General features: G+C 49.0%; 3 protein-coding genes, 1 long non-coding RNA gene and 2 other non-coding genes across 10 annotated transcripts; 4 read left to right on the top strand and 2 right to left on the bottom strand.

The window, feature by feature from the left end:
• Positions 1-6,151: 6,151 nt before the first annotated feature.
• LOC128772585 (U6 spliceosomal RNA) lies at positions 6,152-6,261 on the top strand. Its single transcript, XR_008416762.1, has one exon. It is a non-coding gene; the product is annotated as a U6 spliceosomal RNA (small nuclear RNA).
• Positions 6,262-41,149: 34,888 nt separating this feature from the next.
• On the top strand, positions 41,150-70,381 carry TMEM72 (transmembrane protein 72). 4 transcript variants are annotated; one of them, XM_019444996.2, is made up of 5 exons: positions 41,150-41,852; positions 59,760-59,826; positions 63,760-63,831; positions 65,391-65,530; positions 66,908-70,381. In XM_019444996.2, the coding sequence occupies exons 1-5, from the start codon at positions 41,783-41,785 to the stop codon at positions 67,384-67,386; spliced, it is 828 nt and encodes a 275-aa protein (XP_019300541.1). In that variant the 5' UTR covers positions 41,150-41,782; the 3' UTR covers positions 67,387-70,381. The 4 variants fall into 4 exon arrangements, with proteins under 4 accessions (XP_019300541.1, XP_019300544.1, XP_019300542.1 ...); XM_019444997.2 differs by lacking the exon at positions 59,760-59,826 and having other exon boundaries at positions 41,152-41,852; XM_019444999.2 differs by lacking the exons at positions 59,760-59,826; positions 65,391-65,530.
• A 16,726-nt stretch (positions 70,382-87,107) lies between these two features.
• On the top strand, positions 87,108-120,217 carry RASSF4 (Ras association domain family member 4). Of its 2 annotated transcripts, XM_019444986.2 has the most exons (11): positions 87,108-87,231; positions 97,623-97,718; positions 100,146-100,221; positions 109,497-109,639; positions 110,938-111,029; positions 111,716-111,873; positions 115,408-115,509; positions 115,795-115,846; positions 116,362-116,483; positions 117,332-117,429; positions 118,702-120,217. In XM_019444986.2, exons 2-11 carry the CDS (start codon positions 97,657-97,659, stop codon positions 118,760-118,762), a joined length of 966 nt encoding a protein of 321 aa, XP_019300531.1. In that variant the 5' UTR covers positions 87,108-87,231; positions 97,623-97,656; the 3' UTR covers positions 118,763-120,217. The 2 variants fall into 2 exon arrangements, with proteins under 2 accessions (XP_019300531.1, XP_019300533.1); XM_019444988.2 differs by lacking the exon at positions 117,332-117,429.
• On the bottom strand, positions 98,309-102,732 carry LOC128779018 (uncharacterized). Its single transcript, XR_008424865.1, has 2 exons — positions 100,506-102,732; positions 98,309-100,425 (listed from the first exon to the last, which is right to left on the bottom strand). It is a non-coding gene; the product is annotated as an uncharacterized LOC128779018 (long non-coding RNA).
• DEPP1 (DEPP autophagy regulator 1) lies at positions 105,611-107,094 on the bottom strand. Its single transcript, XM_019445004.2, has 2 exons — positions 106,864-107,094; positions 105,611-106,291 (listed from the first exon to the last, which is right to left on the bottom strand). Exon 2 carries the CDS (start codon positions 106,263-106,265, stop codon positions 105,639-105,641), a length of 627 nt encoding a protein of 208 aa, XP_019300549.2. The 5' UTR covers positions 106,266-106,291; positions 106,864-107,094; the 3' UTR covers positions 105,611-105,638.
• Positions 120,218-123,906: 3,689 nt separating the features above from the next.
• LOC109264595 (uncharacterized) lies at positions 123,907-128,482 on the top strand. The gene is made up of 2 exons (XR_008424864.1): positions 123,907-124,020; positions 126,498-128,482. It is a non-coding gene; the product is annotated as an uncharacterized LOC109264595 (transcript).
• Positions 128,483-141,561: the final 13,079 nt, after the last annotated feature.

Below are 141,561 nucleotides of genomic sequence, written 5' to 3'. Positions count from 1 at the left end.
TGATGTCCGAAGTGCTGTGGAAGTTGGATTAGATCCCTCCCAGGTGTCTTTTAATTCTGCAGAGGGGCACAGTTTGCTCTCTTCAGACAGAACCGTTGGACTAGAGCTATGTCCGGGCCCTTTTATTCTGCTGCTTTATGTGTCTGTGAGAAAGACCCTGGGTCGGGCCAGGACCACGTGTGAAGAGGGAGCCTGACTCTGGGCCACATGGGCACAGAAGAGCCTTTATTCTGGCGGACTCTTGATCCCTCACTCTGACTAAGCCCATTGGTGCACTGCGGGGGGAGGGGGATAAAAAGAAAAGTCTTGAGGAATGCCGGGGAAGGAAGAGAAGCCGAGTGTCTGGATGGTATGACCCCAGGCTACAACGCTACAGTGACTCTCAAAACATTCTCCCGTATCAGGAAGATACGCGCGCTCCCCCAGCGGGAGTGGGACTACAAATTGTTCAACTAATTGGGCTGCATTCTGAACTCAGCCTTAGTCCAGAGCAGGCCTCCTGCACAGGGATCCCCCAGGACAGACTTGTGGGGACTCTTGCCCCCTGTGGTCAGGAGAGTGAGCTGCTGGGCTGGGGCAGGTGCCAAGGTGAGGAAGGGGAGCTCCCAGTCACCAGCGGGGGGCTAGGAGATGATGAATAAAAGGACAACTGGTCCGGCATTGCTCAGTTCACAAAGAATTTACCATCTACAATGGTTAGATCCTTAAGCAAGATTGCCTTCTCATTGCTTTGCATGTAAAGACAATTAAGCTGAAACAGTGCCTGCGATGTTCATGGTTGCAGAGTATGGGGCGAAGGGGGAGAGCGGAGTCAGACGGGCAGCGTCCCAGGGGGGTGATGTGATATCCCGCTACATGACACTGCTCTCTGGGGACTTATGAACTCCGCAGTAGAGGTTATGGGTAGATTGTGGGAATTCTTCATGAGGCTCTTAAAAAGCTATCATTGGTGTAAGTTGCTTTTACAGACATCCCTGGAAACCATGGGGAGAGTTGGCTAAGTCGTGGGGTAGTGGTAATTGCACTGAGTTCACACCAAAAGCCAAAGAGGAGCCAGAGAGATTGAGAGACAGAAGACAGGATCCTCAGACCTCTGAACCTACGGCCTGGGCCTCTGTGGGTTGCTGGGCAGCGACTATAAACCCACGTCCCTCAAGGCATTGGCCAGCCCAGCTAACAAACACGGACATCTTTGGTCTAAAAGGAAAAATAAGGTGACAGATAGAAATGCTATTTTTGTTGGGGCGCCTGGGTGGCTCAGTCGGTTAAGCAGCCGCCTCGGGCTCGGGTCATGATCTCGCAGTCCGTGAGTTCGAGCCCCGCGTCGGGCTCTGTGCTGACAGCTCAGATCCTGGATCCTGCTTCAGATTCTGTGTCTCCCTCTGTCTGCCCCTGCCCCGCTCACGCTCTGTCCCTCTCTGTCTCTCAAAAGTGAATAAACATTAAAACGTCTTTTAAAAACAACAAGAGCCCTGCTGATATGAGATAGGGGAAGGTGTGAACCAGTCTTAACTAGTGGAAAAACATCAAGGTGCCTGTACATACACTGGACTGGGTTATCCATGGGGAAGGACACCTGGAAAGAAGTACTGGAATCTGGGAGTCCAGGGCAAGAGATGCTGAGGGAGGAAAGGGATAGCGAGCCCTGCCTGCCACACCTTGGCAGCCTCTGAATAGACACTCATCACCCCAATCTGTTCTTCCCTTCCCATCGGTGGAACCCTGGCCATGTCAGGATGGGAGACCAGGCTGGAGTCTGGGATAGAAGGGAAAGAAGGAAAAGAACCAATAATTGTCCTGATGACTGGGCATCCACCATAGCCTCTTCTGAGCAGATAAGGCCAGCGCAGAGATGGCGAGGGGACCGGGGAAAGGATGTTGAAAGGAAGAGCCTGGTGGTCACACTGGGTCTCTCTCCTAAAGCCTCGGGGCACCTGTCACCTCTGTAAGAAGAGTAACACCCTGTGTTTGTCAGGCTTCTTGTAGGGTCCTGAAGAGTAACAGGCACACCGTCTGGAGCTGGGATGCGGAGCCGAGGACGGTGAAGTGAGCTGACATCTGCGGCCTGCCAAGGACACGCACCCCTGACTGATGCTCTCCACGTATGCTCCTTCGCTAAACCCTCAGATGCCCTCAGAAGGACTAGGTTTCCACATGAGGAAAGAAAGCCGTGGAGTCAGGAGCCAGGAGGGCAATTCAGGAAGGCACATCCGAGCTCCTTAAGATGCAAGGTCATCCGGGTCCTTTACAAGTTTGAGATTCCTTGATTCTATTGGTCTGTTGTTGTGAGTCCAAGAGCGAGGTGTGCCTGCCTGGGGACGTAGATGCGAACAGTAGTTTCCTTCAGGCTAGTAAAATCACAAAACACAGAGGCTTAATTTCTAAAAGTTCCCTCAGAGGTAGCATTGCCTTTATGAAAATGGTAAAGGATACGTGAATAGACAGAAAGAACTAGTTTTGTCAGAAGGGATTCCGTAGTTTGTTTGCACGTCTAGCCTCTAGGGTTTGACATAATTAAGGAGCTTGCCTTTTCCTTGAGTGTGCACACAATGCGCACACGCGCAACATACATGTGTACACACACAACACTCTGGGTACTGTGCTAAGCTACCTCTGGCCCCGCATTAGTCACATTCTTTCCTACAGCACAATGCCCTCCTCTCTCTGGGCTGATTGTCTTTTATGATTAATGAACATTTTAAATACCCACAAATTCTGCCGACCAGCTTTGAAAAGCACTAAACAATCTCCCAGCTGTCGTCAGGACAGGCTTTGGAGTCCGCGATGAGAAAGTACCCAGGGGCATCTGTGGAGGAGGGGCCGGGTGCTGGACACAGGCTACTGAGGTCCAAGCCGTCCAACTTGCTAGCTGTGGGACCCGAAGCAGGTGCCTTATCCTCTCTGAACCGCAGTTTCTCCATTTGTAGCCGGAAATACGATAGCATCTGCTTCTGAGAGTTGGTGTGGGGATTAAATAGTTAGCCCAGAACACTGTTTAGAATAGCACCTTTGGTGTCATAAGGCAGGAACTCCAGATCCTCCTTCTGTAGGCTCAGACACCCAGGATCTGCAAACTGTCAGGAGGTTTGGAGCTTCGTGCCCACAGCAGCCACACACCAGATTGAGTCTGGGGATTCTAGTGGTCTGAGCCTTTAGTTTCTGGGCCCCTGGGTGCTGGTTCCTTTTTCAATTTCTCCAGTGAAATTAACCTGTTGGGCCTGTGAACCTTGCTCTTGGACTCTGGCTTGTCTGGCTCAGCATTGACTCCATATCTGCCCAGTTCAGGTGTCTGTCTCATTCCCACCCTTGTTCGGGAGCTGTTTCCACAATACAGATCCTTCCAGAATTGCATTGCTACCATCTCCCAGACTAAGAGCGCCAACCCTGTTCAGAAGCTCCTGCGGCCCCAAGATGAGAAGCAGGAAGTCAGAGGAATGGTTCAAAGACTAAGCAAAGTACACCATTTGAACTCCACTGGACAGAGTTTCAGAAACAGTGGCCCCTGGAGAATGGCAAATTCTCACTGGGCCGAACGCAGGGAAATGATCCCGCCCGCCCCACAGGCATCCTGCATGTGGCCCATTTGAATGTGTTGAGATGCACAGTAACCTTGACAAAGATGCGGGAGCGTAATGGCCCAGGGGGATGTGCTCTGACTAGCGTTGCCACCCACGGTCACTGGTGATGACTGCCCTTTGATTGCTGCCCTGGAAGTCCTGAGGGAATCTTCCTGACCTCCACTCCCCAGGCTCTCCCATGGTGGAAAAAGCCCCCAGATCCCCTATATTAAATCTCTCTGCTTCCCTACATAACCCTGAGCAAAGCCCCTCAGTGACAGCTCTCAGGGTCCAAGGCACCGCCAGCTGGAAAGACCATCCACACTCCTTCCCACACACCCTCTGCAGGAGAATTCTTGCTCACACCAGGTCTCTCCCTGATGCCAAGCTCAGGGAGGGAGCAGGCTGGGAGTTCATTTCTCCAGGAAGTCTTTCTTGACCCAAGGACCCAGTTAGGTCTCCTTTCTTCATGCTTGCTACACCGTATGCATCGAACATCCTGCTCGATGTCAAGATCCGTGAACAAGCAATTATGTCTGTTTTGCACCCCATTGTACCAGCACAGGGCCTATATACATTGACTTTGTATTCATGGATAAAATAGATGAAAAATGTCGAAAGCCTTTGAGATCATGATGCCTGGGATAGGGAAAGAGAATATATGCAGCTCAAATCCCCGAAGTCTGATAAGGAATGCATATTGGCACAGACTCTGAGCTGGGTGGGCTCCACGAGGTACAAAGGTGAGCCCACTAGGAGACCACATCCAGGAGGTGTGAACATGTATAAGCGTCTGGTGGTCTCTGTGCAGCTGCATTCTGTTAAGGTTTCTGGTGACTTCTGCCTCCCTTTGTCCCTCTAGGAGCCATATTTGTGCCTGGAGGAAAAGCAGTGCCAGGAAGGAGACCATTCCCAGATGTCAGGAAAGCCACCTCTGCACTCCGTGGATGGCTTATTTTAGTTCCTGAACTTTCTTTTTCTTTTTCTTTTTTTTATTTTTTTTAATGTTTATTTATTTCTGAAACAGAGAGAGACAGAGCATGAGTGGGGGAGGGGCAGAGAAAGAGGGAGGCACAGAATCCGAAGCAGGCTCCAGGCTCTGAGCTGTCAGCACAGAGCCTGATGCAGGGCTTGAACTCATGAACCGCGAGATTGTGACCTGAGCAGAAGTCGGACACTTAACCGACTGAGCCACCCAGGCGCCCCAATGTTTATTTATTTTTGAGAGAGATAGAGACAGACTGAGTGCAAGCAAGGGAGGGGCAGAGAGAGAGGGAGACACAGAATCTGAAGCAGGCTCCAGGCTCCGAGCTGTCAGCACAGAGCCCGACAAGGGGCTCGAACTCACAGACTGTGAGATCATGACCTGAGCCGAAGTCAGTCGTTCAACCGACTGAGCCATCCAGGCGCCCCTAGTTCCAGAACTTTCAACAAGAGGAACCAGTTGGTATCAGTTCCTTGAACAGCGTACTTAAAGGATGAGTTTACCTCATTTAACCATTTTTATATATTTCATTAAGGTCTAGGAAAGAAATTTTTTTTTTTTTTTTTTTTTTTTTTTTTACTAAACAGAGTAACAGTCCTACCTGTTGTCACCATGAGTGGGGAGAGGGGGAGCTGGAACACCACTGGACAGCCAAGCCCTGTTGAAGCTGTGACCAGGTTTTAGCCTGTGAAAGTTCTGCAAACGTGCTTTTAAAACCCTACACAATTTTGTATAGACTGCACTGGAGAGCAGCAGAGTCCAGCTTTTCCACACCATGTGTCATCTGCATCTGGCTTACTACCGCTGCCCCTCGGCCCCCCTGGCCCAGGGCTCCTCACCCTCTGCCCCCAGGGTACGTCTGGGGCTACATCTCACCCACCTTCCGAGAAGCAGAGCTGTGGGCAACAAAGCTTAAAGCGGAGACATCACCAGGAGTATACACACAAAAGCAGGAGACAGGAGAGGAGCCAAGAACAAGGATCAAGTGGAAGAAGCCACAGGGAGGAAAAAAAAAAAAAAAAAAAAAGCCACCAGGTCTATCAGAACAATACTGGACCTCTGCCGCCCTCTAGCAGACGCTGGCCGCACCACCTCCTCTGCCGTGGGAGCCCAGGAACAGACAGCAGGCTCAGAAGCTGGGTTCCACCTCAGACACCGCCACTTTCTAGCAGGTGACGTGGGGAAGTATTGAAAACAGCTGGGCAGTTATCTCATTTGTAAGGAGGGGGTAATACTAGTCTTCACCTCCTGTAAGACTGTTAGGAGGTTTAAATGGCCAAGATGGGGAAACAGGGACCAGATTTAACCTCCCCCAGCAAGAACCCCTGGGAGGTGGGGGGCAGGTCTGACCAAATAGCTGAAATAACAGCTTTCAACACACAGCAGATCAGACACGAAGTACGGGGAGCCCTGAGAGAGAGGAAACAAACGATCTCTCTCATTGCCCATCTCACTGACCAGTTTCCACGGCCCAGGGAGGGGGCCCGGGCATGGCTTGCCGACTCCATGAGTTGAGGAGACAAAGCTGAGAGTCTGAAGAAACCAAGGCAGATACTGAGGAACTGGAACAAGAGAAAGCTGCAAAGAGACACAACCCTAGAGCACTCCAGTGCTCGCTCGGGCAGCACAGATACTCACACTGGAACGACACAGAGAAGTAACATTAGCATGGCCCCTGCACAAGGAGACGCGCAAATTCGTGAAACTCCGGAGAACTCCAGAGAAAGGGTCCCCTTTAAGTATGTAGCAGAGTACCGATCGGCACACGCGTGTGCAGAAACTACCCGAGCCCAGGAGAGGACCACCTGACTCACCGCAGGGCAGGGTACCCAGCACTCACACAGGACCGGAATAACGTCTCTTCCCTCAAGGCAGACCGAAAACTTCACAAACCACGAGGCATTTACCTGGAGTCTTGCTTGAGGACTAGGGAATGATTACCCCCAGAGTAAACACAGTTTCAGCCCCCCTAAGAAACTTAAAGGCATGACCCGAAAGGGTCAAACTCTTTCTAAGTAACTTAACGGTACCCCAGGACTGAGCTCCAAAAAACATGCAGTAAAACAAAAATATCCAGCACACAACATAAAAAGTAACAATGTTCAGCATTCCATAAAAAAATAAAATAAAATGGCCACACATGCAAAGGGGCAGGGAACATAACCCATAATGAGAAGAAAACTCCATCAATGGACTGAGTGCCAAAACAGGGCACCTCAAAACTGGTGGGAGAGGGATCAAGCAACACGTTGAGGGGAATTCACAGCACCAAACCAGGTTTGGAAGCAAGAAAACTTTCAAATCCCTGTTTATCAGCTTCCATCTTTAAAAAAAAAAAATAGAAAAGAAGAGCAAGTAATACTGAATGTAAGCGGGAGAAAGGAAATAATAAAGCTCAGGGCATACATAATGGAACAGAAAATAGAAGAACAGCAGAGAAAAATCAGTGACATTAAAAGCTAGAAGGTTTGTTTTTTTTTAAGAAGACCAATAAAATTGATAAACCCCTGGTCAGATTGATCACAAAATAAGAGAAAAGATTCAAACTACTAATGTCAGGAATGGTAGTTGTGATATAATTATAGGTTCTACAGCTGTTATAAATAAATAAAGGAGAATATTGTGAAAAACTTGAGGCCAACATATTCAAGAAATAAAATGAAACAGACAAATTCCCAGAGAGCCGTTATCAATGCTCGCTAAACAGTAACAGATAACCAGACAGTGCCCTGTATCTATTTTTAAAAGTCAATGTAGGGGCGCCTGGGTGGCGCAGTCGGTTAAGCGTCCGACTTCAGCCAGGTCACGATCTCGCGGTCCGTGAGTTCGAGCCCCGCGTCGGGCTCTGGGCTGATGGCTCGGAGCCTGGAGCCTGTTTCCGATTCTGTGTCTCCCTCTCTCTCTGACCCTCCCCCGTTCATGCTCTGTCTCTCTCTGTCCCAAAAAATAAATTAAAAACGTTGAAAAAAAAAATTTAAAAAAAAAAATAAATAAATAAAAAAAATAAAAGTCAATGTATACCTTAAAAATCTTCTCACAAAGAAAAATTCCAGGTTTCATTACCTAACATTAAGGAAGAACTAATACCAATTCTACATAACTCTTCCAGAAAATTGTATAGGAGGAAGTATTTCTCAAGCCATTCTAGGAGGCAAGTATTGCCCTGATACCAAAACCAGACAGACTTTATAAGAAAACTACCGACCAATATCCTTAAGAAAATGAATACCAAAACAAAAACAAAAAAAAAGCTAAATTTTAGCAAATTAAATCCAATGATATAAAAAGATAATACATCATGACCAAGTGAGATATATTCCCGGAATGCAAGGTCAATTTATGATTTGAAAATCAATCAGTGTAATTCACCGTATTTATCAATTAAAAAAGAAAAACCATATAGGCATCTCAACACAGTAAAAACATTTTCAAAAACTCCAACCTTCAGGGCACCTGCGTGACTCAGTCTTTAAGTGTCTGACTTCAGCTCAGGTCATGATCTTATGGTTCGTGGGTTTGAGCCCCATGTCAGGCCCTGTGCTGACAGCTCAGAGCCTGGAGCCTGCTTCGGATTCTGTGTCACTCTGTCTCTGCCCCTCCTCTGCTCATGCTCTCTCTGGAATCCAACCCCTTCTCACGATACTGCTGCTAGCCTGGCCCCAACATCTGATCTCCTAGCTTCCACCCTACCCTTCAATGAACTGTCCCCAGAGCAACCAGAATATCCATTCCATGTCAAATCTCACATCTCTCTTTTCTTTCCTCGCAGCATTGGCCAGAACCCCAAACACCACATCAAACAAACAGTGATAGCAGGCATCCTGATCTGGTTCCTTAAATTGGAAGAATAGGAGTCTAATGTTTCTCCATTAAATATTAGGTTTCTGGGGGATTTTTTAATATAACTTTGGCCAAGTTAAGAAAAATTTCTCCCATTCCTAGTTTGATATTTTTTAATCATAAAAGTTGAACTTTGTAAAATACTTTCCTACGTTAATTTAAATTGTTCTGTGATTTTTTTTCTCTAGAATGTTAATACAGTTAACATTTTTTTACCAAAAGTTTTAAGATAACTTCAGATGATGAGCTACCTTTGTAGGTTACACCCTATGTGAGCATGATATATTTTTTAACATGTTATTTCATTCACTTAGCTAAGATTTGAGATTTTCCTTCTACCGTAATAAGTGAAATTGGAGTACTATTTTCTTTACCTTTATTGTTCTTATCTGAATTTTGAATTAAACATTACATTAGACTCACAAAACAAGCCAGAAAGCTTTCTCTTTTTCTATTGATGGAATCACTTATAAAAATTAGGGATTAATGATTCCTTGAACGTATTCTAAAACTCGCTTAAAACTCATCTGGACCTGGGGCTTTGAAGATAGGAAATCTTTAAATACCACTTTAATTTCCTTAATAACTATTGGTTTAGGTAACTTATAATTTCTTCATGAACTAATTTTGGCCCTTATTCTTCTTAAACTTCATTCTTTGCATTTGTTTTTTTTTTTTTTAAGTTATTAGCACAATTACGCATAATTTAATGTTCAGGCTATGCTGAGTTCACTTACCAACCTGTAATTATATGTACAGGCCAGTCTTCTTCCCAGTTGGAAAGAGAGAATTGGGGCCCCTGGGTAGCTCAGTCGGTTAAGCATCTGACTTCTGCTCAGGTCATAATGTCGTGGTTAATGGTTTCGAGCCCCGCGTCAGGCTCTGTGCTGACAGCTCAGATCCTGGAGCCTGCTTTCGATTCTGTGTCTCCCTCTCTCTCTCTGCCCCTCGTCTGCTGACGCGCTCTCTCTCTCTCTCTCTCTCTCTCTCTCTCTCAAAAATAAATAAACATTTTAAAAATTAAGTATAAAAAAAACAGAGATCATTTTCTTTGATAATGTTCATACGTATCTCTAGAACTGTGCACAACTGATAATGTCTCCAGGAGATTGTGCGCCCCATGTCCTCCTCAGAGAGTCTGTGCTGTTTTAATAGCCATTTCAAGAAGCTCTGTCCTGCCTGGGTTCTTTCTACAATAAAATATAGATGGATCCTTCACACTCTTCTTCCTTGCCTTGCAGTTTCATGCCACCAGGGATTGCTACTGTGTCTTCCACATTCTTAAGATTTATCTCTTCCCATTCAGTGCCCAGTGCATTGCCCAAACAACCATGTCGATGGACTGATTACAACTGGAAGTGTTCTCTCTGCTGCATTACAATAAATCCAGGATTAACCAGAGAATCGTTACCTAGAACTTCCAGTTGTTGGAAATATCTCTCTAGTATACCTTTACTTTTAGAAGTAACCAGCTAAGGAGTGCCTGGGTAGCTCAGCCAGCTAAGCCCCTCACTTTGGCTCAGGTCATGCGTTCATGAGTTCGAGCTCCGCATCATTGGGCTCTGTGCTGAGAGCTCAGAGCCTAGAGCCTTCTTTGGATTCTGTGTCTCCTTCTTTCTCTGCCCCTCCCCTGCACGCTCGCTCTCTCTCTCAAAAACTGAATAAATATTTTTTAAAAACTTTGTAAGTAACCAGCTAAAATAATAACTACCATTCATTCAATGCCTACTATAAACCTGACATAAATCAGCACTTTGGGTATGCTAGAAGCTTTATTAAAGCCACAGAAGGAAAAAAATCTTAGTAACTTTCTTCCACTGATTGGGAAAACATGCCTTACTTGTGTTAAGTGACTTGCCTGAAGTCATTTAGTGAGTAAATAACAATGGGGACTCAAATTGAGATCCATCTGGTTTTAAACTGCTAACTGAAAGCTGGAATTTTTCTCAATAAAGAAGCTTCCAAGGAATGACCCAAATCAAATAGTTTCTGCCAAATCAGGTATACCTACAAAATTTTAAGCTCCTGGCTAATATTTTAATTCTTGGATAGCTATTAAGTTTCATGCTTGTACTAACTCCTGCCTACTGGAAGTTAACTGTCTGCAGTCTTATACTGAGGAAGACTGTGCAACTGAGTTTGCGCTAAGAGACGAAGATTGCAAAGAGTGAATCTAATGTTTGTATTAGTCAAGACTGTCCAGAGAAATAGAGCCAGTGGGATGGATAGATTAAGAGAGAAGAGGAGAAAGAAAGAGAGAGAGAGAGGCAGGCTGGGGGTGGCTGGCTGGCAGACAGGAAATTCTAGCAGGAGTTGATGTTGGGGTCTTGAGTGCAAGGCAATTTAAAGGCAGAATTTCTTCCTCCCCATTGGACCTCAGTCTTTTCTCTTAAGCCCTTCAACTGATTGGATGAGGACCACCCATATTATGAAGGGTACTCTCTTTACCCAAAGTCTACTGATTTAAATCTAAAAACTACCTTCACAACAACATCTAAACATGTGTTTGGCCAATCAACTCAGTACCATGGCCTAGGATAGTTGACACATAAAATTAACCATCACACAGTCACAGACCAGGAAGAGCATATTCTGGACAATAATGGATCTCAAATTTTAGCATGTATGGGAATCCCCTGGAAGGCTTACGAAAACACAGGTGTGGAGCCCCAGCCTCTGACTTTCCGATTCAGTCGAGGGGGGCTGTCTTATAACAAGTGCCTTGATGCTGATGATGCTGGCCCAGGGACCACACTGCAAACCCCTGCTACATAGTTGCTACTTTGCTCTAAGTGATGACATTGAACCATCATGAGCCATCATCACAGAAATGTATGCTTCTGATCTGTATTGTATAACAACAATTTTGAGTTTTTCCAACACTTAAAGTTCTCAACAAGAAGGACTTCCTTAACCCCCAGAAAAATGTCCATCCAGCCCTGAGCCCCCCTCATACGATTATATAAAGAAAGTTATGTGACTACTCACGTACCAGTAATCAGTTAATTCATAATTTAATTAACTTAAATTTAATTTATTGCGAAGCTATAGAGACACGACCCTGCGGGTCAGCCTGGACGTGGCTGAAGTGCGATGGAAGGGTACCACGAGTCAGGACACCTGGGTTGGGCGAGATCACGAGGCTCACAGTTCGTACCACTGCTCAAAGCCAGAACTCCCAGTTCCTAGTGCTTCCCTCCCTCAGGCCTCGGTTTTCACATCCATGAAATGAGTGGGTTGGCTCAGGTCTCTCCAGACCTAATTAGTCTTCCACCCAGGTCTTAACACATCTTGATTCAGTTCAATACAGACACTCAGAGAGTTCGTGCTGGCCAAGGGGGATGGGCTGCTCTGTAAGGTAGGAGGTTCCTGTCAGTGGAGGAATCCAAGAGGGAGGACACTTGGTGGGAACTTCATAGAGAGAATTCAGAGGGCAGACTGGACACGTCTGTCTCCTCTCACACTGTAAAGTTCTCCGAATCCCTGAATTCCAGCCCAAATTCCTGGGATGGAGCTTAAAAGGAAGAAACAAACCTTAAAGCAATACAGGAAGGTGCCATTGTTGCTAGAATCATGACGGATGCCCATTATAAAAATATTCACGGTACTCATGCATCTTATGTGCAGAAATCCAAAATCATGTTGTTAAAGCAGGTTCGGGGTTTCAGAAAATAAATAAGTAAATAAATAAGTGTCGGGTCTCTACACCTCCGGGAAAACTGTTCCCACTTGGATTAATCTGGAACTGAATGTCACATTTAATCCTTCCAAGGCTTGGCAGGGCCTCAGGCAGGGAATGGTTTGCATTCCATCCGGAAAAGCGGCTTGGGTGCTGAGGAACCGGTAGTCTGAGCAGGGCCCCATCAGGGTGGCCAGACCACAGTGTTCCTCTGGGCGGACTCATGCAGCACAAGTAAACTGAGGGTCACCCAGCCTGAATCCCGAAGGCAGTTCCCCACCCCCACTCTCAACCTGGCCCCGCTCATCCCTCTGCCAGTGTTACTGCTGGAAACACCACCGTGCGGTAAAAAAGCTACATTTATTCACAGCTGTGAATTCCCACCGAACCACACACAATGCTAAGACTCAGCGCCTGCGTTCTAAGACTCAATGGACACAGCCTCAAACTCGGAGCCCGAAGACCTCCAGAACACCAGGCTCCACCCTTCAAGGACCATGTGATTTAGGCAAGTCAAATCACCCCTCTGAACTTTGGTTTCCTCGTCGGTAACCAGGGGTTATTAAGACGTTTGACCAGGGGCACCTAGGTGGCTCAGTTGGTTAAGCATGTGACTTCGGCTCATAATCTCATGGTTCGAGGTTTCGAACCCCACGACAGGCTCTGTGCTGAGCTCAGAGCCTGGAGCCTGCTTCAGATTCTGTGTCTCCCTCTCTGTCTGCCCCTCCCCCACTTGCGCTTTCTCTCTCTCTTTCTCTCTCTCTCTCAAAAATAAATAAACATTAAAAAAATGAAAAATAAAATTAAAAAAGGTGTCTGACCAATAAACTCAATACCATGGCTTAAAGTTGACACATAATGCTGGATCTTCCCACCTACATGAGAAAAAGATAAAGTCTGACATCAGAGCCTGTGCTGTGGTCATGCCTGCATGGCGACATGGTCCCATATGGACATCAATGTACGTTTATCTTTGCACATAGGTATACACACGCACACATTTCAATTAAGTAGATACAGCCCCATCTTGCTAGAGAGAGTGATTTTTGTCTCTTATAAGCTCCACTCTCCCAGTATGCAAGAACGATCAATAAATGTCAATCAATGCATAGAATGGCACCGAGAAGAATGGTGGGCTTCTCCTGTGTTCCTAGAGTGTGAGATGAGGGGCTCCTGGATGGCTCAGTCGGTGAAACGGCTGACTTCGGCTCAGGTCATGATCTCACGCTTTGTGAGTTCCAACCCCGCTTCGGGCTCTGTGCTGACAGCTCAGAGCCTGGAGCCTGCTTCAGATTCTGCATCTCCCTCTCTCTCTGTCCCTTCCCTGCTCTCACTCTGTCTCTCTCTCTCTCTCTCTCTCTCTCTCTCTCTCTCTCAAAAGTAAATAAAGATTAAAGAAAAAAAATTTAGACTGTGAGATGAAACCAAAAGCCAGCATCAGATTAGCTGTTATCTTCACAATGAGGTGGATGAGTTGGGGGAGGGACAGGGACCAGTGTTGCAGGAAACCAGACCTTTTATCCAGCTTTGCAGACAACACCTGATCCTACCCCGGTCCTCCGGGTCTGGGCCTCGATGACTGGACTCTGGCCACACCTGCCTCCCCACTCCCCAGGGAATGAAGGTCCTCTCATTACTTGAAGGCCCTATTTTCCATCCCCCAACACACGTACTGATGATGTTCCCACATTCCAGCCCCACGCCAACCCAATTTGTCTAGAAATTGCCCTTTGGTTTCTTCATGTGACTTGAGGAAGCACAACAGCAGGAACCAGTGTTCACAAAGACAGTATATCATTATAGTATGGGGAGAGAGGGAAAGATTTAGGGTGTGAGGGGTTGGAATCCAGCAACACAACTACGGGATGTGAGCACTTAGAATGCAGAGGAACTCACGGTCCTGAGGACGGGCCAGGTAGGGGAAGACAGAAGCAGTGGCTGACCCACCAGGGCCCTGGTCTGGAAATGGAACCTAAAACTGCACCTGTGGGAAAGGTGGCCCAGCCTTCCCTCCAGGATGGTGCCTGAAAAACATCCATTGTTTGTGGCCAGTCCTTGTCACTCCCTTAAAGTACGGGGATTGTGAAACCAAAGCAGCAGAATCAATTGGGCAGATCTTCGTGCACACATTGGGTTGAACCGTGTACAAAATGTGGGTGAGTATAAAATACAAACAACCCCCGCTGTGTCTAGGGAGATGCTGCCCCACCGTGGGCCGCGGGAACAAGCAATACTGCGAGGTCATGGCAACCCCCAGCTCCCCACGGGGGCAGAGTGCTGTTTCCTGCTGCTCCCCTCCGTGTCCTGTAACTACCCCCCACGTTGGGGCACAGTGTCCAAGGGCCCAGTCCCAGCTCTTTGCACTGCAGCTCACAGCCATCTGTCAAGTGCAAAGTCTTCCACTCCAAACTGCCACCCCCAGGGACCCTATGACTATGAGGACCACTGCTCCTCACTCTCGTCCCCGGAGCTGCAGTACTCCTGCATGGCCGAGGGGCCCACAGGACAAGGGTCTCTGGCCAGCAGTGGGAGTGACAGTGCGGTGTGTCACAGGCACTTCCCAGGATCCCCCCAAAAGGAAGGAAAAGCTAGCAACCATCTCATTAACCATGGCAAGAGGCAAATCAGAGGAATTGGCCAAAACGGCCTATGAAACAAAGTATCATTTGTGAGAGACCGGTGTTCTATCTGACTAGAGCAAAGTAACTGCATCATTTTCAATTGTTTATGCGCAGGGCTGAGCCAAGATCTAGAAAATATCTAAATGAAAACAAACCCGTGAACTTGGCAGTTTCCGTTGATCCGATGGCTCATTTGCCTTTGATCCACTGACTCCTATTCAGGGAGATGAACAGAGAATTCCAAGTAACAAGGTCTCTTGTCCTTCAGGGTGGTTATAGGATTTCCAGATGGCATATTGGAAGGTATGACAAATGGAAGCAGGCCTGGAAATGAGATAAAACAAGGGGGCTTGAAGGCCAAAATTAGACGCCGCACAGCACGGTCTGACTTAATAGCAGTGGCGAAAACAAAACAACCCCTTGTGACCGAGCTGGGTTGAGAAAACAGCCAGGTCACAGGACCCATTCCTGCAGGCCCTGGAGCAATGCACAGCTGGGAATGTACTAGAAACCTGGGAGGGAGCAGCCCGGTGACATTGAAAGGCCAGCTCGGAGGAGGCGGGGAGGCCCCCCCTCCCCATACCCCAGTCCCCTCGGTGCCCCGTGCTGCCCAGCCAGCTGCAGGGATGGGACGTCCGAAGCGGAGCACCCCCGGGCCTGGCGGAAAGGTCGCCTGGACGCAGCAGCACCACTGTCCGCTGCAAATGTCCCCTTGCCCCAGAAACCCAAGCCCTCAGCCTTTCCCAGAGGCTCCCTGAGCCTAAGGTCCTGGATCCGTAAGCAGAGAGGCCACAGGCAGTGTGGAGGAGGGCACATGTGCCTTTCAAGCAGAGAGCTCTGTGCTCAGATCCAAGGGCCCCACTTTCCAGCTGTGACATCGATGAAGGCTCCCAATTCCTCTGAGTCTGACGTCCTCATCTGTGGGGGGAGACGATGACATCCGCCTTACAGAGGACCCAGAACAACCTAGCGCTCAATAGGCTTGCCTACTTTGTCTCCTCTCCTGTCTGGTTGCCTTCAAATCTCCTCTCCTGTCTCAGGGCCCCTGCTCCCCCAGGGACACTGAGGACAGGTCTGGGGCTCATTCCCTCTGGCTTCCCTTGTGCCCAGCATGGCTGAGATGAGTGTCCTGAGAGAATTTCTTCCTGCCCACACCGAGGCCTCAAATCCCCCACACAAAGCTCCAGAGGCCATTCCCTGCAGCTCAAGAATGTTCCTCCGGAGCCACCTCCTACTCTCTGTTTCAAACCCCTGACGTCAGTCTGGGTTTCCTACATCCTAGACCCATGTCAAATCTCATGTGGCCTCCTTCCTCCCCCCGACCCATCTTTCTTTCTTTATTTCTTTTTTAAATATAATTTATTGTCAAATTGGCTAATACGCTGTGTGTAAAGTGTGCTCTTGGTTTGCGGAGTAGATTCCCGTGGTTCGTCGCTTACATACGACACCCAGCGTTCATCCCAACAAGTGCCCTCCTCAATGCCCATCACCCATTTTCCTCTCTCCCCCATCCCCCTACCCACCCTCAGTTTGTTTATTGAAGAGTCTCTTATGGTTTGTCTCCCTCCCTCTCTGTAACTATTTTTTCCCCTTCCCTTCCCCCATGGTCTTCTGGGATATGTGGATCCTTCTTTCCTCCTTGTGCATTTATCTTCTTTCCTTCCTTCTTTTCTCCTTTCCCAGTCTCCACCCCCTTCTCTTTCTCCCTCTTCCTTCCTGCTTCCCTATCTCCCCTTGCCTTGCTTCTCCATTGATGACTGCCTTCCTGGCCTTCCAAGCTTTGATTTCATTTTACTCCCAAAGACACTGCCTCTTGTCTCACTCCGTTTCTCCCAAATCCTTCACTCAGGGCCCTGGGAAGTCATGCCCTCAGCTAGGCTCTGCTCCCTTACCTCCCAAACACTATCACACAGTTGACAACTGTAGTGAGCATTCAATTTACAAAAGTAAAGTGTGGGGAGGTGGGTTTATTCTCTCCAATGAGACTCTCAACACCTGTCTGTTCCAGGCCTAGCTTGCCAGCCCTCTCCTCAATCCTGTGGGCAAACTCGCATCCCTCCAACATATTTTCTTCTAAGTTACTAGCACAGGTCCCTGTTGCTTCCAACCAAAGAACTCTCACTGTGTGAGCGAGAGAGGACGAGGTGCTCAGGACACCAGCTGCAGGGGAACCTTGTCTGAGTCTATTCCAATTGTAGCAGTGAGAATGATTAGCGCCCAAGCTGATCCAGGAGCAGTGTGTGTGCAGAGAAGGGGGCGGATTAAAGAGCTATTAAGAAGACGAAGACACTGGAATCTGATGTGGAGGATAAGCCCACCTCCAGGCTCCTGGTCAGGGTTTTGGATAGAAGGTAGTGCCCTTGCAAAGGGAGAAGGTAAGGGGTGGGGCGGGGGGTGACATGACCTGCTTCAGACACAGAAGGACTGATCTATCTATAGAGAACCCAAGCGGCAATGGATTGTATGGTTCTGAAAATCATCCCAAGAACAGATTATTTGCCAAGGATGTTGAGGAGATGTTCCTGCCTGGGGTCCCAGTGCCAAGCAGGTACCCAGTGGGGAACTTTGGTGCTAAGGTTGGACAAGGAGCCAGAGTGAGATGGCAGAAATCCTGGAGGAGAAGGGTGAGGGCCCAGCCCCAAGTCAGGCTCTCCACCACTCTGTGGCCTCAAAGGCAAGCCACTTACTGCTTCTGAGCATCAGTCTGCCCATCTGTAGAGTGGGGAGAAAACAGCCCCCTTGCCCTCCCAGCAAGGGGAATGATGAGTGTGGGAGGGCCTCTGGGCTACAGGAATAGAAATGGTCCTGTAGGCAAGTCGGGTCATGGACAAGGACCAACCACTTTAGATCAGGGCTGGGGCTGCAGGGAGGAAGAGGAAGAAGCTGAGGGCCCTTAAACACAGAGTGCCATCACACCAATTTATTGAGTGTGGCCTACCTTGAGCAACCCAGCACAGACCACTTCTTCCTCGTCTCAACCAAATGTGAAAGCTCATCAAATTCTTGCCCTGGCCTCCAAGTCCTGGTGGATACACTGTTTTTCTCTCTAGATTTTTAGACTTGAATCCAAGCTGAGGAAAGTCTGGTTAAAGACAGGTTTTCTCTGATTCCTGAGACTGGGGACCAGAAGGGCTCCAGACAGTAGCAAAGTTTCACTGACAGCCGGGGATGTTCCCTTCTGAGACTGGCTGCCTGGGGCTGAAAGACTTCTCTGTGCTGGGGGACCGTGCAGTCCCCGGGCCCACGTGTGGCACGAGACACTCTGTGAAAGACACGGAACAACACCCGTTCTTCAGCCACTGGAAAACAGAGCCACTGAGCAGACCAAGGGGAAGCTGTGGACGCTGCAGGTGAATGAAAGGCATGACTGAATGCTGTCACCTAGAACAGTAGTGTTCCACGTATGGCCTCTGCTTTTCAGAGCTACAGTAAAGACCGAAGGAAATGGAGGCACATAATTGAGGACCAGCCTGAGTATCCCCCACAGGGACGAGGGGGAGCATTCCTTGGGTGATTGGGGACCAGCCTTAGAAAGAGCAGCTGATGTGTTCTAGAATACTGAGTCTGGAAAGGCCCCAAATCGTGTCATCGCTTGGACAATGATTAGTGAGAGAGCCCTAACCAGGGGGAGGGCAGCATTTACTACACTGGGCTCCTGCATACTTGGAGCCTGTTCACATGGCAGAGGCCCACTCACTTGACCATTGACCTTAGAGAACTCACTTCAACTTTCCCAGGCTCAGTGTCCTCTCCTTAAGCCTTGGTATCCATAAAGCATTAACAGAGCGCTGACACATGATAAGTGCTCAAAAGACTGTAGCTTTCATTTTCTTTGTTTTCTAATGTTTATTTATTTTTGAGAGAGAGAGAGACAGACAGAGCACCAGTGGGGGAGGAGCAGAGAGAGAGGGAGACACCGAATCTGAACCAGGCTCCAGGCACTGAGTTGTCAGCACAGAGCCTGACACGGGGCTCGAACCCACGTACCATGAGATCATGACCCGAGGTCAAGTCAGACGCCCAACTGACTGAGCCACCCAGGTGCCCCAATAGCTTTCATTTCCTTAAGACATTACTCTTCTCTCCTTTGTCTTTCTCTCTAGCAGCCAAAGCCCAGGGAGAGCGGGCTCTTCCCCCACCAGTGACAAGCTAGACGTTTGTTAGTACTTTACCTCTCTAGGTCTAGCTTCTTGTCTGCCAATGAGTGGTGAAAACAGATGATGGATAGGGCCACTTGCTGCAAAAAAATGTACAGAACTGTGAGTCCAACATTGTGTGGTTCTCTGGACTACATGCTTATGTACCTGGGGAGTCTCCACCTACTAGGAGTTCCCCTCGTACTTCCGTGGGCAGGGAACAGGAAGGGTTGCATTAGCAGCTCGGGCTCATTACCTACATATCCTGGTGATAAAGTCGGCTTCGGAGTCTAAACTGCAACAGACTCCAGGCTCCACAACTCAGTCTGAGAGACAAAGTTCTAGACACTCTGGGAAAACATCATTTGTGAAAAAAAAAAAAACAAACAAACAAACAAAAAAAAAACTAGCAAATAGTCCAAATAACATTAATGGATATTTTTAATGAGACAAAAGTTATGAACGTCTCTCCTTTCCTGTTATTAGTACTTTAAAATATGCAAAATATAAAAAAAAAAGCTTGCAAAAACATCCCTAAGTACCACCCCATTGCTACTTAGTCTCGCTCATTGATGACATTTCCATTTCCATTAGAATATTCTTACAAGACTTCTGGACATCATCTTCCTCAACTCCTGCTGCCTGCTTCTCCTCCTTGGCTCTGTGACACATTCTGGAATTCGGCCCTTCTAAGAATCAGCCCTGAGAAGCCTGATAAATAGTATCTGGCAAATCCATGGAGATGTCCGCTTTCATCGCGAGAATGGTTTTAACACAAGCATGAGTGCCTTTCACACGGCTCAAGGAAGGCTCTCTCATCACTCTTCAGTCCTAACATTGGCGGGCCCCACCCTTTAAAGGGCATCTTAGCATTACGTGCCCACAGAAAACAGAGGAACAGTCAGAGGAGTAGCTAAGGGTCAGCCTGTGGGGTCCTTACTCACGTAACGTACGTTTCAACACCACGTCTCAGACCCTCCACCCTTAGCTGGGGATCCAACAATTCAGTTCAGTTCTGACACGAACTACCCAGAGCTAGTGCAGACCCCGCAAGTTAAGAGATCGGTCCCACAACATTATCCTTGCCTCAGATGCCAGTGGCAAACGGAGTCCCCAGGCCACCTGCACTTCTGTCCTGCCATCTATAAATTCAGGGTTTCCACAACGCCTCTTCAGCCTTGGTAATTCGCTAGAATGATTCACAAAACTCAGGAAGACTCTACTTAGAGTTACGGTTTTATTATAAAGGATACAAAGCAACAGCAAAGGAAAGAGACGCACAGGGCAAGATATGTAGATGAGGTGCACGGAGCTCACCTGCCTTCTTCAGATGTACCACCTTCCCTGCACTTGATGCGTTCACAGACACAGAAGCTCTGTTGGCCTCATTGTTCCAGAGTTTTTAATCCAAGTTGTTTTTTTTTTTAATGTAGGCATGATTTGATTACATCGTGGCCATTGATGATTAAAATCAGTCTGCAGCTCCTCTCTTCTCTCTGGAGGTCAGCGTGGTGGGGCTGAAAATTCTAATCCTCCTGAAAATTCGCCTGGTTGGTTCGTCTGGCAAACAGCCCCCATCCTGAGGCTTTCTAGAGAACTGCCAAGAGTCACCTCATTTAGCTAAACTCAGGTAAGCTCAAAAGCAGGGACTCATTATGAATAATAAAAGACACTCCTACCACTCAGGAAACTCCAAGGATTTTAGGAGTTCCTTGCCAGGAACCAGGGACAAAGATCAAGAATCTAGTTTTTATTGTACCACACAGCTGTGGCTGGGCTGGAATGTCACCTGGCTGACTGGGCAAAGCATCAGGTTCCTGAGTGGTAAATATCCCAAGACATCCTCAAACCTTTCTAACAAGTAGGCCATGTGCATCCAGAAGGACTGTGTGAAAGGGGCCGAACCAGTGCAACAAACAAGTTGAAACTCTCCACAATGAGTTGCTACCTCACCACGACTAGTGTTGCTAGAATCAGAACCATCCGGAGCTTGCCTTCACATGGATTGGCACACCCACTAAAGAGACGCGTTTGTTAGTTTCTATAAAGTTAACACACATCTATGCTATGATTCAGCAATTCCACTCATTGGCATTTACCACAAGGAATAAAAACCTATGTCTACAAAGAGAACTGAACTTGAATGGTCATTATAGCTTTTTTCATAATAGTTGAGAAAACCTAGAAACAGCAGGTGAATGGATAAATGAAAAGTGGTATAACAGAAAGGAATGAACTACTGATAGAAAAGCCCAAATGGATGAATCTTAAAATGTTAAGAAGCTAAGGGTGTCTGGGGGGCTCAGTCGGTTAAGCATCCAACTCTTGATTTCAGTTCAGGTCATGATCTCACATTTGTGAGATCAAGCCCTGCGTGAGGCTCTGCGCTGACAGCATGGAGCCTGCTTGGAATTCTCGCTCTCTCCTCTCCCCCTTCCCCACTCATTCTCTCTCTCTCTCTCTCTCTCTCAAAGTAAACATTTTTTTAAAAATTAAGAATCTAGACATAAAAGGGTACGTACTTCATGATCTGATTTATATTAAATCTAGAATACTGAAAACTAATCTAGAGAAACCAAGGTAAGCACATAGCCATTGGCAGTTGATTGGAAAGGGGTATGAGCTCTCCCTCAATGGAGATTGAAAGCGTTCTATACTTTGTTTTGAGTGGTAGTTACACAGGTATACATGATTATCAAAATTCTCCATACTGAAAGCTTAAATTCTTCCATTTTACTGTTAGTTTGTACCTCAGTTAAAAAAATAAAAAAGTATAAAGCCCTCTCAGTGAAGATCATGGTCCGAAGAACTGTATGGAGGTCTGTCTCTACATGGGAAGAAAGGACCCCGGGCTATACAGGAAAACTCCTGTCTAACCCTACAATCCCAACCCTGAATTCCAGAATTGCATTAGTTGCTGGAGACTTGCTAAGGAAAAGTTCCAGTGTCTACGTGGACCTTGCCTTTCCCTGAATCCTCCAGAGGCACTGTTTATGAAATGTGTTCTCCGAGTCATAATCCTTGCCTGCTTCCCCCAGCCTGAGCCCCCAAACCAGAAACTCCTGGAACACAATGGGGTGTGTCACCCACCTCTGTGTCCCTCATGCCTGGTGGCGGATAGCAGACCATAGGTGCTCTATAAATATTGAATTGCACTAAGTCGCTAAATATCACGGTTGGCTATGGACGACTCTGAAAACTCAATCTTAGATGCCAATATACCTAGTTTGTCAACATGCATTGAATAAAGTAACCATGTAAGTATACAAGTTCTTGGTGGGAGCCAGATAGCTTTCTCCTCATGCCACACACCAAAGAGACAGCAAATACAAACCACTCACTCAGAAATTATGTTCTAAGGGAAGCAGACAAATGGGGAAGTGTCTCTCTCTCTCTCTCTCTCTCTCTGCCAGAAATTCCGTAATGTTGCCATGCTGATGAGAACAAGTACATGTGTATTTCATGAAATGATTTATTAAGGCAAAAACGAGGTCCTTCTCTTTCATCCATCTCACTTTCTTTTGCACTGAAGTGCAAGGAGGAGACAGAAGGGGGATTTATAACTCCTCTTTAAACCCCTTCACCCCAAGATAGACCCCCTCCAGATAAGTCCCTTAGGTGGGTCAGTTTGAAGTTACCAGCATCACCGTGGAAACGTCTCCACTGCTGGTAAATAACGATAATTGCCAGTATAGAGTGAACGGGATTTGAAAAACAAGGCAGAATTACATAGAGCCCTAAGAGGAGGGATAAAGAGATGATTTGGGTTAAAAAGTGGTCATACATGCACTTGGGTTATGGGGATGTACAGAAGCAACCACTTGCAAATCTAATATTGAAGTTTGACCTCAGCAGTTGGGATTACCTAGTAATGACACTCACATGACATCTTTCTACAGGGTATACATACACCGTATTTGGATTATCCAAGTTTAATCCCTCAGCTACATAAGAGAGACCCTAAGAGGGACACAGGAACAGCCAATGATGAGGCATGTTTCACAGCAGTGGGAACAAGATCAGTGTGACTGCAGGTCATCTGCAAGAAATAGCTTCTGATCCTAGCAAAGGACTCCTCCAATCTCCCCCCCAGAGGGAAGGAAGGAGAAGTGGGGCTGAGCTTGTGGACCTGAGGAAGTATCCTGTGGATGTATTACATTTATTACAAGAGAACAGACCTCGAGAGAAAGACCTTCTTGCAAAAGACAAATGACTAAAGCCATTTTATTAGCATATTAAATAGAAATGAGGTTGATTTTGTAAAGGCCAAGGCTACAAATCAATTCATGTAAGGTCCTTTAACAAATGTTCATAGAGTACCTACTATAAATCCAGCATTGTGTTAGCCACCGGACCAAGGGGACTAAGGTGTATTCAACACGATTCCTGCCTCCCAGGAGCTCAGAGAACAAGCAGTTGGGGGACACAGACACAGAAACAACTCAGCCTGCCCAGCCCTGTGCTTGGTGCCTTGCAAGTACTCACAACTCCTAGTGGCCATGGTGATGATGACGACAATGACATGACAGTGTGATGAAGGCAGCCATTGAGGTACAGATGAGGTTTTCTGGCCACACAGAAAAGGAATGGCCAAGTCTGCCAGGATGGTCAGGGAATGGGTGCTCAAGCTGGTGAGCACAGGAAGAGACTAGATGCAGGGGACCAGAAGAATGTCTGAACCAATTGCAAAGGGCCTATGACGACTCCTGGGAGCCCAGAGTCCCTTATAGAGAACTGAAGGGATGACCCAAGAACCCAGAATCCTGGCCCAAGAATCAAGCCAGTTCACATTAGAGCTTTGCACTAACACCATTGCTACGAGCAGGCTTCAGGGAAAACTACATTAGGGTTTTTTTGCCCTTCCTTGAAAGGGGCTCCTTCCCATTTCAAATCCACATCTTTGAGATGAATATCAGAGACGAAGACTGGCCGACAATGAGGAAAAATTCTTCTACAGCGATCTGTGCAATGCCAATCATAAATCTCACCAATGTTTGGGACTTCACATAGTGAAAAGCCACAGAAGAATTTCAAATGGCATTTGATCAGATTCCAGGGGCTTTCCAACACCATCTGCCCTTTGTTTTCCATAAATGAAAAGGATGCATGGATTACAGACTGAATATTGAGTATGTGATGCTTTGTATCTCAATTCCACAGATAGCTTTCTCCATCCTGACATTTCAGGATGATCTGTCCTTCAGGGTTTCAGACTCTGAAGTATGCCTCTAGCACTTACTTCTGTCTGGATCCAAGTTATAGTACAGCTTTCCCAACTGTGCACAAGCCCAGAGGAGGACAAGACCAACCAGGGAGAACTCACTCAGCAGAAACCAGGAAAAATCCAAGTGCCAGCTGATGAGGTTCAACCCCCAAGCCAATGGCCCTTGGTACAGCCCCAGTCAAGACAGACCGGCTGGGTCACAGGCAGGTGTGTGCTAACGTTGACTCGTGTTGTCTAGTGAGAGCTAATGGTTAAATCTCCAGGTATTTAAAGGGTTAGCTGTTAAAGCCACCATTTAAAATAAGATTATATTCAAGTAAATATATAATGAAATGCAACAAATATTCAAAACTGAGTATTAGCACCCCCTGGAGCTGCACAGACAAAATACTGTATAACAGTGTCCTACGGTGCCCCTTCCCAGCTCTAGCATCATGTTGGCAGCTTGAAACCACCATGGTGGGAGTATTTGCACCACAGAAATGGGCAACTGCTACAAATAAGGGTCCTCCCCCCCCCCCCAGATGACTGTTGTTGAGCATTTACTAGCCAGCACATTATTGCCCCCCAGCCTGGTGAAGGACCACATACTTGCCCTGCGGAAACTGTTGAGATTTTACACTGGGGACTGACACGGTTCCTTCTGTGTCTCCGAACGACCGCCCCTGGCTGTGGGGTGGCATCTGGAATGGCAAGAGGAGGTGTCAGAGGGGCCAGATCAGCTAGCAGCTGATGGCCCGCAGCAGAGGATAAACAGGCAGGCCCCCGGGCTGGCACAGCCCCAGCGAGATAAGAAGGAGGCACGTGAAAGCGATCCCTGGGAAATGGGAACCACAGGGCTGAAGGAGGGCTAAAAGCAAAACTTGGCTCTGGGGTGTTAAGCCTGAGTGCTCGATAGGTGCTGATATCCTCAGCCAAGTTAGAAGTCTCAGAATGAGGTTTCGACTGAGGACCAGAATTGAGAAAAAAATGAGTCCCTTTGAGCCGTTTGAAAGCAGAAGTAATGGGTGTCGCCCTATGACCCTGAGCTCAGGTGTTGCCTAAGCAGAGATTGGAGGAAAGATGTCCGTGTCCTTGGCTAAAGATTATCCCCACCCTGCTCAGCAAGTTTTCACCTCGTTTTACAATCTCGGGGTGTCAGAGCTGGAAGGATATTTGTGACCCTCAGACCCTGTCACCTCATCATACGGATGAGATCATCACAGCCAGGGGCTTAGGGGAGGTACACGGGCCCCAAGCCCATCACCCTCAGGTTTCCCCAGAACCGTGACACGCCCCCCCACCAGGGGTGGGACCAGGGTCTGTGAGGGGCTCACCTGCCATTCAGCGGGGGGAGGGGGGTACCTGATTTGCAATCAACCTTGACGGTACAGGCATGCTGTGCTCAAGACGGGGTGGGAAGCCAAGTCTCTCTGGATGGCCGCCCCAGAGCTCCCTGGGGAGGGAAGAAGCCTGCTGCAGGGGGGCTGAGGGCACCCCACAGAGGGAGGTGAAGGCCGCCCCAGCTGTGAGTGTTCCCCGGGGTGGATAAGGTAGGGCAGGCCAGGAGACTAGCAAGAATTCCAGCCAAGAAAATGACTCCAAGGGGGGAAGCCCCGCAGCCATCAAGAGAGTGCTGGTGTTCAGAGTACAGCTCTGCGGAGGCCATTTACTCAGGAGAGGCTTCATGTTTATGGGGTCCCCACTCGCCCATCCAGGCGGGCTGAGATGACGCGAAGAACAGGGAGCCAGAGTGAGAGGGTGAGGCGCATGCTCCCTGCCAGCCCGGGAACCAGCCTCAGGCAACTAGTATCATTTGCTTCTCCATTCACTATCAATGTCTGTCGTGTGCCAAGCACTGCCCCATACTGGGGTGAGCGGCCCCACGTAGTCCCCGCCCTGAGAAATGCATATCCCCGTGGAGGGGAGACAGACGGTAAGCGGGCACGCCAATGAGAACACGTGTGCACATGTCACGTAGAAACGAAAGGAGAATAAGAGACCCTGAGCAAATTCCCTGTGCCCTGTGCCTCTGTTTACCCATCTACAAAATGGGACTGATGTGGCCACTGACCGCCCCCATCAGGTGAAGTGCAAATGGGACCTGCCAACGTCCCCCAGGGGGCCGGGCGAATGAGCCGAATGCAACCACAGGGGGCTTTCGCCCTCTTTTTTGAGTTTTTATTTATTTATTTTAAGAGAGAGAGAACACATGCGGGCATGAATGGGGAAAGGGCAGAGAGAGAGGGAGAGAGAGAGAATCCCAAGCAGGCTCTAAGCTCTCAGCGCAGAGCCTGGCACGGGGCTCGGTCCCTGGGGCTCGATCCCATGAACCCTGAGATCATGAGCTAAGCCAAAATCAAGTCAGACACTTAACTGACTAAGCCACCCAGGCACCCTTAGCCTTTTTTTTTTTTTTTTACTCTGGGAAATTATGCATGAATTCACCATTTTAGCCATTTTTAAGGGGCTAAATGTTATGCAACCCTAACCACCATCCACCTCCAGGACTTTTTCATCATCCCAAACAGAAACCCTGCACGCATTAAACCTCAGCTCCCTATTCTCCCGCCCCCAGATTCTGCTAACCCCTGTTTTAACTTTCTGTCTATGAATTTGCCTCTTCTAGGTACCTCACATAAATGGAATCACACACTGTTTGTCTTGTGTCACACTTATTTCACTTAGCTTCACCCAGAGGTGGAATTGCCAAATCATCACACGATAATTCGATGGTTAGCTTTTTGAGGGGCTGCCAGACTGTTCTCCAAAGTGCACCATTACCATTCCTACCGGCAGTGCGCAAGGGTTCTCATTTCTGCACATCCTCACCGACACCCATTATTTGCCACTTTTCGAGTAATAGACAGCCTAACAGATGTGATCTTTGGCTCTCTTTTATGTACTAACAGATAGTGTTAGATTGCATCCTGCCTGTATGCCCATTACACGCCTACATCGCTATCTACGCTATTTATTTACAGTACATGTTTTTATATAGGGTTGGATATACCAGCCTATGTCTTCTGTGCCCTATGGACAATTTGAGGCATTGTCAAAGGTAATCTCAACAAATTTATAAGTGTCTCTGTTTCTTTCCATAGCACGAGTGGTTACGGGGACTGGCACCCTGTCTAGAAAGCTTGGTGATGTGTCCCTGTCAGACCTAGGGAGTCTAAAAGTCAGTTCCAGTACTGTCCTCTCCCCTTCCACTCCGCCACCGTTGTGCACGCCACAGACTCGTGCCAGGGAGGATGGCAAGTCCAAGGGCAACTCATGCAGGCTTCACATTCATGTTTATGGGCCACTGCTCAGTTTCAAAATGACCGGAACCAATGTGAATGAGTAAACAGGGGTAAATAATACAAGGTCTATAAACTGCCCCTAGCCAGACTGACCTTGCTGCCCACATCTGATCTGCCACATACCTTAACCTCCAACAATAAATAACACGTGCCTGGAGCAGAAGATACAGCAGTAGTTTAAGGTTTTGTGGGTTTTTATTTTATTTTATTTTGTTTTATTTTATTATTTATGAGAGAGAGAGAGAGAGAGAATAAGCAGGGGAAGGGCAGAGATAGAGGCGGGACAGAGGATCCAAAGCGGGCTCTGTGCTGACAGCAGAGAGCCCGATGCGGGGCTTGAACCCACAAACTATGAGATCCTGGCCTGAGCAGAAGTCCATCCAGGCGCCCCAGTAGTTCGTATCTCAAAATCCAAACAAGCGCCAAACTGCAGCCAGTTCTATGAATATAAATCCCACCTCGTTCATATGCTGACTCTCCGTGGTCTGAAAAAGAACAACGAGCAAGAAGATGCCTTCCTGACTAAGAGTTCCACACGGTCAGGTCCTGAACTTGAGCACTTTTAGGGACTTCAGCAAGGGCTAGGCAGAGATTGGAGGAAAGAGGTCTGTGTCCTTGGCTGGAGATCATCCCTCCCTGCTCAGCAAGTTTTCACCTTGTTTTACAATCTCAGGGTGTCAGAGCTGGGAGGATGTTTGTGACCCTCAGACCTCGTCACGTTATCATACAGATGAGATCATCACGGCCAGGATTTATGCGAGATAAGCAGGCCCCAAGCCTGTCCTCCCAGCCAGTTCTTGGGCCTGACTTGCCCTCCAAGGTCTATTAAGAACATTACTGCCATTCTGGCCTAGGCTGAGAAGGAATTGGGGACCCTGTGGAGAGAGTATAGGGAGGGACATAGAAAATATCTCCTGAGTCTGAGCATGAGTTGGACTTTTCATCAAATAACAGCAGCTATGTCTTGCTCTGTGCAGTCCCCGAGTGGGGCAGGCCACTCCGCCAGGTCTGGCTAATAAACACCCTGCAACTAAGTCACTTAAAACACAACCACTTATTATCTTACAATTCTGCGTGTTGGTGGTTGAGCTGGGCTCAGCTACATGGTTTTCTCTTCTGTTGCTGGGTCAGCTCGGGGGCTGGCTGGTCTGGGATGGCCTCGGCTGGGACAGCTCACCTCAGCTCCGCCCAGAGAGACTAAGCAACTTGCTTAAGGTCACACAGCTAGTAAGTAGCTGAACGCTGAACAGCCCCCTAGCCCTGCTTTAATCAACCATACCACATGATACCCTGGGTGCCCGTGGCTGGAGGAAAATGGTCCACCGATTGGGGAAGTCATAGAATGAACCCTGGGGACTGACAGCTCCAGAGGAAAGCTTTGGGAGACTCCCAGCTGCCCGTCAGGAAGAAAGGGGCTCTGGGAACTGGGCTTCCAGACACTGCGGCTTCCCCTCTTTCCCCAGACGGGGACCTGGAAGGTATGTGTGGCCTCTGTGTTGCCGTACCTGCAGTCCCAGAGGATTAGCCAACTTTTCTCTTCTTTTGTCTTATTGGTCTGTGCATTGTAGAGAATTGCCAGTTCTATATAATGCACAGAGCAGAAAGGCAGTGAAGGGCAAATGAGGGAAATCATTTTGCAGTCCATCAAAATGTAAGTACCGGATCTTCATTTAAGAAAAAAAAAGAGGGGCACCTGGGTGGCTCAGTCAGTTGAGCGTCCGGCTTCAGCTCAGGTCATGATCCCAGGGTCTGTGGGTTCGAGCCCCGCATCAGGCTCTGTGCTGACAGCTCAGAGCCTGGAGCCTGCTTCGGGTTCAGGGTCCCCCTCTCTCTCTCTGCCCCTCCCCTGCTTGTGCTCTGTTTCTCTCTCAAAAATAAATAAACATTAAAAAATATTTTTAAAAAAGAGCTTGGACTAAAACCAATCTCAGATTATATGGGTCACCTTGGGGTACCTCCCAGGTCTCACATGTGGGACCCAGGCCTTTCTTCCGCTATACGTTTCCTTGCTAAACACAAGAGCCAGTCTAATACGGGACAAAGAGACCTTCACTGAACACTGCCATGTGCCAAGGCTGGACCCAGTGCTTCATGCTTGAAATTAAACGGTGAGGACCCCACCCCACCCCCGCCCTGCAGATGGGGTAGGGAGCTAAGCTGGACCCCACGCGACCAGCAAGAGATAGCACTGCTCCCATTAGACCAGGGGTTTCATTCTGGCTGCACCCTCCTGGAACCACCTGGAGAGTTCTAACACAAACAATGCCCAAGCCGGCCTCCCCAGAGACTGGTTTATGGCACTGAGTCTCCTGCTTTTTGTTTGTTTGTTTCCCAGTTGATTTTAATGTGCAGTCAGGATTTAGAGCCCCTGTGTTCGACATGCTCTCAGCGTCACCTGCACATGGAAAGTCACATCTGTGAAAAAGGTATGGAGCCTGGGTCCCACCTGCAGACATTCTGATTAAATTGGTCTGAGGTGTGACCTGGGCATCAGGATTTTTTTAAACCTGATTCCTATGAGCAGTCAAGTTAAGACCCACTGTCTTAGGTGAACTTAGGGAAAGAGTGAGTCTGGATTTCTCCGAAAGGTCAAAAGACCCCATCACCTGGGTGCTTAACCCCCCAGGGAGCCATCCACCCCATTGTCTGGGGTCAGAGTCTCTGGTTTCCTTCCCCTCCCGAAATACCCCCCACACAGAGCAGCCCTGCAGCGACACCACAGGGCTCAGGCCCGCCTGTGGCCTGCACCGGAGACCAGAGCATCTCTGAGGCTCTTCCCCCGCAATCCTGACTTCCTGCTTCACTGTTGGAGCCATGAGCCCAGCTGTTTTCCCCGAAGACCCAGCCGGAGGCTTTTCAGTTCTTCCTGGTCGATTTTCTGGGTCATGTTACCTTTGCAAGGGCATTGGCAGCCTGACATCTGAAGAAATCGAGTTCCCATTTCTCCAAGGAGGCCCCTGAGTGGCTGGGGAGCCCTGGCAGCCTAAGAAGAAGCCGAGCAGAGAGGGCAGAGAGGAAGGTTCAGCCTCAGATCACCCCGGAGGACCAGCTCAGCGACCACAATGAGGGCAGGGAAAGATGACTGCTCCGGAACAGCGTTCTAAACCCCAGATTGCTGGACCACCCCGCCAAGAGTGCCTGCTTTGGTAGGACTGGGTGGGACCGCTGCATTTGCGTCTCTAACGAATTCCCAGCTGACACTAATGCTGCCCGTCCCGAGAGCATCCTTTGCAAACCACTGATCCAAAGGCTGCTGGTTTCTACCTTTCCCACGGTTGCAGCTTTTCCTCCCACAGGATTCTCTGCAAGGCTAAATCTGATACCCCAACTTCTTGTGCTTAGGCTCCCTGCCCCAATCTTCTGTAGAAAACAGGATTTGCAGAGGGAAGATGGCCAGTGCAGCAGGCAGAATAGTGGCCCCCGATAATGTCCATATCCTAATCCCTGGGACCTGTGAGTGATGAGTTACATGGAAAAGGGAAATAAGGCTGTAGGTGGAATTAGGCTGCTAAGGAGCTGACCCTAAGGTACTATCAGTTACCAGGTGGGCCCAGTGCACGGTGCACAGCGGAGCCCCTTCCCCATCTGGGAAAGAGATGAGATAAAGGAAAACATTTGAAGGTGAGACACGGGATGCAGCCACATTTGATGGCTTTGAAGGTGGAGAAAGGTGGCCACAAACTAAGGAATGTAAGTGCCCTCTCACAGCTGACAGCCAGCAAGGAGACGGGACCCTCAGTCCTACAGCCACAAGGAACTGAACTCTGCCAATAACCTGAATGAGCAAGGAAATGGGTCCTCCCACGGAGGCTCCAGAAAGAGGCAACACCTTGATTTTAGCCCAGATACCAGATTTAGCCCCATTGCAGACCAGAGCTCTGTGGTTCTACATCCCTGTATGCTATCCTATGTCTGTGCCCTGGTGTAATCCCCACCATCCCAGAGTTTCCAGAATCCCCTTCCAAGACAGTCTTTGGATCAGGTAAAACAGGTGGGAATTATACAGGCAGAAACTGTAGGTGGAAGGAACAGAGAGGTGAGGCATCACAGGAAAACAGGAAAAGTGAGACCTGTTTAATTTTTTTTAAGGTTTATTCATTTTTCAGAGACAGAGCGTGAGTGGGGGAGGGGAAGAGAGATGGGGAGACACAGAATCTGAACCAGGCTCCAGGCTCTGAGCTGTCAGCACAGAACCAGATGCGGGGCCTGAACTCACGGACAGCAAGATCATGACCTGAGCTGAAGTCGGATGCTGAACCAACTGAGCCACCCAGGCGCCCTGAGACCAGTTTAAAACCTGAGAACATACACATGAGGAGCTGACCAAGGTGGCAGTCAGAGTGGGGGACTTCGTCCCAAGCGGGAGATTCTGCAGGCGTCCCCACTGCCCTAACACAGCCTCTCTCCGGAAACGTCCCTTGATGGGACCTCACCAAGCACAGTTCAGCTCATCATTAGGCAGCTCACACAGTGGGAGAATTACTACAAGTGGTGAATATCATCGCTGAGATGGGGAAGGCCCCTGCCCCACTCACCCTCCTTCCCAGCTGGGGAGAGAGTCCCCTATAACCAAGCTGGGATCTCCATGTCCCTTGGCCTTTACGTGGGCCACAGTCATGACTGATGTGGGCCCAGGCTTCCAGCAGGTCTTAGGGATCGGCTTCGGTGCCTGTGGATGGCATGGGCTGGCATGATGGTCCTGGGACACTGTGTCTTCTCCATCACTGAGGCCTCCACATCTGTGGCTTGGAGTGTTTCTAAACCATTTCCGCTAAGAAACCCCTGTGTTGTTTCTCGCCCATGCCCCTAAATTTGTGCAGCTTTTAAGGTTTTTAACTGTATACAGCTTTGTTCTCTTCTGCAGTACCAAATAGTAGGCCTTCCTTATATAAGCATTTATAATGCAGGTGCATTATTCCAGGATACTTTTAAGTTAAAAAAATCAGTTATTTAGCAACATGCATGTTATCATGTTGTGGCAAGAAAATATGGGGTTTTTTTGGTCTACGCATAATAGTATAGCTAAAAGAACACATTCTCCTATATTAACATCCAGAGAAGGGGTACTTTCTTAATTTTTAACCCTGCTTCCTTTTTCAAAATGCATTTTATTTTTTTTCCAACTAATAAAAAAGTAGCCAAGCTTAATATTTCAAGAGATAATAAGAGGCTTAAAGCAGCAAATCAACAAAAACAACAGTTACAAAAAGTTGTCCCCTATTTCTCTAATCCCTCTCCCCAGATCCACTGTCCAAAGATAAGCATTGCCATTTCTTCTAGCAAATTCTTCTGATATTCACTGTGCTATTTTTTGGTAATACATTCGTGTTGCAATTTTTCATTGGTCAGCTGTAGGCATTAACCTTTGACCTCCCCATCACTGTCTCTCCTTTCATCTTCCTAAAATTTAATCATTCTGGAGACTTCTTTTCTTCGGTTCTCAGAAGTTTTCTTGTGTTGCATCTTCCATACTTCGTGCCCCCCACCCCCGTCAGCCTTTCTGGAAGTCCTAGAAATCAATAGACATACCCTTAGACTTTCTCCTCTATTTCCTTTTCTTTGTCTTTTTGTTGTACTGGATTTTAGCTTCTAACTGGTCTATTATTTTATTTTGTTTGGGTTTTGTTTATTTTTCATTTTGAGATTCTTTTGCTCTGGGGTTGCTATCGTGTATTCAAAATACAGTGTATTCTGTCCTTGTTTCATAGATGTGATACCTTCTCACATGTCTCTCAAGATAGTAATTATAGGGTTTATTGTTTTTAAGCTTTCTATGTGTCCTCCATTGTCTGTACCTTCTCTCTGGGTCTTTCTTTTCTGTTTGTCTGGGACTCTCTCTGTGATGTTGGACCCTTTCCTCAAATATGACCTAATACCTATGACAAGGTACTAAAAAACTGATTGGAAATGTGGAGACTGATGTGGAGACTTTGAGGACTTGGGGTTTTCACCAGAAGGCCGTGAGACTTTTTGGTCTCCTAAAGTTAATTTTCAGGTGTTCTGTGGGGCTATTCACACTTTCCAGGAAAGCTGCTCTCTAGGGTCCCAGGTCTGCCTCTGCTGTTCTAGAGTCAAGTCAGGGAAAGAGCTGGAGAGCCGACAGTTCAGCACAAGTCTGACTTTAACCCCTATCTTCTGTCCTGTGCCTCGCCTAGCCTCCCAGAGCCTGACACATTGCCATTCAGTTCATCTGGACAATAAACTTCTGGTCTCCATTGGATGGAGGAACAGGAGACGAGCAGGGCAGAGAGAAGGGATGGGGGGGGGGGGCAGATGGCATGGGGGAGGGAAAGGACCTGGGAGTCCAATTGCTCAGTTTCCAGACTTTCAACTATTCGCCCATTTTTAGCTCCAAGCCTGACCCCGGCTCCCTGGTCCGTGGTGTCCCTGAGTGCTGAGCCCCTCAGGGATTTTCAGGGCGAAAGACTCACTGCTCACAGGAAATACCCACTGCCGGCCAGTAGCTCGAACCGTCCCATGTTCTGCAAAATCAGTTGCCACTTCTCCATCCACCTCCACTTGAATTCCGCTGTTTGCTCTCATCTTGTGTCCATAGAGTAATCGTTTTTAAATTGTCACACTCCATTTGAGTGGGAAGGAGCCAAATGCTTATCATTAAAAAAAAAAAAAAAAGTCACATTCATCTGGAAGCCCCTGTGTTTTCAAAACTAAACCTTGGTGTTGTTGGTTTTTGGTTTTTGACTTTTTTTTTTTAGTTGTATCAGAAAAAAAAAAATTAGCAATTGGGTGATGTGAGTGAATGAAGAGACTCAAATGAATAAAACATGGTTTCAGCACTTAGAGAAGATACAAATGACCTTGCTTGACTTCTGAACAAAGTTCACCAACAGGACTCTCGTTTTTCCTGACAGAGCCTTAGACATCTTTTGAGAATTAATTTAAACCAAAAAATCAAAATTTTCAGAGACACTATCATGAAAAGCACGGACATGGAAGGGGAAATTGTAGCTTCCCCTCCTAACTTCACCCCTGCCCTTACATTTCATGGCGGGTGTGGTTTTTTTGGGGAGAGCAGAGCCAGGGCCTTCATGAAGGAGCCTGTGTTCTTTCTCCTGAGCTCCCCTTGGGGTTCTGATTGATGTGGAAACCCCTTCCTTCCAGCAACAACAGAGGGGAACCTTGTCTGAGGCAACTTGGCGCCTTTGACTAAAATATTATTTCCTCCACATGTTGGAGTTCACTCCTGGGAGCGTTGGGGATTTAACCTCCTAAATGCTACAAACCTGGACAGGTATTTAGTCTCACTGTGCCCCCTGGGAGGACTGATGTCAGAGACCAATTTCCCAAACTCTGTGGTCATCAAGAGGGCCAAGCCCGTGAAATGTTTAAAACCTCTTGTGGCCTCGCACTGTAAATCTGTGTCTCGACAGACAGTCCCGGGAGAGCTGGCTGCGACGGCAGGGCCGTCTGACCACGTCCGACGAAGCTTGCTCAGCAGAGCAGGTGGTCCCCGTGTGTCAGGCCCCCATCAGGCATGGCCATCCCTCACTCTGTCAGTCTACCCTTTCAGGACAGCTTAATTGAAATGGAGTCCAGAGTTATAAAGTCCACAACCTCAGTGACTTGGAAAGATCTGAAGGGACCACCTGTTTCACTGTAAGCGTGGCAAAACCAATCCCCAAGAAGCATGACCTGTCCTAGTTCACACTGACCGTTAGAGGCAAGTTGGAATTCATCCCCGGGTAACCTGGCCTGAAGACCACCGCACCATCCCCTCTCCCAGAACCAGTGTGTTAAAATGGCAGCTGCCAAGCATGGCAGACCCGTGCCGCTCAGTAGCCCCCCCGCCTCACCCCATTCCAGAGCAGGTGTCTCTTCCTGCCCTGCACAGACCAAAACATGGTGGACCCTGGGCAGCTCTGCCTCCCTGTGAACTCAGACTCACAGAGAAATTGTTAACACAACCCTGTACAGTAGCACAGGCCTCGTGCAGATCGTTGGTAGCCCCTGCACTGTGAGGAAGCATACACAGATGGCACCAAACTTAGAGAAAGAGGGAGAGGTGAAGGACAAACGTGAGTTTGCCTGAAAATGCATCCACTGCACCCTTTACACTGTCGAGTACGTGGCTTTGCCTACTTCCTGTGCTTTGGCTAAATTGATCTTAAAGAACTAAAATATAAACGAAGGGTCCCCTTGGACAAGACGTCCTCATTCATTCAAGTATCTACCATCCCCGAGTCCATAAATCTCACCAGCCAGTGGAAGAGGCCAACGTTAACTCGGCAATTGCTAATACAATGCGACCGGCTGCTGGGGTGCTGCAGGTCTGAGGATCTCTGTTGTCTTCTGCAGACACTGAGATGAGGGCCTGAAGAGGTCAAAGGTTTAGATCCGCTCCAGGGATTTGTCTCCGGGGCCAGGCACTTCCTTTGAGTTATGCCCATGAGCTTCCTACTATTTTGTGCAAGCTTCCTCATCCCCCAACAGATGAAGATTAGCACACCCCCACATTTCATCCTTTCCTGACTTCTCATGCTCCCCAGAGTCATCCTGGGCATCTAGAAGTTTCGTGCTGCTTTTAATGGCACACAATTTATGGCCATCCCATATGCCAGAGTATATCTGTAAAGCGTCCATATGTAGCAACGCACAGAAGCTCTAGACAAGGCCAGAGGCAGCTGCAACCCAGCCTCCGGGGACACTCATTCCCATGAACCATCGTGGGAAGACAGTGGAGAGCTTCAGCAAGTCCACCATCACCTCCTCCAATCTGAGAGCAGTTTCCTTTAGAAGCCCTCCTGGATGAACTGCCCCAGGGTTACTGGAATGGTCTTCTCTCACTGGGCAGCCTTATGATAAAGGCACCTGTAAAACCAGAGGGCACAGCAGAGGGAGCCAAGCAGAGACCACTGGGCTCATTGTCTCCTCGTTTCTGTTTTGTGTGATCTTGAGTAAATGCACTTAATCTAACATGACTGCTTCCTCATCTATAAAATGCGAATAAAAGAATAGAGTTGTATATACAGCACTTAGCACAGCACCTGGAATGCAGTTAATGTTGAACAAACACTAGTTATTATAATTGTCACTGACGTTATCACTAGTTTTCACAGCCCTGGAGGCAGGACATTTATTACCAAGCAGCTTGAATTATTATAAGCTGATTGAGTCTGACTGCCTTCCTATGGTTACAACACACAGGGACTCTGGTTAGTGTGCCGTAAAATGAAACAATATAGCAAACAAAGCTCTGGGTGAGCCCTGTCATCCCAAAGAACAGCTTTTCCCTCTATTTCCCTGAGGTCAGGGCCGGGCCGTGCCCCTAATTGGGAGTGTCGTTGGTTCACTGGGTGGAATCCTATTGTTACAAAACCTACAAAAGCTTGACCACAGTGCAGAAAGTTTTCTTGGTTCACTCCTAATAGTAGATCCCGTTTCCCGGCATCTGCTGTAGACAGGTACTTTTGACACAATACTTCTATCCCAGTGAGACACCTTGTAGACCCATTTGATAGATAAGAAAGTTAGGACTGAGAGAGGATAAAGAATGTCTCAAGCCACACAGCTGTTAACTGCGGAACTGAACTGGGCACCGCTCCTCTCCCTCTCTGCACTGCTTCTCTGCCCTGGCCCGGCTGTGGACAGATGCACAGAAGAGGAACCAGGCAAGGTAGGAAATTCTGGCTCTCTTCCTTTGCATTCTAGGTGCATCCCTGGCACTTCTCAGGGCAATTGTCTGGATTCCTTTAAGAATGACAGTCATCTGCTGTGTCTCCCTCTCTCTCTGCCCCTCCCCCGTTCATGCTCTGTCTCTCTCTGTCCCAAAAATAAATAAAAAACGTTAAAAAAAAAAAAAAAAAAAAAAAAAAGAATGACAGTCATCTGGAATCACAGACTCGGGGGTCCAAATCGTCTGATCAGAGCTTGAGAATTGCCCTCAGTGTCAGCAATGTAAACGTGCGCACACACACACACACACACACACATACACAGACGGTATTCTTGGGGGCTCCAGGGAGCTCATGACCTCCCACACCAGCCCATCCTATGAGTGGGGAACAACTGAGAGAACACCTTCCCCTACTGTGAACTGAAAGTTTCTCCCCATAACGCCCACCCATTAGGGCAAGTTTAAATTCTTCCCAACGCAGCCGGAGTGGAAAGTGTGCTTTCTCTGTGCCGTACCCACGCCACACTGTTGTCAGGAGCAGTGGGGCCCCTAGCTCTCTGGTCCCTATACTGCTGTAGTCTGAGGCTCCCTTCCTGCTGTGCAGGGTACTTTTCTGCACTCTTTATACAGGTCCCTCACAGCCGTGCTCAGTCTTGGGTCCTTCCCTCCACCCTTTCACAAGCCTCTTGGAAGCCCCCCGATCTCTCAGGGAAGTGCCCCCTTCTTCTTCCTCTGAGCCCATGAAGGACTACAAAGTCAGACCTGAAGGTCTGGGAGCTTCCCCCACCTTCACAGTTAGCTTCTATTTCAGGGCCTCTGGCCCTCGGTTCCTGGAAATTTTTTCTCTGAATTCTGAGATGTCTGAGGACCTTGTCTGCCAGCCAGATTTCTCCTTTCCCCACGGAGCTCCACAAATCGGCTTAGTGACAGCAAGGCCAGAAACTCTGCCAGAGTCCTCTTTGCAGTTTCCTCAAGCCAGCATACACGGGGTCTCGTCCACTGTGTGCTTTCACAACAGGCCATACTCTCCTTCCTCCACCAACCCGACCTGCACTGGGCTCTTAAGCTGACAGTGTGAAGCCTGCTTGGGATTCTCTCTTTCTCCCCGTCTCTCTGCACCCCCCAACTTGTGAGCACACACCCTCTCAAAATAAATAAGTAAACATTTTTTAAAATGTAAATAAGTAAATAAATAAATAAATAAATAAATAAATAAGGAACAGGTAAGTTTAGCAGCTCCCTAAGGACATCCAGTGCCCAGTGTTGTTGCCATAGCACTGGACAGACTCAAGTTCTTGTTTCGCCCTTTGCCTTGACCCCCCTCATCACCAAGGAGCTGCCCGTCCTGATACAGGTGCACTCACGGAGGGGGAGCCCAGCCCATCCTCAGGCCCCTTGTTAAAAGCGAGGGACACTTTCCCAGAAGTACATCAGCACATACCCCTTCCAGGCTGTTTGGCCAGAATCGGGTCACACGCTCGCTCCTAAAACAAAGGCACCAGGAAGGGAAGGCTATAATCAGGCCTGTGGAGTTCAACAGACCGTGGCAAGCAAGGCCTGGAAGGAGTCTATGTCTTCTGAGCAGGCAGATGTCAGACACCCAGCAAAACCAGCTGCTGTTAGCAAGGAGGAAGCAAAGCATGCTGCAGGGCTGGCCAGAGCTTCCCGAGGAGCTGAGGGCACAGGCCCCCACGGGGCACGGAGCCACAGGACTGCGGACCCCCCGGCCGCCCGCAACAACATCTGTGCGGTTCAATGTGTGCTACAGACACCCAGGTACCAGCATGTGGGAGAGGGGATGTGGAGCGCCAAGACCTGTGAAAAACTGGGAACTTTGTGGGGCGCCTGGGTGGCTCAGTCGGTTGAGCGTCTGACTTCGGCTCAGGTAATGATCTCACAGTTCATGGGTTCGAGCTCCTTGTCGGGCTCTGTGCTGACAGCTCAGAGCCTGGAGCCTGCTTCCGATTCTGTGTCTCCCTCTCTCTCTGCCCCTCCCCCACTCACACTCTGTCTCTCTCTCTCCTTCAAAAATAAATAAACATTAAAAAAAAATTAAAAAAAAAGAAAAACTGGGAACTTTGGAGTTGATAAACACAGCTGACCCAAGAAGTAAATATGTCAAACCATACATTTTCAATCTTTTTAAAATTGTTTTCTTTCTTTTTGAGAGAAAGAAAGAGAGCACATGTGCATGCATGAGCTGGCAGGGGGCAAGGGAGGGGAGGTGCTGGGGGGGGGGGAGAGCAGGGGAGGGGGGAGGGTACAGAGGATCTGAAGCAAGCCCTGCTTCATAGCAGACAGCAGAGAGCTCCATAGGAGCTTGAACTCACAAACCATGAGATCGTGACCTGAGCTGAAGTCCGACGCTCAGCTTACTGAGCCACCCAGGCGTCCCCAAACCATACATTTTTAAACTTGATCTTAAAGGTCACATGAACAACAGCGATTCTTAAACTGATTCAAATGGGGGAGATTAAAAAAAACTTGGTAATCTTTATGGAATGTTATGAAATCTTGACCAAATTAATCAATCATATTAGAATAACTTTGTTATTTTTATTTTTTTCATCATAATAAGTCTTTAATCCTCATCCCCTATATCCCCCATGCCCCCACCCACCTCCGCTCTGGTAACCATCAATTTGTTCTCTATGGTTAAGAGTCTGTTTTTTGGTTTGTGTCTCTCTCTTTTTTCTTTGCATGTTTGTTTTGTTTTTTAAATTCCACGTTTGAGGGAGATCATATGGTACTTGTCTTTCTCTGACTATTTCACTTAACATATTACTCTCTGGCTTCGACCAAGTCACTGCAAATGGCAAGATTTCATTCTTTTTATGGCTGAATAATGTTCCAATGTGTACATACACCACATCTTATTATCCGCTCATCAATTGATGGACACTTGGGCTGCTTCAGCAATTTGGCTATTGTAAGTAATGCTGCAATAAACATAGGGATGCATGTACCCCTCTGATTTTGTGTTTTTGTATTTTGGAGTAAAATAACCAGTAGTGTGACTCTTGAATGATAGGGTAATTCTACTTTTACTTTTTTTTGAGCAACCTTCATTCTGTTTTCCAGAGTGGCTGCCCCAGTTTGCTTTCCCACCAGCAGTGCAAGAGAGTTCCTTTTTCTCCACACCCTCATGGACACTTGTTTCTTGCGGTTTTTATTTTAACCATTCTGACAGGTGTGATGTGATATCTCCTTGTAGCTTTGATTTTAATTTCCCTGATGGTAAGCGATGATGACGAACATCTTTTCAGGTGTCTTCTGCCCATTTTTTAAATGGATTATTTGTTTTGGGGTGTTGAGTTGTATCAGTTCTTTGCGTATTTTGGATACTAACCCTGTATCAGACATATCATTTGCAAATGTCTTCTCCTATCCTGTAGGTTGCCTTTTAGTTCTGTTGATTGTTTTCTTCACTGGAAACTTACAATAAATTTACTAGAGGGACGCCTGGGTGGCTCAGTCGGTTAGGCCTCTGACTTTGGCTCAGGTCTGATCTCACCATTCATGAGTTCGAGCCCCGCATTAGGCCCTGTGCTGATAGCTCGGAGCCTGGAGCCTGCTTTGGATTCTGTGCCTCCCTCTCTCTCCGACCCTCTCCCTCTCACACTCCTTCTCTCTCTCTCTCTCAAAAATAAACAAACATTAAAAAATTTAAAAAAAAATTTACTAGAGAAAAATATGTATTCGTTATATGAAGGCGTATGATCCTCACCAAAGCAATAAGCAAAACAGACTATGCCTGAGCTTTTCGTTATTATTAGAATTTAGTTTGGGGATTGTTTTTTTCCTAATTTGGTTGTTCGGCTGTTTATTCCACTTGAGCAAAGGGAGAAAAGATTTCAGAAAAATGCCTGGGAGGAATGCTAAAAGTTTTCATCAATGAGTAAATTGTGAATTAGTAAAAGCCCACGATTGTCAGCTTTTAGAGGCTGGGCTTCCTGGAGCAGCTCTCAGAACATACCCTGAGAATCACCGATCCAGCCAAACCCTCTCATTTATCGTCTGCAAAAGTCACTAAGGCTAACAAACATCTTTGGGTTTCCCCAAGGTCATCCAGTTAATTATTGACACAGAAAGTCCCCTCCCAAAGAATCACAGTGTTTCCCACATCACACGTCAGGGATGCCTGTCAGGGATAAAGGAGGGTCCATGTGTGCTATGGGCCTGAGCTAAGTATAACTGGTCGGAGTCCAAATCTAGCATGGCTGCAAAGCTTTCTAATCCACCTATATGCAGAAGAATAGAAGCTTGGAGCTCATTTCATGAGTTGTTTCTGCTAGTGATTTAAAGACACAGCTTTCTCTTCCACACGAAACGGTCACCTCTAGACAATGACTTCCCCGGACCCTGTGGGCCTGAGGTCCAGGTGTGACTTTCTCAGAGCTGACCAGTAAGGAAGGGCCTGGGCTGGCTCCTCGGCTCTCCCCTCCCACCCAGAAATGGTTAATTGCCAGCTCCAGGCTGCCTCCAGCCCAGCCCTAATTGGCCCGATCTCAAGCGGCCGTGCTGGAGCCGCAGCAACTCTGGGCCAGGCCGGAGCTGCGCGGAGCGAAAGGGGCACTCTTCCAAGGTAATGATTAAGCTGAGCGTCTGGCAAGGGCACAGGCAGCAGAGCTGGGAAGGTGAGCCCTGTTCACACCTCGGCCAGGCTGTGGTGGCCAGGACTGGTTTGGAAGGCAGGGCCCCGGGGCACGGGGGCCCAGAGCCGACAGCCACAGCCTCCCCCTGCACACGGGCATCCAGGAGCATCTCAGGCCGGAGCTTCTGCTGCCTGCCCTACTAGGACCCTGTCCTCGACCCTGGCACCATGAAGCTGCAGATGTTCTGGATTGGGCTGGAATACACCTGCCGGCTCCTGGGCATCACCACTGCTGCAGGTAAGACCCCACCTCCCCGCTACAGTCCCCTGAGCCCTGGACACAGCAGACATGGCTGCTCAAGGGGTGGGGGCCAGCAGGCTGGGGACAGATGGACACATCGGGCCACATCTGCTCTCACTTTTCTTCCCAATGCCTCCAGAAACACTGTTTCTCAGGGCAGCGGCAGGTGCAGTGGGGTGAGCCTGAGTGAGGGAGCCTGATGCCAAATCTCCACTTGGTAACCCACCACCCATGTGACCCTGGGAGCCCTCAGTGTCCTCATCTGGGAACTGAGTAGAGAGGGTCTGCTCTACCTCCTGGAGGGCTATTGTGTGGTGGAGGTGGGGTCTGAAGGTGAAGGTATAAAAAACCAGGCTAATGTGAGAATCAGATGCCTCCCCGTATAGTTATAAAGATGATCAACAGAGCTCAAACCACAGCCCTATTTCATAAAAAGAGAATTCCCAGCACTTGGGGCAGGCTGAACTCTAGGACTAAACATGGAGATCCCCGGCTTCCCTTGGCCCACTCCCACCTCATTAACAGAAAGTCCTGTAGAAACCCAAGCCCCCTCCCTGTGGCCTGACTACAAGAACACAGTGTGGGTCTGGAGAAGAAATGGTTCCCTGCCCTGGGCTCCTCTCCCTTACCCGGCCTGATCACAGGCTGCTTGACTTTCTGGAAGCACAGACAGAGCAGAACCAGAGCACCCACTATCCTGAGTTCTGCCTGCTCACTTCCCCAGTGCAGACCCCAACCTTTAGTCCCATAGGCCCCACATGGCCAGAGTCTGTGTGAGGGAAGTGAGAAGGCATCGTTCTGAGCTCTTAGCTCTTGTCCCACTGACCCTTAGGAAAAAGAAGAGACACACATTGATCACCAGGTCCTTCCTTGCCACTGGACAAAATCCAGGATGGGTCTTGGCAAATAGGAAATGTCCCCCAGCTCAGACTCCAACAGTGCTGGTTCCAGCCCCCCACCTTGTCATCTGCTGATGTGTGACCTTGGGAGAGCCACCCAGACCCCCTCGGATGGCACTTTCTGATCTGGACCTCCTGGCCAGGTATTTTGAAGGATCAAGGATGCATAAGCTGAGCCGAGTTAAGTGGAACTGAGGGCATAAGCCTCTTGGGAGAAGCCTCTATGACATGGTTCAGAGCTTGTTGGGGAGGCTGGCCAGTGGGTTCTTCTAGCATCCAGGTCCTCAGCACAGGAAGTCAGCTGTTGGGGAAGCTCTAATGCCACCCTTCTTATTGCAAGATGGAGCACCTGAGCCCAAGTAGGGGCAGTGACCTTGCCCAAGGTCACACTGCAGATCACAGGGACAGCAAGTCTGGAGCTCAGGTGCCTCAACTTTTGTAAAGGCCAGGACTCTGGCCAAAAAAAACCCTGCTTCTCAGAGTAGGAAGCCCCGCCCAGCAGACACCAGGAAGGGTCTGGAATTGCTCTGCTGAGGGTCCTGAGTAAATGGGCTGGCAGGGTAGCCAGCTCCCACCTCCAACAGAACCGCCTTGTTACCTACATATAAGGGAATGAATGCCGACGCCCGTAACTTTACATCCTGGGGAGAGAAAGGTAAACCTATAGAGTGTTTCTGTGTCTGGGGTTCGAGTCCTGGTCTACCCCTGTTGATCTTGAGCCCACCCTGCCCTCCTCCAGGCCTTGGTTTTCAGATAACTATAATGTATCCTTTTTAGCTATCAGATATGTTGGTGATATTCTGCCCAGAGCTGCCTCCTGTCAGGAAGCTGTTTTAAGACATATCTATTTTTCTAATAGCCTAGCAAAAGACAGTTTAAAAGTCTGATTTATCTCAGTCAGTGGAAGGGTCTGCAGCCACACACACACACACACACCTCCTCTTAAGCACACTCTTATCTCTGTGCAGAGGGCTGCTGTTAATGCTGAAGATGGGTCTTCCTCTTGGTTTTGATAAGATCCAGGCTAAAAATAGGCCACAAGTTGCCTTTTAATGGTCAGGCTTTCCAATAATCTTGTTTGAGCTTTTTAGAGTGCTGGGAGCACGTGGGAAGCTAGAGAGAGGGGCTTTGGTGCTTTTGGGCAAATCTCAAGTTTCTTCCAACGTCACTAAACTCCTGGCCCGTTTCCAGTGTGTAAGATTTGCAAATTCTTTATTCCCTTAAGCCTCTTGTTGTTGAAATCTCCGTTGAGAAATCTGGGCCTCATTTACAGGGGCATTGCTACCAGAGAGGAAAAAAGACTTGAGACAGAGGCTGTCACTTTACAAAAACCCCAGGAGACCTAACGCATCCCCTGGTCCTTTTGTCAGAAGGAACGTGGCATCTCCAGAAATGAGGAGAAGCATGTGGCCCAAGGTTGCCCAGTGTCACCTGAAGGTGACACCTGCCAATCCACCTGCCAATCCCCTCTGCAGATGGGATCTGGGACTATTAGAGATTCTAAGGGTACCAGACCCCAGGAGACTCCACCATGATGGCAAAGCCCAGTGGCTAAGGCCTGGTTAGCTGAGCTCATCTCTTCTTCTCCTCCCAGGCCCTTTGGATGAAGTTTCTTCAGGATGTCCAGTAGTCCCATGGGCCATTGCTGTCCCACCCCCATGCCCAGCCCCACAACACCAGTGGGCACAGACAGAGCATTGCCACTGCTGAACAGGGGCAGACAGGCCACGAGCAGACAGCACCCAGCTGGAAGTGTTTCTAAAATTAGAAAATTCTCTCCCATGAGACTTTTTTATGACTTTGAACCAGTCATAAAGTTTCCAAGTCATCACAGAGCTGCCCCCCCCCCCCAAAACGTTTGTCTTACCCTTGGCCGGCTTCACTCATTTGCATTACCTCCTTGGCATGGAAGGAAATACGTGTGTGAGTGTGTGTGTGTGTGTGTGTGCGCGCGCGCATGCACATGTGATGTCTGGTGCCTCTGCTGCTGAGATGTGGCTCTTGGAGTCGCTCAAAGAAGCAGACACAACTGGGAAATGCACACAGACTGTGAGCTCTCCACACCTCCCCTCGCAGATGCCCACTTGTCCAACCCTCAAAGCGGGTTCTCATTGTGTCCACATAAAGGCAGGGACGTGCCATCCTGAGTTAGACACTCAGGCCCCAGGGGATGTTCAACCCTGGGCTTTATTCTCACTACAAACCCACCATCAGAAAAGGGAACCTGGGAAGTGGGTTGTAACTGAGATGGGAGGCCAGAGGTACAGGGCGCCCCTTCTCTGTCCTGCAGGACTGGTCCCCATCCCTGTTCTTGGAAAGCAGGATTGGCTTCCCTTTGAACTTCGGCAGTCCTCTTAGTCCCTGAGAGAGAATCTCCATGCACTTCCTCACCACTCCTCAGCCTCAGCCCCGAGTCTTTGGGGAAGAGAATGGAAAGAGCCCACTGTGTTGGCCCTTTGGTGACACCCCTGCAACTTTCCTCAGAGCAATGGTGGCTCGGGGTTGAGGCTTCTCACTGCCAGTGCTTGAGGGCTTTCATCGTTCTTCCAGCCCCGCTCGGGTGTGAGAGCCGATAATGAACATGATTATTTGAGTATTTACTGCGAGCCAAGCTTTGCACTGCCTGTTTCAAATGTAGTGTTGCATTTCGTCCTCATAGTGACTCTTTGAACCATCATCATACTCCTCCCCATCCCCACTGTATGTGGGGGGGGAAACTGAGGTTTGGTGGAGTGAAACACCTCATTCAGAGTCTCACAAACAGGAAGCAAAGAGGCAAGATTCTGATTGATGGTGGTCTATTCCTGAGACCCGACTCTTCCACCGAATTCCGGCTAAAGAACACATCTTTATATGTCTTGGCTACCCCAAGATGCGGGAGGTAAAACACACAGAGGGTCCCAAAGAGGCCGGACCGAAGCCACACCATACACAGGCTCAGGCATGTGGGGTCACAGCGAGTTGGGCACAGCTACACTGAAGCCTAGTAAGCATGACCAAACACTTCCTGAATCTAAAGACACTGACATTTCATCACTTCCTGTCTCTGAACATGCATACTTTGACTGGCACTACCAAATCCACTCCTGGACCTCCTCTGAGGACAGACAAATCTGCTCACCTTTCCGGAGGGAACTGTCACAGCAGGACCTCCCATTTATGGGTCCAGAGATGCACAACTGATAACAACAGCAGAGTCATGATCTTGCTAAAGCCCCACCAGTGTCTTTGAGGGCCAAGTGCTGACCTTAGTCCTAGTTTACAAATGAGAAAACCGAAGCTCAGAACGTTCGGGTAGCTTGGCAGAAGTCGCACAGCCAGTAGACAGCGGGTATGGTATTGGGGGTCCAGTCTGCCCATTCGCAGGGATGCGGTGGAACATCCAGGGACCATCAGTACACTGCTCCAAAGAGAGGGGTGCCACACAGCCAGCTGGGAAATGGGCCGGCACTGAGACAGGGCCATTTTGAATGAGCCCTGCTTGTCAGGCTAATGTGCTCTTTCTCACAAATCAACTATTTTAGATCAACCTGGAATCACTTAAGGGTCTGTTTTGTTCCAGGTTTTTGACCTATTAACCTCTTCTGTCCTCTAAAGGACAGAGCCACATTCCCCAAAGTCCCATTCCTTGCCAATATTCGGTTCAAACTGGAGATTTGGCTTATTAATATAGCCTAAGACAAAAGAAGCATTTAAACCCAGATGTTCTCATTATTTTTTAAAGAGTACAGCAAATGCATAGTTTGACCTTAGCCCTGACAAAGCCTTCAAAAAAAAAAAAAAAAAAAAAAAAAAAAAAACAACAACTAATGCTTCTGAGGCAACCATCTTGGGCCCTCCATGCTAATTTCCATCCTTCTTAAATGTGTATCCCCGTGACCATTTCCTGCCATCTAAGGAAGCTTTGTGCACTTCAACATGTCCACAAGTGAATTTATTACCCAAGCGAGACCACATTGTTTTCAGATCCTCCAAATGGGTGTTGACTGTTTTTCCTTTCTGATCTGATTGTTCCAATGAGCAAATGAGATATCCCTACTTCTGTTCCGCTCCCTTAGCACTGAAAGATCATATGACTTGGGTCAAACATTTTTTTTTTACCTCTTTGTGCCTGTGTCCTCCTTAGATTTAGAATCAAGGAATCTGTCACTCCATTTAGGATTCATTTATTCAGCAAACATGTGCTGAGTTCCCATTTTGTGTCGTGTAGACACATAGATTAGTGTGTTCTGACCCTTACCCTTGAGAAGCACATGGTCTGACCAGGGAGACAAGCCAATAAATACACATCCCAGCACCAAGTGCTGCAGTGTGGAGTTGGAGGGGTGAATTTGTGTTCTTCTCTACCACTTACTAGGTGTGTGACTTTAGGCGTGTTACCTAACCACTTTACACATCAGTTTTTTCACCTATGAAATGGGAATAATGACTGTATTTACCCTCTAGGGCTGTGAACATTCAACAAAACGATGACTGAAGCATGAAAATGCCTGGCACATATATTCTCAATCAGGGCTGGTTAATTTTTAAAGGGATGTGTTGAACACGGGGATGGTAGAGCATAAGTGATGGGCTCTTCCTGAAGGATGGAAAAAGAAGAAAGACCAGAGGAAAGGAATAAGGCAATCTATGACCCTTGAAGCTGCAAAGGGAGGAGGAAGAGTCCTTAGAATGTGAAGAGTCTTTTACTGAATAACATTTTCCTTCACAGTTCGAGGTTGGGTCATTAGGATCAGCCCACAGAAAAACCGATCATTTCTAAACCACACGTAGTGATCAAATCAGAAGAAAGGTGGTAGCCTCGTTTTGTTTTTTACCAGCTGGCAATTCTCTTAAAATTGTCCTTAGTTCTGAACAACCATCTGAAGAGGGCTATTATCAAAAGAGATTGTCGTTAGATATAAGTGGCAGATGCCGAGGAGGAAGAGCCTTCTGCGGATTTCCCCCCAAGGCTTCCTAGATCACCAGAGGCCAGGTGAAGTCAGATGAAGAAACATGGCTTGTGTGGCATGGATAGAGTATCTGGAGGGATGGCCATTGTTTTCCGGCACCAGGAAACTGCCATATGGAAGGGTGAGCAAATGTCTTCTCTTTGAACGCAAGAATAAGAAGCAAATACCTTGGGCAAATACCTTGACCTGAAATCAAGACCTAGAAGAAATTCCCCCTGTAGGTCCTTACAAGAATGCTATTCTGTGCTAGAGGTGATATCCTCAATAGTATCAGTGATCCCTGCAGAGCCATCAACAATGTCATCCCCCAAAAGTGGCGTATCAGCCTAGATGGCTTCACAAGTGAATTCTACAACATTGAAAAACTAATATCATCTATTCTACACAACCTTTCCAGAAGTCTGAAAAGGAAGGAATACTTTTCAACTCTTCTATAAACTAGCATTGCTCTAATACCAAAACCAGACAAAAACATCATGAGGAAACTACAAATAGCCCTCAAAACATAGATGTAAAAGTCCAAACAGTGATTTAGAAAATCAAAAAATATATATGTCAAGAGGATAGTATATCATACACAAGTGGAGTTTATCCCAGGAATAGTAAGATTGCTTTAACATTTGAAAATCAATTAATATAATTGACCATATTAACAAACTGAAAAAGAAAAGCTTATATTATACAAAGCATTTGACAGAATTTAACATTCTTTCATGAGGAAACCTATCATCAAACTGGGTATAGAAGAAAACTTTCTCAGCCTAAAAAGAGCATCTACCAAAAACCTTACAGCTACTTACAAGTAAAAGATCAAATGACCTTCTCCTAAGATTAGTAACAAGACAAGAATCTTGTTACAAGAATCTCTCACCACCTGAGCCAACATGGTACTAAAGATTACAACCAGTATAATAAGGCAAGAAAAAGAAATAAAGTACATACAGGTTGGCAAGGAAGAAGAAAACTTGTTATTCACAGATGACATGATCATCTATGCAAAATCTGATGGAATCTATCAGAAAAGCTACTAGAACTAATAGAAGGTGTAGTAAGGTTGCATAAGACAAAATCAATATACAGTAACCAACCATATTTCTCTATACCAGCAACAAAAAAATAGAAAATGAAAATTTTTATTTTTTTGTTGTTTTTTTTAATGAAAAATTTTAAATACAATTTACATAACGTCAAAAATATGAAGTACTTCAGGATAAATCTGACCCAAAAAGAAACTAAAAAAAAAAAAAAAAAATGCTAGAGGTAGCAAAGAAGACCTAAATAAGTAAAGAAATCTATCCTGCTCATGGGTCAGAAAACAACATTACTCAGATGTCAATTCTTCCCAAAATTGTCATACAGTTTAAAAGCAAACTCAGTCAAAATCCCAACAGTTTTTTTCCAAAACCTGAAGACTGCTTCTAAAATTCACATGCAAATACAAAGGTCCTAATATAGCCCAACAATGTTGTAATCAAAGAACAAAGTTAGAACATTAACACTCCCTGGGGTGCCTGGGTGGCTCAGTGGGTTAAGCGTCTGACTTTGGCTCAGGTCATGATCTCTTGGTCCATGGGTTCAAGCCCCGCGTCGGGCTCTGTGCTGACAGCTCAGAGCCTGGAACCTGTTTTAGATTCTGTGTCTCCCTCTCTCTGACCCTCCCCCATTCATGCTCTGTCTCTCTCTGTCTGAAAAATAAATAAATGTTGGAACATTAACACTACCTGATTTTAAGACTTATTGTAAGTCTGCAGAAGTCAAGACAATGCACTATTGACATAAAGAAAGACAAATAGGTTAATGGGACAGAATAGTGTCCAGAAATGGGCCCATACATTTATAAACAACAGAGTTTTGACAAAAGTACAGAGGCAATTTAGTGTAGAAAGTGTAACTTTTTCAGCAAATGGTACTGAACAATTGAAAATCCATTTACCAGAAAATGAACGTCTATCTATAGCTTGTACCATACACAAAAAAAGACTAAAGTGGATTATAGACTTAAATGTGAAACCTAAGACTACAAAACTTTTATTTTTTTTAATGTTTATTTATTTTTGAGAGAGTGTGTGTGTGTGTGAGTGGGGGAGAGGCAGAGAGAGGGAGAGAGAGAGAATCCCAAGCAGGCTCCGCATTGTCAGCACAGAACCAGATGCAAGGCTGGAACCCGGGAACGGCAAGACCATGACCTGAGCCAGAGTCAGAGCTTAACTGACTGAGCCACCCGGGAACGCCTAAAACTAAAAAACTTTTATACTACGGGATAAACTCTAGGTAATGAGTTAAGCCAATGTTTCTTATTTATAATATCAAAAGTTCAATCCGTAAAAGAACAAACTGATAAATTGCATGCCATCAAAATTAAAAACTTCACTTTTCAAAATAGAATGTTAAGAGACTGAAAAATCAAGTTGACAAAAATACATGATGGCCAATAAGCCCATGAAAAGAGGTTCCACATCATTAGTCATTAAGGAAATGCAAGTCAAAACTACAATGAGATACTACTACGTAGTATTAGAATGGCTTTCTACCAAGTACTGAGTGTTGGCAAGGATGTGGAACTCTAATACAGTACTTATGGGATGTAAAATGGTACACTCACTTTGGGAACGATTTGGCGATTTCTTTAAAAAGTAAACATATAACTACATATGATCCACCATTCCATTCCTAGCTATTGATACCCAAGAGAAAAAAAAAAAAGCAATGTCCACAAAAAGATTGTACATGGATGTTCATAGCATCTTTATTTGTAACAGCCAGAAGCTAGAGACAACCCAAATGCCCGTCAACAGATGAGTTATAAACCAGCCCAAGTATATCCATACTGCTTAGCAATAGAAAGGCGTAGGGGCTACCTGGGCTCAGTCAGTTAAGTGTCCGACTCTTGATTTTGTCTCAGGTCATGATCTCATGGTTTGTTGGATTGAGTCCTATATCAGGCTCTGAGCTGACAACACAGAGCCTGCTTGGGATCTTCTCTCTCCCTCTATTTCTACCCCTCCCCCCACTCACATGCACTCTCTCTCTCTCTCAAAATAAATAAACTTTAAAAAAATAAACAATAGAAAGGCATAAGTCCTGATATGTGCTACCACATGGATAAATCTCAAAGTAATTATACTGAATGAAAGTAGACAGCCAAAATAGAGTATATATTGTATGATTCCATTTTTATAAACTTCTAAAAAATGCACACTAATCTCCAATGACAGAAAGCAGGTCAGTGGTTGTCTGGGGGTGGATGGAAGGGTGGGAGTGTTGTATTACAAGGATACAAGGGCCACTCTGGTTTCTGCATGCCTCATGCTCCAGCAGGTTGGCTCAGGTAGCTGTGCATGATGATGGTAGAGGCAGGAGAGAGCAGACCAGGTTCACAAACCCATTTCACATCATTGCTTGCATGATGCCTGATAACATCCTCTTGCACGAAGCAAGTCACATTTCTGAGCTCAGATTTGATGGCTTGGGGAATCAGCCTTCGCTTTAATGCGGGGGACTGCAAAGTCACAAAACAAGGGGTGTGGACCCAGAGAGGGGCATTACTTACTGCAGTCTACCCCAGGACTTCTACAAGGCCAAATGAAGTAGACCTCCTGGATGGTCAACTTTGGTCTATAGCTCATGTTAAAAGAATCTAGTCTAGAAAATTGAACGGGTGCAAAATCTTGCCTTTGGGAAATTCTCCCCTAACGGGCTTGTGAGAGGTATTAAGGGTACTGACTGCCACACTATACTCTAAAATCTCTTCTAATTGAATATCTAGAATTTTCTACTATAAAATCTTGGCCTTTTCTCCCAGTGTCTCTGAACCGTGGCCCATATGTGTCAGCTGACCGTCTCTCAACATACAGGTAAACCTCCCTGCCAGGCTTAGACCCTGCCAAAGCTTCTCCTGGGTTAAGAAGTCTACAGCTACTACCTCATTATCTCAATGGATCCTTAGCAACTGGCTCCAACATCTTCATGTTCTTAGAAATGGTGCAAGTGGGGCGCCTGGGTGGCGCAGTCGGTTAAGCGTCCGACTTCAGCCAGGTCACGATCTCGCGGTCCGTGAGTTCGAGCCCCGCGTCAGGCTCTGGGCTGATGGCTCGGAGCCTGGAGCCTGTTTCCGATTCTGTGTCTCCCTCTCTCTCTGCCCCTCCCCCGTTCATGCTCTGTCTCTCTCTGTCCCAAAAATAAATAAAAAACGTTGAAAAAAAAAAAATTTAAAAAAAAAAAAAAAAAAAAAAAGAAATGGTGCAAGTGTAGCTTTTACCTCTACAATGAGCTGTGACCTTTTCAGAACCTAAACCATCCCCAGCCATTGTCATCAGCTGGTACATCCTTACCTGAGATGTCCTTGTGTATCTTACAACCAGTAGGAGATACACCATACTTGAGGAAGAAGAGGAGAGACAATCAGGACGTGGTGAGTTATGAGGCTGCCCTCAGCAGCAGTGAATATGACATTCTCATCTTGCTCCCCACACAGCCAGAGCCAATATCACTGCCTGGCATGAAAAGCCAGGTAATGTGACCTCTAGTGACCTCTGTTGCCATCAGGGCACCGCACTGAATGTAAGACAGATATCAAAACTCCACCCAGTGATGGAGTCGGAACAGACAACCCCCAGCCAACCATGAAGTCAGTCCTGAGACAAAAGCAGCACGAGGCCAGAGGCCCCCAGGATAGCCCCTCGGCAGTCAGCACCACGGACAGGCCACGTCCTCATGAGCACACTGGTCCTAAGCCCTTGGCATCCCTAGCAAGTCACACAGAGGACGTGACACAAGAGATGTTGAAATGGATGGGGATTTGGACTACTGATATCCCAATCAGGCCTGCAGAAGGGACCTCAGGCAGAAAAATCAATGAACAACATCAGTGTGCAGAGAAGAGCTCTTTAGCCACAATAACACCGCGTATTAATGGAAGGAAAGGATGAGAATAAACCCTCTCCTCCCCCTTGAGAGTGCTTGCCTCTCTCGGGCAGGAACAACCTGCCTCTCCTGATAATTCTATGAGCCATCGTCTACATTTGCACAGCACTCTGTAATGTACTAAGATTGAGCATTCAGAGCCATTTGTGCATGCTTTTATTACCCTCATTTTCCGGAAGAGGAAGCAGACGAGAGGGTTATGGTTTGCTTGAGAAGCCGGGGCTCCGCTTTCCTGATCAGGCCTCACGTTCTCTCTGCCACAGCCGAGTACCCGCACAGCTCCCATCCGCCCCTGCTCTGAGACCAGCACATCAAGACGCTTAGAAGGATGCCCAGAAAGCGGTGCACCACAGAGTCTCGGGCCAGAACCTCTGATCCCTGCTAACCTGAACTAGAACAAACCACTCAGGAAGGCAACTCAGAAGAAAGCCCTGGCTTCTGGGAGAAGAAAATACCGCGCCTCGGCCCAGACAGGAGGGACAGAGGCTAGAGGGCAGGGGACAAGGTGAGGAGGACAGGCCTGTCCACAAATGCTTGTGGAGGAAGAACTGGCCCTAATGGGCACCAAGTAGGATGCCTCCCCCAGGGGACGGTGCAGGAGGGGGGAGACAGAAGGGTGGGGCAGACTGTACAGGGGGTGGGGGGCTCCTAATGTGGTTCTGTGGGTCTGGGAAGAGAAGTAACAGGGCCCTGAGGGACAGATAACAGGGAGTGTTGGAAGGAGTCAATGGGTCACTTGATGGTGCTATAAAAGTAGTTACATGGCAGTTCTGCCCAGCACCACCCTCCCACCTGCAGCACAACAACAACAACGACAATGACAACAACACATCTAGGGATCAAGGCTGTTCTTAGGGACAAGTTTTTCTTACAGAGAATTTATCGTAATGAAGCCCTGATTCTGGGGACACGTATGGTGTTTGTTTCCATGGTCGAACTGTCCGCTCCTCTGTCTCCACGCCCAGCTCTGGGAAAAGGCCTCAGGGCCATTTGTCGGAGTGAATTGCTGACACAGATTGTCCATTTCACACTGAACTAGAGCCCCGTGAAGCCAGCGTTGCAGAGACACCAGCCAGGCTGCCTTGTCAGGAGGAAAGGGGACCAGGAGTACAGACCAGATTCCAGGAGTAGCTAGAGGCTCCCAAACCCTGGGCCATGTGCGTCTCTGGATGCCAGGGCCGGAGACACCCATTGCCATGGTCACAAAAGGGCCAATGCCGCCTCCGCATCACCCTGGGAGTGAGCACCTCCTTATATTTAGGTCTTAAATTTAGAGTGAGCGCCTCTTTAAATTTTGTGCTCACCTTACATCAGTCCTGGCTTTGCTGGATGCCGAAACTTCTCTGTGTCTTATAGACAGCCCTGCCTAAATTTGGAAACCTGGCAGAGTTCCTAGGTCCGATTCCACCAAGCAAGGACTATACCCATTCTCATCCACGGGGCTGACAAGAGGCCTCGGAGAGAGCAGGTGGCCCACGCGCGTGCGGTCCTGGGAAGACAACCGCACAGGAGACAAGATGGCCAAACGACTTCTCACACACCCGTCCCATTTTTCACCTAACACCCCTCCTTCCAATCGAAGGCCACACATCATGCTCATTTCTTGGCTTCTGAAATACCCCAGTTCTGGAAACTAGTCCCCTGGAAAAACATTTAGGAAGCTCCAGACCCTCAGTCAAAACGGCCTTGGAGTCCTGTATCTGCATCACATGGCACTGTGGGGCCTCCCAAAGACAGTGCGTTCCCAGCACAGTTCGGTGAGAACAGCAGGCGGGGAGCTGCCATGGCAATGGCTGATGTGGCTGTCTGGGGTGAGTGCGAGATACGAGTCACAGCGTTCTCCCGCAGTAGACGGGCCTCAGTGTTTGCTTTCCTCACTTTTTCCACTGGGAACCTTTGTAAAATGAATCTGCAGAAGGGAACTGCTTTGGATGAGGCAGAGCCCCACCGATCCTGCATGAAAGCCTAAGCTATTATACCAGCGAATAGGATCCTAGAGACCCCACCCCCACTCCTAATGAGCTGCCTCGCCCGGCCCGTGCCCAAAGTTGAGCAGGGGGAGAGTTGCTACAGGACCTGGGAGCCCACAAGTTGGCTTTCTGACAACCAAGCTGAGGACCGGTGAGAAGGGCCAGAGGCCCAAGGGGCTTTGGGCGCACGCTCAACATTGAGAGTCAGAATATAGACCAGACCAGACACAGGGACTTCTGGGCCAAAAACCTCAGGTAGTTAAGAAGATAGGATAAGCTGCTTTTCCAGTTCTGTGGCTACCTAATAAAACCACTCCAAAACTTAGTCGCTTGAGGCTACAACAATTTTATTACGCTCAAAATGTTGTGGCTCCGGAATTCAGGCAGAGACAGTGGAGACGGCTCATCTTTGCTGCATGACGATGGGGTGGCTGGAATGACTCCTCAAGGGCTGAATGTCTGGAGCTTTGGTTCTGACTATTGGGTTGGCTCGTCCATTTTTCTCCACTTGGTACCTGCTGGGGCTGGGACGTCCACGGAACTTCCTCACGGAAACTTGCCTGGTGGAGAGGGCTGAACCAGCTGGGGCTGGCTGTGTATCTGTCTGTCTCTCTCTTTCTCTGGCGTTCCCTCTACATGGCTTCCTCGCACACAATGGTCCCGGGAGCATCAGACTTCTTACGTGGTGGGTGGGTGGCCCCAGAACAGGCATTTTAAGAGGCCTGGGTGGAAGCTCTTTGTGAATTAGCAGTGTAAGTCCTTGAACTGTCTACATCATTCTACTGAACTGAGTCACTAAGGCCAGACCATATTCAAGGGGAGGGGAGTTAGACTCCACCTCTTGATGGGAGGCATTGCAAAGAATTTGTGGGCAGCTTCCATTAACACATCCTACTGTAACAAAGAAACCCCAAATCACGTTACTAAAGTTAGGGGTATCTCTCTCACCTAACTGTGTAAAGTACATGGGCGTCCACTCTCCTTTTCTGCCATAGAGCCCAGCAATTAGTTTATCAGGTGTCTGGGAGTGTGGCTGCCCCAGGGATCCATGGGAACATCTTCACAAGACCATCCCTGGCTCACTTACCTTAGTCATGGCAACTAGTGTGACCTTCAGAGGTCCGGGAGACCTTTGGGGAGATAAGTGCTAGGGAGAAGAGCAAGTTCTCGTAGAAACAAGTCCAATCCCCAGGGTACGTGTCTGCGCCCAGGCTGCAGGGACAAGGGTTTTCCCAGCACCACAAGGCACAGCTTTCTCAATGGACTTGGCTCCCTTGGAGGAACAGGAGGAAGTTGCAAAGTACAAGAGGACTTGAGGGTGTGGGCCCAGGAAGCCACACTGTCACTGCCCTAGTGTGGAACCCATGACCTTACCTGGTCCCAGGAACTGCACAGAGAAGCCCAGAGACAAGGCCCTGTCCCTTTTCAGCCACGGCGGTTCCAGGTTCTTATTCATGCTGCTCCATGCTTCTGGCATCACCTTGCCTTCCTTCCCTGCAGAACCGTCCTTGGCTTCCAGACAGAATGGAGCCAGCACTCGTCCTGTTCCAGGGGTGCCGTGGCCTCTTCCCACCCTCCCCCGCTCTTCATTTCCTGGGTCCGCGACAGTCTGCCCAAGCCCCAGGGTATATTTCCTTTGCACCGCTGTGCTTTACCCAGGCCTGGCACAGAGGATGTGCCATAAATGAGGGTGCAGGCTGACCGCTGGGGACTTTGGACCCTGGCCTATTAGGACAACTCTTGGGTCTCTGGGGGGCACTGCCCTGGGCAAGGAGATTCAGCCGCGGCTACTTCTGACATTCAGAAGATGACTCTGCTCAGACTGACGGCCCCTTTCCAGAGGCCTGGGGAGAGGGCCAGATGGGTTACTACCACACTAAGCCAGAGTTTAGACATTCAGCAGATCATCGAGGCAGTGAGGCAGGAGTTTCCTGACTCGTTCTGTGGCAGACATTAGAGAAATCCATTCACAGCTGGGTTTAGGGGACACAGTGGTCCACTGCCCATGGCAATGAGGGTGTCATCCATGTAACACCCCCATCACCCCATGTGAGGGCTCCCAGGAAATGTCCTCCCCACCAGCACCATTGTCACCAGAGTCCTTCCTCTGCTGGGGGTTCTTGGGGCCCCTGGGAATCAGTCCTGATTCTGGCTGCCCTCTGCCCTTTACAACAGCATGCCCCGGGCAAGGTGCCGCACCTCCAAGATGCTTGCTGGGATTTTTCCATAAGTTACATGAGGGACGTTGTGCAGACTAAACAAGATGCACGTAGGGGCCTACTGGAATGTGCCGGCACGTGCTGGGACCTCCCTGAGAGGCAGCTGGGTGGTCACGTCCAGGGAGGCTCCAAACCCAGACGCCTTCTGGTCCCACCCTTCCGCCTTCCACTACCCAGATGAAAACCAGGAAGAAATGGCAAGGCACGCCCTTCTCTGTGCCTGGTCTGAGCCCCCAGACAGAACCAGCCCTCCCAGCCTGGGCTCCTGTGCCTACTGGCACCCTAGTATTAAACAGGGGAGCAAGGGCACCTGGGCACGCCAGCAGGAGCCAAAACCAGAGCTCGTGGCTACAAGTGTGCTGGGAGATGGGGAGGCCAGGAGCAGCCGGACCACGGTCCTGTCTCTCGGTCACCGCCTCACGTCTGCTGCTTGATCTCGGCCAATCACCAAAGCCTCTTGCCCTGTCTGCCCGAGGTCGGGATGCTTTCTGAAATGCCAATCTGAACATGTTGCTCAACTTCTCCAAAACACTCAAGGCCCTCCCTGCCCATCCTGTGGGGGCTGATATTTAAAGACCCACCCGCCAGCCTCAGTCTACATGGACTGCCCAAGGCCCCCTCTGAGAAAAGAGAGAGCTCTCTCTTTTCTCTACTGTTCCATTGATTTGTTTTTTTAATCGCAGACCAGTGCTGCCTCTACAGCATTCCTAGAATGCCCCTCTGACTATTGACCTTCTGTTTCCATCAAAAGGCATCAAAATACCTCTCCACAGGCCTAACAAACCAGGGCAAAGGGCTCTTTCCAAGACCCTTTCCTGCCACCTGCTGGCCAGTGGCCACAAAGCATGCGAATCTACAAATGTGAACGAAGCCACCCGCCGAAAGTTAACAAGCGACTGAGCAACTGTGGTGTGCCTGGCGTCAGTTAGCTTACTGAATCCTTACAACCATTCTGTGCAAGAGGGATGACGAGGAAACGGAGGCTCAAAGAGATTGCGTGCCTCAGCTATTAACTGGCGGATGTGAGGTTGAAATGCAGGAATGACCTTGGTTGGTAGGCTGCTTTTGCTTACACTCTCTGTGCCTCAGTTTCCTTTCTGTAAAAGGACGGTAACACTAGTACCTTCACAGAGCACTGTTGTGATGACTTGGAAAGTTAATAAACACTAAGTGCTGAGGACAGGGCAAGATACATACATTGAGTGAAAACTGAATAGACAGATGGGCATTTGCCTGCAGCATATACCACATCACACACACACACACCGACAGTGGAAACCAGGAAACCGCCCATCACCCGGAGCCAGAGTCTCAAGTTTGGTCTGCAGATCGTTTACCTTCTGACATGTGTCCTTGGGAGAACTACCCAAGATGACAGACTGAGTAGGAAGTATATACCTCCCTGTGTCTCGGGCTGCTGTTGAGGAGCCAGGACGAGCTTGACCACCGTGCAGAAAGCATTAAGCTCTCTGTAGGTTACGCCGGCCTGCTGGATGTATGTGGCCGACCAGCATCCCTGGCCCCTAACGGGGTACAAGCCAGTGAACATCTAGAACCTGGAGAGGGCATGGGGCCCTCCATGGCTCCAGACCAAGCCCAGGGGAGCACCGGAGCCCTCCATCACTACGAATCCTCAGGCACCGCCCCTCCTTTCCTGGACAGAAGCACTCTGTGCCCTGCTCCCCAAAGCACTTTCACATCCAGTCCCCCCAAGGAGGAGTGAGAGGTGCCGTGGCCTCAATGAGGGGCTCTCCACTGCTCTTCAGCAGACAAAAGTCTCAGGACATGGGGATGAAAGACAAAATTTCTGCAGCAGACAAAAGTGTCAGGACATGGGGATGAAAGTTTACAATGTCTCTGCCAGGGAGGAGAGGACTCATCAAGGGAAGCAGCCTCACGACCAGCAGAGGTGAAGGGCCACACATGGACAGGCTACCAAACACGACAGCCTAGCCCTGCCATCTGTGATTTTCTGGGAGGGAGACAAGGTGAAGCCACAATTCGGCCAATAGCAGAGGGGGTCATCCGAGCCCAGAGAAGAAATAGAGGATGCAATGTAATCAATTAGGACCAGAAAGAACTCTGGTTACTGGGCCATGCGGCCCTGGAGGAAGTTTTCAGGACACCTCCGTGCTGTCTGTGGAATGTTTCCATCAGCGAGCGGATGGGGTCTGAGCCACGGCTCATTGAGTGAAGCGGTAAGAGCAAGGGAATCCCCGTGAGGAGACAGCCCGGAGCCAGCAAGTCTAGAAAGGAGAGTCCGAGAAGAAATTCACGCTGGACAAATGGAAGGTCAGGTGCTTGTGCACAAACACCAACCGCCAAGTAAGAGCAGGAGGAGGGACGAGGCTAATCAGCTTCCTGTGTCCGAGCAAACCCTCAGGGGCTTAACCAGCACTGGGGCCAAAGCAAGGAGCCAGGACTGTGTGATACAGGCATGAAACCAGCGAGTGAAAACGAGGTCACAGAAATAGCTAGAACAGTGAGCTAGGCAAGGGGACAGGGGTTGGGGAGGTCCCACGGCGAAGCATGGACCCAGACACATGGCATACACAGGTATGGCTTGCAGGACAGTGAGGGCCCTTAAGGCCATGCCACATGGAAGACAGCCATGGAGCAGAGGGGCTGGTGGCCCGTCAGTGTGAACTGTCTCTGGGGACACTAAGGGACGACCCATGTGGGCAGAGGACAGGCATCTGTGCCCCGGGGGCACGGCTGGGGTTCTGCCTGAAACCCCTCTGGCTTCCAGAGACCATTCCAGAAGGCTCCCTGCTCTCCTGCATCTTCCCAGCCACCAACCCCTGTGCCATGTGGAGAAGAGCCCACCCTGGCTCCTGTTCCCCAGGGAGAAGCCTCACTCCACAGCCAAGGAACCTTCCACAGGGCCATGCTCTGGCTGGAGCACGTGGGCCCACTCTCCCCTCTCTTCTTCCCCTCTTAGTGTTGATCGGCGTGGGCACTGAGACCTTCCTCCAGGGACGGTTCAAAAGCCTGGCTTTCTATTTGCTGTGAGTATGCGTGAATGTGCTTTCCCTGCCCACATGTTCTGCTCGGCACATCGCAAGTCTGTCTCTTCAGACTAACACAGAGCAGCCCCCACCCCTTTCCCATGCTAACTCCGTCACATCCCACAGGTAGAAGAAGTAGAGAGGGCTTTTAGGATATTCTCTGCTTTGGGCAGGGCTTTGGTCGGACTATCCCATAAATCAAACAATTCTCCTTCCATTCATCTACCTACACACCCATCCTCCCATCCATCCATCCATCCACCCATCCGTCCAACAACCCGTCCATCTATCCATCCATTCAGCCAGCGAGCCAGCCAGCCGCCCTCTACCCACCCATCTATCTTTCCAATCATTTCTTTATTCAGCAACCACTAACTGAGCTCTTGTTTTAAAGAGAGAGGAATCAACTCAAGAGACTATATATGTGAGCCCTTGTACATGCCATGCACACACACAAAAAAGGTTTTATTTACATCATGTTCTTTTACTCTGACCGCATCACGGAAGTGCACACTGTCCTAGTTTTTCAGGTTAGAAGGTTCAGAGGGAGTAAGCAGCTCAGCCACGTCACCAAACATAAGAGCAACAGGGCACAGACTCAGGCCTGGGCACATGTAGCTCCTCCCCAGCATCCTTCCCAGCCAGCTGCCTCTGCAAATGTCTCCCGGCAGAAAGGAGATCTCTGTGCAGTGGTGACCCAGGGAGCGAGGAAAGCCTTGGGTCCCTGCCGGCTCTGACCAACCAGCTTCTCGGTAGCCCCATCCTGAGGGACACAGGGAGCCTGGGCTTGGCCTGCAGGGTGGCCAGGCTGCCTCTGCAGCTCCTCCCTCTCCTCCCCATCTACATCCACCCTCATCACTGCCCAGGGCAGGTCTTCAATCTGCTAGACACCCACCATCTCCCATCTTCCACCCTTCCAGCCCACATCCACACCACCACACAATTAGCCACCTATAAACACAGGGCTCTTCCAGAACCTTCAGCAGCTGCCAGGGTCTCCCGGCCATACTCTCTGCCATTTCCTGGCTTCCATTTTAGTTCTTGTCACTCAGCTTCCACCCCCGGAGCTTCTGACTCTTTCTCAAACTCACCTGCACCACCTCACCTCCTAGCCCGTTGTTCATCCCGGTGAGCACCCAAGGTGATTTTCCACCCACCTCGACATTCCCAAAGCCTGATATTCCTTCCTGGCGTTCTGCCCTGGGAAGCTTGCCCGGAGCCTGAAGCCCCCACTGCCTGAAAGTGACTTCTCTTCGCTCTGAACACCCTCCATGTCCCACTGAGCCTGTCCCCGCTGCTCTGCGCTGTCTTTCCGGAATCCAGAAGCGGGCCCGGCCTTCCCCCTCTCCGCACGGTTGTGCAGCTCACCCACACGGTCACTTCAAGTTAGAGGTAGGGTTATCATCCTGCTGTAACAGGTCAGGTCAGTAGCCGGTTAATGCAAACTGCTTTCTGCCCAGAACCCTGCCCCTTCTTGACCGCTCTGTCCCTTTCCTGAGAGGACGCTGTGCCCATCTGGTCACTCTGCGGCCAGTCCTCGAAGACATTATTTCCAGCCTCCGGTCCCCCTGCCCCTTGCGGTGAACTGGCTTAGGTTCTGCACCCTGCACTGCTCTATAACCCCACGGGATGGGCAGCCACCACCCTCCTGAGCTCACAGCCACCCACACCTCAAGGGCCATCTAAACGCCAGCCTCCCTCTTCCTTCTTCCTCTGCCGTCCTCCTTTGCACTCACTCAGGCTCCCCTGCAGATCTCAGACTCCTGCCTCTGCATTCCCTCAGAGCGGTCCTCAGTCCTTGATGGCAGCACATTGAGGCAGTCGCAGCGCATCGATGGCAGTGGCTGTAGGACGGCCACTCCGTCCTGCATGTCCGGGACCCTCGCACTCTCCAGGAGGAACTGAGCTGTTGTTGGCTTTCGCTTGTCCTTCACTTCTCTCTGCCCTGGCTTCCTCTCCCATCTTCCTCCTCCCTGCAAGGCCCCTCACTGTCTTCCTCACATGCACCCACAAACAGCAGCCACACCTTTAGCTGAAGGGTCTGCGTGGCTTGTGTGGCACCCTGGGCAGAGGCCTTGGTTTGTAGGATGTTGCTGCCACTGCAGGGCTCTAGCCTTGGATTCATTGCCCCACTTGAGTAAGCAGACTTCCCTGGCCTCAAGAGGCACAGCCTCTATAGTAACAAACAGGACGTCTGGTGAGTCACTTTATTGCCCAAGCCTCAGTTTCCTCCTTGCCCCCCCCCCCCCATCCCAGGCAATGACGCTTGTTTTACAAAGCATGCACCTTGGTGTGCTTGTTAGGAACACAGGCTCTGGAGTCTGAGTGCTGGGTTCAAATTTTGCCCCTGCTGCTGATCTGCTGTGTGACCACAGCAAGGATCTTGACCTCTCTGTGCCTCGAGGCCCCTAGCTGTAAGCTGAGGATAATTACAGTGCCTCAACAGTAATATGGTTACAAGGACTGAATGGATTGATATTTGAAAGCCCTTAGGACATAGCTGGCGCATCGTTGTCATTATATAAATGTTAGTTACCCAATTTAAAAGCTAAGGAGTAAGAGGGAGATACTGGGAGACATAAAGAGAATAGGAGAGAATGGGGATTAATTACTAAATGGTCACTTTGAGAGAAAGAAAAAAGATAATAACTAACATGTATATAATGAGCACTATGTGCCACATTTGAAAGGCTTTGCAAATATCAATTCATTCAGTTGTTATAAGCAATGTTATTGAAGCAGTGTAATTACCCTCAGTTTACAGATGAGGATACTGACACACAGATAGGTCAAGCCGCTTGCCTATAAGCATACAGCTGGTCAGTAGCAGGGGCAACGCCCAGGAACCTGAGGAAACCACGGCCCCCAGCCACAGTGGGCCTGGGCTACATGGAAGAATTAGAGAGGGAACTGCCAAAAGGCGTTCACAGAGGCTCAGGTCACACAGGAAAACCAGGAGAAGCAAGAGGTCACCAGACAGAAAAAGGAGGAAAGGGGAGTCTTTCCATGAGGGACCAGCCTGTGCAAAGGCCCTGTGGCACTAGTAGCTTCCCGTGTAGTCAGAGGACTATAGAAGTTCATGTAAGACTTTAAAGGCATGCTAAGAAATTTCCATGTTATGGGCCAGTAGGACCCTCCAACAAAACATTCAAGTTCCATTCCCAAAGATTCTAATATATAAAGTCTGAGGCTCACCCAGGAATCTATGATTTTACATATTTCCCAGAAGATTCTGACTGGAAGGCCCCTGGACCATACTTGGAGCACAGGGAACTTTTGAAGCATTCTGGATTGGGAGGAATACCGTCACATTCAGGTGTCAGAAGGAGCCCTGGGGGCAGCCCAGTAGGGGCAGAGTGGAGAGGCAGGAAGGGGAGAGGGGAAGCAGGGAATCAGGGAGGCAGAGAAGGGGAGACTAGTGCAGGGGTTGAGAGGGCAGTGCCCAAACTCAGGTCAGACAGGTGAGGCTAGAGAGAATGGGAGTGACTCTAAACCGTGGAAGGAGTACAACCAGCCCCTCCTGGAGACGGTTTGGACAGTGGGAAAAGAGGAAGAAGGGAAGGAGTCTGGAACAGATCCAGCCTTCAGGTTTCTACAGCCAAGCAGTGAATGTCCTCCTAGTGACGGTAAGTAGAAGTATGTGCCTGCCAGTGTCCACACAGGGGCCTGGATCAAGGCGGCCTCCCCTGCTGGCCCATACTCCCTCACCCATGTCTGGGCCCTGGCCCCCACCCCTCCACTGAGGCCCAGGTCCTAGCATGAAGGCAGCTCCTGGCAGATGTTGGCTTAGTGGCAGCATCAGATCGGGAGACCCCTGGTCAGTCTGCTGGCTGTGCCTGGCCAGGAGCCCCGGATGCTGTGAGAAAAAAGGCTATGGGAGAGCGAAGCACGGACCAGATGGCACCAGACCTCCCTTACCTGTCTCCTCCACAGGTTTATAGGAGCTGTCATCTCTGTTTGTGAAGGGGCCTACTTTGTGGCTCAGCTGCTGACCATCTGCTTCCAGTAAGTACCCTCCAGAGCAGCCCCTCCACCACCTCCCAGCCCCAGATGCTCCCAGATACCCCCACCTGTGAGGCCACAGCCCAGGTGATGTTCTGCTCCTGCAGTCGCTGCGGATGGCTTCCCTCCCCACAGTGCGGCCAGCCCCCGCCTAGACATGGGATCAGGCCCGCACGGCTCAGTGGTCTCCTTTCCCCGCTCCCAACCAGGGGAGTAGAGTGAAGCATTCACTGAGGGCCTGTTCCCACCCAGAATTCCCCGCAGAGTCTGTCCCCACCACCAAGAACAGATCATACCTGCACCTGCCATCCAAGGCACCCACAGAGGGGTGAGGACCCTGCAGAAGGCCGGACAGGTTTGGAGTAAACAGAACTAGATTTGAGAACTGGTTCTTTTTCCTGCTGGGACCCAGGGACAAGTCAGGGGCTGCAAGGATCTTGGGAAGCCTCAGTTTGTAGAAGCTGTCATCAATGTGGTCAAGGGCTGTCCCTGGACCACAGCTCTCAGAACCTAAACAGTTGGGTTTCTAGGTAGTCAGGGAAAGAGCCAGGCCTCAAATCCAGCTGTCCCGGTACCTTGCAAGGCTATCAGCTGCCTCCCAAGGTCACCAGCCCTGAGGCCACAGGCTTCCTCCTTTCTGATGTATGTTACTGCCAAGGGATCTTTTGCAACTTCTCTGGAAGGAGGAGGGGCAGGGAAGAGGGGGCAGGGAAGAGCCCTGAAGCTGAAGGGGCATTTCTCCCTGCTCTGGACTCCCTTCTCCCAGCCCGGGTTTGGTCACAAAAGAACGTCCACCAGAGGGCACCAATGAGCCATGGCCATGGCCGTGGTGGAGGGCCTTGCTCTGGACCAGCACAGCATCCTCCAGGCCCCTCCACTGCCCCCAAACTTGCCTGGCCAGAATTCAGCTGTGCAGAGCCCTGCTCCAGACCAATTCAGAGGATGAAGGAGATAGACCTAAAGGCAAGCCCTTTCCTCCTTTGAAACCTGGAAGCAACACCCCTGAGGAAAACTGCTCAGCATCAGGCCTCTGCCAGACCCATGTGTGGTCCTTGTGTGACAGTTTTTAAAAAAGCCCCTCCGGGCTGATGCCATCTTATGCCTAGGTGACACTCCGTGAGCAAGGTATAACTGGATTCCAGCCTGTTCATACAGGTGGCCAGGCAGCTTGTGCAGTGCACAGTCAACACAACTGTCCCAGCAGGCTATCTCCCCTACTGTGTGCCTTCTCTACTCCACGGGGGACCTCCCAATGGGGCCCTGGTTTCCTTCCCAGTCTTGGCTGAGTCCTGATATCATTTGGCTCCTTTCCCCTTTACCTAAAGGCAGGGCTAGACAGCATTTCAGAAAAATTGTGGACCCTCTGGAGGGACTCAGACAAGACCCCTAACTGTGGAACCCCTGGTGAGAACACCAGCCCCTGGGGAGTGTTCAGCCGGAGGTCACTAAAGAGAACATGGACACAGAAAGACCCAGTCCCAGCCTCCAATAGCTTCACTTGTTGCTGGGGCTTGTCTGGGTTGTTTCCTGTCTCCTATTAATCCTGGACTCCCTCCCGCCAGGTGTCGGCCAGCGTCCCTAGCCTACAAAGCAAGGGAGAAAGCCCGCTGGTTGGGCTGCTTCCAGAAGTTCCTGGCATACATGCTGTTGTCTGTGGCCTGCTTTCTCCACCCTGTCCTGGTCTGGCACGTGACCATCCCAGGTAGGACCTCCAGGAGTTAGTGGAGGCCAGCAACCCCCACCACAGACGGGCTCTGAGCAGGGAGGGCTGAATCCCCTTCTCACAGGCCTCACGGACACTGGCTCCCGGGGCCCCCACTGACCCCATTGACTTCTCCGGCCTAGATCTTGGGGATGAGGAAGTGTCAGACATCCTTCATGCTGTCAAGGGGCAAGAATGTCCCTTCATGCAGGTATCCAGAGGCTGCACCCACAGAGACTTGTCCTCCAATGCCTCTGTGTGGTCAGAGCTTTCGGAGGGCGTGAGATGGTCATTTCTCTGTACAAACCCATCCCTGTCTCCCCAGTGCCTACCCACTCAGGGGCAAACTCCTCAGCCTGGTTTGGAAGGTATCCCATGATGGGACCCAGGGCAGACCCTCAAAGCCTCCTCATCTTCTCCCACCCCAACTTCACAGAGCCTGCCAGTAGTCTAGTGTCTGATCCTAGAAGACAGGACTCTGTGATCCTGCCCCTCAGTGTTGTCCATGACCTCTTCGGCTAATACCCTCCTCTCCCCTCCTCCCTAGCTGTGAAAACTCTGTCCCTTCTCGTGACCCACCTAAAATGCCAGGAAGCCAGCTGCCCCAGGGAAACAAAGTCGAAAGGCAGAGCTTCCTCTTCCTCCCTGTGGTTTCTTTTCATGTACCTGTCATAGCATCTCAAGGCCACTCTGCACAGCCCTCAGTGGACTCCAGAGAAGGATTCAGCATTGCCGAGGCCAGAGCGAGCCACAGCCTCCTGCTCCTCGGAGATGCCCGGAGGCTTCCTCTGGCCAGAGCAGCAATCTCTGCCTGAGACAGAGGGACCTCTGGCCTGGAAGCTGGGGGTGGGGGGCCCCCAGGAGGGGGGCCCATGCTAGGCCAGCCCCACCCCATAGGATTTGCTCTTTCCTCTGTGTTCACTGGGGAGGCTGAGGAAGGAGCATGTCCCCGCTGCTGGGAACGGAAGGAAGCCCAGATCAGCCGCTGGAGCCCAGCATTCAGAAGAGAGTGCAGACCCATTGAAGGTCCAGCCTGACACGCTGTCCTAGCAGGGAGGCCAAGCACGGTGATTAGAGGCCAGGCAGGCTGAACCAGGGTTGGCTGTCACTAGGCGGGGGACCTCAGGCATGGGGCCCCCTGGCTAACGATGAGGGTGAGGACCCCAGCATAGCTCTGGCCCTGCTGACGTCCCTCAGCCGGGCATCAGGCCTGCCCCCTGAATGTGAAGTGGGTGCGTGAGGACAAGTCACATGTGCAGGCTGGAGCACAGGAGGGCCTGAGGGTGCTGCGATGGCCTTTTGGGACAGCGGGCTTGGACGGCCTCTGGCCCTTCTCCAGCACTCACCCAGCATGCTGACCTCCCACATCCCTTCCAGGCTCCATGCTCATCATCACTGGCCTGGCCTACTTCCTGCTGAGCAAGCGGAAGAAGAGCAAGGCCAAGCCCGAGGCGCCCGCTCCCCCAGAGCAGTACACGGACCCCTCCGGCAGTGCCGTGAGCACCACTGGCTCTGGGGACACCGAGCAAACGTACACCTTCCACGGGGCCTTCAAGGAGGGGACCGGCTCCCTCTTCATCCACATGAAGAGCATCCTGAAGGGGACCAAGAAGCCCGGTGCCCTCCAGTGCCCGGACACCCTGACAGAGCTGACCCTGGAGCCAGCCGACTCGCTGGTCAAGAAGAAGCAGGTGCACTTCGAAGACAGCATGGTCAGAATCATCCCGTCTCTCACCGAAGACCTGGACGGGGGGGACAGCGAGCCAGAGGAGACCACCTCTGACACCACCCCCATCATCCCTCCCCCGCAGGCCCCTGCCTTCCTGTCCTCTCTCACAGACGCCAGCCTGTTCTGAGCTACAGGCTCCAGCTGAGGGGACACTCAGCAAGGGGTCTGCATAGATCGATGGCCCTGCCTGGAGTTTCCTGACATCTGAGGGCCCCCCTCCCAGGGAGCTTGGGGTCTTCACAGGTTAGTGCTTCAAGGGGTGACCAGACATCCCCGTGGTAGCTGGGCTTCTGGGACCATCAAGTGGCATGGCAGATCCTGGAGACGCCTCTGGCAAGGCACAGATGAAGCTGGTGCTGTCTCAAGCCAACAGAAGCTCCTCCTTCCTGGCCAGGGGGTGGGGAAGTCCCTGTGCTTTCCCCAAGAAAGACCATCAGCCCCATTTCACACAAGGCTGCTCCAGCCCCAAGAGCCAATGAGCTTCTCTTGCTCCTGACACGGGGCCCAGCAAGGCCTCGTTGTCCATCTCGCGTCAGATGCCGCAATCCAGCTCTGAAGGCCCAAGGATGCGTGGGCTACTTAAGCATCTCAAAGGCAGGTGTGAAGGCAGCCATAGACCCCAAGCCCCAGCCGAGCTGGCTCAGGATGTGCAGGGAAGGCACGGCTGTAGGCCCTCAGGAGGGGGGCAGCTCGAGCAGTGGGCCGCATTCTCTGCGTGCTCTGGGGCTGGCCCTGTGCCGCCTGAGTTGCACAGGCGCTCGGGGACACAATGCCACACTGTGCTCCCTGCAGGGAAAACCAGGCCGGATGAGTGAGGCTCATTCCAGAAGCATCACTGAGAACTCCCTGCCTCCCCACCACATAAACTTTCCCGAGATTCCAAGTAGATGATGTAAACTGAAAGGTCCTGACAGCCGACGACGATCCAGCGGTGAAGACCGCAGCACAGGACACAGTACCTCGGGCATGCAGGGACCACGGGGGTGGTGCCCTGGAGACACTCAGCACAGAGAGGTGGCCCTGCCATGTGTGGGTGAGGGTGCGTGGTGGCAGAATAGGTGACAAATGCACATTTGTTTAAAATGTAAGGAGGGAAAGAGGAAGGAAAGAGGGGGGAGATAGGAGAGGGGGCGGGCAGGCTAGCCCTCTGCCCCTGGGCTGTGGAAGTGACAGTCTGCTTAGAATGAAGGAAGAAATTCGAATCAGACCTTTCCTAAAGGATTTTCACCATGGTATTTGTTTCTAAAGAGCGTCCTCTGGTCCGTGGGATTGTGGCAAGGAGGAGCAGACCCGTTACCCTTGGGAAGCAAGCTCGATGAATGGGCAAGCTCAAAAAAGTAGTTACACTGTTGACCAGTTTGTGCCACAGCAACTCCTCCAGCACTTGCTCTAGGTTCTGGGTGAGAAACACGTGTTCCTTCCACATCCCCTGGGAGTCACACGGCAAATGTGTGGGAATACAGCCAGTCCAGTCATCACTTTGGTGCCAGAATCCCATAGGTGTTGCAAACGAGCAGCCCTCTTCCTGCACGAAGCCAGGTCTCCTGTAAAACCAAGTGAGAAAAAAACAAAGAAATATGTTCCCATGAACCCTCGATGCCGGAAGCGGCAGAGCTGTTTAGCTGCCACCAAAGAAGAGCTTCAGGGTCCCAGGGTCCCCGGGGGAGAGTGAAGAACATTGGTAGGCAGGGACGGCCCCCAGCTCCTACCGGGCCAGGTGTCCCAGGCAGGCCCCCGGTGCACAGAAGGAGCCCACGTGGAGAGGGGGCAGGGCTCCTGCATCCGTCACACGTGGAGGGGGACATGATGGGCACAGACACCCCCACAGTATAGGCATGGCGGGCTTCTGGGGAACCCCAAAACTTCTGCTCTGTTCTCAGAACCCAAGCCAGTAGAGTGGAATGGATGCCCAGGTCGCAAGAAGCCAACCCTGAAGTGTGATATCAGAGTATCAGATTTCTAATAAACTTCTATAAACCCAAGGCTAGAGCATTGCTTGGTATGGTCCCTAGAGGGAGCTGCACGTTGGGGGTTCCAGGTGACACGGTGTGCGTACCGTCCTGTGACATCTGGGCTTCCTGGTGCCCGTCCTCAGTTAAGGGAGAGTCTGCAGGACTCTGGAGCAAGAGGTTCGGACAGTTACGGTCTCGCCTCGCTCAGCAAAGTAAAGCTCTCTTACTGCCGCCCAAAACCACAACAAAGCTGGGATGAGGTCGTTAAATAGGCTGCAGCCCGTGCCTCTGTCAGTAGACCAGACGAGAAAGTGGCACCTCGTGAGAGGCAGATGAATACCACATGTCGCCATTTGACTCTCGGCCGAGACACTCTCCACCCACGTCCTCATCCCCTGCTATCCCTGTGAAGATGGTATAATGGCCCTTATCCCTGACAGGGACAAAGACCAGAGGGACTGACCCTAGCCTGTCCCATTCTCTTTCTCAGCAGAAAGTGGGGCAGACATTCCGTAGATGTGGAACAGGGCAACTGGCAGTAGAACAGCGTTGGGCTGGGATCATTGGCTCTGCCGCTAACATGCTGATTGACCTTGGCCAGCCTTCCTCAGGTCTCTGGTCTCGGGTTCTCCCCGTAGTGTGTGGGAATAACAGCTTTCTCTCAGGGTTGGTGCAATGACTCAACTGAGAAAAGTGGGGAAAATGATGTTCAGATTACACACCACCCATGTCCCACGTCCCCATCGCTCTGGGGGCCTCACACTGTGTGTGAGTGCTCTTCAAGGAGGCCCCAAAGTAAGGAAGCACTGAGGAAACACCACCAGCATATGTCTCAGCGGCAAGGCCACTCCAGAGTCCCATGCTTGAGCCTCGGAAGGGTGTAGCCACCATCCTCCGGCTTCGACAGAGAGCCACAGCGGACCCTCAGTCATGAGGACCCATGCCCTGGGGACCATCCAAGATGTCCTCTCTGACTCCCATCAGTACTAAGGGTTGTTTTCCTTTTTTCTTTTTTCCATTTTTTAGTTTTTAAGATGTATTTATTGAGATATAATTCACACACCATGAAATTCACCAACTTAAAGTACACAATTAAATGGCTTTTGGTTTTTGTATAGTCATCATCAGATTCATCACAATCTAAGTTCCCAAAATTTTCATCATTCCCCCCCCCCAAAAAACCTGGTACCCATTAGCAATTACCACCCCAGCCCCACCGAAAGCAACCACTAATCAATTTCTGTCTTTATAGATACTCCTATTCTGAACGTTTCATATAAATGGACTCATATAATATGTGAACTTTTTTACTTGCTTTGTTGACTTAACCTAATGTTTTCAACGTTCCTCCATGTTGTAACATGTATCCTCATGTTACCCCTTTTTGTGGCTGAATACTATTCCATTATATGGATATGTCACACACACACTGTGTGTCACTGTTCATCTGTTGATGGACATCTGGGTTGTTTACACTCTGTGCCTATCATGAACAATGCTGCTATGAGCATTCATCTACAAGTTTTGAGGTGGATATATATTTTCATTTCTCTTAGATGTGTGTCTAGGGGCACAATTGCTGGGTCAGTCACCCAACGTTTAACTTCTTGTGAAACTGCCAATCTGTTTTCCAAAGGTGCTGCACCATTTTACATTCCAACCGTGTATGAGGGTTCTGGTATCTCCACATCCTCACCAACATGTGTTACTGTTTGTCTTTTTTATTACAATCATCCATTCGTTATGGTTTTGATATGCATTTCCCTAATGACTCATGGTATTGAGCATCTTTTCATGTGATTATTGACCATTTTTGTACCTTCTCTGAGAAATGTCTATTCAAATGCTTTGCCTTTTTTAAACTGAGTTGTCTTTTAATTGTGAGTTGTAAAGGTTTCTTATCTATTCCAGATACTTGACCCTTATCAGATGTATGATTTGCAAATATTTTCTCCCTTTCTGTGGGTTGCCTTTTCACTCTCTCGGGGGTGTCCATGAAGCACAAAAGATTTAATTTGGGGGGAAGTCCAATTTACCTATTTCTTTTCTTTTGTTGCTTATTCCTTTCTGGTCAAATCTAAGGGGCCATTGCCTAACCAAAGGTCATGAAGATCTATTCCTATATTTTCTTCTAAGAGTTTTGTAGTTTGGGTTCTTAAATTTAGAAATATCAGCTTGGGAGTAATTTTGAGCATGTTGTGATGTGGAATCTAACTTAATTCTTTTACTTATGGATATCCAGTTGTCCCAGTACCGTTTGTCAAACTAAATTGTTAACGGCACCTTTGTTGAAAATTCATAGACCATATATTTCTGCACTTGTAACTCTATGCCATTGATCTGTGCATCTGCCTTTATATTGCCACAATTTTGACCACTGTAACTTTGTAGTAAGTGTGTTTTGAAACTAGGAAGTGTGAAACCACAATTCTGACCACTGTAACTTTGTAGTAAGTATACTTTGAAACTCAGAAGATTGAACCCCCCAACTTTGTTCTTTTTTAAGATGGTTTGCCGATTCAAAGTCCCTCATGTTTCCATATGAATTTTAGGGATCAACTTGTCAACTTTTGCAAAAAAGCCAGCTGGGGTTTTGATAGGGATTTCGTTGACTCTGTAGACCAATTTTGAGAGCATTTCTATCTTTACGATGTTGTCTTTCCACCCAAGAATACATGGTGCCCTCCATATATTTAGATCATCTTCAGTTTCTTTCAACGTTACATGCAAATTTTGCCTCTCTTTGTTAAAATTATTCCTAAATATTGTATTTTTTCATGCTTTTGTAAACGGACTGGTTTTCCTTTTTTCTCCAGCTTTATTGAGGTACAATTGACAAAATTGTGTATATTTAAGTGTACAAAGTAATGATTTAATATACATATACATTGTAAAATGACTTCCACAGTCAATTAACACATCTATCATCTTTTTAGGAATGTGTCCATTTCACCCAAGTTATCTACTTTGTTGGTGTAATATTGTTCATAATATTACATTATAGTCCCTTTCATTTCTGTAATTTGAGTCTTCTCCCTGTTTTTCTTGGTCCTTCTAACTATAGGACTGTCAATTTTGTTGATTTTTCATTACGGTTTTTATATTCTCTATTTCATGTATTTGTGCTCTAATCTTTCATTTTCTTTCCTCCTGCCTACTTTTCATTTGGTTTGCTCTTCTGGTTTCTTCAGGTAGAAGTTAGGTTGTAGATAGGAGATATTTCTTATTTTTCAATATATGCATTCACAGCTATACATCTGTCTCTGGGCACTGCTCTAGCTGCATCCATCCCATATGATTTAATATGTGGAGTTTTGTTTTGATTCATCTGAAGGTATTTTCTAGCTCCCTTTGACTTCTTCTTTGGCCTGCTTGCCATTTAACAATATGTTATTTAATTTACACATATTCTTTTTTTTTTAATTTTTTTTTTATGTTCATTCATTTCTGAGACAGAGCATGAACAGGGGAGGCGCAGAGAGAGAGGGAGACACAGAATCTGAAACAGGCTCCAGGCTCTGAGCTGTCAGCACAGAGACCGATGAGGGGCTCAAACCCACGGACCGCGAGATCATGACCTGAGCCGAAGTCGGTCGCTCAACCGACTGAGCCACCCAGGCACCCCAGATTTACACATATTCTAATTCAACTCCACCGTGTTTGGAAAACACACTTGGCATGATTTCAATTTTTTTAGTTTTCCTTTGAACGTATTTATATCTGCCTTGAAGTCTTTGTCACCAAGTCCTACTTCCAGACCCCCTCAAACACTGTGTCTATTGCCTGGGTATCACACGTTCTTTCCTTGTATATCTCAAGATTTTGTTCACAATTGGACATTTTCAATAATATACGATTACCTTGGATACTCGTTCTCCCCCTCCTCAGCCTGTCATCATTTTTCTACTGACTTGGCTGGACCAATTCTGTGAAGTTGATCCGTTTCTCCCATTTGGCCTCTTATGTCCTGCTCAGATGTTTTTCCTTGTGTTTAATCTTTTTTTTTATTTTTTTAACATTTATTTATTATTGAGAGACAGAGAGAGACAGAGCGTGAGCAGGGGAGGGGCAGAGAGAGAGGGAGACACAGAATCTGAAGCAAGTTCCAGGCTCTGAGCCAGCAGCACAGAGCCCAACGTGGGGCTCGAACTCACACATTGCAAGATCATGACCTGAGCCAAAGTCAGACATTTAACTGACTGAGCCACCCAGGCGCCCCTCCTTGTGTTTTGTATTTTAGCCTGTTTCTCTAGAAGCCTCCCCTGGATGAGCATAAGCCCTTTATCAGTTGAAAGTTATGATTAAGTGCCTTTGACCAGTTAGATACTTACCCTTCACTGGTGTGTGTGTGTGTGTGTGTGTGTGTGTGTGTGTGTGTGTGTGTGAAACTTGGAGACTTCTATCACAGTTCTAGAAATTTACACTTTTCCCCACATTTAGCCAGGGACCAGTAGCTTGGATGTTGCCTCCCGTGTCACTCCTGAGAGAGTCCAAGTTTGGACACAGAAAGCTGTGTGCCGGGCTGTGTGCCTGACAGGCATATGGGTGACTTTATTTTTGAGCCTGGCTTTCTAGGAATTGCCCCTAGCCTAGTGTTTGGTCAGAAATTGTGCTTAATGAAGCCTCTTGTGCCAGTGAGGCATCTACCATTTGCTGATGGAGCTGTGTGTGAATTGGGGAATGATTTCAAGTCTGCCCTGCCTCCAGTTGACGGCGTCTGAGTAGCTGCAGCCCAACAACAGCACACAGCCTTTCTGAGCCCTTCATCCACACTGTCTGCTTTCTCCCCAGGGTAGAACATCCGTAGCATTGTGCAGGAGCCAGAGATGGGGACAGAAATCTGCTTCCCCTGAGTGACACCCTTGTTCTACAAGCAGGTACTGAGACGGAGACGCCCTCTGTGTTCTCAGCTTGCCTCTCCCAGAGTGGAGCCTCCATCCTGGGAGCGAGTGGGGTGCGGCAGTTGAGGCCCCAGATTCTCTGCCCGCTGCTCCTGGAGCAGAGCGTTTCCTGCAGGAGTGAGGGCTTCCTGGAAGAAAGGGAGCTTCGGTCATCTTGGCATGGGCCTCTTCAGAATAGAACAGAACTTCTGCAACACAGGGCTGTGAGGATGCGAAATACCAGCATTTTGCACCTTTGGAGACAAACTATAACCTAGATGGGGAGCTGGAGGGAGAGGGAGCCCCTGTGTCATCGGCCACACCTGCCCAGAGTGGAGCACCAGCTCCACGAGATAGAGCTAAGAGGGGATGAGGGAGTGAGTCATGGTTCCAATGCCATAGACCCTCCCCATTCTCACCAAGATTTAGTGGATACTCTTAAATGAATGTTTCTCCAGTTGCCCTATGCCTTTAAGACAATTTCCAGAGATTTTAAATAATTGATATTTATAATTTTCTCCAGTTAAATAGCTGTTTTGTTGGAGAGAGTTCCCCTGAGCTCCTTAAACTGCCAGTCCAGAAGTTTATATCTTAATTTTTTTTTTTTTGCCATGACCTTGTTGAAATTGATTGCATGGATGAAAACATTGACCATCAAGTGCACCGGACCTGAGCATGAGCCCTAGATCTGCTTTTCACCAGCTACGTGGCCAGAGTTCATAAAACCCCCTTGAGCCCCCACTTCCCCATTTGTAAAGAGGGGATAATAATAGAACCTACTTCCAAGACTTGACTGGTAGTTGGCAGAGATTCAGTAAACATCAGCCCCCTGGCCCCCTTTGAATAGTCCTTTCCTGGAACATGGGAGCCTAAAGCTGCTCTGGTATCCTCTGCTCCCTCTGTGGGGCTGTCAGTCCCACCTAATCCTTTTTTTTTTTTTTTTAAGTTTATTTATTTTTAAGAGAGAGAGAGAGAGAGAGACAGAGCATGAGTGGGAAAGGGTCAGAGAGAGAAGGAGACACAGAATCCAAAGCAGGCTCCAGGCTCTGAGCTATCAGCACAGAGTCTGATGCAGGGCTCCAACCCGGGAGCCACAAGATCATGACCTGAGCTGAAGTCGGAAGCTTTTACCAACTGAGCCACCCAGGCGCCCTCTTTTTTTTTTTTTTTCCCCACCTACTCCTTTCAGCTCAGTCTGGAGCCATCCCTTACAGTGGTATGTTTATCCTAGGAACAAACTTGAGCCTCTTTTCCTTGGATTCTACGCAGTCCCACTCTTCAGTAATCTCTCAGAGTAAACATACTCATTAGTAAGTCCAAATGGGAAAACTCCCTGCCTCACCCCCTGCCTGCACAAAATGTCAAGCCTTCTCTGTAAACTGCTCAGTCATCGAGCCTGCATCTTCCCCCTCGAAGCTCTGGGCTCAGCCAGAGTCTAGACAGCTGCTGGCCTGCTGGTGACGAGTCAGTTGTTTGACCACCTGGAGACTGAAGGAAATGTAAGGCTCTTGGAAGACACAGAGGGACTGTCCCCATTGGCTGGAAAGGGGCTGCTTCCACGGGATCTGCCGGGCTGGCTATCTTATCATTGTTCTGAGAAGAAGGAAGGACAGATAAGTCAAGACCTTTGTGCAGAAGAGAAGGGGAATTTAAAGAAGCCAAGTGTCATTTAAGTGAAACATGATACTTCCAGTTTCACATTATGACCAGGGTGAAAACAGCTTCATAAAAAGAAGCTTCCAGGAGACCAAGAGTATATTCCCATGGGGCTCTGCTGAGATTTGGGGCCTGAGGGAATTAGGTCATCTCCAAAAAGTCCTGCCATCTGCATAAGGGAGAAGTGCACAGCTGTATGCATTAACTGGGAGCATTTGCCCAGACTTCAGAGCAGGCCCAAGGGAAATCCAATTCTGAGTCTAAAGATAGGCTGTGCGATGTTTTGCACAGCGTGAGTTTCTGGGAAATTTGCATAATCTCTTAGGACAATGATCTGGGACAGAGGGGAGCATTAGAACCGGAGAAGTATACTGGGAATATACTGGGGCAGCTGCAAGAGCCCCTCCAATGGACTGGTTACCACCTAATTGATACTGAAAGCCTTTGTGAGTCTCGAATCAAATTTCCCCTTAAAGAGAAGGTCACAAGTAAAGTGGATGGGCAATGATTGTGGTGATTCATTTGTCCCTAAACAGCCGCTTCTGTCTGAGGCCGTGCAGGGCTCTGATCGGGATGAGGGTGTGATAGCTCACTATCATTTCATTTTCCAGTTCCCAGGAAACTCGCTGAGATATTCCTAGGCCTCAGGTCTTGGGTTCCTCTTTCCAGAGTGGAACAGGTTCCTTTCTTGGAAACCAACAGCACCAATATAAACTTAGGACATAGGTTACTAGTGATCAAAGTCAATTTAACCCAACAAATATTCATTAAGCACCTACTGGTGAACCATGCAAAGTGCCGGGCTGAAGGGGTGAGTCAGGCATGCTGTCTGATCTCATAGGATGGACCGTGAGCATGGCTGACAAGAGGCAGATATAAATGCTGCAATGAAATTGCAAACAATATGCCGTGAGACATGAATTCAAAAGGAAATCTATGAAGGTAGATTTGTGTTGAGCTTCAGAAGTAGGACTAGAATATTATCAGGCACATAATTGTCCATCCTGGGACAAGGGAAGCATGGCCAAGGCCATCAGAGTCCGAAGACTGCAGATGAATTTTCCATCCGTGACAAAGGAGACTTCTGTGCAGCAGAAAGAGCGTAAGGCAAAGAGCAGTATCACCAACAATGACAGTAACAACTGACGGAATTGAGACCTGAGTGTGTGCCAGGCTTCAGTGCTTTGCAGAAGGTGAGGAGGCAAGGGACAGGGAGGGATCAAGAGAGTCAGAGACTGGAGAGAACTGGCTGAGGTGCAACACGGCAGAAGGCCAGCTCCCCACTTTGGTGGTGACTGGGTTTACCTCATTTTTCACCCTTGTGCTCACATGCCCGGGCGTGGTTTCTATCCCGAGCACAAAGTGCCCTCACCTCAACAGAGTGAGTCTATTCTGCAGCTGCCTTGATGAACTATCCCCACAGTTAGATTCCCTGCAGGTGGTACCAGCTTCCATTCAGAATCAATTTGCCACCTGTTTGGGTGGAAACCTTGGTGACAGTTACTGTGTCACCCAAGCAAAGTCATGGAGTTTATTTGGTTATTAATGTGATTGTTGGCACATCCTATGCAGGTACAACTATAGATAGGAACGAAGCATGTGTATTATCCATGATCCTATGTCATTAAAAAATAATATTCTTGAAAAAAGAAAAGGAAAGAGGGAGGGAAAGGGAAAAGGAAAGGAAAGGGTCAGATGGGCTCTCCACCCTGTCCCTACACCTGATCAGCATTGGCCTACTCATACTGGAGGGGTGGGGGCACCTTTTGGACTTCCCTCATTGGCTGATGGGCCAGAGCAGAGCCTGGGTGCTATGTCCAGCTCTCCTGCATGGCCTGCCTCCAAGCCCATGACAAAAATCCCAGCCTCAGCAGAGTGTCCCCCACCCCATGCAAGAAGGAATAATTAAGTCAATGTCACCTTGACACCCAGGGACAAGGTTTAAACACCTGGTCTACCCCTCCAGTTTCTTTCTTGGGGCCCAGATCTCTCGCTGCTCCTCCTTGCTGCACTCCAGTCCCTGGAGGCTCTAAAGGAGGTTAGCAAGCAGAGACCAGCCAGTACAGCTGGCTTCCCAAGGCTTCTCGCTTCTCACTCCCCTGAGCCCGGAGTTGGCTGGCAACTGGGTGAGGGAGTGGGGAGCTTTCTGGCCTCAGGTCCCCTTGGAGCTCTTCATTTCTCCAAAGGCATTTTTAGTTCCCATTTTTCTGGCTTGGGTGGCTCCGTTTCTCTAGCTAGGGTTCCTTCACAGTTAACCAGAGCCTCCCACCCACCCACCCCTTACATGGCGCTTCACAGAGGAAACTGCTCTCCTAAGCTTCTCTCCAGACTGTTTCCCTTCTTCTTTCCCTTCAAACCCTGCTCACTTATCACAAGGCAGCAACTTCCCCCACCCCCTCTTCAGCCCCCCTCTTGTGATAGACCTGGGATTAGAGCAGGCATCGCTGGGCTTCTTCCCAGGGGCACTGTTGATCGCTTGCTTGCTGGTAAAGCCTGAATGTTCATGGTCGATCTATCTTCTTCCTCTTGGCCAGCCATGTTTTTTTTACCCAGCCAGGCACAGAGGGTCCATCCTGTATAGCAACGCTCACACCCTAATTCTGGCCAGTGAGAACTGAGAGAGATGGTCCAGTACCTTCTGGGAAAGGTTTCCTTGCTACGAAAATGAGCTGCACTGGACCATATCTGTTTTCTTCTTCCATCGAATGTAGTCATGTCTGCCAGGAAATGTAAGAACTATTTTCAAATACCAGGTGAAATTAAACCGACCAATATGCTGAAGGTGACAGAGTACAGAAGTAGAAAGAACTTTGGTCCTTGGAGATGTCTTTCAGACCTTGACTTAACCTTGGAACCACCCATTCTTGGGCTATTTTACTATATGAGATAATAAAATCCACTTTGTTTGGGTTTTTTATGCCTCACAGCTGAAAGCATCTCAAGCCAGAGTGTGGTTTTTCTCTCCCCTTTGCCAGGTTTGCTGGGGAGAAAAGGTCTGATATCACCCCAAACTCTATCTTTACCCATGGACCAAATCCACGCCCTCTGCCTGCTGTTGTAAATAAAGTTTTATTGGAACTCAGCCATACCATTCATTTCAGATTGCCTACGGCTTGATTTGTGGCAGGAGGAATGGTATGGTCAACAAATATGAAAATAGTTACTATCTGGCCCTTTACCGAAAATGCCAACTTCTAATTTAGATCCATTAGATAGAGAAGCAAAGTTCTCAAAACTTGCCACGGATTATATAGGTACATTAAAACATGAAATCCTTGGAAAAGAAGGCACTGTTAATCCCAAAGAGTCTTGGAATGCCTAGCTTCTGCCACAGATACAAGGCCACAGAGTCTGTCCTGAGAAGGACAAGATGGGGTACAAAGTGTTGATCAATCTCACAGCTTGTGTTGGTTAATTTTATGTGTCCACTTAGCTAAGCCACGGCACCCTGTTACATGGTCAAATACCAATCTAAAAGTTGCTGTGAAGTTTTTTGTTTGTTTGTTTTGTTTTGAGTAAAGCAGATTACCTTCCTGGAAAACATGATGGGCCTCGCGCAGTCAGTTGGCCTTTCAGAAAAGACTGAGGCTTCCCAAGGAAGAAGAAATTTTGCCTCAAGACTGTAACAGAGAACCCCTGGGTGAGGTTTCGGCGTGCTGGCCTGAAGATATTAGACTCAAGACTGCAATATCAACTCTCATCTGAGTCTCCAGCTTGCTGGCCTACCCCAAAGATTTTGCACTGATCATTCTAATTCTGTCCCAGCTGTAAGGTCGACATCTTATTTATTTTGTTGAGAGGAAGTTTCCAAAGCGAAAAGTCAGAGATGATTCCCAAATGGACACAAGAGTCAAGATGTTTATTATTATACGGCACAATCCTGCCTCCAACACACAGATCCTGAGTTCACAGTTACAAAGACTGGGAAGAAACCTTGGGTAAGCCGACCCCTGTCATACCAAGAACTAAATAGAGGTGTCTCTGAGGGCAGGTTCAGAGGTGAGGTCAACCCAGCTGAAACATCTTTTTAAACACAAGGTTCACAGGTCAAGTCCGGCCAGCTTGCCACTTCTCCGTTGAGGATGTCTTACATTCCTTGGGAAACTGCACGCTTGTAAGAAGAGGTAGCGGGGCTGTACTTCCCTCCAGGACACAGCAGGAGCCACAGTCTCCAGCCGGGGAGTCTCCCCAGAGTGCCCTGAGGATGATCTGCTTTGAAATACAAAGCCCAGGAACTGGACAAATGGCCCTTGTCTGGGCAAATGCTCTGTGCTCTCTCAAGGTTCCTTTCTTTTCCATGTCGAAAGTCTCCACTTCCGTTGGCTGTTTAACATCCTGGCTTGAGGGAAGGTTCTAATCGTTGATTAGCTTGCCCCCTTGAGTCTCAGTATGTGTCTATTCATAGGAATTCTGGCTCTCAGGCAACACCAGACTCTTTGTAGAGGGAAATCCTTACTTAAGAAATTATACTTTGCAAAACCGTCCTTCTGTAAATCCTCCTGCCCTTGTACTGTTTCATGCCATGTCCAGCAAACAGTCTTGCCATTTGTTAAATGAGTCAAAATATTGAACAGCATAAAGTCATTTATTAAAATTCTAGTTCCATTGAAAATGCAACTTATTCAGGCATCTGGCATTGCCATAGTTATTTTCATCTTATTTCTGAGATATTAGCAACTCATGGCCATTACGGAGTCCACTCATAATAACTGAGTTTCTGGCAGCCCCACATTGTCAGCATCCCCCAGATCCCCCAGGAGCATAGCCCAAGTAGAAGGTGGCAAAGTGTATGAAGTGTGGGTGCATGGGGGGGGGCGGTCACATAGATCTACAGGAGGCTCAAGAAGACAGGGAAAGCCTAAGGAAATGGAAAGCTGTGCCTTCTAAATTTTTTTTTTTTTACATTTATTTATTTTTTAGAGACAGAGCACTGGTCAGGGAGGGATAGAGACAGAGGGAGACAGAATCTGAACCAGGCTCCAGGCTCTGAGCTGTCAGCACAGAGCCCGATGCGGGGCTCGAACTCACAAACCGTGAGATCATGATCTGAGCTGAAGTCAGACGCTTAACTGACTGAGCCACCCAGGCGCCCCGAAAGATGTGCCTTCTAAAGAAGTACATCTTCTTATCTGTACTGTTGGATGAGCCAAAATCATATATATGTATATATATCCAATGTCAGGAACCTAGGGAGGAAAAGGTGAAGGGAAAGACCTTTAACTCATTACAAACCAGACTTATTTATGCTCTCTGACTATGGATGTTCATGCCACCCTTGTCTTCACATATGTCTTTTTTTTTTTTTTTAAGATTTTTAAAAAATTTATTTATTCATTTTGAGAGAGAGAGCGTGTGTGTGTTCAAGCAGGGGAGGGGCAGAGAGAGAGAATCCCAAGCATTCTCCACACTGTCAGCACAGAGCCCGATGCAGGGTTGGATCTCACAATTGTGAGATCATGCCCTGAGCCGAGATCAAGAGTTGGACATCTAACAGACAAAGCCACCCAGGTGCCCCCTCTTTGGAGCAGACCTAGGGATGGTGACATCTTTTTCTCAAGACCCAGTAGAAAAAGGGCTTGAGCTAAGCAGATATTTTTCCCCAAAAGGAAGTTTCAGCAGCAAGTTTTAGCTATCACCTTTTAAAAAAATTTTTTTAATCTTTATTTATTTTTGAGAGAGAGACAGAGTGCGAGCGGGGGAGGAACAGAGAGAGAGGGAGACACAGAATCCGAAACACGCTCCAGGCTCCGAGCCGTCAGCACAGAGCCCAACGCAAGGCTCGAACTCACAAACCGTGAGATCATGACCTGAGCAGAAGTCGGCCGCCCAACCAACTGAGCAACCCAGGCACCCCTAGCTATCACCTTTTAAAGCAAGCTCTCTCCGGGGTTCCTTGGTGGCTCAGTCAGTTGAGCGGCTGACTTTGGCCCAAGTCGTGATCTCGCAGTTCACGAGTTGGAGCCTCAAGTCAGGCTCTTTGTTGATAGCTCAGAGCCTGAGGCCTGCTTCGGACTCTATGTCTGTCTCTCTCTGCCCCTCCATGGCTTGTGCTCTGTCTCTCTCTCAAAAATAAAAACACTTTTTAAAAATTTAAAGTAAGCTCTCTCCATCCCAGGAAACCCTGTGCCTAAGCACTTACTAGTTCTGCAACATCGGATACAAAGTTTCTCCAAAGCATAACCATAACGGACAAACAATATGTAGTATATAAAGTGCATGCATGTGTGTGTACATGTATATGTATGTATGTGTCTGTGTAAGAAGGCAATTATGTGGCACACATTATGCAAAGTTATGTCCATTTGGAGAATAAATTCTCATTTTCAGCCTGCCTCCAGCATGGGTTAAAGAGTTCCATATATTAACCTGAAGTTGTTATTGATATGCTAACAAATGGAGTTAATGAAAACCATTTCACATAGGAAGGAAGGGTAGATGGTATGCAGATTGAGAAATCATCTGAAAACTGATGGCAAGTCCTTCTATGTGTTAAGATCATGCAATGGATGACCTCCCTGCTCAAGGATTCCATCAGACCAAGTGGTGCAAGGAGCATTCTGTAAGTGGCCTCTTCCTGCTGGTGGGTTTAATAAAATGGAGCCCATTAAAGGCAAAGAAAAGTTGCTTGGTTTAAACTGGATCTTACAGATCTCAAACAAGTGCAATCATCCAATTGTTTCCTAAAGAATATACATTTGAAATCGTGAAGACTTTGAAAAAGTGCCTTTAAAAATCACTTGTTCTGAATCTTATGTCAGGGAGAGTGAAGGGGGGAAAAAGTCATACGAAGTCATCCCTAAAAGGCCTTAGATAGTTAACTAGCAATTTTAATGCAAACTCACCTTTACTGTTTTAAGGGAATGGCCTTGAAAGTGATCCTCATTATTAATAGCATTTATGTCCAATTACATAAACCTATATTTCAAGACTCAGAGAAATCTAAATTGCATCTCGACAACATGTGATTATGCCCAGGCATTTTCACAACTTGCCTCTCAAAGCACCAGAGGGAAGAAGGCAATTCCTCACTCTTCCTTGCCTTAGCTGATGCAATAAGTCACATGTGTTTTATCAGACTCGGGCTCCTGTACACTTACCCCCTCGAAAATCAAACACAAATTCGTTCTTTGTGGCTCTTTCTTGACTAAAAATGTTGGATCCATTTGTGTTTGTTTCCATGTGGCCTTTTACGGATCTTACAAGTTAGTTTGTACTGTTCACAAAATAATGACTTCTCCAAAGACTTTCTGATGCAGGAACACTATAAAACGTGAAATTGCCCCAGGTGAACAGGATAATGCCCTGGTCCTTAATGGACTTTCAAAGACCCCCTTTCCTGGGGCCATGTGCTAGGGTAAGAAGCCTTGCAGAAACTACTCTTCCAACAGAGTAGATGTGGCTTTACCCCCACTCCTTGGTGGCACAAACACAGTGTCCCAGACCCAGATTCTTTATTCACTTTACTCACCATGTCCTCTTGGATGGGCAATTGAGCTTCCTTGAATCTGTTTTCTAATCTGAATCTGGCAGAAAAGGGGAAAAAATCATATGCCAGATATTGATTAAACACTACCACATTCCAGAGTCAGTATCTTAGAAAACAGAATCAGTCTTCCTCCCTCAAGGAGCTCATGGTAAAGAAATGAAACATACAGCTTGCCAGAGAGTAGTACATGTGGGCCAGTGAGGAGCATTCTGGTTAGGGGACCAGGAAAGACCTCAAAGGGAAGGTGATTTGTGAGTAAAGACCTGAAGGAGGCGAAGGAACCAACCCTGTGGACCTGTGGAGGCAGAGCCTTCCAGGCTGAGGAAACAGCAAGTGCAAAGGCCCTGTGGTGGGAGTGGACCTATGCAGGAAAAAGAGTATGACCAGAGCAGAGAGAAGGAGGGGAAGTAGGAGATGAGGTCAGAGAGGCAATAAAGGGGGGAAGATCGTCTAAGAAAAGAGGTGGAAAACAACAGCCTAGGGTCACGTGACCTGCCACCTGTTTTTGTAAATAGTCTTATTTGAACCACAACCATGCCCTTTGGTTTCCACGTTGTCTATGGATGCATTCAAACTACAACAGCAGAGTTAAGTAGTTGCAACACAGGCTATTTAGCCCACAAAGCCCAAAATATTTAATATCTGTCCTTTTACAGAAAACACTTAGGAGTCTCCAGTTTAAACAAATAGGTTTATTTGTCTCCATGACAGGTCTAGAGTGGGCAGTGCAGGCAAGGTACAGGAGCCCCATGATGTTAATAAGGCCCAGACTCTTTTTATCCTTATGGTCCACTAGTCTTAGCCTATGGATGTGTTTCATCATGTTCTCAAAATAGCTGTCAGTGCTCCAGAAATAGCACATTCTATCCACATCTGAGATAGAAAGGCAGGTGAAAGAGGTATTTGTTCCTTCTCCTAGGAAAGCAAAAGTTGACTTCACCCCCACCCCTGGAATGCTTTTCCCTGTCTCTTTGCCCAGAAGTAGGTCATATGGCCCTTGTAGCTTCAAAGGAAGTTGGGAAAGCCACGGAAAGGACCGTCAAGATTGACTTAATCACTTTCAAGCTTTTTTGACCATAACCCACAGTGAGAAACATGTCATATCATAGCCTAATGCACGTAACTGAAATATTGCAAACAAAAGTTTCATAAGAGGCAACTTACATTTACATTGTGTGCTATAAACTGATATTTTATCTTCCAGTGTTTTAAATATGAGTCACATCATCTACTCACTTAATCTCATCACCCACTGTGGGGATGGTGCAGGTGCCTTATGAAAAATGCAGTGGTCACAATCTGTCGCTAGGGACTGGCACAGCTCTGCTCCAAACAAGTTCCTGGCTCTCCCTCTCTCTCTCTCAACTTTCTTCCTTTTCCATTCCTTTACTTCCTTCCTCTCTTTTCTCCAAAGAAGACAATGAATAATGGATTGGCAACTAACAATAGCCACAACACCCACCATAAGTGAGCTGGAGACCAAATACAGTTTCATTGAATACTGAGTGAAAGGAAAAGGTGATCATCCTTCTGAAGGAACTGAGGACCCTGATGACGGACACTTGTCTTCCATGTAAAATCCAGGTGGAAACACCTATTCCCCAGGGGGTGTCGAGGGGATTGTGTGGCGTCCCCGATGTGTAGCACTAGCACAGTGCCTGACACACAGTGGGAATGCAAGACACATCAGGTTGCTTCCTCAAATGCAATCATCTTTCCAGACCGGTCCTGGCCCTGGACACAGAATCAACCAGATAAGAGGGAATGATTCATTCTCAAGGGCTGGAAAGTCCCAGGGAAATTGCATGTTACCCTGGTGCTGTGCTTACTTATCCTATTGGGCACAGGATGAATACTCAGAGGTTAAGGGCTATGTTGAATTTTGCCCACTGTTTTTGTCTGTTTGTTTTGTTACATAATTGTTTTCCAAGTTAGCTATCATACTGTGTGGTCTTGGTTTCAGTAGTAGAACCCAATGATTCGTCTGTTACGTATGACACCCAGTGCTCATCCCAAGTGCCCTCCTTAATGCTCATCACCCATTCAGCTCATCCCCCTACATCCCCACCCCACCCCCATCAGCCCTCAGTTTGTTCTCTGTATTTAAGAGTCTCTTATGGTTTGCTTCCCTCTCTATTTTTATTATGTTTTTCCTTCCCTTACCCTATGTTCATCTGTTAAATTTCTCAAATCCCCCATATCAGTGAAATCCTATGGTATCTGTCTTTCTCTGACTGACCTATTTCACTTAGCATAATACCCTCCAGTTCCATCCACGATATTGCAAATAACAAGATTTTATTCTTTTTCATCGTCAAGTAGTATTCCATTGCGTGGTGTGGTGTGTGTGTGTGTGTACCACATCTTCTTAATCCATTCCTCAGTTGATGGACACTTGTTGCTCACTGTTTTTGAAAATTTTTCAGAAGCACCAGTTACTGGCCTTAGCTTTGATGACCAGAACTTTTGGCTATGCAGGAGTGGAAGTCCCTGACCACAGGCCCTAAGCTGGCAGAGGATGGGCCATTCTCCATGAACTCATGTAAGGGCAAAGGTGAAGTATTTCTGGTCACCTTTAGCCCCCTCATTTTTGCAAGTGGGGAAATTGAGGCCCTGAGCAGTTGCAACATGGCAAGCTCATGCAGGAAATAGACAGCAGAGCCGATCTCTTGACCCCAAATCCAGCAGCAATAATTAACACAGCCCCTCTCAAGAGGGGTCCAAAGGGCCCATAAATTCAAATCCCAGGCTGAATATACCCGCATTTTTCTAGAAGGTACGTATCAGGTTCTAAAATGGACATCTGTTTCTACAAAGTTAGGAACCACAGATTGAATGACACTAAAATGATTCGTGTTGAGAGTTCAAGAGAAGAGGTCTGGAGGTCAGGACTAGGGATGGTGATATAAAACAGAAACTGCGAATGCTTCCATCAGCCTCTTCCCCACCCCACCCCCACCCCCTCCATACCCCAGAAACAATGAGCTTCTGAGTTCTCTAAAAGGCCTGTGTGCTTTTGTCCCCTCTGCCTCTGTGCAAGCAAATCCCCATCCGGTAGGCGGTGATTGGGAGAGAAGTTTATCTCCTTTTTTTTTTTTTTAAGTTTATTTTTATTTTGAGAGAGAGAGAGACAGAGAGAGAGAGAGAGAGCACACAGGCACACACCAGCAGGGGAGTGGCAAAAAAAAAAAAAAAAAAAACAACAAAAACAGAGAATCCCAAGCAGGCTCCCCAACGTCAGCACAGAGCCCAACGCAGGCCTCCATCACAGGAGCCATGAGAACAGGACCTGAGCGGAAATCAAGAGTGGACGATTAATTGGCTGAGCCACCCAGGGGCCCCGAGAAGTTTACCTCCTCTTTACCATCGGATCGCATTTCTTAAACTCAGAATGAGTTCTAAGAGGCCACACCAAACCGTAGGACCACACACAGGTGCCCCTTGAGCGAAAAAGATGACAACCGCCTGGCTTTAACTGATAACATCCTCCCCAGTGCACACTAGTAATTTTGGTACCCACGAAGTGGCCTTTGTTGGAAACCCAAGGGTCCCGATCACCCAAGGGTCCCAGACTCCGCCCACGCACCGGACCCTCCCGGCAGAGTCGGGACTGCTTCCTCCAAGCGTCTCCGGGCGCCCTCGTCGTGACGCGGGGCCACCTCTCCGGCCCGAGTCCCCGAACCTTCTTCGCTGCCTCTCGGGCACCGCCCGAAGCCCACCCTCCCCTGTGTGCCCGGGGCGGGGCGGGACGGACGCGGCGGCGCCATTGGCCTGCGCGAGGCGAGAGGCGGGGAGAGGCGGGGAGAGGCGGGGAGGGGCGGGGCGCAGAGGGACACATGGAGCGGGCCATTGGCCGGCGCCGGGCGAGGGGCGGGGGAGGGGCGGGCCCTACGCGCTAAGCCCCAGGGAACTGGGGCAGTAAGCGCTGCCTGCACAGCTCGAGTGCCGGCGAGGGCACAGCACTGGCAGCGGCTTCTGGACGGCGCGATGAGCGGACGGTGAGTGATGCAGAGGCAGGAGAGTTTGGGGGCATCCACGGAGCACCGTCACCCCCGTCCCCGAGCCCAAGACCGCCCCCAACCATGGGCTCTGAAGCCTGGGCACCGGTGCCCCTTGGCTGCCGCGTGCAGAGTTCCCTCCCCCTGCCAGCCTGGCGCAGCCCCGGCCATTGCTGAGGGTGGGCACTGCGCCAGCCACCTTCTCCAGAGGGAAGGCACCTCAGGGGCTCAAACCTGAGCACGATGGGTGAGAGCGGCCGCAGGCTACACCTTTGCCCAGTTTGCCTCTCATCTTAGGCAATATCCTAGAAGCATTGATCTTAGTTGTGGGGAGAGGCTCCAAGAGGTTCTGGCACAACTCTCGGATTTCACAGATGGAAAACCGGCGCCGAGATAATAGCAGAAGGAGGGGCTTGCCTCACCACGCCATTTACAGAGGATTTGCCTTGTTCCCAGACCTGTGCAAAGGTCATTAGCACAATATGGCACCTACTTCTCACAGCCCTGATACTTTCATTTTCCCCATTTTCAGATGAGAAAACTGAGGCATGGAGAGTTATGGAACTGTCCATTTTCACCCAGATGAGTCAGTGGTTGAGACAGGATTTGAACTCAGACTTTGTTGGGCCAGGTCTCATTCATTTCAGCAGCTGACTTCAGAGCTCACCCTGCCCACCATCCTATTCCAACCCCCACGCCCCACCCCTCGCCGCCCCAGCTCCTGACACTCAATCAGGCACTTCTAATCCCCAAGAGATGCTTCAGTGTTTTTACAATGGGACACAGCCCTGTGGGAGGGAGAGCCTCCTCCCACACCAGGATCAGTGCAGGGTTAGTGCTGGTCAGTGCTTTCTTAAAACACTGTAAGGAAAGCTTTAGTAAACTCACTTCATAAGCAAAGTAAATAAAGTCCCAGCAAGTGGGGCTAGGATTCTGGAATTTGAACCCAGGCAGGTTAGACTCCAAAGCCTCACACTTGCACTTAGGAAGGCAGAAGAAACCCTTCCTAGCTTCTCTATAGTTTAACTGCTCAGGGTACAGTCAAGATTTGTTGCCAGTAGTCATGATTTAAAAAAAAGATACCCGCAGTGAATTGGTAGAACTGACAGGTTAATGCAGGTCTGCTTGCCTCCTGCTCCCCAGTATAATCCCTGAGCTGCTACCACCAGGGTGAGAGGTGTGAAAGGGAAGAAGGGAGGAAGGAGAGACTGAGGGAGAGGAGAGAAAGGGGGGGAGAGAAGGGGAAGGGTGAGCAGAGAAGATGGACCGCATTAAACTTAAGTCGAAACATTTCTGGCTGGAAGTTGTAATGGGGTGTGGTTCAGCTCTCTGTCGGTGGTGAAGTGTATTTTCAGCAGTTCTTGTCATCATTCTCTGTGTGGGTAGTGCTGGCGGTTTGACTTGACAGCGAAAATGAGGTGGACGCTACTGATTAAACAGCCCCTGTGAAAGTGGGAAGGGAGGCCATATTTCCACCTTGAGACTCCGGTGGGCGGCCTGGAGGTCGAGAACAGAGTGAAGGTCCAGGGTCCCCCTGGGTCAAGGTCACCTGGACAATGACAGAGAACAAAGGACATGAACAGAACTCAGCATGTCTCAGTTCAGATCCTGTAAGTGCGAAGCCTCACAGGGAGACCCTGACCAGGAGGTCTACCGGAAGGCACTCTGGACTGGGCCTCTGGGGACCTGGGCCCTGGTTTTGAGAGCAAACTCAGCCATATGTCCTTGCTCACAGCCACTCCAGGGGAGGACTGCCACCCTCTTTGAGTCCCTTGTCCCCATCTCCAGAGCACACCCCGTTGTGCCCTATCATGAGAGCTTCAGTTTATTATGGGTGAACCTGATGTCAGGCCCATCTTATAGCAGTCAGTGATTCAACTAATGAGGGACCTGAGGCTGAGAGAGGGAACGGGACTTGGCCTAAGGTCACACAGCTGAAGAATCACAGAGCAGAGCTTGAAACCCGGATCCTTGTAAAGGTTGGGTTGTTATCTGGTCACAGAGTACAGTGAAGGAAGTGTTTTGGAATTGTTTTCAAGTAAATTAAAACCAAATAGGAAGCGGCTACACTTCCCAGAGCTTCTGCTCTAGTGAAAGGGGAACTTAGAGTTTGCTCGGTTTTCTTTTCTGGCTGTCTGACCTCCTTCCCCAGGAGGCACTGCTGAGGGAGAGATTTGGAACCCCTTCCCCTTGCCCTGCCTGACTTTGGGGGATGGGAGCAGGGAGGCCATGCAGCCCCATAGCTGCAGAGCTGGGAAGAGCCCTGAAGACGCTCTAGATCAGCTGCCGGTACAATCCTGCTTAAACTGAGGCCCAAGGGCTGGCACAACGTGGTGACGTCACATGCCACATTGATGCTGCAGCGAAACCCACACCCAGACTTCTGTCTGGGATGCCCCTTTGCCTCCTCCCTCTCGCTGTGACACGTTTCAGCAGAGTTCTTAACCTGGGCTCTGGGAATCCAGGGGCACATGAATAGGGACTTCCCAAGGCCCCTGCGGTAGTATGCAAATTTGGTGCACACACTTGCACACTCACGCACACATGTGCATTTTTCTGGGGAGTGTGTGTTATTTCAAGAGATTCCAAAGGGCTCTATGGCCCAGAAGATTCTGAGCCCCACTATGTGTCACAAGAAACCACCTCCAGCAACTGCCCTTGGCACACAGGCCTGGTGCAGTAGATAGCAGGGGTGGGGGAAGCCACAGAGGGCACCCGGTGTGGCCCAACAGCAGCTGGCACTGAACCCTTGGAGGGCTTGCCTCCCCCCCCCCCCCCCGCACCTCTGGCCCCAGACACTCAGGCTGTTGGTCATTCTGAGCACCTGTCTGGCCCAAAAAGCATGGCTGAGGGGATTCCTGCTTCCATAGGCAAGGAAGGGTCCGTGTGTGTGACAGAGCGAGCAGGAGGGTCGGAAATGGCTTTCTTGCCTCAAGCTGCCGTGCCTTGAGAGCAAGAGCAGAAGCCCAAAATCCTGCCACAGGGGGCTGGGTGAGCACTGCCTGTGCGCTCGGGTGAGAAGCCGTAAGGAAGGCCAGCCTACGTGTGGACAGAGGGCCAGGCTCTTCAGAGGAAGGGCGATGGTGTCAGGGAGACCCGGGTGCCAGAATGGGCTCAGGGAGACCTGTTGGTGGGAGCCCAGGAGGCGGGAGGATGCAGTAAAGGCGAGTTGAGGTCCGTGAGTCAGCCCAGGAAAAGGCAGTGAGTGGAGTGGCTGCTGTCTCTGCGGCCACCTCTCCTGCCCTCTCTCAGCCACCATCACCACCATCTGGAGTGTGCACAGTGTCCTCCTGGGACCTCCTTCCCAGCTACCGTGCTGAGGCAAGGAGGGCTGTGGCTGAGCCAGCGGGCAGATGGCGGCAGAGGGAGGGGGGTGGACAGCCATGGATATGGAGGGGAGGGTAAGGACAGCAGTGTGGAGGGGCGGGGGGCAGCAGCTGCTGAGTCGCTGTCTGCTGTCTGCATCCCAACAACTGGCTTTCTCAGCAAAAATGTGTCTCTGAGGGGCAGCCCGTGTGTGGCCAGACGTCCTCTCGGAGGCAGCTGGTACCAGCAGGCACTGCAGCTTCCTTCATGGCCAAGCTCCGCCATTTGCTGGCTGACAGGTGCTGGGGGGTTGGAGGGGGGCCCTTTAAGGCCCCTTCTTTCCAGTGCCCCCTGCTGCCCCTGGCTGGTCATGGGCTACTGAGCGGAGTACATCGGCTTCCCAGGAATGCGAGGCAGTGTCCCTGCACCTGCCCTCTCTCTCGGAGCCTGCCTCCTTCTGGCAGGAGCATCCTGGGCCCCACACCTCTGTCCTCCTTTCTTTTGCTTCCCGCGTCGCTTTATTTACACATTGGATTGTAATCATGCCTAAATAAGAGAATAATCATAACTTGATGAAACGTTAGAACAGAGGTTACCAAGCCCCCAGATCTCACAGACATCCCCGGAGCATTTTAAAATTTTTTTTTTTTCAACGTTTTTTTATTTATTTTTGGGACAGAGAGAGACAGAGCATGAACGGGGAGGGGCAGAGAGAGAGGGAGACACAGAATCGGAAACAGGCTCCAGGCTCCGAGCCATCAGCCCAGAGCCCGACGCGGGGCTTGAACTCACGGACCGCGAGATCATGACCTGGCTGAAGTCGGACGCTTAACCGACTGCGCCACCCAGGCGCCCCCCCCGGAGCATTTTAATTTGGATAGTGACGCATTGACCATTTTGCCAAGTGAGGACAATGACCATCTATTTTTGCCATCATTTCAGGAAAAGAGAGGGCATTGTAAGAGGGAAAAGTAGGCAGCGCGGAGTCGTGAAAGAAAAGGCTTTCAAATGTACTCAGTTGGCTTCTTGGAAACCCCACTCTCTTAGCCTTTCTTTCCCCTTCGGCCCTGGCCAGTAGGAATCGGGCTGTCATGGTGACCCGAAGGGCCACAAAGCTGCCTTCTGTGATAACCGGCTCCATGACCACAAACAAGGGAGAGATGGGCCAAGCCTAGCAGTTGTAAAGGCTTCAGTGTCCTTTGTCCCAAACCAAAGGCCAGAGACAATAGCAAGGGCAGGCTGTGGTGCCTGCTGTCCTCAGCAGCCCCTCTGCATGGCTGACGGAGCAGCCACTGAAGTGGAAAGCAAAAACAGTTCACTGCTTGTTCACTGGGGACAGGTAGGTAACCATGGCTGGCAGGTCGCCCCGGGGGCCCTTCTCTGGGGGACAAGGAGCCCTGGCTGCTGTATGAGTCTCTGGTTGGGAACAGAGCCTAGTCTGGCCTGGGGAAGAAAACCCGGAGACCTGAGCTGTGTGCCCTGGGGCCCTGGGGGAGGGGTGGAGGCCAGGACAAAGAGGGCTGGATCCTAGGGCCAGAGGGTTGGCCTGCCCAGCTGCATCTGTCACTCTGGTTTTTGGACTGCGCCAGGGTGGCAGGCCAGCCCCAGCCCGTCCTCTCCCCCGCTCCAGCTTCAACCAAAGTAACCTTGCTTTTTTTTTTTTTTTAAGATTTTTATTTTTAAAATTTTTAAATGTGTATTTATTTTTAAGAGTGAGAACAGGAGAGGGGCAGAGAGAGAAAGGGGGACAGAGGATCCAAAGCAGGCTCTGTGCTCACAGCAGAGAGCCTGATGCGGGGCTTGAACTCGTGAACCACGAGATCATGAGCTGAGCCCAAGTTGGATGCTTAACCGACTGAGCCACCTAGGCACCCCACAAAGTAGCTTTGCTATAATCCATTTGTGCGTTGGACTTCTGCCTGTAAATATGAGATTGTGCTTTTTATTAAAGGTTGAAAAGCACTCCACTAAGAGATTCGCTAAGGCCGTGTCCAGTGCACGAAGAGAGTGAATATTTAAAAAGGGGCAGTTTCAGGTACATGTTCCAAACAGAGAGGGATCTCTGTTTGCTTTCTTCCTGTTGCTCTCTTCTCTCTCTCCCTCCCTTGCAACTCTCTCATTCGGCACTTATCTCTAGGGCACCTCTAAGGTGCATGTACACCTCACTTTAGAGCTCTACAAGACACTGGGATTATCAAAATGAATGAAAATCATCTCAACATTCAGTCTGGTAAAGGAGGCACAAAGGCACAGTGTTCAGATTTGGAATGGAGATCTTATGAGTGACCGCAAGCTCAGGTCTGGAACTCAGGGAGGTGGAGACATTGTCTCCTCCGGGTGGAAGGGTGGACATGTGAGAATCAGACAGACAGATGATGCATATCAGAAGTCCGTCATTCTCTCAAAGAAGATACTGTTTTTCTAGGGGCCAAGGTTCCCACCACATAAGGCTCAGACCCAGCCCAGCAAGTTGGAAGAGACCCCCTTTGTTGAAGTGGGCCCTTTATTGCCTACCTCCAGCCTTGCTCACTCATTTCCTGCCCTCCCCTGGGACAGTGTACAACCCCATTCTCCATTCCTGCCGAGCTAAGGTATTTACTTTATGGGCTGCCTTCCCCCTTCCTTCTTCACTTGACCACCTATAATCCAGGACCCTTCTCCACTTTCTTCCTGACCCCATCCCCCAGCTGATGCCACCTGACTCCGGCTAGAGCCGCTCGGCCTGTTGGTCATGTCCTTTTAAAAAGCAGATTCTGGAGGGCAAAGTTCTCCCGAAAGCCAGTGCTTGGAAGGTTTCATGTGTTACTTTGTACCGTGCTTTGCAAATAATATTATACAGAGCCCTAGGCAAAGCCCTGAATGGGGGGTCCCGGCCACCCACCTCACTGTCAACCCGAGCAGCCCCTTTTAATCTGATTTGCATAAATATTCCATGTGAACAAAGTTCGGTGGAACCAGGCTTCCATTTCATCTTGGCCTAGAAAGCGTTTGGGGGAGGGGCGCCTGGGTGGCTCAGTTGGTTAAGCGTCCGACTTCATCTCAGGTCATGATCTCGCGGTTTGTGGATTCGAGCCCCGCGTCGGGCTCTGTGCTGACAGCTCGGAGCCTGGAGCCTGCTTCGGATTCTATATTTCCGTCTCTCTCTGCCCCTCCCCCACTTGTGCTGTCTCTCTATAAAAAATAAATAAAATTAAAAAAAAAAAAACATCGCGGGGTGGGGCATGGTGGGGTGGGAAGGGGCAGCTGCCATCTTCGAGACAGAAAGATGCAGGACAGCATTTCATACGTAACCATTTGAATGTTTTTGCCGTTTTAAGAATTCAGAACTCTTGTTGGGGAAGCCTGGGAGGTGGGGTACGAAGAGCTTCCGTTTGTCCTGTAGATGGCACAGTAGGGGCTGGTTGCGCGGAGGGACGGCTGCTGACAACCAGCCCTGGTCTGTGTTGCCTGGGTGCTCACTCAGAGGGGCTGTTGTCCAGGAGCCTGTGGCCCTGAGTCCCTGAGGGTCACGGCTCCTCCCCAGCCAGTCCCCTCTGCCCTTCCCCGCCCCATTCCCACCCTTCTGGCTAGAGCCAGGGCCCATTCTTAACCTTGCCCGTTGATCATTTCAAGAAACCTCTGTTTCCTGTGCGACACCCAGGGAGAACATGCTCCACAAGCCCCACTTGTATATTTGGCAGATTAAACTTGACATTATCATAAAAAAAATTATAATTAAAAAAAAAGTCTTCTATAGTTAAGAAAACGTCTAACCTGCTGGAGATCAATATCCCCATTGTACAGATGGGAAAATGAAGGCTCGGAGAGGAAAAGGCAGGAAGCTAGAGCCATGAGGGTCTTTAGCAGCCCCTGGCCCAGAGCTGTAACTGATCACTGCTTGACTTACAGAGATTTCACTTATAAGTATTCCTCCTAAATAGATCAAAATCAGCATAGTCCCCACATGCTGTAGGAGAATCAAAGTATTGTAAACTGGGTCCTGTCATGAATCAGAAGTCACACGCCAGAGCCCCGCTAAAGGCATCTGTATTGCGAGTATGTTTTGTCTAGCTACATTTTATTTTTAACTATATAGTTTTAATTGAATAATTTACGGCCTTAGGATTGTGTAGATTATGCTGCAGTAACAGATCCCTGAGACACCAGCAGCTTAGATTTATTTAAATCCCTTTCCCAGTCCATATCCGCCGTGGGTTGGCAGAGAGCTCTAGTCGGCAGAGGCGCTCTGGGACCTAGGCTGACCATCTGGAAGCTGCACCAATCGGGACATGTGGCTTTCTGGATCACCACGGCAAAGAACGGGGTCACAGGCTGGCTTGAGTGCACTAGTCTGAGAGTGACACACACAACACCTCTTATGTGTAGCGTGTGACATGTTAGTCACATGGCCACCCGGGGGGGGGGGGGGTGGAGGAATGTGAGTTATCACAGATCATCCCAGGGGCAATGTCTCCGCCACAGTGTCCAACTCCAAACAGTGAAATACAGCCTTTACAGATGCAGATTTCTGGCTTCTCATGAAACGCCAGAAGAGCTGCCCCTCCAGAGAAGGAATGTGTCTCCCTGTTCCCCATGGACTCCACTGACCAGTGTCTCAGCTGAGTCACTTTCCTAGCCCCTGGAGACTTTTACGTGTTTTATTCCAATTGAGGATGCACAACTCTGGGAAAGTTGACTTTGGAGGACCCCATGAGGCTTCTCAAATCCATCCAATAATTTAGTAGACATCTATGGGCCTCTTGCTGTGTGTCAGGCTCGGGCTCGGGGCTGGAAACAAGAGGTGAGCCAGAAAAGTATCATCCGTGGTGCAGAAGTCTGCGGCTTCAGCCTCCCCTCCCACCTCCCCCACTTGTACTCCCCCATCGTCCTGTCAGCTCCCCACTCAATGGGTCAGGCCCTGCGGGCCCAGAACATCCAGGAGCCCAGAACAGGTGCTAGACTAGAGAGGAGCCTTTCCTTATACTAGAGGAGGGGACCACTCTGGCAAGGGTTTCCTGGCAGAGCTAGCTTGCAGAATACAGGGCAAGCAGTGGGCTGTTTTCTGGACAGAGAATAGCTCCATCAAGACCCAAAAGGAGAACAAAGCAGAGAGCACAGTAGGCGAGATGAGAGCAGCTCGGGGAAGCTAGAGCTGAGAGCAGGAAGTGAGAAGGGGTGGGAGAGAAGCTGGCTACAGAGGAGGCCAGAGGGAAAACTGCCTGCTGTTACTTCTGGGTAAATCCAGCTCTTCCCTTCCAGTAATGAGCCTGTGTAAAGCAAGACACAGTTGTGCCAGGGACCCACAGAAACAGTGTTGAGTGAGAAACTCAGATACTTTTTTCTTGGGCTGAAGCCAGCTCTGCATGGAAGTGTTTGAGGAACTCCTCAGAGAGGGAGCCTTGCAGAGCAGTTTTTTCCACTGGAGACTGAGGTGCTGAGGAACTGAAACCCGATTTTGAAATCCTATTGCCCAGCAGTGAGGCCCCCGCTCCAGAACCCCACAGTGCCCTGCCCTGTGCCCTATATAGGTAGGGTCTGACCTCTGTCTAGATCCTGTTTTGCTTCTCTCTAGACCCAGGGAGAAGGGAGGTATTTTTAGGATGATTCTGAGGTCACTGAGAAGCCCACCTCCCTCAATTCATTCCCCTTCTCCCTGTTTCCCCTGCTTCCAGAATCAAATGCTCATTCAGGCCTGACACACCAACACAGAAAGCAAGCCTGTGTTGTTTGTGGGTGATATCAAACAAGTGGGAGGAGAGTGTGTTCAGCTAGGGAGTCAGGGCCCAAGGGGACGGAGCACCCTGTCCACTTTGAGGGCATTGACACAGCAGCAGTTGAACCTGACCCCGAACCCCCAGGAACATTTGCACACACACAGAGGTGGGAAAGACCCGACTGAGCCAGGTTTGTGTGAACAGATATTGGGGTTTGGGGAAGGAGCCACTCTGTGATATGAAGGACAGGCTGTATGCCCTGTCTGTGCCACTTCCCAGTATGACTTAACCCCTCAGAGTCCTAGCTGCAACTTGAGAGGAAAGGTAGAGACAGGGCCATGACTGGGATAGGGAGAGAGAGAGGTACTGTGGCTCACTGCCTGACACACGGGGGGCCTCAATGAGAAAGCTCTCAGCCAGGGTAAGTTGGAGAGGGAAAGTAGTAGAAATCTGCGCGGAAGATGCCAACAAGATAGAAAAAAACACTAGTGGATTTCCCCAGGAGGGTTTAAGAAACTCCGTGAAGCCTTCTGGGTTGTGAATACACGGTTTCATGTGTGAATCAACTAGCAATCTTATAATCTTTATAGAGATTACCCCATTGCATCGATAAGAAAAGGAAGTCTGGAGGGTCTAAGTCACTGTGCGAGATGGGTTTTAGTGACCAGGATCTAGGATCCAAATGCTTATGTTCAAACAATGACTTTGCCACCGATTCACTGGGAATCTTGGGCAAAGTTCTTAACTTCTGTCCCTGTTTTCTCGCCCATAAAATGGTATGAGGATAGTACTTACCTTATACCGTTGTTGTAAGGAGTAAAAACGATAATTCATAGAAAATGCTCAACACGGTCTCCAGCATGTAGTGACCCCAGTACCGACTAACCCATCACCAGGAGAGCCGGCCCAGTGTGCTGGTTCCAAAGGGCCACCAGCCTGAGCTCAGTGGGAATGGAGGAGAAAGGCCCAGGGTGCTTTGGGGGGCTGGAGGAGTGATGGAGGCAGTAGCCATCATTTAGGGTGTCCCAGCTGAGGCAAGAGAGCCTGTGGTCTGAAACGTTTAGGAGACGGATCCAGATCCCTAGGGATTATGGAGAGGTTCGGGGAGGGCGGCTGTTGGGCTGGTACTGGGTGCCAGCTAGCTCAGCAGTTCTGACCTTGTCTCCCGCCGAGGGAAACGTGGCTGCCCCGTGTGGGGTGTGGGACCCCATTAAGTCCTCTGAACCTGATCCTTCAGAGCTATGGCCACCCTGTGCCCCGGGGTGGAAGGGGGGAGGGGGGAGGTGAGGCTGGAGCCACAAGGCCTGCACAACAGGGCTCTGGGCACTGCACTGGCCAGCACTTCCTTCTCCGGCTCACCTGTCTGTATGCTCTTCCTCCTCTTCCCTGCAGGTAGCCTCCCTGATGCTACAGACAAGAGGAGAACATGAAGGAAGATTGTCCACCCAGTTCTCATGTTCCCATCAGTGACAGCAAGTCTATCCTGAAGTAAGCCTTTGTGTACAGGGAGGGGGTCTGGTGGTCACTCCCTGCCATGGGCAGCCTTTGGGTAGAGGGATTCTGGGCACTTTTCATAGATAGGACCATGTGCCTGCCCCAGGGACAGTGATGGGGGCACTTCTTTCTGAAGCCTGGCGCCCTGGAGATCAAGGATCTCTTTGGGTTGAGGGTTTGACCCCTGCCCCCTCAGGCCCGCAAAAGCAGGAAAGCATGGCCATGTCCACTGTGACTCTGCACAGATGGCATTTAATTTATTCAAAAGCTTGGGGCGCCTGGGTGGCGCAGTCGGTTAAGCGTCCGACTTCAGCCAGGTCATGATCTCGCGGTCCGTGAGTTCGAGCCCCGCGTCAGGCTCTGGGCTGATGGCTCGGAGCCTGGAGCCTGTTTCCGATTCTGTGTCTCCCTCTCTCTCTGCCCCTCCCCCGTTCATGCTCTGTCTCTCTCTGTCCCAAAAATAAAAAAATTAAAAAAAAAAAAAAAAAGTTGAAAAAGAAAAAAAACAAAAGCTAGAGCAATACTACTACTCTTATTGTGTCAAACAGTTTGGGGAAAAAATAAAACTCAAAATAGGTTTAGAGTTGTTCTTGAAAAAAGCCTATTTTATTGACATGATGATTTTTTAGCTTGGCTTATTTTCAATTTTATTTACTCCGTCTTATCATAAAAAAAATGCTTGGAGTATTTATTCAAATGTATTTCTGAACTAACGTAAGTTTTCATTTTCTCTTGCTTTTTGCGTGCTGGGCCCAAATATTTTCTAGATTTGGGCAGCTCCTATTTGCCTCCTTGAAGAAAAGCCAGCCTCCTAGCTTTTGCTGAGCTGCTTCCTGGGTCCTCCAGTTAGACACCTGAGAAAACAGACAGCATCCCATTCACAGTGCTGCCCATACTCTCACATCCCCGGTTTAAATTTTATAATGAGAATAACAGTAGGTACGCCTGGGTGGCTCGGTCGGTTGAGCAGCTAACTCTTGACTTCAACTCAGGTCATGATCCCAGGGTCCTGGGATGGTAGAGCCTGCTTAGGATTCTCTCATTCTCTCTCTCTCTGCCTCTCTCCCCTGCTTGCTCGTTCTCTCTCTCTGTCTCTCTTTCTCTCTCTCTCAAAAAAATATAGTTTTGGGGAAAGTCATAATAATAGCCATAACGTGATTAATTTCATGTGTATATATCCTAATAAGTTTATGTTCAGCATTGATACACCTACAAGCACAGCGAATATGCAGCATTGACTCTTGCAATGTTAATGCCATAACATTAACTGAACCACAGGTGAATCACTTCCGTCATCAGTTACCGTCATCCCCACATCAGGCAGCACACCAGGGCACCAACGGCGGGTTTTGCTTATCCACTCCCTGGAGTGCTCCAGTGTCAGTGAAGGCACTGCCCAGAGAGGTTCTAAAGCGGCCCCGGCCAGCAGGGGAGTGACTTCCACGTGTGGCCGCCAAGCACATGACTTACAGGCAGAGAAGTACAGTTAATATAAAAGACAGGTGGCAAGGACATATTACGAAATACAATAATGAACAAGATCTCGTTAATAACATTTATGTAAAACGTTCATATATTAATACGAAATACAGGTGGCAAACACTTATTACAAAATAAAATAATGAATAAGGCCTCATTCATCATGTTCATATTGATTACATGTGGACATGAAAATATTTTAGATATATTGTGTCATAAAATAAAATGCATTATGAAAATTAATTTCACCTGTTTTGTTTTCCTTCGTGATGTGACCGCTGGAAGGGTTAGAAGCACACGTGTGCCTTGCATTTCTTATCTGTTGGACTGCACTCCCCAGCAGAGCCCAGCTTGGGCACAGGGACCGGCTTCTATCCGCTAAGGCTTCCCTTTATTCTGGGGAGAAGGCGTTTGGGCAGAGTGGCCTCCCTCAGACCTTCGGGATCTTATCTCACAGCTGTCACCTTCACCTCTTGGTCAGACCTCCAGAAAGCCAGGATGAGGAAGAGGCAGACACCCCTCATGATGCCCCCAGAGCAGCCACACCAGGCACTCACAGGAAGTAATATTGGTGGGGGGGGGAGCCGAGGGGGGAAGCAAGAGTCTTTCAAATGCCAATAATCCAATCCCGGGGGATTTATTGAGGAAATGACTCAGAAGTAAAGTACATGGAGATTTTCGGGAACTCTTATCTGTGATAGTGAAAGCATGCAAACACCATTTGCACAATTCTATGGGCCGTCTGTGAGCTCACTTCCTTCTTTTCCCAGCCCTACACCTTACACAAGGTCTGTCATGTGGAAACCTCTAGAAGACTAAAAGGCATGTGTCTGATGGCAGAGTCTAGTCTCTAAACTGATTATGTGTGGCTGGAGAGACCTGTATCATCACGTCCCAAAGCCCTGCCACGCCCCAAGATTATATGTGTGTTTACCTTTTTAGGTCGGAGCTCTTAAGCTTGCTAAAAACTTACAACTGCTACCACGAGGGCAGAAGCTTTCAGCTGAGACATCGAGAGGTAAGGCCAGTTTCTCTTCTTTATTCATAGGTCACCGTTTATCTTGGATTGCTGAAGACAGTCCTGGTTTATACCTGCTATTCCAGGGTCATTATTAAGACCTTTCCCTTCACTCTGAGAAGTGTCCCAGTTAGGATAATGAAGTATGAGGCCGCCCATCTTCTGAGTTAGAGACCAGGTTACCAGCTCTCTCTCCCGGACGTCCTGTAAGGGGTGCTGAGGGTCAGAGCGTCCCCTCCCTCTCCCTCCCCCAGCAAGAGTTCAGAGCAGATGGAAATAATCACCTGCAGTTCTTCTCCTTCCACCTGAGATTTTTGCCTACGTGAATTGCCAGGACCCTGGAGACTAAAATCTTTAAGACCGCACAGCCAGTCCCTTCTGTGCCCAGCCCACAGCACAAATAAGGAACTCAGCACAGGGCTCGGGTTTGCCCAAGTTCACAGGGCAATCAAGAAGTGGGAGCAGTCTCTGTGGTTGCCAATCAGAATAGACATCAGAGAAGGCTTGAAACGGAGGAGAGCTCCCCAAAAGATGCTCACGTAGCTGGGCAGGTCAGAACGGGAGAGACAGGGCAGGCGTGGGGAGTGGAGGACTCGAGAGCACGTGCTGTCTGCAGACGCTGTCGCCCTGCGGACCGAACCCGTTGCTGCTGTGCAGGAAGATGGGCTCCAGGGAGCCAGAGAAGTCAGACATCTGGAATTTCATGTGCAATTTCCCAAACCTCGAAACACCAAGCGGGCTAAACAAAACACGTCCGTAGGTGAAACGCAGCCCAGGCCAGGCTACTGTCACACAGCTCCGGAGCCTGGAGGGGAGGGAAGCAGCTGGCTCCCAGTCCAGGCAGCACTGGCCTGCCAGTAGTGCGACCTGGAATTGCGCCAACCTCGCACGCCACCTCCCCTGGACCCGCCGCCCTGCACAGGGCCTGGGGCCAGCCCTGACAGCTTGTCTCCCAGCCCCTCTGCACTGTTCCTTCGCTCCCGCTCTTCTTTCTGCAGAGCAGCCTCTCTGATACGCGTCTTATCGGCCACTTACCCTGCTCTGTACTGCTGCTGGAAGGGCTCTGATGCCACCGCCCTGCTATCTCTGCTTTTGCTGTTTCTTTTCTTGCTGCCCGGCTTCGTGTCCCCCGGCCAGGCACGGTGTAGCACCTGAGCACAGATGCTGGGTGACTAACCGGCAAGTGCAGGCCCAGGGCAAGCTGAGATGAGTCCCGAGCTCCAGTGTGCTGGACAGTTTAATCTATGCTAAGCGAGGAGTTGGACCCACTTCAGTCCTTGTGCTGGAGGCATGCGATGGGGTCTTCTGGCTGCACCCTGCTTCTTAGCCCTGGGCCATTCAGTGATTGATGTAAGACCCAGGAGCTCTCAACAGGTGGTTTCTGCTCAGCAGCCTCAAAGTCACCTGGGAACTGGCTAGAAATGCAAATTCTTATCATCGTCCTTCCCCCAGGCCTCCTGACTCAGAAACTCTTTATCTTCCCAGCTGTGTTTTAACAAGCCCTCCAGGGGATTGCGATGAAGGCCAAGTTTGAGAACTGCTACTCTTAGAGTTTGGTCTTGACTCTTGGGATTCCCCAAGACAGTCCCCTCTATAGGAGCAGTTGTGTGGGGAACAGGGCTGGGAAGCCCCAAACCTGTGCCCTGTGTTTGTGTGTGATGGGACAGGCCACGTGGAAAAGTGAGAGACCCAAAAAGGGGAAGAGGTATTCTCGACGGGCCCCGTGGTAAGAAGTTAACGCCCCGCAGTTGGGGATTTTCATGTTCCTAACCTACAAAAGGTATGAGGACCTGACGTGATCTCCCCGGAGCCAGAAAGCACCTTGCAGGAAACTTCCACAGCCTTAGCCATCAAGGGGATGCCAGCCTGAGGGAGTATGTGTCTTTGGGAGGTGATCGACACTATAGAGACGGGCTGTAGGCCTGGGCAGCACCGAGTTCTGATGCTGAAATGCATGACTGGTTCCTGGACACCAAGGGCCTAGCGACCCACCCACCACCCGGTGTTCAGGCCTCTGCCGTTTCTCGGAATGCAGCCCCGGGACCTCCTGGACCTCGGAGAATTCCCAGTTGCAGGCACTTGCACTGTGGGGCCACCCCAGGCCGGCTTCTCCTCAGGGGTGGGGCAGACAGGCACCAGGCACTTTGCCTCCGACTCGTTTCTCACAATACAAGAGCTTTGTGACATCAGAATGGCCATTTTCCAGACAAAGAGATTGAGGCCTTCAGAGTTGAAGTCTCCAGCAAGGTAAACACTGCAGCAAGTGGAAGGTGCCAGCGTGGCTGCAAGGCGTGGGCGCCGAATTTGTAACACAGCAACAGCATTACCAGCATTAAGCTTTGAGGGGCCTCGGGGATGCAGGCAGCTGCTTGTCACCTTCAATCAGCAAGCTAAGGGGACTTCCAGCTACCAAGGGGCTCAGCACAGGCTGCGCCCTCACAGAGCCATGTGGGGCCCAGAAGAGACCTCCCCCCCCACCCATTGTCACTAGGTTTCCCCCAGAGCAACTGTGGCCTGCCACAGTTTGGGGACACCCCCTCTGCCACCGTCTCCTCGGGGGTCCAGAGCCCTTGGAGAGATGAAGTGTGTCAGGGAGCAGGGGCCACGCCCTAGGTCAAGTGTTTCCCTGTGAACTCTCCCCCAGCTTCCAAAGGGCAAAGGAATCCCCACTCAGGAGGCCCAGGCACCCGCTTCCTCTATTGTATTATAAACTTTGCTTTTGGATACTTTTGCTTGTATTACAATGAAGAGCTTGAGCAAGCTGGAGCCATCTGTGCCTTTTGAAAGATAGCAAAGCATTTTAACCAGGCTGGGTGGCTTCTTGAGAGAAAAATGGACCACCTGGAAATACCAGTGGGTAAATATATCGCTGTGATGAAAAGCAGGACCCTTATGTCGTGCAGGGGCGTGTGGCCCCCTCAGGGAGCCCGCCTCTGATGCTCCCCCTGGTGGCCGTGAGCACGTACAACACCCAGTCCCCATCCTTGGCGCCAGGCTCCTGGGCAGGAGAAGAAAGGGGAGGAGCATGCCTGGGCTCAGGGTCTCTGTCCCTCCCAGGGTGGGGAAAGTCAGGATCCCCTTCCCTCTTAAAATGACCCCCCCTTCCTCTAAGGCCTGGAGGCAGAAATGACAGGCAGTTGACAGACCACTGGCACCTGGGGTGAGTACTCTGCCGTGGACGAGTTCCCCTGAGAGCTCCAAAGCGCTTGCCAGGCTGCCCCCTGTTCAGGTCATTGTGTCCTTTCCCACTCCACTGGTGGCTGTGGGGAAGAGACTTCTCCATAGGACCCCCATCACAGGGACTCTCTCCTAGGCTGTTGTGTCTCATGGGAAGCTTGGAATAATGCCAGAAACCCCTTCCCCCGGCCCTTTATTCTTTTTTTGGTGGGGGGGGGGGGTGGGGGGACACCTTCTGAAGATATCATTAGCTTCTTTCATCTCAGTACATATTAGCAGAGGAGCCAGAGCCCTGTATGATGTCCCAAATGCAGCCACGTGGTTTTGAGCTTGGGGAGAATTGGCCAAGCTCACTCATCCTTAGTTGCCTCCCTCTGACCCTGGTTCACACAGCTTCGTAGAAGGGGCTACAGCGAGGCAAGCCCAACCCCTGTGGGCACCAGCCAGCACCCACTCCCAGGTCAGCCCTCCCCGCCGCCTCCTACGGATGTTCTGGCTGAAGGCTGCCCCACACTTATTTGCCAGCGAAGGTCAGGGACCAGCAGGTTGTGGCAGATGCAGGCATTCGTATATGCTGTTTCTAACTCCATCTCCAAGAGTACGTGCCCCATTTCCCAACCCTGTGGGGTGTGGAGGGCAGGGTTGGTGACCGCATCTTACAGATAAGGAAACTGAGTAAATTACTTGTCTGAAACTTTTCAATGTATGGTTTACATTCTGCCTCCCCACTCAACACACATAAAAGAGGGCAGATAGGGACGCAGGCTGGCTCAGTCGGTTGGGCATCTGACTCTTGGTTTCGGCTCAGGTCATGATCCCACGGTTTGTGAGATTGAGCCCCACGTCGAGCTCTGTGCTGATGGCAGGGAGCCTGCTTGGGATTCTCTCTCTCTCTCTCTCTCTCTCTCTCTCTCCCTCTCTCTCCGCTCCTCCCCTGCTCCTGATTGCTCAGTGGCTCTCCCTGGCTCTCTCGCTCTCAAAATAAATAAACTTTTTTAAATGTTTCAAAAAGAGGGCAGATAAACATTTTTAAAGTGAAAAGCAATTTTAAAACAGAAAAAAAAAAAAGTAGGAAGGGAAGAGGAAAGGAAGAAAATAGTTTGATAGCCCACAGAAGAGACAGAGGACACTGAAGCAGGCTGTGAACTTGAATGTGGCCCCAGCTCTGCCCTCCTCCTCTCCCCTCTGTCCCTTGAGCACTGACCAGGGTCAGCCAGCTCTGACCTGGCCGAAGGGAGCAGGGTAATGGGTCCTCAGGCCTGATTATTTTGAGTTCTCTGATGCCTCACCTGCCTCTCTGAGGAAGGAGACCCTTCCTCTCCCCTATTCTTCACCCTCACCTCCTTCCTTGCCAGACGCCTCCAGGCTGGAGGACCCAGGGCTGGCCCAGACCTTAGGTCATGTGAAGCGAGGCCCTGGCCGCTGGACCTGCCGGAGAGCAGGGCTCTGGACAACAGCCTACATTTTGGCCCCACAGCTGAGAAGCCCCCTGGGTGGAGGGAGGGATGGGGACAGTGAGGACGGAGCCACCTGGTCTGCAAGCTGAGCTGGTGCAGGTTCTGTCTCAGCCCTCAGCATGGACAACACACCCCCAATGACACAACAGGACTTGTGAGCTGGAGCCACTGAGATACCCCCAGGTACCCTGGTGATAAGTTCCCCCCAAACCCGAGCGGGCACATTTGGGGAAATGCTGTTTTCTCTTGGGCCACATGGAGCACAGGCTCTGAGGGTGGGAGCCAGGAGGCTGACTCTGGAGTGCCCAGGGCTTCACTCTGAAATCACCGTGGGGCCGAGACCTTTGCTTCTTACTTGCCACCGACCTCATTTCCCCACCCTGAAGCCACCACATAGACAGTAGCTGCTCCGAGTATGGGCTTACAACACACCCCCCATGATGCATGTGGGTTTATCCCACTTACTCATCAGAAACAGGTCCCTTTAATTACCCCATTTTACCCATGAGAAAACCAATGAACAGAAACATTAAGTCACTTGCCCAAGGTGATCATCCAGCAAGGAACAGTGCGAGCGGGGTCAGTAATACCACATCATGCCAGATAGGCTGTTCTCACTCTTCAGAGGAGGGGGTCTCACTATGAAATGCCAAGGCGGGCAGCCCCTGCAGAAAGGTGTCTCCCTCTCAGAGACCTGCCGGGGACAGCGCCCACCGCAGGGGAAGAGGGCCAGAAGGTGACACAGACCAGCGTGCTCTATACAGAAGCCTTTATTGGGAGGGATCAGAGTTCATGGATCACCGGGAGGTGCAAATAGAGAGTTCTGAGGGTGCTGCCGTGGCGGGGGGGTGGGGGGGAGGCTGCAGTCCCACAGAGTGGCTTGGAAGGCCGGGAGCCCTGGTGCCGGTCCCTTGAGGGCCTTGCCAGAGAGTGCCCCTGCACCCTGGCGTCACAGAGTCTCCCTCCGGGGGTCCCTCGGGCCTTGCCACCATCCATCTGTCTCTGTGGACCCCAGGGGTCAGCAGAGGAGCCAGTCCGCCTCGGTGGGTCCCTCCTACTTGGCTGCTTTTCCTGGGACTCCCCATACAGCCAGTCCAGGGGGTCAGCAGCACCATCCCTGGGCGGTGCAGGCTGCTGGCCACTGAAGCAGGTAGTAATGTCCCGTAGGGACTCAGTAGGGCAGCTCGTCTCGAAGGCCTGGGCTGGCTGGGGCGGTCTGCCGAGTTGGGCCCTGGCTGTGGCCGCGTCCAGCACTGAAGTGGGCTGTGCCAGCTGACAAATGGACTTCACATAGTCATCCAGGCTGGGGGAGGCCAGGGGTTCCTGCCCAGACCCCCCGGGCGGCATCTCCTCCAAGGTCTCCCGAATCGTGGGCAGGTGGGCCACAGGAACCAGTAGCCGGGACCTCATGGCTGCCGGCGATGGGGAGCAGTACCCTGTTGGTGGACAGAGGACCAGCGGTGAGCGTCTGCCATCCTGTCACCCCTCCTGTGTCCCCTCCCTCACCTGAGAGGCTGCCTAGGTGAATCATGGGCCTGAGAGCAGAGTGAAGTCTGCAGCCCCAAGCCCAGGCTCGGATCTCCTGGACTCTCCCTTTCCTGCTAACCCTGGACACTGTGTGCTTAAGAATCTGTCATTCCTGTAGTTTAAGAACCTATACAAATAAGAGAAGCCGGCCTAACGGACTGGAGTCAGAGGGAACCTGGGAGTAAAGCCAGTCTCTGCCAGTTCCTGACCTGGGGACCTATGGCAGGGTCACCTCTCCAAGCCCCCCCTTACCCGTCCATAAAACAGGGTTATAAATACCCGCTGGAAAGGATGTAAGAAACACATGGAATGACCCTACACGTGAAATCTCTTTTCGAATGGGACGCCCTCTGCAGCTATTAGCCGCTAACTGCATCCCCCGGTCTCTTGTAGCCAGTGAGGCTGTGTAGGTCCCTGCCCTTGAAGAGAAACAAAACCTTTCCATTTTATCTCAAACCAGAAGGAAGCTGCTCCCTCTTACCTGTAGCTGAGGGAACGTGGGGAGAGCAGGGATGCCGGATGAGCAAGGACAGTCCTTGGGAAGACCCACAGAGCTCAGGGTGGAGGGCCGGGGGGCCCAGCCGGCTGAGTCCCGCGTCCCGCGTGGAATGTGGGGACAACTGGCCCCTGTCCGGAGCGCTGGCCTCCGGGAGCCGTCTGGTGAACCTGGAGGTGTGGCAGTTGCTTTTATACTTTTCCACCAGCCATCAATTACTGTCACGAGGGCCAAAAATAGCAGTGCACAGGAAGGCTCTGGGAGGAAAACAGCCGGGTGGGGCGGGGTTTGGCCCAGCAACCAGCCTGGAGCTACAGGAGGCCCTGGGGGATGTTTACTCTACAGGGCAGGAGAGGGAGGGGCACCATTCCTGTGGAAGAGTGGAGTAGGGGCGAGTGGAATAAGGGTGAGGGAGTGGAGGGCAGAGGGAGGAGTAGGGGGCTCCAGTAAGGAGGAAGGTGTTCGCTAACACCCAGAACTGAGGGTACACAATGACTTCCTGACTTACGGAAACATGAGGCCTTGGAACAGCACATTCTAGTCCTGCCTCTGTCTGTCTGTTTGCATGCACTTCCCCACCTGTGTGGTGAGGGCTGCCCAGAAGCCCGGAGGTCCTCCTCTGACCTTGGTTTCCTCTGATTTGACCAGAGACAGCTGCAGACTGACAGGGCCTCCCCTCCATTCCATAGGGGGCAGGCTGAGGGACAGTGGAGTCGTGGCTGGGGGGACAGCGTGGGGGCTCATACGCGGCCCATGCAGGGACATAGGGCCAGCAGTCCCCAGCACAGCTGACCCCTGACCTGGGAGGCTCTGCTCTGCTTTAGCTCCTTGCTTCCAGCCCCAGGGCAATTCCCCCTGCCTCCTTCCCTGCCAGCTCTCCAGAGCCTTCCAATGGCATATCTGAAGCTTCAGCCTCAGCGTGTCTGGCCCCACTGCCCTGCCCCAGCCGTGCTCTCTTTTCCTCCTGACTCTCATACCCAGCACCTGACTGGTTTGATCTCCCTCCACCCGGGTCAGCCGGGCCAGCAGGCACGGGTCTCTGTGAACAGACATGCTGAGGTGTTTTAGGTGGGGCAGCAGCTCGGAGGAACCCCACTTTGGGTTTCCTTACTGCCCCCTCTAACTCCAGTGAATCAATCCAGTCTCTCCTTTGTTGGGAGGGTTAGTTACCTATCTGTGACTGTGAAACATCAGTGGTTATCAAAAATCACTCTGGTTTGTTGTTGTTGTTGTTTTCTTTTTTAACAAGTAGTGCAAGGCCATTCCAGAAAGCTGTGTGTACTTTTGATAACCTTGAACAAAGTGGAACTGTTTTCTCTGTGGATGGCGGAGTGTTTTAAGCGATGACTAACTTAGTATGAAGTCAACACTGCAGGGCACATCCCCCGTAAGGCCTTCCAGGGATATGAAGAAGTTTCTACAAGGTCCCTTCTTCTTGCAAGGCTTCCCATGCCTATAAGGAGAAAGAAATGGAATTTGTGAATCTAGAGTGATGTTCAAGATAGCAATGGGAGAATGATGTTCAAAGTTCACTGCCCAAAGGCTAGTATCAAAGCAGATTAGGAGCCTGGAGCTGGGAGGACCACACCTCTGGGGAAAATGAGGCCGAGAAGAGTTCAGACAGATGCTCTGAAGCAGCCTGGCCAGGCACACGCGTGGGGGCCGTTAGGCTGGGCACAAGGAGCCTGGAGGTGGTCGCGCATACATAGGAGCCTGAACTAGGTCGGAAACAGAATCAAAAAGACCTGAGGGGTGTGAGTGGCACCCCTGAGACCTGAGGGCTCTCGCTGAGGGTGCCTCTGGAGGGTTCTGACAATGAGGACCTCAGAGTCTGGCGGAAGGGCAGTAGGTAGCTGTGCCATCTGCAGACCTTAGGAAATCAAGTCTGGTTGGGGACACAGAATGAGAGCTGTTGTAGATCTTCTGAGTGTTCATGCCAGTGGTGAACCACGGGACTGGCTGTGTCCAGGTGGTGAGGAAAGCAAGACGCCCTCGGGAAAGAAAGCAGCTTGGAAATATGGGGGTGGGTCCGGCCCACTCGAGTGGTTACTGTGGCAAATGGTGGCAGTGTGGGGAGAAGGGTGAGGCTGAGACCAGCTCCGAGGACCAGCAGGGAATGGAATCCAGCGCCCTGCACATGTTCGCAGCAGGACCTGGTGACCGTGGGGCCTCCTTCCCAGGTGCAGTGTGGGGGGAGGGGTGTGGGAAGGCTCTCTGCTTGGCACTGGTGTCACTGTGGCCATGCTTCTCTGGAACATGTTTCCTTACTCCTGTGTGGACGTGCTTGCTGGATAGCAGCTGGGTTCCTGTGGGACGCCTGACTCAGCCGCTCTGTCCCAGGCCGTGCCCCTGGCCAGACGAGAGCTGAGCAGTGAAAGGGCACGCCCCAGGTTTCCTCTGGTCAGTCACATGGCCTTACGCCTTGGAGCATGTAGAGGCTTGTGTACCTTCCCCCTGGGGAGAACCCCAAGGAGGAGAGGATGTGTTTGCGGCCAAGAGTGTGCAGGGCGTCCTGTGGATAACAGGCTGGCCCTTACGGGGGCTTGGGGGAGGGTGGGCAGTGACCCCCGAGGAGGGCCGCCCTGGGGACTGAGGCTAACCTGTGTGGGTCCCCACAGGAGGAAGGCGCTTTGATCATTGAGGGACTTCTCAACATTGCCTGGGGACTGAGGCGGCCAATCCGGCTCCAGATCCAGGATGACAGGGAGCGAGTGCATCTCTCGGCAGCCTCCTGGACGCCTGGACAGCCCAGCTGCCACCTGTGAGTGCCGGGATGGCTGAGGCAGGGCCAGGGGGCCTCCCTGACAACTGTTCAAGCCCGCTTACTTTTCGAGAGGTTCGGGGGCTGGGGTCCTCAGTCTCAGGGCAGAAGCCCTGCTCCATCATGGGGCACATGAGAGCACAAGCCAGCCTTAATCCTTGTCACCCCGCGACTGCCTGAGCCCATGGCCTCACCTGCCAACAAGTGATCTTTCTAGATGATGACCAAGTCACCTCACTCTTGGAGAATTTTCCAGACTCCCATCACCTCCAGTTGTGTTTTTCATACATTCACGGGAACCACCTTATCTGCAAGGAGGCAAGCTACAGCCAGGGGGCTCCCCCCATCCTGGACAAAGTGAATGTTTTTTGGCATCTGTTCTAGCTCAAAAATTCACACAGATTTCACCTCTCACTGCTCTGCTTTTATTTTAATATCAGAATTTGTTTTTATAAATGTACTTGGACTCGATACCAGATTTATCTTAATATCAGAAATACGTTTTAATCGTGACACAACAGGTCCCTATTTTATTGCTTAGTGGACATTTGCCTCCTCTTGCCCTGTCACCCCCAATAAAGGGCAGTTGGCTGCTGTGTTTTGCTTGCTCCTGCCTATAATGAATCCTTCTGAGAGGCAGAAATTCAAAACTTTCTCCCCTTCGAAAATTCAAGTACAGGTGCTGTTCTGAGGGCACTGAACACCACCCCCCACCGCCGCCCCGTTGCACCCCATGCAGACTGAGAGTATAGCATTTGGACGGACTTCTTAGAAAGGCTGCTAGTGCGATTCATGCATCCCACTCCCTGGGGTAAAGCAGCCACGTGAGCAGACAGCAGGACCCTCAGAGGCCCTTCTCCAGCCTGGCACCAGCTACCCTCGCTTGGAGTCCACCCTGCCCAGAGGCCCAGAGGTTAGCCCCTCAAGGTTGCCCTTGCCCAACACTCCATCAGGCCTGAGGGAAGCCCAGAAGGCCCGCTCAGCGCTTGGCCACAGACAGCGCCTCCCCAGTCTATGCCTAGGAGTGCATGGGCACCGCCTGTGTCCCTGTGTCTATGCAACAGGGACAAGCTCACTCGGGTCAACGGGCCCGACTCCCTCTCCCTCCAGCAGACACCATGGCAATTCTTTGCTCTTCTTTTAATATTTTGCATTAACTCGGTGTGAAATCCAGCCTTACCTCAGCCTGCCCTGCTTCTCACCTTTGTCCCGTCCACAGAGGCATCCATCCTTGTCTCTCTAACTTGAGCTACTTCTCTCTGTCAGCAGCTCTGTGAGCACCATGATTGTCTTTTCAGAAAGGAGCCGCTTCTTCAGGATGGCAAGGTCGCTGCCCAGGAGCCAAACGCTCAGACGGCGCACAGCACCGAGAGTTCCAGAGACAGCTCAGGTAAGTGGGGCCTCAAGCTACCCGGGACCGTGTCTCACTCAGCCCGGGTAGGAGCGGAAGGGCTTGGGTCAGGACTGTCTCCGAAGGACAGCTTTGTGGAGGGGCACAGAGTGGCTTCACTTGTCTTCAGGAACAACACTTGGCTGAATCCCTCCTCAGTATGAGGTAGTCTCATCAGCTCCTCATAGCAAAGGAAGCAGAGGCTTGCAGAGGTGACATTATTTGACATAATTTGCCTGAGTCCCCTGGACCGTGCTGCATTACAGAAAGGAGACATCAGTAGCGGGCATGGTGCCCTCCTGGCCCTGCGAACCTCTGGGACATCTTCACACTCTGGGGTCCAGACTGCTCTTCTGTCCCTCTCGCACTCAGTCGGGGCTCAGAGGGTTGGGACAGGGCCGCCAAAGACCTGCCCTGAGTGCCCAGAGACAGAGGCCCACACCACGGCCATGTGGTGTGGTGACATAGGTCATCCTGCCTGGGGGTCACCTTTCCGGTCTGCAAAGTGGGCATCACCCGAGCTGGACCCCAGCCTCTGTCACAGCAGCAGCATTCACATTACTGTCTGCTGTAGCGTGGTGCCACCACAAAGCCCCAGGAAGCCAGGTCCCATGCACGGCAGCACAGCAGGTCTCTGGACCTGTGCACCGCCCGGGACCAACTTTCTCATTCATTCCTCCCTGCAGAGCCCGTGGAGGAGGATGAGGAGACCCCACAGCTGATGCGGACCAAGAGCGACGCAGCCTGTGTGATCCAGAGGAGGCCCCGGTCCCGCACGCCCGGCGAGGCCCAGAGGATCCGGCGACATCGGTTCTCCATCAACGGGCACTTTTACAACCACAAGGTGATGTCCCAGCCCGGCCTCTTCCCTGGGCCCTGAAGCTGAGGCCACGGGGAACCAGCCCCCAGCCTGCACGGGTGCAACTGTTGGGCTTTCGCTAGGCCAGGCCGCACCGAAGTCTTGTCAGGGTTCACCGTCACCCTGGCCCTGTGGACTGGGGTGGTCGTATCTGTGTCCTCATGGGGGGGATGGGCTCAGGGGGAGAAAGAACTTGCCCAAAGTCACATCAAAGTAGCATTCAAAAAAACAAAACAAAACAAAGCAAAGCATTCCACCTGGTGACCCCAAAGCCTGTGTTGTTTTGTTTTGTTTACCACATGCTTACTCACTGTCCATCCATTTTCATAAGTTGCATGGATTTTTGGAAAGCAATGCCATGTTTACGTCTGATGAGGCAGTTTTCTATGAGGTTTCCACCAGAGCTCAGCTGATGGTTTTGTGGGAACATGACGTGCTACTGGCATTCTTACAGGGCAGCTTAGCCCCCTCGGTTGAGGTGCACCCAGAGGCATGTGCTCCTGTGTCCCAGAGAACCTGCCCTGCTCCTGGTTCCCAGCACTTAGCCTTTTGTCCGAGTGCGCATTGTACTGACCCTAGGAAGAGATCTCCTTCCCCAGATGACATCAGTCCCTAAACAAACCGAAGTGTAAAAGGAGAAGTTGATTGTTGCTATAAATGGCATGAGTGGCAGTGTGGGTGAGGCCCCGGATGGAGTGTCCCGTAACGGGGCCACATCCTGCAGCGCTGGGAAATGGAAGCAGGGGTTTCCAGCTGAGGCAGCTGCCCGTCTTGATAGGCAATGACTCATGGGAGGGGGAGGGGGCCTGGCAAAGGCAGGTCTCAGGGTCAGATCTCAAGAACGGTTACACAGTTGAGGCCTGCCAGGAGCCACTCGAGTGCTCTGGGGGCACCCTGGACTTCGGGGTGAAGAATTCAGCAAGGCAAGCTTGTTGTCAGGACCCGCCTTCCACTCTGTGCTGGGTTGGCGGTGAGTGTTCAGGGGTGACAATAGGTTATCTTTGCTAAGTGCAGGAAAACCCAGGACTATTTGAGAGTCAAGTTTCCTGAAAGGGCACAGGGGAGGTAGGGCTGAGGTTAAGCAGAGATTAAGAATGGTTTGGATTAGCCAGAGGACTCACAATCTGGCTTGGATATTCTTTAAATCTGGTTCCAAAGGGGGTTGGTCTGTAAGGCGTTATGTAAGCATATTAGATATTTATATGCTAGTTTAAGGAATTAGTCAAAAATTTTAAAAGAATATTTGCATGGGATTAAGCTCTTTGTATTTCTATGTTCCTAAAAAAGGAACCTTTTGATCCGTGACTCGAGGTACCAAAGAGTGGGGTTTATCTCCAGTACGTTTACCCCCCTCTTCTGAGAGAGTGACTCATCTCTAAGATGTGTGTCTGGCACATTAAGCCTTATTTTAGTCATTACAAATATCCCAGAGACACGGAGATCTGAGCACTCTGTATCCTTTAAAATGCACAGCAATGACCAGCGAGAGCTTTTGTCTCGGCCCATTGGAGCTGCTCTGGCGAGAAGGGCTCCTCAGCCAGCCCAACACTGAACCCACTAGCCTGTAATCCAGTCAGGGTGGTTCTTTCTCCCAGTGACAGATTTACCTACAGAAGGTGGGTTCCTTCTTCCAGGCAAACTGACTAAACCCCAGGACGTGAGCTAGTGTCTTTAGGCATGTTGGACAGTGGATTCCCATCTCCTGGCTGAGTAAGGGGCTCCCCCTCTCTCACCTTACTTACGATCCATTCAGAATCCGTGTCCTTAGAAATCAGGTGACACAGTATTTGAGTCACAGGCAGCAATGGGAGAAAAGAAGTTCCTAGAATTGACTTCCTGAGGCTGTTAGTCTGGATTTTCTTTCTGAGGACTGCACGCTATTACTTCAAGACTCCATCATTTTTCAAAACTGCTGTGATTCGCAGTGATGTTGACATGATTTCCAGACCGGGTTAAACTTGGTACCTGTCCCAGTGCTTTGCCCTGGGCTGTTGGATTCCAATGTGTTTTACCCGAGAGAAACCTTTGTGGTTAGAGATGGCAAAGATGGGAGCTTCATTCCTACGTGGAGCTGGTCAGTATCATCGTGAGAGAAGGCACCAGGCAGAAGCACTGACAACGTCTTGTTGACAAGACCTTTCTTCTCCTTGAAATGGCCTAACTCCTCCAGTCCGTATTTCTTGGGGACTGAAAGCCTATTCCGGCGTTCTGTATCTCCCAGAGTCATTCTACGTCTCAACTTTGGAGGAGGCAGGTCTGGATTTGAGTCTGACCCTGGTGCTTGGGGACACTGAGCAGGTCCTTCATACACCCGAGCTCCAGTTACTTCCTGGGGACAGCGGGGCTGGGACCACAGAGGAGGAATGTGCAAATTTGAATTTGGTGTTGGCAAGTGAGGAAGAGCTCACCTGGGGGTGGGGGGTGGGGGAGTCTCACAGGGAGGATCCAAAGCAAGGGCTTTCCAATGGCTCTGTCCTTTCTAGATGGGTGACCCTGACGGGCTACTTAACCTCTCCGAGCTTCGGCATCCTTTCTTAAAAGGAAGACTAGTGACAGGTACTTCGAAAAGCTGTTGTAGGAGCCAATCAAAGATTTGGGATGAAATGCTAAGCAGGTCTATAACCTGGCTAGTGTTCATTGAGGACTATGAAGCCTCAGGCGATGCCCTGGTTGGCTGGATATATGGTGTCTCATAGGCAAAGGCAAGGAACATAATGTGAAGAGTCTGTGTGGCTGGACCACAGGGAGACGGGGAGAGAATCATTGTACCACATGTGTAAACAGTGAGAGGAGCTGTGGATGGTGCCGTTTGGGCCATGGGAAGCCTTCAGAGACTTTTAACAAGAACCATGCTAAAAGACAGTGCTTCTCAAGTTGTCCTGTATGGAAAGCATCACCTGGCGGTTTCCTCAAAATGCGGGTTCTGATTCAGGAGGCTGGGGCTGGGAGCCAAGACTCTGTGCTAACGCAGCTGGTCCAGAACACACAGAGCTGCAAGGTGCTTGAAAGGTTGTTCCTTTGGGCAGCAGGGTGGAGAATGGATGGAAAGTGCTGAGATTGGACAGGAGAAAGGTGGGACACTTAGGCAGTGTAGACGGACAGCCTCTTCTCGGGCTCTGCTGGGAGAATGGGGAGGAGCGGACGGATTCGAAAACTTTCCGTCTTAGAATCAACAGACACTTGGCAATTTGACTCAGAGACAGAGTGAGAAGGAGACTGGTCCCCCCCCCCCACCCCCTGTGAAGTACTTCCATGGGACTGGCTCCTAGGATCAGAGAGCTGGCCCTGACAGCTTTGGAGGCATCTTTCTTTCAGTCCTCTGTTACTACAGTTTCCCCAAGTGCACCCAGATGTGGGCACAGCTGTGTGTAGACCTGTGACCGGACAAGCACAGGTGTTCCCACAGCCCAGGTTCACCTGTCTCTCTGGACCACTTGGCTGACAGTGTGCCCAGACCCTGCCTGATATCACTTCCATGTCCCTCTGGCCCTGCCCTGAACTCTCCGCCTCCCTCCACAGACCTCAGTGTTTACTCCTGCCTATGGGTCTGTGACCAACGTGAGGGTCAACAGCACCATGACAACCCTGCACGTGCTCACCCTGCTGCTGAACAAGTTCCGAGTAAGTCTGGCCATGAGCGGCCTTGCCCCGGGAGGCTGATGGTTTGCTGTTTTGTTGGAGGAGGGGGCTGGCAAAGGCTGGGGAAGGTGCCCGTGGTTCTTGGGTAGAAGGTCTAGCAAGGTTTCCTGGACTGAAGCAGCATCTCTGGGATTTAGAGCAGGGAGAGGGGAGGATCCTTGGGGACTTGTGTGTGTAGCACTGGGGGTGTGGTTACTGCCAGGGATCCCTTTCTGTCCGTCTTGTCCCAGAAAGCCGTGGTCTGACTGCCTATCACTGCCTGTACAGGTGGAAAATGGCCCCAGTGAATTTGCACTCTACATTGTTCACGAGTCTGGGGGTAAGTGTCTGCCTGTGCTTCCAGATCATGAAAACAAAAGCCGCTGTCCATTTGGCAGGCTCAATGGCCGTGCTGCTTGGGCAGGGGGCCACGACGAATGCCTCTGCCAGACCGAAACCCAGCCACCCTCGCTATGCCTCTCAGAATCCCAAGGGAAGTCACCATCTCCAGCCTCGCTCAGTTGGGAGGGGTTGGGGGATATGTGTCGGGGTCCGGGAGTTGGAGCTGAAGGTTCCCCCCCAAGTACGTTTGCCGAACCCGCACGGCCCTCTGTACAGCACTGGCCTCCCCATGGCCACTCTGCCCTCTCTGCTTCTCCCTCGGCTCCTGTTCCTCTCTGACCTGGGTCTTTGCTTTGTGCCACAATCACATGTCATTCCGGGCACCCTTCTCTTCCAAGCCTGGAGAAGATTCCTGGGCCCCCCGGACATCCATTTTCTACCAGATTCCCGGCCTGGAACAATGAGGGGCAGTACTAATGCCCCATGAATTTTGTAAATTGCCTTCTTTTTCAGAGCGAACAAAATTAAAAGACTGTGAGTACCCGCTGATTTCCAGGATCCTGCACGGGCCGTGTGAGAAGATCGCCAGGATGTTCCTGATGGAAGCCGACCTGGGCGAGGAAGTCCCCCACGACGTGAGTTGGGGCTGAGGCTCTGGGAAGCCTGCTCTTGAAGGAAGAGCCGGATGACAGCATGGGGGCCCCAAGGGCTCTGAAGGGCACCTTGGCCAGGCCCTGTCTCCAGGGGCCACACAGCTGTCCTCAAGGGCCCCAAGCCTGGCAGAGTGAGGGCTCCAGCCCTCCCTCCTCCTGTCAGTGACCACCAGCTCTAACAGCAGGCCTAGGGGAAAAAAGAAGTTGGGTCCTAGAAAACCATAGCCTGTGCTTTTCCCCTCGGCAGGTAGAAACTTTTCCTTTGTTAGAGTGTGTTTAGTTATTACCTTAAAGACCTACACAAGGGCTCCTTAACTAGGACCTACCCAGGGCCTGTGGAAGGGAGCCAGCTGGCTAAGTCTTACCACAGCCTGAGTCCTGGGCTAGGAGTGAGCACATTGCCAAACTCCCCTACACAGGAAAGGCCCATAGGGTTTGAACCCAAGGCAAAGGCCGGTGACCCTGTATCCCTCAGACCATTCACAGACTAGTGCAGATTCGTTCCACTGATAGAAACAGTGGTGTTCCCGGTCCCCCTCACCCCCACCCCAGAGAATACCCAGTGTGGTCCTGCTCTCTCTTGAATAATTTTCCTCACATCCAGCTTAACCTTTCGTCCCAGGGATGATAGTGGCCTGTGAGGTAAAAATGAGCCGATCTGTCCTCCATCCCAGAGCAGACAGAGTGCTGGGGTTGGCTGGGGAGGAGGGCAGCCACTTCCTCGGCTATAAGACATTGCCGGATTTGGCTGCCGTGGAAGCCACGAGGAAAAGAAAACACATGTCTGGCCTCTAATTGAAAGCACACTCAAATGTTCTTGGATTTTCTAGGTCGCTCAGTACATTAAATTTGAAATGCCGGTGCTGGACAGTTTTGTTGAAAAATTAAAAGAAGAGGAGGAAAGAGAAATAATCAAACTGACCATGAAGTAAGCAGCACAGAAGGAGCCAGTCGTGGGTCCTGAACACCAGGGCAAGCGTGCAGGGCAGAGCACCCAGGCTGGGGCCGGGACAGCTCTCCCCTCGCCTTCCAGCCCTGGCTCCCCAGCACCTCCCTCTGGCCCCCTGCTCAGTATTGACACCAAGATGGGGTGACAGTCTGCCAGAATGGCAGGCTGCGGTGCAAGCCGCCCATCTGGCCCCAGCACCTCACCAGCACGGGAAGGGCACAGCTGTTGAAACTGAGTGGGAGAGTCACGCAGGAGTGTGGCTGGGTGCTGGGCCAGGGTAACGAGTTCTTCTGGTGACACAGCTCTGTAGGGGCAAGTGAGGAGAGGGCCTGCTCAGGGCGGTTTCAGCCTGGTCTGCACCTTTTGTGCTAGTGGGCTCTCTGAGCCTGCCCCAAAGCGGTGGCTGTTGGAGCTTTCTGTAACAGCCGATGTTTCCGGGCGCAGGGGACCTGGCCAATGGAAAGGTGAGCCGGCTCCTGGGGAAGATACATCAAGGCCCGGCTGGGCGAGGTTAGCCAAGATGCACAGCCCAGTGACTGGTCTGTCCCCCTGCAGGGTGGAGGGTGGGGCAGGGAGAGCACCTGGGGCATCAGCCAGGGCCAGGGCTGGAGTCCCCCTCCTTAGGAAGGGAAGGAGGGAGTCTGCTCACGGCAAGGGCCTGCGGTGGGGAGACTGCTTTGGATTCCGGTTTCTGGCTGAGTGATTTTTGGAAAGCCACGGCCCTCCCCACGCCCCGCGGGCTTCCGTCCATGCGGCGAGGCCTCTTCCGGCAGTCAGCAGAGACCCCCAGTCAGAGAGGACGGTCCACCGTGCAGTCTGCAGTGTCACTGTAGGGTTTTGGAGCTGGAAGGGGACCTGGGGGGCACCTGGTCAGTCTGTTCAGTGCACGGAGAGGAAGCCGAGGCCTGAGGTGAGGAAGGTCGCAGCACAGGTCACTGACGAGCCTGGGCTTGAGCGCAGGCTTCCCGATCCCTGCCCTGCCACCTGTCCACTCCAGCACGCCCCTTTCGGAAAGGAACAGCGCGCTCTGCTTTTGAAGCCCAGCAGGGTGTGAGGCCCCATCTGTCTGCTCTTCTAAGCCAGCCATCTTGCAGGGTGTGGGCCTGGCTCCTCCCTCTCCTTGGTGGAGGAGAGATGACGGCTGCCAGCCGCGGGTCTACTGGCCCAGGCACCTGTGTGCTCCTTCGTTCTTCTCCCCTCTCCCTGTGTCCTCCCGTGTCAGCGAGTCCCCTTGACTGTGTCTCCCTCCAGGTTCCAAGCCCTGCGTCTGACGATGCTGCAGCGCCTGGAGCAGCTGGTGGAGGCCGAGTAGCCAGCCGGCACCAGCCTCTTCCGAAGCCCCCCACGGCCGGTGCGCACCGAGTGCCGGTGGCCAGGCCCTGATCGGTCACATTGACCGAGAGCCACCGGCTGAGGAGTCTAGCACACGTGCTTCTACATGTCTACCTGCCCGAGCACCATAAGTCCCGTGCCCCTGGCTCCTGGCTCCCTCACAGGGCCCAGAGCCAGGCCTGAGGAGCCAGAAATTTGCCGGGTGGGGCGTCTGTGTGAGGCCTGCCTGTGCGGCAAGTAGCCCCGAAGCCGTGGCACTGGCCAGAGTATGGGGCTGGATGTCGCGGCCGGTCCTGTTCACGCCGTACCTCTCTGGCTCAGGAGAGCAGTACCCGATCGAGCCCGTGAGGTGTGCGCTCTGTCTGCTCTCCCAGGGCCTGGCCCAGAGTTTCTGCACAGCCACAAGCCCCCCACCGCCTCATCCACGTGACCCACAAGATCCCCGTCTGCCCTCACCTCATGCAGCAGCTCCGGACTCTGCTGGGAAAAGCAGGGGCTGCTAGCAGACACGGGATGTGCCCTGTGTCCGGCCATCACTTCTCCACGGCATCCCTGGCCGCCCACCCCACGAGTCCCATGCAGCCTAGCACCCTGGCAGCAGAGGTCAGACCAGGAGTAAGACCATGAGCGCACCATCTTCCCTCTGCAGCACTCACTCTTAACATCCTCAGTGAGACCTGAAGGAATTCTTATAAGGAGCTTGCTGCAGGAAACATGGCACTTTGATCACATGGAGGAGGTGGCCCACGTGGCGTTGGAAGGGTGCCAGCCTGTGTGGAGCAGAGTCCAGGGGGCTGTGCGGGGGGGCAGCCATGTGGCGGGCTCGGGAAGGCAATGGTCCGTCCCCGTCGCGCTGTCCCATGGATACCTGTGTGCCTCTTGCCCTTTCTGGTCTCTTTCTTCCACTCTCTACGCTTCCCGTCAAAGGGGCACAATGAGAAGAAATGTGTATTTGAGGAGAAAGCGCTTTGAACCCCCCTGGGGCCAGAAAAATTTGGGTTTGTCAGCTGTTGGAGAATTTCTGGAATGAACAAGAAGGCCTTTGCACAACTGTGCAACAGTTTACGTTGGTCATGTGAAGTGTTTGTCCAAACCAGAGCAAATTAAAGACAAAATTCTTTTCCCACTGGGGCCTGTGGATAGTGGATTTAAAGAGAAGAACTAGAGAGTCTTCCAGATATAAGAGAGATCCCAACTCTGCTCCGTGCAGTGGCTCCTTACTGGCCCCCATAAAGAGCAGAGCTTGGGAGCAGCCCTGTCCTGTGGATCCACTGTTCAGGGTGAACTTCGTGCCGGGGGTGCCCTGACCTAGTTCTGCTGTCACAGAGACATGCAGAGATGCCCCAGGGAGATCCCCTGCAGTTTCTGTCGTCTCTGTTCTCCTTTGGCAACGTAATTTCACAGGTGCTCAATAAAGGTGTGCTGAAGTGAAGGAGTTAGGACCAAGCCTTCTTTTTGTTGTGTGTGTCCACCCTAACTCCCTGCTCGAACCTCTCAAATTTTATCCTACGATACGTGTGGCCAAAGTTGGCAAAAGAGCCAATGCTGGGGGCAGCCCGCTGCTCTAGACCCCAACGTGACTCCTTCATTTCAGTGCACATCCTTGGGACTGGTGTGGGGCCTGAGGACAGAGGCAGCCAAAGGGCACAGAGAAAGAATCACTGATGGGGGTCTGTGGGCAGCCCGAATGATAAGCAATAGGGCCACCGTGATTTACAAAATCTTGGCATCAGGACCATAGGAATCTTCCAGGCAGGAGCTCAGATGGGATGGCAGCATCTCTACGTAAGAGAGGGTAGAAAACAAATCAAACAGGCTCCCCCAGGTCGCTCTACTCCCCAACCCGTTATTGACAAGCTCAGGTCTAGGACAACCGCCAATCCATTGTTCAGCGGTAACTATGCCAGGCTTGTGCTCAGCCCTGGAGGGACAAAGACAGAGCCACGGTTCACCTCACCGGGAGGTGTTCAGGGGTACCCTCAATTGGAGAAGCAAGCTGGATACCCAGGAGGGCCAGGGGAACAGCAGAGCTGGACCAGAGAGGATAGAGCTGATCTAAGTCCCTGGAAGGAGGCCTGAGGCTGAGCCCGGGTTGGAGTATGTGGCACTCCAGCCTGAGAAACACGTGCCAGCTTAGGAGAAAGACAAAGCCCAGGGGAAAGCCACTGGATCAGGAGACCTTCTGAAAGCAGTCCCTGGTTTCATTTTATAGTTTTTTCGGTGTTCGGGATTTTTTTTTCTTTTTTTGCAGTTGCTACAATATTATTGTTCAAGACATCTCTAGATAAGGATCACTTTTGAAATAGACATTATCAAAATTAACTTGTGACTATCATAGCAAAGAAAAATCACTAGCAAGTTGTATAGGAAAGGGGGGAATGTACACTTCTACAGTCATCTAAGGGGTTAGCAAATCTTTTCATCAACAGCATATTTGCTTTTCAGAGGCAATTTGAAAAGCTGCTAATTCAGCTCACAGTGACCCCACACTTGCAGACTTTCTCTGCTGGGCTCTGTGGTTTCCTGCTGGTTTGTGTGGGAGCTCTATTTTCCTCTTTCCATAGAGCTTACGATATTTCTCACGTGCTCCCTCACTAACTAGTATCTCAGGTAATAAAAGTATCCAAAAACAAAGTACAGACTCCTGTGAGTGAGTGTCCTCTCCTAGAACAAGCCTGCCTTCCCAGGCCAGGTCTCAACCAGAGAAAATAATAAACACAGGATGAAATCAACATGATTGCAAAAGATGGCCTGGACTCAGGAAAAACAGGGTGATTTGCCCAGAACAAATTATCAGAAGGAACCAAAAAACAGCTTGTTTTTCTCATGTGATAACCATATGCCACCTGCTTGGAATGTTTACCAGAAAACGGATTAAAGACCTTCCTACTTTCACAATAAAGCTCTGTGTTCACCCAGGATACATCTGGGCCTTTAGTCGCAGGGAAACAAAGCACAAGGCTTATTCAGTCTGACCAGGCGATTTGTGGAGGAGCCAGGAGTGTGCAATGTGCCCCAAGGTGGGCAGGACGCAGGCACCCTGCAGCTGTGGAGAAGGAGCGGGACATCCTTCTTAGGTGCCCAGGTGGGCAGCGGCCCCTTTGCCTCAGTCCCTCAGCCGTGATCAGGCAGGAAGTGCAGTCATAGCCAAGCCATTCTAAGCGTAAAAACAGCATATGTACACGTGCTGTATTTAGGCCCCACAAGCTGAGATTGTCTGAAAGAAAGTCAGCTGTTGACCTGCGCCTGGACTCAGAACATGCAGGGTGGGGCTCTGCTTATCCCGCCCCCCCCTCACCCCCCCCCCCCCCAGCCAGGATTTTAATAGAATGTTTTCTACAAACCCAGGAATGGGAATTCCCACAGTTTCCTTTCCCAGGGAACCCAAAGGAAACAGAAAGCAAAGTTTCAGGCTTGGTAGACAGAACTATTGTCCAGGGGTCCCTGTGTGTGGACCACTCCTGTTACTGTGCTTGGGTCACACGTGTGACCAGGCTCCCTTGCATTGTTGCCAAATGCAGCAGCACTCCCTGCTGAGACGGGGCTTCTGTGTCACGTGTGTAGGCGCTTCTTCCTAGAATGAGCTTGTCAAATACCACCAGGCTCAAGGGCACACTGGTCCCTGCTGGGTGGTTTCCCAGAAAAGCCCCAGCCTTCAAGGAGATGACAGCAGCTTGGGGCAGGTTATAGTCGTGAAGGTGTTGAAAGTGGCTCGATTCAGGGTAGATTTTGAAGATAGAGACACCAGAATTGAGGATTGGATTGGGTTTGGGTTTGGGGTGGATAAAGAGACAACAATGACATCAAGATTTTTGACCTGAGCAACTAGGAAGATGGAGTTGCCATCAATTGCTGGGACGGAGACCACTGAAGGAACAGGTCATAAGTTCCTTTGTGGTGTATGTTAGGTTTGGGGTGTCCATCACGCATGCAAATGGCAGCTGAGTAATCAATTGCAGATACAGGCCTGGAGTTCAATAATATTTGCGTCCCAGGATCAGGCTGGAGTTACCAAGTCAGCAGTCTCCAGCTTTAACAGATGGTATTTGAAGCCATCAGACTGGAGTAGCTCAACAGGGGAATGAGGGCACAGAGAGGAAGAAAGGTCAGATGACCCAGCACCTGCCAGGCTGGAGAAGGAGGAGGAGCTTGTAAGAGAGAATAATCAGGAGAGATCATTATTAAAGCGAAACAGGGGACTATGCTGAAAATCAGGAGACTGTTGCTGAAAAGGCCACTCCCAATCCTTGGTCTTCCACTTCACACACTGTATAAACCTGAGCAAACTTCTCTAGGTCTTGGTTTCCTGAACTAGAGAGTATGATCATTTCCACTTTGCAAAGGCTTTTTGGTGATAATTAAGGAGTTAAAGAAGCCCAAAATGGGGTCATTTGTGCCGCTCCCCACAACAGGAACTCAAGACTTAATTAGTTTCAATCTGTCCCAGGACTGTGGCCTTTTAACACCTGAAATTTCCTGATGGGCACTAGTGAGGTCATCTGCATGACAAAAACCCTGCTTTTCCTTCCCTCCCCCCAAAATGTAACAACACTTTTTTTTCTTTTGCTGATAATTTATTGTCCCTCCTTCCTATAAAAATCTTTCATTTTGTTACAACTCCTTGGAGCATCTCTACTTCCCAGATGGGATGCTGCCCATTCAGGAATTGCTTAACAAAGCCAAATCAAGATCTTAAAATTTACCTGAAACTAATATAAGACAGTAAATTACCCTGGAATTAAAAAAAAAAAATCTTGACATTTACTTGGTAAAAAAAAAAAAAAAAAAAAAAATCAACACAGGTGACTCATGAAAAACTATCGGTAACAGTTTCGGCTCTCCAGAAGTACCTCTTATAATTCATAAGTGCTCAATACTTGTAGGAAGAATGAGGTCTAGGGGGTCGGGCAGGCCGGCGCTGCCTTAAGAAAGCCCTGACTGATCGGGCTTCGGTTTGCTGGCCCCGTAGGCCGCTGGGCGCCCACAAAGGGGCCCCGCCACAGGTCTTGCTGTCCCGGCGGCCTCCGGATGCCATCAGAGGGGCGAGAGCGGGAAACAAACAAGGAGAAGCATACGGTTCCTTCTTTCCGGTGGGCCCAGCACCATAGAGGGTCGCCCCCACCGCGTTCCTAGAGCGGCAGCTCGGCGCCGACTGACGGCGCGGCCCTCACTTCCGGCGGCGCGAGGGGCGCCCAGCGAGTGAGCGAGGCAGGGTGGCGGCCGGCGGCCCGCGGCGCGGTGAGTGGGCCGGGGGCGCGAGGCCCGGTGCTCGGTGCTCGGAGGCCGCTCTGGCGCCAGCTGGCCGCCGCGGGGCGGCGCGGACCCGGGCCCCCGCTCCCGGAGCCACGGGGCGGGGGCGGGGGCGGAGGGAGCTGGGCGGGCCGGGCCTGCGAGGAGCGGCCGGCGGAGGCCTCGGGAGGGCGGAGGCCTGCGCGGGAGTCCCTGCGAGTCGGGCCGCATCCCCTACGCCGGCCATCGCCGTTTCAGGACTAACTAGTTTGAACAAACGCTTGGGTAGCACAGGGCTGTTAGGGGCGACCCGCAGAGACTGACTCATTTACACCTCTAACACCCTGATGATGTAGCAGCCTTATTGTCTTCCCAGTTCTATGCGAGAGAAAGCAAGGCCCGCTCCGGTACGCGTGTTCGCACGACTACAGTTCCCATCGCTCGGGTTTACCTTAATACCTCCACCCGCCGAGGAATTATGCTGAGCACCGGGGCGGAGCGCTGGACTTGGTGTTAGAAGTTGTGGCTGCACTCGGGTCTTCCACTGAAGAGCATGAGCTCTGGGGCCTGGCTGCTAGGGGTTGGGAGCCTGGCCGAAGTATGCCTGCCTTTCCTTAGCTGTAAAATAGAGATCGTCGCGTGAAGCTGCTACGAGAATGAAATATCATAGCACAGTCTCTGGCATCACAGGCTACCTCTCAGCATGATTTTCTCATCTGTAGTGTTCTGGGTGGATTGCACAATCTAAAAGTTTCCTACCAGATCTGACTTCTAGAGTATGAAAAATGATTTCTTTTTTCAATGTGTAAGTCCCATTATAGCTGTTGTTTGAACACAAGACCATGTGCCTAACAAATGTTTCCTTGTAATAGATATTCTGTAAGTAGATACATTCTGTAATAGATACTCCGTAAATATTCACTAAAGGAATGAGTGGTGCCCTCTCAGTAATTGATAGTGTGTGCAGTTTGCTCTTTCTGATACTTACCGTAATTACAACAGAGCTAATTATTAAATATCCCAAATAAAGTCCTCAGCACTTCCAGGCCTAGAGTCTCAATTATACAATATGAGATGAAGGAAAAGCAAGAACAGTGATGTAATTTGTATTTTCAGTTATTTGCTCTATAGGCTTGTATGCAGAGACCCAGAGTAATTATTCTGATTTTAAAGTCTACTTTCTGACACAAGATGTGGAAAATAGTTCCAATAATTTTATTACCTTTGTAGCCCATCTTATCCCACATTGTCACCTATTTGGAGTTAGTGACTTACTTGTTTATGGCCATGATTTCAATAAATACCTAAATAGATGAAATTCATTTATTTGAATTTTCCTAGCATTTGGGTATTTACAAAATTCTTTCCTACTTTTGCATGTAAACTTGCCGCCCTTCCTTTTCTTGTGCCCTGCTCACCCCGCTTTTTTCCTACTCCGTTTTATTCCACTGTCCACTAAAAGTTCTTCTGAAATTTTTTTTTCCTCTCTCCAAAAACAGTTCCCTTGTTTCAAATTTTCAAAGAATTGTCCTCTTTCTTGGATCATTCGAATCTAGAAAAAATACTAAAGCGTCTCTTCATTTATATTTTTCTCATCCCGTGTTATTGAATTGATTCACAAACTTGCCACTCCCTAGAGAGGAGCTCCTACTGTCAAAGCAATTTATGCTACAAAGTTAAAGCCAAGTAGTATTCACGCAGTGAAAGTAGAATGGCTAACCAAGTAAGGATAAACAAAAATATTTAATAAAGTAGTATGATTTGTCATTTCATTTTCATTTGGATGCCTTATGTAGTCACCAGTAAGAAAGTAGAATTTTAACATGGGAGTAAATACTAAAATGTAATGATAGTCTATTACCCAAATTTTGATTGTCTTTTGGAATTATTTCTTCTGTTCCCATGAAGATATTATTTTGTCTCAGCCTTTTCATCCTTCAGAATTATATATCCATTTGACAATGCCTAATAAAAACATATATTTCACATTATCACTTTTATTTTGTCATGTCTCAACAGACAAAAACTCCATGGGTAAATTTGGTCAAAATTCGGGGATATTTATTAAGTTGAAACCTTAGGAATTATTAGAATTATTTTTCAAGTATTTTTCCCCCAGAATTGTCTTTCATATGTATTGGATACATTAAAAAAAAAACAAACTTTTTTTAATGTTTATTTATGAGAGAGAGAGAGAGACAGAGTGTGAGGGCGTGAGGGGCAGAGACAGGGAGACACAGAGTCCAAAACCGGGTCCAGGCTCTGAGCTGTCAGCACAGAGCCCGACATGGGACTCGAACTCACCAACAGCGAGATCATGACCTGAGCCGAAGTCCAACGCTTAACCAACTGAGCCACCCAGGCACCCCTGTACTGGATACGTTGTTAATTTAAGCATGGATACAATTTTAGTGGGTTGAAGAGGTATTAAAGTTGAATAATTAACAAATGATCTAAGTTGGCTTTTATTTTTTTCTTCTACGCAGAAAATTCTGAGCTGAGGAGCTCTAGGAGGTGAAACTTCAGAAGAACAGAGCAGAGTGTTAAGAGTACATCTGGCTCATCACCATGAGGTTAGGAAAACCTAAGGGAGGTATTTCTCGGAGCTCAAGCCAAGGAAAAGCTTATGAGAACCCACGCAAAACAGGCCGGCAGCGGCAAAAATGGGGAATGACTGTTCGATTTGACTCAAGCTTGAGTAGACTGAGAAGAAGGTTGGATGAGAAGCCCTATAAATGTACTGAATGTGAAAAGAGTTTCAGTCAGAGCTCAACTCTTTTTCAACACCAGAAGATTCACACCGGAAAGAAATCCCATAAATGTGCCGATTGCGGGAAAAGTTTCTTTCAGAGCTCTAACCTCATTCAGCATCGGCGGATCCATACTGGGGAAAAGCCCTATAAATGTGATGAGTGTGGAGAAAGGTTTAAACAGAGTTCAAATCTCATTCAACACCAGAGAATTCATACTGGAGAGAAACCCTATCAGTGTGATGAGTGTGGCCGATGTTTCAGCCAGAGTTCCCACCTTATTCAACATCAGAGAACCCACACAGGGGAGAAGCCCTACCAGTGCAGTGAATGTGGCAAATGCTTCAGCCAGAGCTCTCATCTTAGGCAGCACATGAAGGTGCACAAAGAAGAGAAACCTCGTAAAACCCGGGGCAAAAATATTAGGGCAAAAACTCACTTAGTGTCATCTTGGAAAGCTGGTACAGGTAGGAAGTCAGTGGCTGGTCTCCGCTAAGTAAAGGGCACTGCTTCAGCCTTCTTTTAAATACAAAAATAAAAGCTGTCCCTTTTAGAACTGGAGATATTTTGTAATAGAGCACTTAAATACTGTATCCTTTCCTAGCATGGAGACATTGGGAGTTTAATGACCTTGGGCTGAGAAAAACTACAAGTCCAGCTGGTCTCGTTTCTTTTTATGTAACTTGGAAGACAAAAACCCGAAACTATGTTTTGAGAGAATATAAGATCCTTGACCTCATGTGATAATTGCTTCCTGCATCATTTTGACAAAAATAACTATGTTTTAATGGCACGTGTGAAAGTGCAGGTATTCTAGTGACTCCTCAGTTTTAGGACTTTCTGTGGAAGTAATTAAAAGGGAGAAGAAATTAATTCCGTTAGTGTGGAAGTTCTGCAGCCGATGAGGAGATTTTATGTTTGTAAAGTTTTGTAGTATATTAACCATTTGGTATGTAAGTATGACTCAAGACTCAACATATTAAAGTGTACTCCTGTTCACTTAGCTTTTGTTTTTCCCTCCTGCTTATGGACACTTATTAATAAAAGGAATTGAATTTCCCTGTCTTTCACCCAGTGCTTAATAAGAGATCCTCTAGAAGCCAAAGTGAGAACTGAAGTAGACCACAAGTCTCCTATTCCCACTAGCACAGTTCTTTGAGATGGTGTTACACTGTGCCACTTGTTTCTGAGAAGTTAGGGTGGCTTCATGTTCACCCATCCCCATGCCTTTGGCTTTCGGCATTCGCTTACCCTCTGACAAACTGAGCCAGCCTGTTAGATCTACATGAATAAATAATTAAACCATATCCTACCAGCACATCTCAACTTGTTAATTAGAAATCTACAATTTACACGCTTCCCTGCTTTCCCCCTTGGAGAGTTTTAGGTAACACTGGTTATCTTAAACAAATGCTTGTCGACAGTGAAAGCCATTTGACTCCAGTGTCCGTGCTTCTGTAGCTCAATGTGTAGATTTTGAAATGTAAGTTAACTTCCTCTGAGTCGATACGAATTATTTATGAAGTTGAGCAAACCTGTTTCTTAACTTTCGTCAGGACAGTGCCAAGTGTCAGACATTCTGATCAGCCTTCAGCTCAGGTTTTAATTTCTATTGAAAGCTAACATTCTTCTGATTTTTTTGTATCTTTTGTAATCATACCAGTTCCTGCTGTATTAATGACATCCATAAAAATAAAGAAAATGAAATATTTTGCATACGACCACCTTCTGTTTATTTTGCTCCTGGGAAATTGTTTCAGTGATTTAGGCAACATGTAGAAATCAGAGCTTTTGGAAGAATCCCTGTTTTGCCTGTTTCTTATTTCCTCAAGCTTGAACTTGGCTTCCCTCCTGGCCTTGCATTTGAGTGCAAGTCATAGAAGATGCCTTACTGACAACAGTTTCATTCAACAGAATATCCACAGAGTGTTTGGTGAGTACCAGGTGATTGTAGTTATCTTCTACAAAAGACTTGATCCCTGATCATTTGCTTAGCAAGTGTCCCCTGAATCACAGCCAAGTCACTTTGTAGTAGGGGCATGGCTCTGGGGCCATTCTGAGGAGTGTTATTTATAGCAGTTTTGTGTCTGGAGTAACTTCTGTCTGGGACCAACACCACTTTCTTTAATGAATTTGCCAATTTTGACAGCAACCTGCAATAGAAAGACCTCTGTATATTGTTAGATTTCATAGTTTATATTTTTACCCTGAATACACTTCCATATCCTGTAGAAAAGTAAAGCAAATCCTCTTCAGACTTTTGTGTATTCCCAGTTTGTGGTATGCATGTCTTCTCAGAGCCCTAAAACTGGAAGCAAATAGGTCAATAACATGGTGGCCTTTCGTAGGACCTAACGTACAGGCGGCAGCCTTCATCTGCTTTTGTGACATCTTACCAGAGAAGTATCACAGCTGCTTTAAATTGATTAAAGGATATGTTCCCCTGCTAGAAATTGAGTTACGGGAGAATGTAAATCTGACAGGCACTGCCTCTTTAAACACCGTCTCATGTGAAAATATGCTGCCCCTCAATATTCTGCTGAATCTCTACCTTCACTCACGTTTACTAAACCGAATCCTTTTATCCTTCTGGCAGGTTCTTTTCTTATACAGTCTCTGGATGTTGTATTGGAGAAGAGGGGGAAAAAAAGCTCCAAGGTGTTTTTTTAAAGTATTGTTGAAATTTCATTCGCCCTACACTAGTGAGTAAGCGGTGTTGTTCAATGTCTTTGCCTTCCACATTCGTTTATTCAGTCATTTCATAACTATGGTAGAAATAAAGCCAATCAAGACACCCTTAGTTTAAAGGAACTTTGGTTAAATGAGTAGTTGGGTAGAGGAACTGGGAAACTAAACTAGGAGCGCAAGCACAGGGTGCTGTTTGAGCATAAGGGCAGTTCCTCTGGCCCAGTGGTTCTCAGTTTCAAGGTGCATCAGAGTCACTTGGAGGGCTTGTTAAAACATTCCTCAGTCTGTTCTCAGAATTGCTTATCCAGTAGGTCTGGGTTGTAGCCAGATAATTTACATTTCTAACAGACTACCAGGTGATGCTGATATACTGGTCTAGGACACTTTTTTTTTTAATGTTTACAATTATTTTATTTTTGAGAGAGAATGAGCCGGGGAGGTGCAGAGAGGGGGACACAGAATCTGAAGCAGGCTCCACGCTGTCAGCACAGATGGGGGGCTCGAACCCATGAACCATGAGATCATGACCTGAGCCGAAGTCCTACAGACACTCAACCGACTGAGCCACCCAGGCACCCCAGTCTAGGACACACTTTGAGAACTACTATAACCCATTACTGGAGGGTAGTGATGTGCTCACATAAAATCCCAAGATACATAGTACTATTCATTGATAAGGATGGGCAGGATTTAATGATGAAGATGGCCCTGGGGTCTACCTACTTAGGTTTACATCTTAGTTACCTAGCAACTGGGCAGTTTGAATAATTGCCCTTGCCTAAATTGGAGAAGATGCCTATGGTTGACTTGTGGATGGAATTAAATGAACAAATGCAGGCAGAGAGCTTAGCATGGTGCCTGGGACATTGTTTAGAATTTACTGATTAGCTTATTAGACTGCCAGAGACAGAGAAGCTATTCTATCAATCTGAAATTGTCAGTGGCAAAAGTATTACTCCCATAAATTTAAAGGTGAGTTCTCTTTTACTTTGATTGAGGCAAGACCCTGGGAGAGAAAGAGATGCCTAAAAAGGGCAAGGACCATCTAAGTTTCTAAGAGAAATTTTAGAATCCATTAATTTTTTGACAAGTAATGGGAGTACCTGTTCAAAATAGAAGTACATGGCCACAAACACAATGATTATACTCCATATCGGGGAAGGAGAAGCTTTCATTTTGTTGAGGAAACAAAAATTTGTTGAGTACTGGCCATGTATAAAAGTAGGTACTGGCCATGTATAAAAGACTGGGAGTAAAGGGAGGTTACATTTTTTTTTTTTAAGTAATATGAAAACAGGTGATGAATATACAGTGTGATGCTATTCAAGTTGGGAGAATTTACATCTAGTACCAGAAGGAAGGAAATAATCATGAAAGGAATGACATTTATATTAGGGAATGGAACCGAAAAGGCTGTGGAGGCCAGGCAGCTAATGTAATGAGTGAAGCCAAAGACATGTGTTCTGTAAATGGGTGCCTGTCCCCTCCAAAAGATAACCCGACTCAGGTTCAACCCCTTGTTGCCATATAGAGATTCAGGCCCAGACTTACCAGCTCTTGACTTTCCAAGAGAAATCCAGATTTTAAAAGTCACAACCCTTCTTGTCAGTTTGCCACACTTGGACTAGAATTTTAAGAATATGAAGCCTCTGTGTGTATGGAGAGCATGGAGGGGAAAGTCCCAGCTGCATGATGGTATCGAAGCTGCAAAACACAGAAGAATGCCCAGCAAACAGCGAGCGGCTGCTTTATTAACAGTCCAGTTTTATCCAAGAGATGTGGGAGATAAGGCTGGGGCCTCCAGAAGAACCTTAAATATTACTTTAAGAGTGAAACAGTTTGAGACGAAATGCACAAAGGTTTTTAGAGTGTAGGTTGGAAGGTGATGAACCCACGAAGGAGAACAACCCCGTTGGTGAGAAGAAAAACTCCCCTGGAAGAGACCCAACTGACTAGTTGGATCTACAGGGCTTCCCTTCCTGCCTCAGGCCTCAAATCTTCTCTCCTTCCATTCCCTGCCCCACACTGACAGCAACTCCAAACTGCTCTGTAGCTTTGCTTATCCTGCAAATATCCTGCAGTACCTACTCTGAGAGGTAGACCACCCAGGATGTCAGCCTTGGACCTTCTTTAGATGCTCTTCCTTTAAACTGAATTGTAGTGATCCATGTTTCAATCTCTCCCATTCTTCCTCTCTCCTACTAGACTGTGAGCTCCTGGCTTACAGTAGTCAATCAAGTCAAAGTTTTAGTGAAGAATGGTAAGAGGGAAGTACAGAAAGAAGGTTGGAGAAAGAGGTAAGAAGTTAGTTCTGGAAAGTTGCTAGCCTACTTGTCAGCTATCATACCTACCTAGCTGAAGAGTCCCCCATAGAACTTTTCTTCCCCTATCTGCCATCCTTATCCTCTTCTTCAAACTTTCTATCCTCTTGGAGGTCCTGGCTCATTGTGTAGTTCATTCTTTAGCCTGGCACAAAGTACACACTTATATTTGTTGAATGAATGAATGAATGTGTATAAAATGGCATCAACCTTTAAGGAAAAAGATTCTCATGGTCTTAAGGGACCTGAAAGCCCACTTATTTCACCTTCCCCTAATTGGACGATTATTTTTTAATGACCCAAATTCTTTTATGCTCTTTGGAGTTATAAAATACATATACATAGAGTCTATATCATTTTAGGAAACCACCATTTCCAACTTTTAAATGACCCAACACTCTGCGTTTTTCACCTTAAAGCCGGATCTGGAGCATTTTAAGGACTTTGCAGACTTTAACACACACACACACACACACACACACACACACACACACACACACATTTAATATTGGTTTTGTGACCAAGAAATACCAGATCTCCAAAATTGGAAAGTCTGACATTTTTGGAAGAGTTTTAAGTCTGTAATTTGGACAGAATGTTATCTAGATGATTTGAAAGGTAGAGACGTTAATCAAGTAGACCATTTGCTGGCACTGAGAGTCAAGAGGACTTTTAGAGTAGTCCACGCAGGAAGAAATTAAAGAGGGGATCTGGAGTGGGGAAGTCTGGTAAGGAGATACTGTGGTGATAGAATGGACAGGCCTGAGACACAACAGATTTGAGGTGCAAGCAAGAGAGGAAACATCACAGTGGTTTCCAGTCCAAGTGACTAGGAGGTTTGGGGAGAAGACGATGAATTTGTTTTAAGAGATACTGATTTTGAGATGTTTATGGTAGTATCTGGGTAAACAACTGTAATAGAAAATTGAATATCTGTGTCTAAGCATGGAAGATATTGAGGAATGAAATTCATCTTTGCACCACCCTGTGCTAGATGCTTTACATACATTAGATTCTGTATTAATCTGCTTGGGTTGCCATAACAATACCACAGGCTGGTTGTCTTAAATAACAGGCATTGTCTTCTTATTTTAGAGGCTGGAAGCCCATGATCAAGGTCCTGGCAGGGTTGTTTTCTGCTTTCTCTTCCTTGCTTCCTGGCAGCCATCTTCTCACTGTGTTCTCTCGTGGCCTCTCCTCTGTGCATGCAGGGGAGGGGGTGAGAGAGAGAAGAGAGCTCCCTGGGTCTCTTCTTATAAGGACACTAGTCCTGTTGGATTAGGGCCTCACACTCATGACCTCATTTAACTTTAATTCCCTCCTTAAAAGCCCTATCTACTAATACATTCACATTGGGGGTTAAGGCTTCAACATATGAATTTTGGGAGGACACAATTCAGCTCACAAGGGATACTATTCCCATTGTCTAGATAAAGGAACAGACTCTGAGAGTTCAAGTAACTTATTCAACATCAAACCGGACCAAAAGGTCCATGGTCTTTTGGATGTCTTTTAAACATCTCATTATCCCATCCTAGATCATGTGAAATGGATACACCTTTATGGCTATCAAAAATAAAAGTAACAGTCCCAACCTCCTTGACCTCAAAGAGAGAGGAGACTTGCCAGAATAGAGTATAACAGGAATGAGTGTTGACTCTATACACAGCCTCCAGCTCTTCTGGTTCTCTGGCTGGATCTACCTTAGTTGCATAGACACCCATAAGTATGGATTTATTTGCCCTTTGAAAACCAAACGGATCCAAAACTAGGTTCTGTTTTACCTTGGTTCTGTGGACCTTTTGGCTGTTCAACTCTGCTACTCCAAGGACAATTTTACAAGTCATGTCTATGGTTTCTCTTGCAGACTTTGATAAAAAGTGAATGGTGGTTTGGGGAGAGGCAAAGGGCTGCACTCTGATGGCTCCCAAGTATGGAGAGCATGCTGAAGTCTCCTGTAGGAAAGTCTTTCAGTGGGACCAAAGGTCTGATCAGCTTTGGTGTCGACTATGGTCTCCTTCTTGGCAGTAGACACAGCATTCACCCTGGAAGTGAGCATGAAACAAAATGCTGCTGCTGCCCCCTATTGGCTGGGCCTCCTCACAAACCAACAGGAGACCAGCCAGCAAAAGGACAGGATTACACATATCAATCCTCTTTCCTCATTTCATTCATTAAACACTCCCTTGTTTTCTTTGATGTTGAAAGTTATATAGCATATTAATGCAGGTTAAAGACTGTATTCCATGGAAAGTGTTCCAGAAAAAAAGGGGGCAAGGCTATTATTTATAATAGCTATGATATGGAAGCAACCAAAGTATTCATTCATGGGCTTATTTTTCATGATGTCCTCATGGATTTTGTTTGAGCTGGAGATGGACCCCATGTCATTTTCAGGGGTCTGCTTGCCTCACTTCGTACAGAAACATGTTTAGTAAGTGCTCTTGAGGAGATTTTCACCACTGAAGAAAACCAACAAATTAAATCCCTAGACTCAGAAATATGTCCACCCAATGAAGGCACCATGTGGGCAAAGGAAACAGAAGATACTCCGTCACAAAAGTCTTCACTGTTCTAAGACACTGGGATTCTTTTTTTTTTTTTCTAATGTTTATTTATTTTTGAGAGAGAGAGAGAGGCAGAATCCATAGCAGGCTCCAGGCTCCCAGCTGTCAGCACACAGCCTGACGCAGGACTTGAACTCATGAACTGTGAGATCATGACTGAGCCAAAGTCAGATGCTTAACCGACTGGGTCACCCAGGAGCCCCTAGGACACTGGGATTCTTGTACTTCCTTGAACTGTCACTGCATGGGAGCAAAGGAGACATAATGGAAACCAGACTATAGCTGATTTTGTATATTTGTATTTTCCTTTGAAAATACCATACTCAAAATGTTGAAAACTTGAGGCCACTCTTTGCTGTCATCTGGGATTCAGTAAAGTGTCCTTGGGAATACAAACATAATTTTTAAGATTAAGCACATTTCAGTCAAATTACCTGACTGTCATTCCATTTCTTCAGTAACTTGGATATTAAATTACTTCTAAGGCACAGAGGGATAAGTAGGTACCTTTCTTGTCCTGGCAGAAGAGGAAAAGAAATCACCTGAAGTGATTGCTAACCAAACCATAGCTGTTTTCTCTGCTCCCCTCTTCTTTGCTTTCCTTGAAAGATCTGCCTGTGCTTGTTTTCCCCTTTCCTTACTTGGCATTCTCCCTTCAGTCACAATGCTTCCATCCACCCCTCTGCTCAGAAAAACTCTTCTCAAGGAATTTGTGCAGCACAGGCCACTGACAGGAAGGTTCAAAGGCAAGGCTAGACCCCATGGAGAATTGAATGCAGTTGTAGAGACTGATGCCAGAGCTTTAGAGCTGGAAGAACAGTTTGCTTTCCAGAGTTTGGACTTTTGAGCATGTACCTGCATTATATTTACAATTAAAATATAAATGTAAAGCCAATTACATTTCTGTAGCAAGACTAGGACAGTCTGGGGAAACAGGAAATCGGGGGGGGGGGGTGTTTCCCGAGCAATGCCTTTGTCACCTTTGCCTGGTGGGCAAGAAGTCCTAAGGAGCATTGCATTTCATAAACATACCATCTCATCTAGTACTCGTTCCTCCAATCCTTCTCCCTGTGCTTTTCTTTCCCCAACTTCTAAAGGGCTGAATTCTATCACAGAGTCCATGTATGGGAACTTATTTGTGTTCAGCGGTTGGGTACACCTGGGGTGGGTATGGAGGGAAAGGGGGTGTTGAATATAAGGGGCAGTATGGTATAAGAGAAATTATGTCTGAATTGGAGTGATTAGTCCTGAGTTCCAGATCCTGTTCTGTTGTGGAATATTCACATGCCCTTAGGCAATTCATTTTTCCTCTCGGACCCTAAGTTTTCCCATCCATCAAATGAAGTCAAGTCTGACAAGTAAATTGGTTGGTTGTCTCAGTTATGACTCTATAGCTGCAGGCTGCCAAAGCCAACTTTGGCTAACCACAACAAAACAAAGAGATGTAAGGAAAGATGGCTAAAGAAAGAATTGAACCACTAGGTCGTAGGAAGGATGGTCAGCCAGGGCAACCCCAGGGATCTCAAGGTCACAGGTGGATCTTTAAGAGGCTGCCATCGGAAGTTCTCAGCTCGAGCCACAATCTGCCTGCTAACTGTGATGACAGTGCTCGTTCCCATCTTTAATGGATGTGTTTTGCAAGGGGAAGGAGGAACGCCATTTATAATGAAGGGATGGGGGTGGGGAGGGTAATTGAGAAGAAGAGACAGAAAAGACACAAGAAAAGAAAAAAAATAAAAGAATAGGACTTATATTCTTAAAACTTATAAATTAGCTCTGAAAACAATTTCTAAATTTCCAAATGAATAATCTAACAATAGTTTAGGTAATGGAAACATTGCAGTGAGCACATACTTTCTGATGTGACTACTTTAAAAGAAAAAATAATTCATCTCTCTGTATATGTTTTCGTATTATGTTTGTATCCATTCTCACAGAAAAATGCTACTAAATGTTCACATTTATCACATCAAGTCTTCTGAGGACTTCCAATAAGTAATATCTATGCAGAAGTAATAAGAGCAAATTTATTTAAATTTGTTTTTAACCTCACACTTAAATTGAGAAAAGTTCATAGTCAGTTTTCCCTTAAACTTCTTAAGCTAACTCAAACACTAGTTTTAACTTTACTCTTTGTGGCAGAATTATTAAAGATATACTTTGTAACTTGCCCTTCAGACTGCATATTACTATTCTGAACACATTATTTTGTTCTTTCCTGTTTATTTAGATAAAAAATACATATTTGTATATTCTTACATATAAATACATGTATACACATAAAACCATTTTACTAACATATAATTAGGAGAAAAATTCCTTATATTAATATTCTGAGGCTTATTAAAATAAAAAAATTTGTTTTCATCCGATTACACTCTTCTGTTTTGAGATCACGACTACTCTTTTATCACATAATATGAACTCTTCAATATTTTATTAACTCATGGCCTTACACTGGATTAACTAGTTCTTTTTTCTAAAATTATTTATTTATTTTGAGAGAGAGAGAGAGAGAGCAGGAGGGGCAGAGAGAGAGAATCCCAAGCAGGCTCCACACTGTCAACACGGCGCCCAATTCAGGGCTCACCGTCACAAATCATGAGATCATGACCTGAGCCAAGATCAAGAGTTGGATGCTTAACTGACTGAGCCACCCAGGTGCCCCCTGGCTTAACTTGTTCTAATTCATCCTAAATTTTATTCTGAGTTTTCATCTTCCCTACTGGGAACACCTCCCCCTGACTTCTTGAAAGCATCCTCACCTCATGTTATTGGTAAGTCCAGACCCACTGTGATTTTTTTCTGAGCCATAGAATCCGTTTTCCTCCAAGGGATCTTGGTTTCTTTTACTGGGAAATAATAACAGAGATAAAATCTGGTTACTGTGGTACATGAGTCACGAAAATGGGAAAGGTATGCCTTTAAAGGATGTGTGCTCTTTCGACTTAAAAAGTTATGTAGCCACAGCCTGCTCAATATATATTAAGTTTTATGGGCCACTATGGCTTTCCACTACATAGACACCAGGCTGCTGCTTGCCTTTGATGCAACTCTAAATGTGTAGTCAGCGCTCCACTTCGTATCTTAATCAGAGTTCACTGGGCCATAGAACCAACTTAGGAGCTCTCTGCGTAGAAGAAAAGTCAACTGTGAGACAAGGTCCTGCATAGGAATGGGGATGTGTGCAAAACAAAGACCTGCACTGGCTACAGCAGGCACTAGGAGGGGGAAGGAACCACCTTGGGTTGGGAAGGGCAGGGAAGGATTTGCTAGCGTAGTGAGAGAAGGATGGGGGAGGAGAAGGCTTGTCCATGTGGAAACGTGGGCAAAGTCAGAGAGGTAAAGGAGCATGGAATATTCAGGGGGTGTGCATAGCCCAGCGTGGCTTCTGCTTAGAGCCTATGCTGCGGGGGTAGAGGAGATGAGGTTAGGAAGGGCACAGATCATGGAGAGACTTGAATGCCCAGCTAAGAAGTGTGGCCTGATATCCTGAAGGCATACCCCTGTACCATTAGAGGGGTATAAAAATAGGGACAAAGCAGAACCAGATTTGCATTTTGATGGATGTTTTCTACATTCTTATAGAAGAATGGCTTGAGGATGTATCCTGTTGTATGTTTCAGATTCTTTTCTCTCTCCTTATCCACTTTCTGATGCTGAGGGTATGTTATTCCAAATGATACCACTTGACAATCATAAATTCTTTTATTCCCTTTCTGAGATTGAAGAGAAATTGACCAGATGCCTGTCCTTTCTAGAGCTGGCCTTTTAAACTTTCAAAGCCCCATAATCAAGGCAAAGCTTATGTAACAGATTGAAGTACTCTCTTACCTTCTAGCAATATTTATGATCTTGCTAATTAGTTAATTAGCCCCTCACCTGGTTCCAGAGGAGATTTGTGGTAGTTTTCCAAAATATGCATGATCATCAACAACGGTCAGGATGGTTGTGCTGTCTAGCAGCCTCTAGTGGTTTCCTATTCCCTCCCGCTGAAATCTGTGATGATAAAAACCCACAGTCTCACTAAAACTTAAGAATGATAGACAACCTATTAGCAGATAAGGCTGGATTAAGGAAATGATAGCATAGGCTTCCTTTGGTGAAGAGCTCAGGCTTTGATTGGTGAAACAAAGACCACCTAAAAGGGCAGGAAGACACAGGTCCTAGATGTGTTTCTTAGAGCTGGTGTAACAAAGTAGGTGACTTTCAACAACAGAACAAGGATTCTTTCACATTTCTGGAGGCTAGATGTCTGAAATTAAGATGTAGACAGGGCCATGGTCTCGCTCTGAGGGCTCCATTCCTTTCTTTTAGTTTCCAGTGTTGCTAGCAATCCTTGGTGCTCCTTGGTATCACCCCAAACTCTGCCTCCACCTTCGTGTGGCTTTCTCCCTTTTTTGTTTGTGTCTGTGTCTCTTCTCTTCTGCTTGTAAAGATACAAGTCATAATGGATTAAGGAGCCACTTTGCTTCAGCATGACCTCATTGTAACTAATTATATACCCACAGTGACTCTGTTTCCAAATAAGGTCACATTCTGGTGTTCCAAGAAGGACATGAATTTTGGAAGGACACTAAACACGTACAGGTTCTATCTCTCAACCTGCTCCTTGACTCAAGATCAGTGAGAAAACAAGGTGCCATAAATTTAGTGGCTTAAAACAACACAGTTCTGTTGATCAGAAGTCTGGGTGGGCTTGACTATGTTCTTTGCATAAGGTCTCACAAAACCAAAATCAGAGTGTCATCCAGTCTATGTTATTATCTGGAGACTCCGGACTAGCATCTGCCCTGAGTCATTCAGGTTGTTGGCAAATTGTGCAGAATAATGGAAAGGAAATACTGTCCTGGAATTAAAAAGGAAAAATGAACTTACTCTGGCTTCAGACACCACCAAAAGCAGAGCCTGAGCAAGGATATGTATACAGGTAATTAACGGGGGAAATCTCAGAGAGTGGAAGGCAGCCCCTTGGGAGAGTTGCTATAGAATGAATGTTTGTGTCCCCCCAAATTCATATGCTGAAGCCTAATTCCCCACATGATGTATCTAACCTACTAGGAGAGATTTAACAAAGGATCCCAGAATCACCTATGGCTAGAAGTGGTCCCTGAAAACTTGCCCCAGAGCCTTTAAGCTCCCTGGAGGTATCCACTGGGAGACCCACCTCTGTGAGATAATAAAGCCATTAGAGACAAGCAGGTAATGGCCAGACCCCAGGATCCCTGCAGATATGACCAGGGCTCAGCCTCTGCCCTACTCCAAACTCGAGTAAGAGTTTTCACCCTTACTCTAAACTTTCTGGGAGTAATTAATACTTGAGAGAAACATCAATAGACTGGTGAACCAGAGTTCCAGGAGGTGGCCCTCCAGGGTCTCTTCATAATGGGCTGAGAAAGCACAGGCTTCTTTCCCTGACTGCTGAATTTATTTCTGCTATTCCTTGCTGTTATTTCCTTCTTTTCTTGCTGGCTTCTGCTGAGTGCTGTGCTATGGGAAACACCAGGTACAGAGGATGATGTATGACGAGTCAGACTAGGAAAGGTGGGGTCCTCTTTGGGAAATCCCATACTATTCCCACGTATTTTAAATATTGATAACTAATTGGCAAAATACATTTCTTACATATTATCTTTAATCCCCACAATGGCCTCAAAAAAGAATACATCATCATCAAGTTACTAGTATGGAGGTCGAGTCTGGGATACAAATCTTTACACATAGATTCTTATATACTAGGACTTTAAATTCTGTGGAATGGATCTCCCAAGTGTGATTGCTGGATCAAAGGGTATGCATGCTCTAAATGTCACTAGATACTGCCAAGTTCTGTTCCATGAAAGTTGTAGTGATTCACACAACCACAGCAGAGGAATGGAGCCTTTTCCCAGTGCCCTTAGCTTGCGTTACTGTTGTAATTCTTTTTAGCGTTGGCCAATATGATGGATAAAGTGTTGAATCACTATTAACTATTATTTTACTTCGCATTTTCTTGATTGTTAGTATATTTGACATGCACATTTCCTCTTCTGAGAATTGTCCTTTATATTGTGTGTTAATTTTTCTATTGAATTGTTTGCCTTTCTCTTAGGAATGATTGGTATATTAAGGATACTAACCTTTATCTGTCAGGTATGATGTAAATATTTTCTTCCAATCTATCATTTTGTACTTGATTTGTTTATATATAAACATATTTTTCTATATAGAATATTAATAATCTTTTATGTCGTTGAATATGAAGCTTTTAGTTTAGTTATTTTCTAATAATTAACTTTATGGCTTCAGTTAATAATGAACTATATGGCACAGTCATACGATGGGATATTGTGCAGCTGTTTATTAAAGGAAATCACACTGCTCTCAAACCTAAAAAAAATGCACTTCAAAATTCTTGCCTGGACAAAGGACAAACCACATGTGGTATTGACCTTTGTCACTTTTTAGATAAAACCCATCAACAAATACTATCATATCAAGATTTTGGAGGGGATATCCAGACAACCAGCTTTGAGCATGGATAATTCCATTAAAAAACACAACATAGCCCAGTCATTGGATAAGGGGAAAACAGTGGCCACCTTCACTAGTAGAAAAATTTAGCTAGAGTTCCATTTGCTCAGAGGCAGGAAAAATAAACCTGTAGGTCAGGGAAGGCTATGTACAATGTGTCCTTAATGGGTATATTTACATTCATGCCTCTAGACCATGACCTGAACTTTCCTGGACATACTGGAAGAAAGGTTTATCATAATCTGGAAGACCCAGCAAAGGTGGTTGTTGAAAGGACAGTCTGATATTACTATAATTATCTTTAACTTCTGAGTTCCACAGGAGTGAAGCTCATATAAAGACCTTAATAGTTCAGAAAAACTGGGACCCTATCATTTGCAATAAATAGTAAATCCAAGAAATTCTCTCATTTGTCTTTTAGAAAATATTTTTGGATAATTTTGTATAGTCGACAGTCTTTCCCCAAATAACCTCTACCTTTGGCTGACACATAAGCTTTCCCTTAAAAACTTTGCATCCTTTTTAAACCAATTCAGTCAACAGATATTTAGAATCAGTTTTAGAAGAATAAATCAGTGAAGTATATAAGGAGATCATCGACATTTTGTATCAAGATAGGTCAATATGGACAGCTTTTTAAATATCCTGATCTACATAAAAGCCATTTATGAAAAGCCCACAGCTAACATCATCCTCAATGGGGAAAAACTG

Source organism: Panthera pardus, unplaced genomic scaffold (assembly GCF_024362965.1).
Source record: "Panthera pardus isolate Hobbes unplaced genomic scaffold, ASM2436296v1 HiC_scaffold_22, whole genome shotgun sequence".
Classification (NCBI taxonomy): domain Eukaryota; kingdom Metazoa; phylum Chordata; class Mammalia; order Carnivora; family Felidae; genus Panthera; species Panthera pardus.
This window is presented reverse-complemented; position numbering and strand designations above follow the sequence as displayed.

What these genes read in the sequence shown, in the direction of transcription:
- TMEM72 (XM_019444996.2), top strand. Translation starts at nt 41,783, where the DNA reads ATGAAGCTGCAGATGTTCTGGATTGGGCTGGAATACACCTGCCGGCTC. An exon ending in GGGCATCACCACTGCTGCAG is followed by an intron (nt 41,853 to 59,759) that starts GTAAGACCCCAC and finishes TTCCCCTCTTAG; the next exon opens with TGTTGATCGGCGTGGGCACT. An exon ending in AGCCTGGCTTTCTATTTGCT is followed by an intron (nt 59,827 to 63,759) that starts GTGAGTATGCGT and finishes TCTCCTCCACAG; the next exon opens with GTTTATAGGAGCTGTCATCT.
- RASSF4 (XM_019444986.2), top strand. Translation starts at nt 97,657, where the DNA reads ATGAAGGAAGATTGTCCACCCAGTTCTCATGTTCCCATCAGTGACAGC. An exon ending in TTCAGCTGAGACATCGAGAG is followed by an intron (nt 100,222 to 109,496) that starts GTAAGGCCAGTT and finishes GGGTCCCCACAG; the next exon opens with GAGGAAGGCGCTTTGATCAT. An exon ending in ATAATCAAACTGACCATGAA is followed by an intron (nt 117,430 to 118,701) that starts GTAAGCAGCACA and finishes GTCTCCCTCCAG; the next exon opens with GTTCCAAGCCCTGCGTCTGA.
- DEPP1 (XM_019445004.2), bottom strand. Translation starts at nt 106,265, where the DNA reads ATGAGGTCCCGGCTACTGGTTCCTGTGGCCCACCTGCCCACGATTCGG.